Source organism: Tenrec ecaudatus, chromosome 2, assembly GCF_050624435.1.
Source record: "Tenrec ecaudatus isolate mTenEca1 chromosome 2, mTenEca1.hap1, whole genome shotgun sequence".
NCBI lineage: Eukaryota > Metazoa > Chordata > Mammalia > Afrosoricida > Tenrecidae > Tenrec > Tenrec ecaudatus.
Genome location: NC_134531.1, coordinates 140,109,447 through 140,241,603, shown reverse-complemented (window position 1 = coordinate 140,241,603; position 132,157 = coordinate 140,109,447). Strand labels below are relative to the sequence as shown.

The 132,157-nt window shown below is 42.5% G+C and overlaps 3 protein-coding genes across 6 annotated transcripts; all 3 read right to left on the bottom strand.

The window, feature by feature from the left end:
• Window positions 1-2,304: 2,304 nt before the first annotated feature.
• On the bottom strand, window positions 2,305-13,859 carry TXNDC15 (thioredoxin domain containing 15). The gene is made up of 5 exons (XM_075541576.1): window positions 13,676-13,859; window positions 9,374-9,852; window positions 7,456-7,619; window positions 5,075-5,205; window positions 2,305-2,710 (listed from the first exon to the last, which is right to left on the bottom strand). Exons 1-5 carry the CDS (start codon window positions 13,740-13,742, stop codon window positions 2,514-2,516), a joined length of 1,038 nt encoding a protein of 345 aa, XP_075397691.1. The 5' UTR covers window positions 13,743-13,859; the 3' UTR covers window positions 2,305-2,513.
• Window positions 13,860-28,253: 14,394 nt separating this feature from the next.
• Window positions 28,254-38,164, bottom strand: C2H5orf24 (chromosome 2 C5orf24 homolog). 3 transcript variants are annotated; one of them, XM_075541574.1, is made up of 3 exons: window positions 37,900-38,164; window positions 34,894-35,080; window positions 28,254-32,641 (listed from the first exon to the last, which is right to left on the bottom strand). In XM_075541574.1, the coding sequence occupies exon 3, from the start codon at window positions 32,636-32,638 to the stop codon at window positions 32,069-32,071; it is 570 nt and encodes a 189-aa protein (XP_075397689.1). In that variant the 5' UTR covers window positions 32,639-32,641; window positions 34,894-35,080; window positions 37,900-38,164; the 3' UTR covers window positions 28,254-32,068. The 3 variants fall into 3 exon arrangements, with proteins under 3 accessions (XP_075397689.1, XP_075397690.1, XP_075397688.1); XM_075541575.1 differs by lacking the exon at window positions 34,894-35,080 and having other exon boundaries at window positions 28,254-30,555; window positions 32,209-32,641; window positions 37,900-38,163; XM_075541573.1 differs by lacking the exon at window positions 34,894-35,080 and having other exon boundaries at window positions 37,900-38,163.
• Window positions 38,165-61,652: 23,488 nt separating this feature from the next.
• DDX46 (DEAD-box helicase 46) lies at window positions 61,653-127,294 on the bottom strand. Of its 2 annotated transcripts, none has more exons than XM_075541571.1 (23): window positions 127,112-127,294; window positions 123,643-123,831; window positions 121,371-121,514; window positions 114,724-114,820; window positions 111,313-111,478; window positions 110,365-110,516; window positions 108,909-109,022; window positions 107,454-107,619; window positions 106,684-106,804; window positions 104,274-104,449; window positions 103,187-103,308; window positions 101,106-101,184; window positions 99,316-99,398; window positions 90,149-90,313; window positions 89,501-89,663; window positions 82,656-82,849; window positions 79,127-79,264; window positions 78,629-78,778; window positions 75,751-75,927; window positions 74,569-74,787; window positions 74,099-74,243; window positions 64,567-64,640; window positions 61,653-63,395 (listed from the first exon to the last, which is right to left on the bottom strand). In XM_075541571.1, the coding sequence occupies exons 1-23, from the start codon at window positions 127,126-127,128 to the stop codon at window positions 63,348-63,350; spliced, it is 3,099 nt and encodes a 1,032-aa protein (XP_075397686.1). In that variant the 5' UTR covers window positions 127,129-127,294; the 3' UTR covers window positions 61,653-63,347. The 2 variants fall into 2 exon arrangements, with proteins under 2 accessions (XP_075397686.1, XP_075397687.1); XM_075541572.1 differs by having other exon boundaries at window positions 75,754-75,927.
• Window positions 127,295-132,157: the final 4,863 nt, after the last annotated feature.

Genomic DNA, 132,157 nt, shown 5'->3' with positions numbered 1-132,157 from the left:
TGTATTGAAATTGAGTAGTCAATTTACTCAAGAAAAAAGGTGAGACTATGCAAATTCAACTTAGCAGTTATGAACAATTCATTTTATTTCCCATGTAGACTTGGGAAAAACAAAGGTTTTGTCTCAAAATAACCTACAATTTGATTTCACACTAGACACATCTCTTTGTCCAGTGACAAGATGAAACTATTGAAGTGGAAAATTCTGAAGGAATCCTTGACAAGATCAGAAAGCACGAAAATGTCTATGCTTCTGATAGTGGAATTCCCACTCTGAGAATTTGCTCTCAAGGAAACGAGGCCATATACAAGCATAAAGAGCCAGCAGGGTAGGCTCGGTAAGTCATGAAGATACACACAGTCCTATGGTTAAGAACACTTACCAACAAGGACTAAATGTTAAGCAAGCTGCTAAATGATGCCTAGATTTCAAGTAGAGTAATACCTCAGTTGTCCAACTCAATCCATTCCAAACTCATGTTCAAGAAGCTCCCGTGATAATGAAAACCTAAACAATTGGTTCTGAGGCCACGTGTAAATTCGTTTTCCCGGGCTTCAAGGCACTCTGGCGGCTTTCAGTCTTCCCGCACATCACTGTCTCAGATGGCTTTCCCATCGAGCTGTTGCTGATCTACCCGAATTTACAGCAGCTGTTCAGCCTTTCAATGGCCCGGGTACTTTGTTTTCTGGTTAAGGATTTCATTTACCACATTATCTGTTTACTCATCTCCTCCCGCCGCCCCACCCAAAAATGTTGATAATGTTGACTTAGTCATGTTGTATTCGGCCACCGTATCAGACAAGTGGCAACCTGATTCACATTTTTACAATGGTTTTTTGGGGGGATTTCTTTCTTTCTGTCACTCTATGGTGGTTTCCATCACAGTTCTCCGCTTAGCTTTACTGCTGGTTTCACGAACTTGTTTGGGAGCCATGGCTATGATAGTCATGGAAAGGAAGCACAGAAAAAAGCACACTGATGTTTTAACGCACTAACACGAGCACTGCATGTTGCCTGGGCAAAAGCAGCTGGGAGCTGTCTTTCCCCGAGGTCGTCACTGTATGCAAAGGCGCTGTGGAAATGTCTATGATGGTGACACAAGAGACTGGGCAGAGTGCCATCCATGGGGAAGCTCTGGGGTCAAAACGTGTAGGTTGGAAGCCTGGTCCCCCACTGGAGGCTGCATGACCAGTTACGCGGGACCTCGTCTATCTCGCGGGGCTGCAGTGCAGTCTGGATGCAATGGCACATGCAGGTGCTTCAGACAGTAGCTGGCTCACCTGTGATAGGACCCAGTCCTAGGTATTATCATAAAAGAAGGATCACTTATTGCTTTTCCCTTATCTTTGTAATTATAGACATGCAAATGTGAGTTTAAATTCCAGCTTAATTTGCTATCTTTGCAACCTGAGAAAGTTATCCAACTCTGCCTTGGTTTGCTCATTTGTAAAATGGAAATTAAGGTACTGCTCTGAGCCAGTCCCTTCTATGACCACCCCACCCCCCACCCCAGCATGACTTGAAAGTGTAACGCTGCAAATTCCCACCCAATACAGCACTCTGGGAAGGGGACTCATCTAACGTTCTATTTTAATAGAATCCAGGGAGCTTTATGAAATGAACATTCACTCACTCAATCTAAATAAACATTGGAAACAATTAGGATAAAAGTGAGTGATCATAGTGTAATCAGCTGTCTTACATCGAAACTTAAAGAGATTTCTTTTAGAAACAGCTTTTCAAAAACATTTTTATAAATTATATGGTACCTCAGGCAAGGGCAGTGTTTCTACTTCTTTTGGAGGTCACTAAACCTAGAAGAGCATTAGGACCATTTTAGGGCTCAGTCAGTAGCTGCTGATTAGACAGCAGTGGTGAGACTTTAAGCACTCTGTAGAACGGATTGGCTTTCGTTATGATGGTACCATAAACTTTCCCCGAGTGTCTTCCGTGCCCAGAAGCACCTCTGAAATCACTCGGAATTCTTTCAGGACGATCACAGGTCACAAACACCAAACACAGGCATCTGATTCGTCATCGCCCTCAGTAAAGAAGGCAAGCAGCAGCCGTGCACGTCGCTTCTAGTTGCTCACCCCATGGCTGTGCTTTCCTGCTTACAGCGCTGGAGGAGAAACTGCAAAAGAACACAGAGCCAACCTGCTTGGGTGTGGGGGTAATCAAGTTTCCTAAAACTGTACTCTGAAAGTCCTGCTTCTCTAATCCCACCAGAATACAACGTCACGCATCTTAAACTGCACTTCTCCCTTAACATGTCGTATGACACGCAAGTAAAAACACGAACACTCAGTTCCAATGGATGTTTATGCCTTTGCTTGTTACAACACTTGTTAAAAGGCCCGTTTATAATTTTTTTACACATTCAGCGGTTCAACAAATGCATGATTCTTTAATCTGAAGAAAGCTGCAGGTCAGCACCTCACTGGAGAAAACATGAGACTGCAGCATTCCGTCTGAAATTCCTCTCCCGACTTCTACATTCAGTCCATCAGTAATTAGTCCACGTGTTCCTGCTCTTGCCCTGGAATTAGCCACCGGATGCTCTCAGCTCGGATGGCGGCATACATAATAAAACTAATTAAAAAGAATAAGGAAAACACAAGCAGCCAGTCCACGCTTTTTACCAAAGTGCTGGGAAGAGGGCCTGTTTGGTCAGCTTGAGTTACTGCCGCGTTTTTCTTGGCTTCTAGACCTGCAAGAGAAATCAGGTGTTTCCAATCAGAAAAAGCACCTGCCACGGAGTCTTCTGAAGTATCACGCCTGGTGCGCAAAATGATACGCAGTCGGAATATAAGCCCCACCGCTAGCTAGGAGATCTGGGATGGATTTCACTTGCCTGTCGGGGTCATTTGCAACTTGCCTTTCTCCCCACCACATCAAAGCGGCAGGAATTCACTCAGCTGTACAAAGCAAAAGCCAGAATCTCTGTGAACTCGGCAGAGGTTTCCTCACCACTGCATGCCAAGAATGTCTTTTGTTCGCTTCTTAGACAAAAGTTCAACAAGTAACTAGCACAGGTACTCTCAGGGCTCCCCAGAGTCTTTCCACAGGTTAAGTACTGCTAAATTCATATGGTTTTGCCTTGTGTTCAGTTTTAAATTACTAAAAGGACTGAAGAACTGCTAGGCCAACTGACTACCACTGGGACTCGGGGTTACCAACGATGCTGCAGCTCCTAGGCTCCAGGTTTGTTAGAGCCCTGAGCAAAATGGGCCCCTCTCTGCACAGCAACCTAAGTGACCCTGAGGGACCCAGAAAGCGCAACCAGGACAACACCTGGGATCTATCTCAACACTTCACAGCCCTCTACTCGGACACGTGGAAGCCTTTCCTTCTTTGGTATTATACAAGGGGGCTTCAAAAAGTTCATGGGGGGAAATGCCATTAACTTTTCATTACATTTTCTACAAACTTTATAATGCCCCCTTGTAGAATTATATTAAAAAATTTATATATATATGTGTGTGTGTGTGTGTGTGTGTGTAAATCTATGAAGATTTCAATGCAATATATATATGTGTGTGTGTGTGTGTGTGTGTGTGTGTGTGTGTGTGTATTTCTAATGATACACTTGAGCTAGAACTGGGGTGTTCGTATTTGAGCAATTAGATTTTGAGAAGAGGAACATTTCCAAAGAAAGAAATGTCTTCAATTTACCATGTCCAATTTTCACAAACAGAGTAAAAGGTAAGGAAAATGTTTGGCCAGTGTTATGGAATTAAAATAGCACCTCAAAATAATTGCCCCTGAGTTGATGTCTATGCTTTGGGACAGGGTTGAACTGACCCTGTGGGTTTCCAAGACTGTCACTGTGCTTGGGAGCGGAGAGCCCTGTCTTCTCCCATGGCGTGTCAAACGGGCGACCTGGCAGATTCCAGCCAAGGTGTAATCGCTATGCCACCGGGGCTCCCTAAAACAGCACCTACCCGCAGGTTAATAAATAGAACAGCAGACAGCAACAAAAATGAACAAAACCAACTGTGCATGCTCTAGCCGAATCTCACAAGTGTGTTCAATGAAATAAGCCAGCTACAAAGAATGCATATATTATGCCCCCCTTAATATACTAGATTATGGGATAGCAGCCTCTCGGAAGAGAGAGATGATCTGCTTCTTGACCTGAGTTTTAGTTACCGAGGAGGTTCACTTGATGGAAATCCCTCATGCTGTACAATGATGGGCACATACTTTTACACACGTCTACAGATGAAGTATATTGGTATGTGAATATGTATCTCAATAAAACATATCTCAAAAAAAAGGTTTCTATAAAGGAGCCCTGGTGGCACAGTGGGTGATACATTGAGCTGTTACCCACAAGGCCAGTGGTTCAAAACCACCAGGCACTCTGCAGAAAAACAGATGAGGTCTTGGTAAAGATCGACAGCCTCAGAAATCCAATGGGTAGCTGCCCCCCGTCCTCTAAGTGCCGCTATGAGTCCGAAGCTTAGCATCGCTGATATGACTTGGCTCATGCTCGCTCGTCCCTGATGCGGAGATGCTTAACAAGAAACAGTGAATTAGAAGGAAAAAAGTGTACATCTCAGAGTCAACCTTGGATCCAACACTCAGGACAAAAATGACAGCAAATCAGAACTTCTAGAAGAACACATATTGTTAAGAATAAAACATCTCCAGGGCAGATGGTCCTTTCAGGACCAGTGGTGGAAGTGGCGATACTGGGAGAGTGGAGGGAGGGGGGATTGCAAAGGGGAAACCGATTACAAGGATCTACATGTGACCTCCTCCCTGGGGGACAGACAACAGAAAAGTGGGTGAAGGGAGACATCGGACAGTGTAAGCTATGACAAAATAATAATTTATAAATTATCAAGGGTTCATGAGGGAGGGGAAAAATGAGGAGCTGATGCCAGGGGCTTAGGTGGAGAGCAAATGTTTTGAGAATGATGAGGGCAATGAATGTACAAATGGGATTTACACAATTGATATATGTATGGATTGTAATAAGAGTTGTATGAGCACCTAATAAAATGATTTTTAAAAAACAACAACAAAAAGAATAAAACATCTTCCACAACATACTATTTATACATACCTGTCTGGTTGAAAATAAAGATTTTCAGAGTTTCCAATGTTCGGTCGGTATGATTAAATCTAGCCATTGGTTTAGCTCCTTGAAATAACAAGATATTAGGAACAGCGACGGTGCCGAACCTCGTAGAAAGGCTGCAAGAGAAAGAAGTCAGTCAGAAAAGAATGAGCGGGGAGCTGGATCAGAAACTAAAGAAAGAAATGAGAAAGGTCAGTTTTGTGTGGCAACGGAGGTTGTGATATTCAGACTTCAGACTTTCCCTTTGTGTATGACCTCTTTCCTGATGGGTCATGGTTCAGGGCATTCCTGTTCTGCTCTCTGGGTTGCGTTCCATTGCAACAGGAAACTAGGCATGACACAGTTATGATTCCATTGTTTAAGTTCTAACCGACCAACAGATTGGACCGGAAAATTCCGATTCATAGAGGAAACACACTGTGTTAATTTATTTGACAGAATAAATTTCAAACTCTTCAGAATGCCCGTTCCCATCCTTCACAAAAGATCAACTGTGGCAAGCTCGAGAGAATAAATGATCTAACAACTATACCAAGAAATTCCCAATTAGGGCAAAACAGTGTGGAGGGAATCTGACCTGTGCAGAACTGTTTCAGCCTTTCAGGAGACAGCCGTGCTGATAAGCTCTGCACTCAAAGCACTCTGGGTTCAAGCCTACGTCTGCCAGTTCCCAACGGTGCACTCTGGGCAGTTATTTCAGCTTGAACTGTGCTGCCGGAGACGAATACTGGAAGTGCCATGCCCGCTCAAAGGACAAACAGCTGTCTGGAGGAAGTACAGCCAAAATGCTTCTTAAGAGGCAAGGATGACAAGACTTTGTCTCACATACTTCGGACATGTGGTCAGGAGAGCCCAGGCCCTGTCTTGGTCAAGCAGAGGGGCCGTGAAAAAGAAAGCCCTCCAGGAGAGGGAGGGGTGACCCAGTGGCTGCAGCAATGAGTTCAAGCAGAGCACCTGTGAGCACTGCGCAGGGCCAGGCAGGGTTTTGTTCTGCTGGACATAAGATCACTATGGGTCAATAGTGCCTAACAAGCCTCAGTTAAGGAGCCCTGGCCATACACTAATCAAAGTTCTTGTCTAACTACCGAAAGGTTCAAGGGTCACACTCACCAAGGGCTCTGTGAGAGAAAACGGTGGCAGGCCGCTTCCACAAAGATTACAGCCTTGGAAACTCTATGCGACAGTTCTACACTGTCCTATAAGGGTTTTTATGGCTCAGAATCAACTCAAAGCCAATGGGTTAGTCTGATTGTTTTTGTGTTTTTGTTTTAAGTCGAGTAGTATTAAGATTTTGTAAGCAAAAGGGTAATGATACTGGATTATCAGATTGCTTTTTGATTTGGAAACACGTTGTGACTGAGTCTTTGCATATGAGGGAAACACAAAGGCCAGGCCATAGAACAGGAACCAGTGTACTCGATTCTCCGGAAGCAGAGCCTCGAGAAAACAGTCCTGAGAGAGCCCCACACTCCACCTCAACTACCCTTCCAACAGTCTGTTCCCATGGCAGCGTGGGCTTTGTCCTCACACCGTCATGAGAACTTGTTTGTCAGATTACTTCTTTCTTCATAAGCCAATTGAGGTCAATGTTGACACTAACGTTTTCCACAGTGAAAGTTAGTGGAGTGAGAATTAACTTGTCACTCAACTTATCTTTAAAACCTGTGAGACACCAACTTGAGTGAAAAAAAAAAGATCACCAACTTGACCGCTTTCTAGACATTTCAAATGTGTTCACACACAACCTCCTGTGAGCTGCTAGGAAACACCCAACCCGAGGGGGCACATGGCTGACAACGCAGGGCCTGATACTGTTCTCACAGGGAATCCAGAGCCCTGAGCAGGGCTTAAAAAGGACATTCCGTAAACAATATCAAAGCAGTATCAAATGAAGGTAAAGGGTCATTTTAAGAGGCCTAAACTAATTCACTAAGTTCATCTGTGTGTCTGCTGAAACCATGTATTCAGAATCACATGGAAGCAAAAGGGCAGACACAGGCGAGAGGAAAGAAACAAAGGAAAAAAAGGGAGGGAGAGAAGAAAATGGCCCCCAGAAGATGTAGACTAGGAGCAGAGGGAAATGGGGTGGAAGGCGTACTACACCGTAGGTGGAGCCACAGAGGGATGCCACATGTGGGACATTAATTGTGCTGAAATAAATAAACAGTGAATGAAAGAAAAAACAGCCCTCCTCCACCACCACGGGGCAGCGGCGCCTTTAAACGGCAGCGCAGAGGAGTTGGCTCTCTTTCAGAGGCTTCCAGAAATGACCCCACCTCGGCTCCTCTCTGAACTCGCTCTGACCTCTAGATCATCACAACCACCATCCTGAAGCCCGAGACACAGCCCCACGAGGGGACAATCACCTGCTATGCTGAGACGCATCCAGTGCCAAAAAGCGAAGAGCCGGAAAGGCCCGGGGCAGAGAGTTAAAATGCGGGGCCAAACTGGCAGAGAAGCGGCACCACGGGGTGTAAAACAGGACGAGTGTGCAGTCGCTGCCGTTGGGGTTGAGAAACTCCAGAAGGTCCTGAGGGGAGAAACAAGCGTCACGAGAGCCCGTGGTCGATGCGCCGTTTTCTGGAAGCACACCGGGTGGTAGGTTGTACAATTTCATGTCGACTGGATAAAAAGAATGAAGGGTGCAATCTAGCCTGTCACTCAGGTCACAGCCAGATTGATCACTCCTATTGGGCGTGGCCTTCTCATGAGGATTCTGGGAACCTCTCTTGATTCTGCCATCAGAAGAGGCAGCTCTCTCGCTTGCTCTCTCTCTCTCTCTCTCTCTCTCTCTCTCTCTCTCTCTCTGGTCTTCCTGCATTCGGCATCATTGCATGTGTTGCATGAGTCTGAAGAGGAAGTCATGGACTAAAATCAGACTTATGGGCTAATACTGAACTTATGGACTTGATCTGGACTAGAATGGGATGTTTTATGGAAGCATAATTACTTCTTGATAAACAGTTTTAACATACAGGAATGTCTCTGGATGTTTCTCTAGTCAACCTGGACTAACACAACACCCAACAGAAACGCCACTGCCTCCCAAGAGAGGAATAGGTGGGTGGGTGGGCAGGGATCAGAGGGAGCCTGCACAGTTTAAGCTTTGAGACTTGTCAGATTTTTGAGCCAGACATCTCTTGAGTCAGCAGAAAATTCCTACCAAAGAAGAAGTCATAAACCTTCCTCTGATCTTTCCTCTTGTAGTATTTTTCATAATCGGTCGATTTACACACTGAGCACTGCCCTGGCCTTTGAATTGTGTGTTGAACTCAATCTACAGTTTCCCTGGAGCACTGGCGCCTCAGACCCCCACTATCATCTCAGCAGGCTGCTGTCTGTAATAAGCAGGCCAATCAATATACTTGGGCCGAAGGCTAGTTCAATGCAGCCCTGCGCCATCCTTACCACCACCCTAATCCAAATGGTTGAAAGTGCTCTGGCCTGGTCCCTATAGGTGACACCAGTCCCTGTAGCAGTCCCGCAGAGTTCAGGTACAGTATCTACCAGGCATGGGGGGTAGTGTGAGGTCAGCCCTCATCTGGCACTTAGTGGGCAGCTCTGGACACTAAAGACACCAGCTCCCCGCTTCCCCTAAGCAGTAAACTTTCATGAGCGGGCTGGAAGCCATCCTTCTCTGCAGGAGAGCTTCTTCACAACCCTAGGGAAGTGCCCCAGCACCCGCCTTGGGGTCATCCTTTATCCAGCTACCTGGAAAAGCCTGCCTAGGTGGAGAACAATTGCGTCAGCTCTTACATCAGTGCAAACACTGGCTTTGGAGGAGAGAGGAAGTTGTCATCAATATAACATATTTCCCATGAGCCCTGAAGTATAATGTTAGTATTTCTGATAGTTTGCAGTTGCTTCTGTAAAAAATACTTCATTTGAAGACCATGATTCTGATGCTAAGAACCTCTCAGTCCGTCGGGATTTCTGTGGTGAGATTGTCCAAGGATGACTATGTCCCTACCTACTGCCATCGAGTCAGTTCCACCCAGTGACCCGAGAGGGCAGAGGAGAGCTGTCGGCTTGGGTTTCTGAGGCTGGAAATCTTTACGGGACTAGAAAGCCTCATCTTGCTCCAACACGTGGCCACGGTGCCGGCAGGCCACCTAAAAAGCATCATGGACCCCCGCTGGCCTCTCTCCGGCGCCAGCAAACACCAACACAGCCACTCAGGGCTGCTCCACTTCCGGCACAGCCAGGATGTGACCTCAGCTGGAAAGGAGAGAGCAAAATTAACTAAGTACATGCAGAAAAGGAGGGAAGGCACTGTTTGCTTACCTGTGACATATTTAAAATTCTCAAGGTAAGATTTTCGAATCCTGTCACATTTCTCTCCTCACAGGTCACCTTCGGGGACTTCAGACTGTCAGTGTTGTTGGTCTCCTCGGCCGGAACGGGCTCCGACTCCGCTGCTCCCGGCTCTGCGTAATCCTCCTCCTCCCGGTCTGGGAAGCTCGTGCCAGCGCTGTCCAGAGAGAAGAGGCTCTCCCGGAGCTTGCACCTCGAGTCTTCCTCGCCTCCAGCCCCACAGGTGCCACCGCCGGCCTCTGCGCTCCGTTTGTCCTCAGCTCCCCCGGGGACCACAGATAACATCACCATGTGATCGTCGCTTTCCAGCCTGAGCCCTGCATCGGCCTCTTCTGCTGACAGGTCCTGGCCCATCCGGCTTTGGGGGGCCACCTCCTCGCCCAGGATCACAGCCCCCGCCTGGAAAGAGTGGCCAGGCTGCTCCTCAGACCATGTGCGACCACTTTCCTCTGCAACCAAAAGAGGCCACATGATCACATGCTATCCAACTTCAAATGCGCCTCAAAGAGCTACGAACAAACAACGCAACGACGACAGCATACCGCAGCCATCAACGGAGCGACCCTATCGGGTAGTCTAGGACTGCCCCTTTGGGTTCCTGAGGCTATAAATCTTTATGGGAGCAGGAAGTCTCAGGGCTCCTGGTGGAATATAAGATATAGATATGTTATAAAGTCCCAAATATCCACACAGAAATTTACAGATTTGTTCAGTGATCCAAAAACATTCTCTAGGAATTCAGCTTCAGGACAAGATGGAGTAACAGGGGCCAGACTAATTAGCCTCCTTCCTGAGACAACCAAAAAAGACAGAGAAGAAATGAAAGAACCATCTCAGGACACTAGACTTCTGGCAACAAAGGCATCCCTAGACAATGACCCTGAGGGAAAGGAAACAGATGAGGTAAGTCCTACTGCTGCCCCCCACGACTGCTTAGGAAGTGCTCAGCCAAGGCTTAAGGAGGGAGGCCCAGGAGAGCCTGGCAGCCTTGCTGAGTGGAAGAGATGGAGCGAAGGAGCAGGGGATCGGGGAAGCTCCAGTGTCCCTGACAGGAAACTAGAGAAGAGACAGGTGCAAGGAGGACACCAGAGATCTTCAGCAGATCCCGCCCCCTTGCGCTTTTAGCAGAGTGCTGGCCAGAGCATGCGAGGGTAATTCCTCTCGGCCAGGAAAAGCAGCACCCCAAAGGATCGGGAAGAAGAGTTTCCAACACTCATAGAGCCAGGAACATCGTAATTCTTGAGGGGGTGAGAAAAATACTAGATGGGGCTTGACTCTGAAATAGACCACAGTCAATCTTAGACTAAATACACTCTGCTCTCAGCTACCCACAAAACCTGAAATTGTCAGCACCTTTCCAAGCAACCTCACTGTATCCCGGAACAAAGTTCGAGAATAGTTACAGGAGCCCCCTCTAGTCCACCAGGCCATGGCTGCCTCTACACCAACCTTTTGGGTTGCCAAAAGGAGAACCATGATGTTTATTTGACAATAAGGGCTTACCTCAGTAAGGGTAACTTGACAAGCCCTGGTAGCACTGTGGGATAAGCATGGAGTTGCTAACCGCATGGTCAATGGGTCAAACCCACCAGCCATTCCACGGGAGAAAGAAGCGGCTGTCTGCTCCCATAAAGACTTAGTCTCAGAATCCCTACACAGGGTCACTATGAGTGAGGTGCCTGTGAGCACTTACTAATGGAACTAATGATCTTTGTAATAGTTGATCAAGCAGGGAAGAGGCTCAGTTACCCCAAGAGGCCCAAAGGGTCAATGACCCAAAGGCCAGGAGATCAAGGGTCAGGGAAAGACCAGCCTGCAGGCATGCCTAAGAAGCTGTCCCAAAGGAAGAACTAGCCTGAGTAACTCCTGACCCTGAATTGTAACCACTAAGTCCCCAAATCATGAATATGGCCTATGAATTCTGTGTGGTCTTTACAACCAATTATCAAACCCAGGAGGAAGAGAGATGGAGAAGGCCCTGAGAAGGAGGGCTGGCTGATACTAGACTTGGTCAAACAGTTGGAGAGAGGAGGTATGTATGACCTCCACTTGATAAAAATTAGCTTTGGGCTGTTATGCTGATAATGATCCTTTCCCCACCTGTGAAGTTAGACAGCCAGTCTGATGCTCCTGCCATGCCATTTGATTGGTAGAATCAACCAATCAAAACCATCTTAGAATTGACAGATGTCAAAATTAGCAAATAAGGATAAACAGTGTAACTGTATTCTGTATTCAAAGTATACACACATATGACATTTTAAATTTTGTCAAGGAAAGAAAGTATTTCCAAAAATAAAAATTGCAATGTCTGAAGTGAAAACTATACTGGATGGGATTGACGGCAGTTAGACACTGCAGAAAAAAGATTAGTGAAATTAAAGTCATAACAATAGACATAATCCAAAATGAGACAAAGAAAAAATCATCTAAAAAGGTAAAATAATATCAGTGAACTGTAGGACAACTTTAAGTGCCTAATAGACAAATAATTGAAGTATCCAAAACAGTGAAGATGGGGCAACAGAACTAAAACTTACAGAAATCATAGCTGAAAACTTCCCCAACTTGATGAACCCTATAAATCCACAGATCTAAGACACTCAAAACTCCCACACTCAACAAACGACACCAAAACATATAATCAAATGACTCAAAGAGAAAATGTTTTTAAAAATGGAGAGAAAAAATAGAAACAAAACGAAGGATGGTGGGTAGGTGGGTGGGTGTGTAACAATGCAAGCCAGAATAACCAACTCTAAAGCACTGACAGTAGAAAACCATCACCCTGGAGTTCTACACCCAGCAAAAAGAAGACAGAGGATAAGTCAAAAAGTATTGCTACAAAATTGTAGACATCTCATCTACAAGATAACCTATGACATACAGATGACACAGCCTTGCTTGCTGAAAGTGAGGAGGGCCTGAAGCACTCGCTGATGAAGATCGAGAATTGTAGCTTTCGGTATAGAGTACAACTCAATGTAAAGACCAAATTCCTCACAACTGGACCAATAGGTAACATCATGATATATGGAGAAAAGGTTGAAGTTGTCAAGGATTTTGTCTTGTTTGAATCCACAACCAATGTTCACAGAAGCAGCAGTCGAGAGATCAAAAGACGCATTACATTAGGTAAATCTGCTGCACAAGGTCTCCTCAGAGTATTGAGCAGATAGATGTTACTTTGAGGACTAAGGTGCACCTGACCCACGCCATGATATGTTCAATTGCCTCATATGACAGTTGGAGATTTAATAAGGAAGACAGAATGCATTTGAATTGTGGAGCTGGTGAAGAATACTGAAACAAATCTGTCTTAGATGAAGTCCGGCCAGAATGCTCTTTTGAGAGGAGCATGTTGAGACTTGGTCTCATGTTGGGCACTTGGAAGAGCACGGTCCCTGGAGAAGGACATCAGACCTCTCTGAGGGCCGCCTGTCCAGCGCCACAAGACTTTTCTTTTACGTGGATCCTAAAGCAATGCTCATGGAAGCAACAGTCAAGCAAGCAAACACACAACACATTTAACTGGGCGAATCTGCTCCAAAAGAGCTCTTTACAATATTAAAAAGCACAACTGTCCGTTTCAGGCCTGACCCAGGTGAAGGTATTTTCAATCACCTCAAATGCAAGAAGGCAGATAAAGAAAAGGGATGGTCAAGTGCTGGCGAAGGGCGTGCAACATGCCGTGGACTGCCGGGAAGGAGGTCCAGCCAGGATGCTCTCTGAAAGGGAGTGCGGGACTTTGCCTCGGGCACTTCGGACATGTTTCCGGGGGAGACCAGTCCCTGAAAAGGGGCAGCGTGCTTGGCAGGCGGTGAGAGACAAAGTGCCAGTCCATCGCGGTGACGGATGGAAACCAGTGGAGCAGCACCAGGTTCAAGCGCAGGAGCGCGTGGGAGGCCGGAGTCGGGTGTGCAGTGCACAGGAGGGTCGCGGGAGTCAGAGTCGGCGCGGCGGGACTCGACAAGTGTGCGATGATTAGGACGGTTTCCAAAGTGCTCACCACATGCCACCAAATCGGAGCGTAAGACTCCCCACGCCTAACAGATGCCTGACAAGGTGGCCTGAGGCTGCGCGGGCCGCGGGGAGCCCGGGGTGGGCGCCCCCCACCCCACGGTCACCGCCACGGTCACGGTCACAGCGGAGCGAAGGTCGGGCCTAGGACGGGGCAAGCGCGTGGGGCGACGCCAAGGAGAGCCAGCCGCGGGCCCGGACCCAGGTGAGCGCGCCGCCCGGAGCCCCCACCTCACCCCGGCCCCCACTCACCCTCCAGGCCGCGGGCGGGCGGCCCGAGCACCCACACCACCACCGGCCACCAGCCGAGGAGTCGCATGGCGCCGGGCGGGTGGCCGCGGGGACCCCCACCCAGGCGGAACCGCAAACGGCGAACGACGGCGCGAGCCGCGCGGCCGACCCGAGAAGGCTGGGGCGGAGGGCGGCGGAGCGAGGGCGCGGCCCGCGCCGTCGCCGTGGCCGCGAGCCGTCGCCGCGGGCGCCATCTTTGAGTCGGGCGCACGCCGAGGCCTCTAGGACCCAGGCGCCAGCCGCCCCCCGGGCGGGGGGGGGACGTTCTCGAGCCCCAAGCCCCCGGCTGGGCGCGGGCGCCAGACGGAGACCCTGTTCCTGCGCTCAGCCGCCCGGGCCGGGCTGCCGGAAACGCTCGCTTCGCCCCCCCCGCCCCCATCCCCGCCAGGCGGCCCGGCCTGGTTACCCAGAAGCCTCCGCGTTCCGTCCCCATCCAGGTGCAGCCTGTGGGTGCAGGTCTTGAGCCCCTTGCCTTGCCTCTAGAGTTGTTAGACTAAATACAGGATGGCAAGTGAGTCTCAATTTCACATGAACAGCGAATGATAAGGCTTATATCGGAATTCATTGAACAACTTTCTGGTTAACCTCCCAACCACCACGTGCGGCAGAAAGGTTTGTCTGTTGCTTGGTTTTCATCATAACGGGTGGGCGTGCTGGGCAATCTAAACCATCTCCAAATTCAGGGCCATGAGTTGTGGCTTTGGAATTTCACGAGCATGGATCCAAGAACATGGAACCTACTCGAGGGCCAGGACTCAGCATTTCCAAGGACAAGAAGTTGTTGGTGTTAAGTCCCGTGGAGTGGCTACCAAAGCTCATAGTGACCCTATGTAGCACAGACAGACGAAACACCACCCGGCCTGAGCCACCCCGGAATTACTGCTCCGTGGACGGGCAGGTAAATTCTCAGAGTAAACAGACAGGATGCTCTCATCCTAATCTCCAGTTAGGACGTTAAGAGAGGGGTGGTCTAAAATCAGATAAAGCAAATTTAGAGCATAGAAATACTATCTTTATTCACGCAAAGGATATTTCTTGAGCAACCACCAATGTTAAATAAATGGAGAGAGAATGGAAACGGGGAGAAAGTGGGGATAAATAATGGTGAATTGAGGAGATGGCAGTGGATTAATTCAAGTGGGATGTGTATCTATTGAATGTAAGTTAGGATCTGCTCTATAAACCTTAACAAATCACAATAAAAATAAATGCCGAGATTGTGGCTTTCACCCTTATTCTATTGCTACCCTTACAGTCCTGCACCGTCCTAACAATCATGTTTGAGCTCACTCTTGCAGCTGTTATCAATGCATCTCATTAATGGTTTTCCACTTTAGAAGTATGGTGTCCTCTGGGAACTGGTTCTCCTGATCACACGTCCAAAGTACACGAGATTCTGAAGTCTCCTCGTCTTCCTTCCTAAGGAACATTCTGACTGTGCTTCTTCCCAGACAAATGTGCTTGTTCTTTTGGCAGTGTTCTTTGACAGCACCATCATTCAAATGCATTGATTCTTCGTTGGTCTATTATTCGGTGTCTGTGGTACTTACATAATCTGGTGTCAATTTGGGACTTGAGAGGATTAAGAGTGAAGGAGTGGAGTCTAGTCTGTCAATCAATCAGATCATAGCCAAGGAGGCCTCTGTGTGGGCATGGCCTTCTCCTGAGAATTTTTGGAATTCCTGGTGTTTCCTTCTTGGAGGCAGGAGACACTTCTCTCTCACTGCTCGTTCCCTGGAAGGCATTACAGCTGACAAGATACAGGGAACTACACTAATGCCCAGAGCTGGAGAAGCCACCTGGATTTACCCTGATTCAACCAGATTACTGAAGCCAGAGAAGCCATGTAAAAACCCCTGCCAGCGCTGAGATGCTTACACTGCCACTGGATCCAAAGACTTTCTACCCACTGGCCTGTGGTTGTCCTGCATTCAGCGTCATTGCATATGTTTCATGAGTCTGAAGAGGACTTTATAAACTGGTATCTGACATATCGGCTAATATCGGACTTATAGGCTTGGGCTGTACTGGGTTGGGATGCTTTCTTAATGTGCAATTACCCTTTATATAAAACACTCACTTATACACTTGCATTTCTATGGAATTGTTTCTCTAGTCTGCCCAGAATCACACAGTACCCAAGTTTCACATGCATATGAGGTAACTGAAAATACCATGGTGTATGCATTGTAATAAGAGCTGTAAGAGCCCCCAATAAAATGATTTAGAAAGAAAAGACCATGGCGCGGGCCAGGCATACTTTTAGACCTCAAAGAAGCGTCCTTGCATTTCAACACTTGAAAGGGATATTGTGCAGCAGACTCACCCAATGCAATGTGTCACTTGATCTAATTGCTGCTTCCATGAGCACTTACTGAGGATCGAAGCAAGATGAAATCTTTTAACAATTTCAACTTTTTTTTGCTTTTAAAGTATTTATTTTATGGTGGGAAGGAATCTTTGCATTTTTAAAGGGTATCAGATCCCTACTTTATTATGTTTTTTTAAAAATTTTATTAGGGGCTCATACAACTCTTATCACAATCCATACACATACATACATCAATTGTATAAAGCACATCCGTACATTGTACATTCTTTGCCCTAATCATTTTCAAAGCATTTGCTCTCCACTTAAGCCCTTTGCATCAGGTCCTCTTTTTTTTCCCCCTCCCTCCCCGCTCTCCTCTCCCTCATGAGCCCTTGATAATTTATAGATTGTTATTTTGTCATATCTTGCCCTATCCGGAGGCTCCCTTACCCCCCCCCCCCTTCTCTGCCATCCATCTCCCAGGGAGGAGGTCACATGTGGATCCTTGTAATCGGTTCCCCCTTTCCAACCCACTCACCCCCTACTCTCCCCAATTTCAACTTTTTCTGCACATATGTTACCTCCTGGTCCATTTATGAGGATTTTCCCTAATCCATACTCGAGGTTGCAATCCTTGTGCTTCAGCACGTGCTTCAGGTCCTCCTCACTTGCAGCAAGAAGGTTGTGTCATCTGCCTCCCACAGGTTGTTAATGCGCCTTGCTCCAATCCTGATGCTGCACTCTTCTTCTTGTAATACATCTCCTCTGGTTATGTGCTCAGCATGCAGACTGAGTAAATGTAGTGAGAGGATAGTACACTGAGTTTTCCTGATGTTAAACCATTCAGTATGTATGCCCTTGTTCTGTTCACACAACTGCCTCTGGATCCATGTACAGGTTGTGCATGAGTCATGAGCACAAGGTAGTGTTCTGGAATTCCCAATCTTCTCAAGGCTATCCATAATTTGTTATGATCCACAGTTGAATACATTGGCATAATCAATAAGACACAATTAGACATATTTCTGGTATTCTCTGCTTGTTCCACATCCTCTTCTGAATTCAGCCTGAGCCTCTGGCAGCTTCCTGATATGATTTTCTGGTGATATGGTGATATGATTTTCTGATTCAAACTGTTTACTACCAGTCCATTTCAGCTCATTAACACTTAGAATGTCAATTTTTCTGAATTCCATGTAACTTTAAAGTTTCCAATTTTCCTAGATTTATACTTTGTATCTTCCATGTTCCAATTGTTTATATTTGCAACTGTTTCTTCTCATTCTGAGCCTGGATCCATCAGCATATGAAGGTCATGAAAGATTTACTCCCACAGGCTTTACTCCATCCATGTCATGATGTTCAACTCTACTTTGAGAAGGCAGCTCTTCCTCAGTCATATTTTGAGTTCTTTCCTACCTGAAGGAGCCCTGGAGGGTAGCAGTTCAAAATCACTAGCTGCTCCATGAGAGAAAGCAGGGAAAGATGGGCCTTCTACCCCTATAAAGAGTTAAGAGTCGCAGAAACTCACAGGAGCAGGTCTACCTGAATTAGGGGGTCTCAATGAGTCAGCATCTACTCGATGCATTGAGCTTGGTCTTAATTTGTTCTGACCTGAGGGGTTCATCTTGTGGCACTATCTCTGACAGTGTTCTGCTTCTCTTCTCGAGGTTTTCCGTATCTGACAGAGTTTTGATTCTGGCCGTAAGATTTTTCGGTGGTTAATTCCTCCGAAGTGGACAGCCTAGTCCACCTTCTTAATCTGGAAGCTCTGCATCATTCGGAATACCAGTGACATTGCTTCCAGCCTCACAGAAACACACAAGCCATGACAGTAAGACAAACTGACAAGCAGGTGGTGGTGGAAGCTTGGTGATTGCCATTAGTACTTGTGCAGCGCAGTGATTTACTGAACATGGCCCTTGTGCTATGCTTGACCTAGTAACTCCTCTCCCCGACGCTGACTGAGTAGGGCTGTGCAAATAAGATGCTGTGGTCGCCAATGGGACTGAACAGCATGGCGGTTAAGGGTTAGTGTCAACTTGGCTAGGTCTGCATTCTTATTGCTTTGGCAGCTAAGATCTAGTAATGCCCCCATGATGAGATCTCCTTAAAGATATGACCTGCTTTCAATATAAATGGACCCCGTGGGGAAACTTGCTTGCTTTTGGTAGTGTCTGAATCCTATATCTAGCTCATCAACCTCCAATTCTTTGAACTTGAGGCAGTGGCCTGCCTTTTTTGCCTGCTGACTCTGATTCATCGTCTTCTATAGCCAGAAGCTTGTCATCAGATCTGGAGTTTGTGAGTTCTTCAACCCCTGACGCTACCCAAGTCAGGGGACGCCTCCAGCTTGACATCTGACCCACGGACTTGAAATTCACCTGCTTCTGTAACTATGGGTCCCTGTGAGTCAGAACTGACTCGATGACACCTAACGACGACAACTGTTGAGGAGACCTGGTGGCACAGTGGTTATGCATTGGGCTGCTAACCATAAGGTCAACAGTTCAAAGCTTTGTGAGATAAAGGGGGCTTTCCACTCCCATCAAGAGTTAGTCTCCAAATCTCCCAGGGGCAGTTCTACCCTGCCCCTTAGGGTCGCTATGAGCTGGCACCGACCTGATGGTGGTGAGTGAGTTTTCTACAACTGTGGAGCCGTTTCTGGAATACAATCCTTGCCATGTGCTGCTGGGTAGGTGTTGGGCTGCTAAAGGCACAGGTGGCATTTCAAACCCACCAGCCATCCTACGATAGGAAGAGGAGGCTGTCTGCACTGTAGAGTTACAGCCATGGAGACCCTGCAGCGGGCTGCTGTGAGTCAGAATCTACTCGATGGCAGCGGGTGGGGGTTGATTTTCAGTGTATATGGACATATATAAACTTCACTGGTTTTGCTTTTCGAGAAAACCCTGCCAAAAACATTTGGTGCCTCATGCAAATAAGGCATACGGAACCCTTATGGGGTGGGAGTTGAGGCAATGGACAAGAGGGATGAAAGCCCACATTTCCAACTTTATTGCCACAGCCTTCATTGGGCTACCTACCCTCCCTCACCCCAACAGTGTGCTAGCAAACTTTTCCTTCTCTAACTGATTCTCACTCGTACCTCTCACATCTGATTTAAGGTGCATGAAAAGCCAATGGGACAGAGCAGGGGTATGTGTCAAACTGGCAGCCCATGGGCCACATGTGGTCCCCAAGGTAATTTTTTGTGGCCCACAATGCTCTGAAATAAAATGTAACAAGGGAATTGTGTGTGCGGTATTGCTTCGATCTCCCCTAAGTGCTATTTTCTTTATAACAATTTTTTTCTATTTTCATTTCATTTCAGAGCATTGTGGGCCACAAAAAATTACCTCGGGGGCCGCATGCGGCCTGCGGGCCACCAGTTTGACACCCCTGGGATGGAGTACTGTGCTTTATGATTATGAAAATAGGAGGTTGTTTGACTCCAGCATGGATGCCCTGTGGTATCGCACCTTCCTTTTCATAGTCTCCTTCCCTTCCTCTGTTTGTTTGGACAGATACCTTCATAGGTGTTAGAGCTGCTGTCGCTCAGTAAAAACTACATATAAACTCTCAGACGCTAACTCAATAAATACTGTCAACAGAACAGAATGCACATTTGACTATCTGGCCACCAGGTGGCGCATGCACTTGTTTTTAATCTTCAGCTCTGTTCTAAAACATTGCACTGTTTTCTCTCTGAGGGAAAAACGTTGGCGTAGTTTTCTTCCTTTGGCTGAAATTAAATCTGTGCAACAACAATGCATGAGTTTGATAATATTTGGAATTGTTATGCATAATCACAGACTTCTACTTTGGTTTTATTGGCTTATAATTCACCCATCATGTCATTCAATAGTTCAATCACATCAAGAATAGTTGTACAATAATAACCACAATTAGTTTTAGAATATTTTTTTCATTCTTGTATTCATCATTATTAGCTCACTTCCCACCCCCACAACCTCCCTACCATCCCCCCAAGAAACCATTAATCTAGTAACTGCCTATAAATTTACCTAACCTGGATTTCATTACAGAAAAAATACAATAATAATAAGGTAAAACAGAGAAAGTAAAAAGCAGAAAAACCTCAATCAAGAAAAATGCAGAAAATATTAAAAACTAGAACAAATTTTTAATGGGTCAAAAGGGAGATCAAATTATAAGGTGTTAAATTTTTACTAACTGCATCTACAATAACGCACTTTCTAGGTTCTTCATTCTGATCAGTCATGAGAGTCTTTATTTGTGTCCAATATAGAGATAAGAATATACTTTTATTTAGATGACTTGGAAAATTATATTATCTAAAGAGGAACAGAAAGATATGTGTCCCTGTTCCACAGTGTAACTTTGCCCTTGGAATATTAATAAGCGACATTTAGTTCCTCTTGACTCTACATGAACCTGAAACTACTTGAATGTGAGAGAGGTGACGCTGACTTCTGAGACTACATCAGAAAAGGTCACACGACTTCATCCTCTCTGCTGGAGGCCTTGCTCTGGAGCTGTGAGCCACCAGCTAACAGTTGGAGTCGTCAAACTAGTTGCACAGATAGGCCATTCAAGCAAGATGACAATGGAGTGACATATATAAAATCCGGAAAGAAAACTGCTAACCAGGAATCTTATATCCATCAAAATTATCCCTCAAATATGAGGGAGAAATAAGGTATTTCCAGACAAAGAGAAAATAAAGGAATTTGTAAAAAGACCACCATTACAAAACATTCTAAAGGGAAGACTTGGGACAGAGAATCAACTGCAGGAACATAGAAGATACCACCACCCACTACTCAAAACAACACAGAAATAGAGGAAGACCAAAGAAACCGATAAAGCACACACACATACAGCAGAATGATACTAACAAACCTGCACATAGCATCCATTGTCCCACCGTTTAACAATGGTGTTCAGTGATGAGGGGGGACCAGCCTCACCGCAACCGAATGGATCCAAAGGGTCGTTGTGTAATTATGTGGTCAATTAAAACCTCCCTGGCAGTGATCTCGAGTGTGGCTTGGGGTAAATGTTAACTGTCAGAAGAAGTTTATCATACCTGGAATGTCTACTACAGAGATTAAAATGAATAATTTCTTAAGAATTACAGGGCTACAATATAAAACAACAAATTTTATGCAAAACAGGGTACCGCTTTGGGTACAAAATTACTGACATAATCAGACCGCCAGGGAGGTTAGAGACATCAGACAAGATAAAGCATGCAAGGGCTCACCTCCTGAGTCATGACTTCAGGAGCCAAGTCCAAGCAGAGAGAGAGTGCACAATGTAATCTCACGAGCTTATATACTCTTGAGCAGGCAGGTCACAGTAAGCACATACTCAACAGGAAGGGGTTGTATTAAAAGCATACCCGTAACATGAGGGGGATGAGCTTGGAGTATACACTTAATAGGAAGGGTAGGCACTAGAGACATACATGTGACAGGAAGGCACATATGTAACAAGATGGGAGGCTCACAAGGAAGAGACAGACCAGTCAGGGTGCAGTACAGCACTGATGAAACACACAACTTTCCTCTAGTTGTTTAAGGCTTCCCTCCTCCCCCCACTATCATGACCCCAATTCTACCTTACAAATCTGGTTAGGCCAGAACATGTACGCTGGTATGGATAAGAGCTGGAAACATCGGGAATCCAGGACAGATAAACCCTCAGGAACCAGTAATGGGAGTAGCAACACTAGGAGGGTAAGGGAAGGTAGGAGGGAGTCAAGGGGAACCGATTGACTTATAGCCCCCTCCCAGGGGCATGGAAAACAGAATAGTGGGTGAAGGGAGACAGTGATCTGTGTAGGAAATGAAAAAAAAGTAATTTATAAATTATCAAGGGTTCATGGGGGAGCAAGGGAAAAAAATAAGGAGTCTGATATCAAGGACTCAAGTAGAAAGAAAATGTTTTGTAAAAGATGATGGCAACATATGTACAGATGTGCTTGACCCAATGGATGAATGGATGGATTGTGATAAGAGCTGTAAGAGCCCCCAATTAAAAAAAAAAAGATGAGCAGGCTCTAGAGCAGCAGTTCTCAACCTGTGGGTTGCGACCCCTTTGGGGGCTCAAACAACGCTTTCACAGGGGTCGCCTAAGATCATCAGAAAACACATATTTCCGATGGTTTTCATAATCGAGACACCACTGCTCTCTCCGTCTCCAAGCAGGTCCACTCACAGGCAGATACACCCGCATACGAGTACCCAGGTGAAGACTGTTACCCATGCTACACCATGCTTCCAGACATTTCATTTATTTGTACTTAGAAATAAATATTTCACAATATACTATTCCATATTGTTTTTGTGATGAATCACTGTTTTAATTATGTTCAATTTGTAACAATGAAAATAATCCTGCATATATTTACATTATGATTCATAACAGTAACAAAATTAGAGTTTTTTTCATGAGTTATGAAATAGCAACGAAAATAATTGTATAGTTGGGGGGGTTCACCACCACATGAGGAACTGTATTACAGGGTCACGGCATGAGGAAGGTAGAGAACCACTGCTCCAGAGGCAAGAGGGTAGCCTACCCTTTAATCTCCTGTCCCACTTTGTGAGAGCATGATCACACACTTAGTGCCATCGAGGCAATTCTGAATCACCAAAACCAAAGCCCCAACTCCCTGCCATTGAATCCATTCTTTCCAGCAGAAAGCCTCTTCTCCAAGGAGCAGCTGGTGGGTTAGGACTGCCGGCCCTGCGGTTAGCAGCAAAATGTGTACCACACCACACCACACCACACCACCATGTTTCACATGCTTCCTAACCTAATTAATAGCCTATCAACACTCAAGTCGGAAACTGGGCATCTTTTGACTCCTTTCCCTCATTTCTCACAAGTCGTTTTAGTTCTACTTCAGAGCTTATCTTCTGTCTACTTCTCTAAATTTCATGGGCCTAACCCTATTTTAAACCCCTGGCAGGGTGATGATCTGTGCCTTGGGATGGTGGCCTTTTGGTCAGCAGTTCAAAACCAGCAGTCGGTCCATGGGAGAATGCAGCTATCTACTCCCACAAAGATTCCCTGAGTACTGGAAACCCTAAGGGGCAGCTCTATGGCAATGGCTTTTGGGGGCCTTAGTGATGATTTCATCCAAGATGGACCTTATGACAGTATCTGCCTCTGAACTCTCCCCCACCAAACTCACCTAGCTTCCTAAAGGAAAAATCTAATCCAAGTCGTTTCCGGATTTAAAACCTTTCAATAGCTTATCTGAGTGCCCTCAACTTTGGAGACTTTTTGTTATAATTATCTTGACCATGGCTCCCTGGTATGGCGCTGCTTCCAGCTCACAACAACACTGCTGGGTCAAGTAGAACTGCCCCTCTGGGTTTCCAAGACTGCAACAATCTGTATGGGAGTAGAAGCGTGTCTTTTCCCTGTGGAGCGCCTGGCAGTTTCAAACTGTTGACCTTGCAGTTCGGAGCCTAACTCATAACCCACTATATGCCACCAGGGTTTAAGGACTATGCAAAGTGCTTATGATATGTCAAACTGTTTACTAGGAAATTATTGTATTTAATTATATTTTCTTCCAGGGTGCCTCTGGAGGAATTCAACTCTGCAACCCTTCTGTTAGCAGTTAAGCACAATAACCATAGTTAAGCACAAACACCATTATGAGGGTCCCTCTTCAACCTGCAGAGCTTCAACCTGACAGTTTAAAAAGAACAGAACACTGATCCTTTCCCTGGCATCACCAAAGAATGAGAATTTCAGCAAATATAACTCCAATTAATACTTTTTATTCTAAAACTTTATAAAGAGCTAGTGAAAAATATACTTGGAGAATATAATTTGGTCAATTAAGTGTTTGAGCCACAACTGGGTCAGTACTGTGATGGTGAAAATCTTTGCATACATTAGGAATGCACCAAAAACAAACGAACCTAAGTCCTGTTGGTGATCCTACCAACAATTCAGTGATCCTACCGGACAGACTAGATAGAACTGCCCTGTGGGGTTTCCAAGTCTGTAATCTTTTTTTTTTTAATCATTTTATTGGGGGCTCATACAACTCTTATCACCATCCATCCATAGTCAATTGTGTAAAGCACATTTGCACATTCATTGCTCTCATAATTCGCAAAATATTTGCTCTCCACTTAAGCCCCTGGCATCAGCTCATTTTCCCCTCCCTCCCTGCTCTCCCCTCCCTCATGAACCCTTGATAATTTATAAATTATTATTTTGTCATTGCCACATTTTTCATGGCCTGTTTTGAACCACTTGACATTTCAGTTAGCAGCCCAATACGTAACCACTACTGCACCAAGATTAGGGAGACTACACATGTCCATATACAAGTGAAAGGATTTAAACAATTTCAGTAAGTGAACCTGGAAACATAGACCTTAGCTTTATGAATGGATTTGAGCACACACTTAACCACATGCCCCCTGACCTAAGAACCGTCAGTTGTTCTTTTTTGTGTTTTGGTTTTTTTTGAACCATCAGTTGTTTTGGTTTTTTTTGAACCATCAGTTCTTATGATGTGGCCCTGCTTAATAATTCCCCTCATGAAAGGGTCATTGGCAATATGGATGCTACGGCAAAATCAGATGGCCCAGCTATCAGAAAGAGTAACACCTGGAGTCTTACAAGCAGCCATCTAACTGAGGTGTCCACGAAGTCCACCCAGAGAAAGCATACCAACCTGTGTGAACCAACGACTTTAATAAAACATCAGTGGAGGGAATTATATTAGGCTTAAATTCTGAACACTTCACACAACGGTAATGGGTTATAGTGTTACCTCAAAGTCCTTTTGCCAAATTCCTACAGGGTTTAAGCCTCCCTGAAAATCCATCAACTGGGTGTGCTATATAGACTTGCCCCATCAGAAAGTATGCATCAGGAAGTGAATTAAGGCAGATATTGCAAACCGTTCCTACCGTACGTTTCCCCTTTCCCCCATTTTCAGGCTTGCTCTCGCGTTCATTTTCTTCATTGTAGATTGATGTTTTATTTTGTGAATGCTGTTAGGTCTTTGAAGTTTTTCTTTATATGAAACTCAGAATAGGTACATGTACTACAGACAGTAACTAGATTAATCATTTCTCAGGGTTATTGCAGAGGAGATTGGGGGTAACGGGGAGCTGAGTACAGAAATAGAGAACATATTCTAAAATTGTGCTGATTGCACTGAAACCATTGAATTGTATGGTGCATGAATTATGTCAACAATTCAGAATGTGCATCATCTCAGCAATTTCAGAAATATGTAGTATAGCACAGCCCACAGGCAAAGCACACAGCAATCATTCGTACAGGCTTCCAAATCCCACTGCAAACTCTCTCTCCCACTCCAATGAACACACTGCCCTGGGAAAATCTGCTGCACAAGATCCGTTTATTTTAATTTTCATTCTTATTCTTACAAGACCGCTTAAAAGTGTTGAAAAGCAGAGAGGTTACTAAGGTGCACCTAACCCAAGCCTTGACACTTCAATTGCCTCATATGCATCTGAAGGTTGGACACTGAATGAAGAAAATCAATGAAGAATCAGTATGTTGGATTACGGTGCTGGTGAAGAATACTTAGAAGCACCATGGACTGCCAAAATAAACATCTGTCTTGGAAGAAGTACTGCCAGAATGTTCCTTAGAGGCAAGGATGGCAAGCCTTGTCCTCGAGTATTTCAGACATGTTGTCAGGAGACACCAGTCCCTGGAGAAGGACATCATGCTGGGTAGAGGGGCAGCGACCTCTGACAAGATGGACAGTGGCCGTAACAGTGGGCTCAAATAGAAGAACAATGATGAAATGGCACAGGGGCTGGCAGTGTTTCATTCTGTTCTACGCAGGTCACTCACTACGAGTCAGACCCAGTCACCGGCACCTGAAAACTACGCCAATCGATCCTTCTAGACGAGGAGGCAGCAAACTTTTTTTTTCAATCCCAAAATATCTTAGATTGTAGGATGCACCACTGATGTAGTAATTGCTTGGGTGGGGGGGATACAATGTTACATTTAATCATTTAATGATATAACCTAACTTCAGAAACTGTATGTGGAAAACTGCATGTCACAAAATTAATAAAAGTAGTATTGGCACATGAACTTTAAGACTAAAATTGAAGAGTGTAATTTTCACCAACTTTATTTTTTGATAAAAATTCTTTGATAAAAGCAGGCTGATTGTGTGTGTGTGTTGTTGTTGTTGTTTTCTCCATCATTTTAGTAGGGGCTCTTACAGCTCGTGTAACATTCATCAATTGTATCAAGCATACTTGTACATGTTGCCATCACCTTCCAAGACATTTCTGCTTAAGCCCTTGATATTAGCTTTTCCCCCTCCCTCCTGCACCCTCCCACACCCTTGATCAATTATATATTATTTCCTCTCTTACACTGTCCTTGTCCCCTTCATGTATGGGGGTGGGGGAGTGCAGCTATATATCCAATCTTGTGATGGGTTCCCCTTTTCTCACTCTTCCGCCTCCCTTTTTGTTAAGGAATACACAGTAAATATTTAAGTCTTGTGGCCATGTATCACCACTACTTACCTGGCATTGTTTGGGACAAGCTGTCAACCAACAGGTGTAGCCATTCCCCTAACAAGGAACCCTGGGGTACCACGCGCTCTTGGGCTGAATGTGCAAGGCTGACTACTCAAAATCATCACAGCTCTGTGGGACAAAGAGGGGGCTTTCTACTCCCAGAAACAGTCTGGCACAGTCACCGGGGCAGTTCTACCCCATCCTATTAGGATCTCTCTGAGTATTGACTCAATAGCAGGGAGTGAGAGTCCAATAAAACTTTATGTTCAAAACAGAGTTTGACAATCACTATTGTTCTTAGTTGGCCTTGGGCTAGTTCCCACTCATGGTAACCCATGTGTGCAAGTAGACCCGCACTGCACTCAATATGGTTTCCATGGCTGTTTATTGACAGCAGATTGCCAGGCTCATTTTTTTAAGTATTTCTTGCATGGGTTCTATGTGTCAATCTTCCCACTAGTAGTCAAGCACCTAACCATTTTGTATGCAGTAATGCCAACATTTGTTCTAGCGCAATGGTTCTCAAACTGTGGGTGGCGACCCCTTTGGGGAGGGGGTGTAGAATGACACTTTCACAGGGGTCGCCTAAGACCTTTGGAAAACACGTTATTTCTCTCCATCTCCAGGTGGGTCCATCCACATACGAGTACCCGGCGTGAAGACTGTTACCCATGCTACACCATGCTTCAAGACAACATTCATTTGTAATTAGAAATCAATATTTCACAATATAGAATTACATATTGTTTTTGTGATTTATCACTATGCTTTAATTATGTTCAACTTGTAACAACGAAAATACATCCTGCATATCATATATTTACAATACGAATCATAACAGTAACAAAATTAGTTAAGAAGCAGCAACGAAAACAATTTTAAGGTTGGGGTCACCACAACATGTGGAACTGTATTACAGGGTTGCGGCGTTAGGAAGGCCAAGAACCACTGCTCTAGAGGATCTGAAAGCAATGAAAAAAGTAATACATAGGAGCTTCGGAAATTTTCTATAAAAATTCCATTGTTTTTAAATACCATTTTTCCACAAGCTTTTTGAAGCCCCTTTTATGTTAAAATATTTCAATTATTTTTCTTTATAGATATAATTACAAAAGTTGCACTCTTCTGCTCATAAGGTTACATTAAAAAAAATCTAGCCGAGTTAATGATTTGAAAATTTTACAGCAGAAGGATCAATCACAAGTAAATTGAAATATAAGTCTTTAGTAGAAACTAGGAGCCCTAGTGGTGGTTATTCATTGTTCTGTGAGCCACATGGTCCACAGTGAAAAACCACCAGAAGTTCCAGGGGAAAAACTGGGCTTTCTACTCCCGCAAACCATTAGTCTTGGAAACCCACAACAGGTAAATATGAGTCAAGCACTAACTCAATGGCAGTAAGTGACTTTCGCTCCAGTGTATCTTACATATTACTTATATATTAAATATTATAAGCATATAAATATGTATTAAAAGTATATAAATTTAGAAGTTAGTTTTAAATCATAATTACCATTTTGAGAAAAATTAAAAATACAGATTTTTTCAGAGTACATAGATTTGAGAAAGCATAGGCCCAAGAAAAATACATAAGCCACAGTAATGAAAAAATTTTTTTAAAGGTTTACCGTTTACCATTCCCCTATTTGAAGAATACTAGGAAATAAAGTAGTAAACATAGTTGGTTTGAAAGTAATGACTTTATTAATAAATATACATCCATATGATAATGTGGATACAAATCATGAACACTACTCCATTCCATAGACATTAATTGCACATGAGTAGCTCAAGTTCATGGACAGAAAAACATACACCATATTTATTCAGACTTTTTTACAGCAGAGGGCAGCGTGCTTTTATCAATTAATTGGTAATTTTCTCCATAATTATCTAATTACCTGTGGAAAAGGATATTATAAAAACTTGAAAGAATCAGAGTGGTCTGAATACTACAAATCACACACTTATTGATTTACTATAGCATAAAAAATTTCAAAACTTAAATCATTATATGCAAAAAGCACAGACTTATCTACTTAGAAGGGGAGAAGAAGAAAAACAAAAGAGAGATTTAGATACATCCTAGAGTTTAATAGTATATAGTTAAAAAATGATAGTTTAAAAATATATGTGTCCAAGGGAAAAATGTTTTGAATAACTGTTATGAACTATTCTATTATAAAGGGATAATAAAGTTGTACTGCTTATAGACAATGACTGACAGAGTGGCAGTTACTGACATCCCCTGAATTGTTCTTTTAAAGCTTCTCAAAATATAAAAGACAAGTTTGATTTTATCTTCTTTAACTCATACTTACACTGGATGGATCACTCTTGGCCTAATAAATGAATCTAGAGTTTTTTCCCTCCTTAATGCAAACCGACTCCTATCTTACTTTAATGTGCATGTAAATTCACACATCGGTTTTGAATGAATATTGATTTGACAGTTGTTTCTTTTCTCAAGGCAATCAAAGATAAAGGAATTTTTGTCTAACTAAAATACTGACTTTAAAAATTTCCCCAAATATTAAAATTAACCAGATACTAACATTTTCTTTTAATACATTGTGCTAATTTTTTAAAATATCCAGTGCAAAACTCCAAAGATAGTATCAAAATCATCCCATACTAAATATTGGTTATGCAAAGTTATCTGTCAAAAAATGAAAATTTTATATGTATCAGAGCTCCTTATTTGTTAATAGGACAATAATAAAAATGGCATGTTAAAATATCTAAAGAAAAAATAAGACCAACTTACTTGAATGGTAGATCATTTTCTGACCAACAGTTTTAATATAGAATAGTGAAACCTATTTTGTGAACAGAATTACACAGTATAAAATTAGTAATTTATCTTTCAAGGAACAATCACGCAGTAGGGAGAAAAGATCAGCTTTCCCCATCTGATTATATTAAAGTTTAGGCAATCATTTAACATGCTATTTCAGTGTTTATCATGACAAGAGACAGTGTTACAAAAGATGCACAATGTAGTCTTCAGATTATACAGAAGTAAAAATACCTTACAATATTTTAGGATTTCAGATACATCACTTATATGTCGTTCTCTTCAGCATGGTACTAGTACACTGTTCACCAGGAGAAAAGGTAAGTGGGATAAGGAGATGCACACCAGTATACGGATCAACTATTCTGGATCACTGCCCACATGAACAGCAAATTCAAGTTTCTAAACATTGCTATCCATTCACAATTGCAGAACATCCAGCCCTCTCCCGCTTTCTTTCCTGGGACATAGCACCTCACTGTTAAAAGCATACCTCTTTTAGTTGATTTTACCATTTCATAAACATGTGTACAAAGTTCATTATACAATAATACATCTGCTTTATCTTCTGACACAGAGCACCACTGAGTAGATGGGCTGGAGGCTTGGGGGCGAGTGAACATAGGAAAGGACCGTGGATCCCCAGAACAAAATCAGGAATGAAACGAACAGAAAGGGAAATGCCAAATGGGCTTCCTATAGAACACAACATGCGATCAAATCCTAGACAGTGGTATATGTTATTATAAGAAAAAACATTTAATACGGGAACGAGTTCAAAAAAGGATTTATAAGTAAATAACTGCTGAACATCATCTTGAGAAATAGCTAAATGACAGATACATAATAAAAACAGATAGATGAATATATGAATAAAGATGTAAGCATTTGTGTATGTCAGAAGTTATACTGAATAAATTACTTAAAATTTCTATTTTAAGCCTCGGCAAGAACATACTCTTGAAGCCATTTAGCTGCCAGAATGTGACAATTGATTATGCAGTCATCCCACACTGTTCTCTACGGTTTGTGCAATGCTAAAATTGTTGAGGTCACTGTCTTAAGATGCCAGTGCACACAGTCCCACATATAATGCAACACCTCTTACTGTACAGAGCAGCATAAATAAGGTCCAGCTCATTGTGTCAGGCATCACTGGAACACCTGAAGGCTTGCTGCTTTTTTCCTGACAAAAAAGGTACGAAACATGACATCCATTTGCAATCAGAGCCTGCATTAACTGAGCGCAAGCCAAACAACACAGCATGGGCCCCTTTCAAGAACTTTTAACATTTGGGGTACTGTAAGCCTACAATATTATAATCTCAAAGGCAATTAAATTGCAAGTACATATATTGTAACTTTAAAGTTCAGTGGAATTCTCAAATCCAAAGTTTAAAATAGTTTAGTTTATTTAGACAAACTCAGAATAAATAAAATGTGTATTAACAAGGAATATTACTTTCCAAAAAGATGGAAAGGGATTTCCCTCCTGCCCGACTATATATATTTACCCCAATGTTGTTGTTTTTTCCTTTTCTATCTATTTTTGCTTTTAAAGCAAACATTATTGGGGGGGAAAAAATTCTTTTGGATGAAGTGGCCTCCCAGGATCCACAAGATTTTAAATAATAAGCACATTTTTATATATTTTTTCATGCATAGATGAATTCCTATATATTTCTTAATATTTGGGTTCCGACAGCCAGGAAACTGCCTTCTGTTTATACCAGTTTTACAGTCTACCATTAAATTTGTGACCTTTGGTAGAGATAAACCTGAAAGCACAATAAATTCTAATGTAATGGGAGTGTTTCTTAGAAAAACTAAAAAACTACAAATAAATGAGCAACACAAATTAATGTTTTTAAACATAATCCTTTAAAAAAACTCACTAAGTATAAAAAAGGCAACATGTACTGACCATAGCCATATGCAGGCCTTAGGAATGTCTTTTTCTATTTCTATTAAATATGCTCTTCTCAGAATGCATTATATTTCATTAGAAATGTAATGTGCAGGTGGCCATAAAATAGCTCAATTTTTTGTAAATATGCATTATTTGTAGTGTTTGGTATATATGTTCTTATGCAATTAAAAAAACTTATCAATGCTGAAAACAAACATTAATGATTAGAGCAGTTAATGAATGGCATGTAGATAAATAAATATGAAGCTACCTAAACATACAAATTACAAATAAGCTTTTTAACATCTGAAGTTAATGTAAAATGCCAACGCATATGAATGTGTCCTGTCTCATGAATATGATACAAAAACTCAGTTATTACTTTACGGAATTCCAAATCATTAGTTTGTTTTGCTCATCAGTTAAAAACATCTCCAGTATCTTTGTTATACTGCACTTCACAAACTAATAGTTTTAACGGTTTCAAATGCATCTGTTTAGAATGGCCAACAGTTGTAATGAAACACAGAGACTACGATAACACTAAAGGGAAACCAAAAATGATTTAGGTTGGTATTACAGTTGAATCTATATACAAATACAATGCCCTGCTCATGCCCCGAGTACACCTGTCAGAACATGGCAGCTTCTGAGCAAAAGCTGGAAAAAATCAAAAGGGAAAACAGATTTGGAAAGCCCAGGCCCTACACTCCTGTATGTAAAAAAAAACCAAGACGCTTTGGGATTATCACACTCTTCCTTCTCAAGCGGCCCCTCCTTTCCTGCTCACTCACTCACTAGGCGGCTTCACTTCACTGCTGGTCTCCCCTAGCCCGTGAACCACTCTGCCGTGCATCATCGGGTAAGGGAAAGCAGCAGAGCCACAGCCATAACCGAGATCGGCAAGACGCGACAGAGCTTTAATGCTACCTGGAGGTCTCCCTGGGCTGACTTTGTATCCTGCAGCTTTAGTTGTACCCAAAGGTCTGCCTGGACTTGTCTTAAATCCAGCTGCTTTGGTGGTTCCCAGGGGTCTGCCTGTGCTGGTCCGGTATCCTGCTGATTTGGTGGTTCCCGACGGCCGGCCACGCTTACCAGATCGGTTGAGATTTTTCTTTTTCTTTAGTTCATCTTTTATTTCTATGCTCCTGCCACTTGTAGTCTGCAAGTGTGTTTCATTTAGTGGGTCTTGCCTCTGACAAGCCATGGGTTTGTGGCTGACTGTGTGGCTGTATTTGCTTTGCTGGGAGGCATATAAGTCAAACTGATCAGCAGCAGCTCTCATGGCGTCTTCATTGAGGCAGGAAGGCTTGCCGGGCCCACAGAAAGCTGGGTTACTGCTGGCAACAGGATGCATCATTTTCTACCAAAAGTAAAAGGAAAATATGCATAAATATACCATAGGCACAAATATATATTTATATGACAATATTCAGTGGGAAAACAGTCTATCCCCGAAATGTAAGATCATAAAATTACGCTGGTGGGCAGGCTTCCAGATATTTATAAACAGACACACATCGGCAGAATCTAAGATTCCTGTTTTTCTCAATTTAGTCATGGGTAGAGAGCAAAGTCACACAGGATAACCATAATGCTGGTTAGTGGCCACCATAGTCCCTACTTAGCAACTGGTGAAGTACAGAGTAGAAAATAAACCGGTTACATTTTGCAGGCTTTTTCCTTCTCTGGATGATTAAACCCCAGGAGACTATCAGGAAAAGATAAGAGCTCGGCTACATTTCAGTTTCCCTGGAGCTCTGAGAATGCCTCCCCCTTTAGCCTCTATTGTATTTTGTACACATGCTACTTCTGACCTAACCACAATTTCCACAAGGCAGATCACTGTCTTATCATTTTGACATTATTTATATGAACTCCTAATGTATACTACCTTTCACATAAGAGGGAATGTACTAAGCGAAGAATACAATCTCCTGGGCCAAGGTACTGTTTGACTCCATGACTCTCTCCAAACAGAGAGCAGTATTACACAGTTAAAACAAGAGCATCTCAGCGATAGAAAATCCATGAACACCGTGCAGACAGCTGAACGTTCAACACAGAAACACAGGTGATCACTACAATGAAGCACCTGGTTTGAAGGCACGACTCTCAAGACACAGGCTGAATTACACTGCTTGCTCCCTTGATCATAAATATGGCATGGGTCGTTTTGAGCTGTGACTTATTAACCCACAGATCAAAGTCTCTTATTTTGTCTGAGAAGGCATTGCTGACACCCCTGCGCCCTCTTTATAACAGGATATATTAAAATTACAATCATAGCAAGCCAATTCTAAATAACCAAATCATGTAGACATATAGAAAATGAAGGTTTAGAGCAAGGGTCCTCAAACTTTTTAAACAGGGGGTCAGTTCACTGTCCCTCAGACCCGCTGGAGGCCCGGACTATAGTTTTAAAAAAAAACTATGAACAAATAAATTCCTATGCACACTGCACATAGCTTATTTTGAAGTAAAAAAACAAGCGGGGCACAAATACTTGGCGGGCCGCAGTTTGAGGACGCCTGAAGAGACATGAGAGAAAGAAATGGGTTCCAAGTCACACTTAGAAATCACCAATGTATACAAGGATGCTTTTACGTTGTGGAGGAATTCCACTAACATTTAATTCTACTTTTTCCATGAGCTTGTGAGGGTCTGTGTATATTAAGGTCTTGACTTCATTCATTAGATGTTTGCCTGTACTCTTCAAACAGGTGAAATTTAAGATCTTAATAACTAAAGAAAATAGTTATTCTCAAAGGCCAGGAGGTAATTTATGAGAGTCAAAATCACTGTAGCATGTTTTTGTTGTTGTTGTTTATAAAGGAAAAAAGAAATGGGAATCAAGCCACACAATTGTTAAATTACTAAATACTCAGTGAAAATCAATAGATACAGATTTGTTGCCCAGGTGGCTCCAAGCCTTAATTTAACTCTGAGGGAAAAAGTCTACGAGATGCTACTTGCTTAAGGCAGAAGGTTTATAGACTTTAAAATAACACTGAACGCAATACAAACATTAAAAGTACTTTTTTATTCATTTCCCAAGGATATAAGAGAACTCAGTTATATCACTTAGCTCAAATTCTAATTTTAGATGAGATGTGAATCAAATATGGACTCAGGTAATCTGACTTCAGAATCAACGACAGCACAGTGCAACATTTATCCTTTAGGCCAGATCATTTTCTTTGTGGGAAACTAACATATGTCACAAAAGAATTTAAGTCCATTTCAATTTGACTTTTCTCCCTTTTATAACCACTCAGACTAGTGGTAGGTCTGATGGGTAAGGAATCTGGAGGGTTTTAAGGCTGTGACCCTTCTCCTCTCTACAAAATTTTATTCATTTTAATTATTACTAATTCCCTTTTATTTGTTGAATATAGGGGCTGGATAATTTTTGTGGTAGGGCTGTGTGTTTTAGGATTTTTAACAGCATCCCGGATTTCCACTTACGAAATGCCAATAGCATCGCACTGTATCTCTCCCCACCCTATCGGTGACAACCAAAACTCTCCAGACATTGCCAAAGGTTTCCTTATCCCACCGCCAACCCAAAGCCTCTATGAAGCTACAAAATTCAGTTTAAAAATTCCTATTCACCTTTTTTAGCTCCCTCCTCTCTCCTAATAGGAGCCCAGGTGGCACAGTGGATTACACGCAGGGCTGCAAACTGCAAAGCCGACCATTCGAAGGCACCTGCTGCTTCACAGAAAGAGGATCTCTGCTCCCATGAAGATTTGCAATCTTGGAAATCGCCGGGGGCAGATCTATGTCCTACAGGGTGTTACTATGAGAAATCAATTCCATGCCAGTGAGTTTTCTCTCCAAGTACCCAGAAAACCCTTCTATTGCTGCTGTTAGCAGGGCAACCCCACTAGAGGTTTGTGGGGGAAATACCACATTTTTACACAAATATATGCTATATGCTTCTCTTTTGCAAACCATGCATTAGCTTTCTATGCGTGTGCTCCCTATTAGTAACTACACCGTCTCCACTGCATTATAAACTGAAAAATGTATGTGTACAGATAGGATCAAAATACCAGTTTGAGTACTGCCAAAAGTCGGACTAAAGGCCACATGCAAATAAAACACTCAGGTTTTAAGAGAAAGGTGACCTCTTTTATGATCTCACTATCCAGGGATCAACCTGCCAGAAAGTTCAAATAAAAGAGGCAAAAAGGTAGACGTTCTCTTCCACGGATAGGACTGCAAGTCAGGAGAGGAAATGTTTCTTCTTCCAAAGAGCTTCAGTGCTTTCCGGTCCTGCTTTTTCAGTCCCTATAAAACTTATCTAAACCCTGTGAATGTACACTTCCTTATGAAAGCAGACACCATACGTAGCATCTTAGCATTTAGCACCAAGATATTACCACAGTCTTTACTCAGATACAAACCCACACTGCAAAGCATATGCCATTCAGAAATCAGACCAGTAATGGAGACCAAACACTTCAGACTCCTCTCCAGGTCCGTCAATCTTCTCTAGGAATTTATGCATTTTGTTTGTCTTAGATTTATTTCCTTCTGACATAGTTCAAATGTATAAAAGGTTAATTCTAAGCAAAACACTACTGTATGCACTGGGACCCAAATCAAAGGGACAGGAGCAGAAGGATTCCGATACGTCCTTATCAAGACAGTGAGAACACTGACTGTAGCACATCTCTAAAGGGCACAGTTTCGCTCTTCTGTGTGTTCCAGAGCATCACTCCCTGATGCTACCAAAAGTGACTGTTCCTTTCACTCAGTAATTGATTAACAAACAGGGCATGAGGTTTCCCATGACAACTGTCCATGTGAATTGTAAACAACAACAAAAAAGGAAACTGCTAAAAGCTAACTTTTCCCACTTTCAGACTGCTAACAATGAGAATCAGCACTATCAGATCCTACTTGAAAAACTATCATAGAATGGTATCACGTCTTCCCAAAGTTTGCTTCATGCAACTTTATACAAAAGGCTTCAATTTAGTGCCCGTTTTTGCTAACTGGAAAAAAAATCCAAAATTATTTCTTTTCACATTCAAAAGGGGGGGGGTGGGTAGTGAAAAGTTTAACTAGTGTTCAGGTTTTGCAGCAAGCCAAAAGAAAGGTTATTTTGCTCGTCTGAGAACACTCACAAATCTTTTCCATATAAATGGCGATTGTTCTTCGCTTTATGCCATTTCAGCTTATGAAAGAAAGGTTTGCTAGGAAGGCTTTGCTTTCCAATAGTGGGGAAACCTTTACTCAGGCTGCAGGAGTCACATACACCAGTATGAGCCTCAGGTGCCATCAAGTCGATGCCAACTCACAGGCATGCTGTGGTCAGAGTAGAACTGCCCTGTGGATTTCGGAGGCTGTCAACCTGTACAAGATTGCCTCCTCTTTCTACCAAGCATTAGCCCTACACTTAGTAACACAACCCTTATCCCACTTAAGGGGCTTGATAGTTAATAACTCTTACCATATATCCCTGACTGTTCCCATCCTCTAAGTCAGTGGCCTAATCCTGAGCCCACCCACTGCACCACCTGGGCCCCTTAGGGATGCTCTAGGGAGTCGGAATGACGCCGACTAGTCTAGAAAGCGTTCGCTGACCAGCTCTGAGAGTTAGAGAACAGTCTGAAGGCAACCTGAGGTTAGAGACCTAACCACCTAACGAGGGGGCCCTGAACCTGCAGAAGTCAAGGCAGAAGGCCTTCCATGGGAATGCTCCCAGGGCAGGCTACCACCGTCGTCCCCGCAGGCTCAAGGAGCCAATGGGTATGGCCAAATCCCTTTCCCTCCCCTTGAACGTGGCCACGGTCACTGCTGCTTCAGGGGGAACAACTCTCAACTGCTTTTTGTCCCTTCACGCGGGATGCACGCGGCTCTCACCCAGGACTAGACCTGCCGTGCAAGAAACCCAACTTCTGCTGGCGCGACGCTCAGGCGATGGAAGTCGGGGCATTCTGCTAACGGTGGGCTAGAATCGTGTCCGACCTCCGGATTCCAAAGGAACCGTCCACTCGGAAACAGGCCAAAAGAAATGCCAGCAGGTCTGGCCCTGGGCCTGGAAAGTTTGGATGCGACGGGAGGGCGCCGAAAAGAAATCCCGGCCTTCTTTGTCTTCTTCCTGGTCCTTAACTGTGCCCCACGGCGACGCTTCCTCGGGGCCAGAAGCCTTGTGGGGGGACCCGAGGCGCTGACAAGGGCGGACCTGTTGTGCCCGACGGCGACTGGGAATGAATTCGCCGGCTCGAGTCGGCAGAAGACAGGCTCCCCAACTCGAAGAAGGGGTGCCGGACCCTTCCCAAACCCCAGCTCCTGGGCGGCTGTCGCAGGCCCCACGGCGCGGACGCCCCGCTCGCTGGCCGGCGGCAGGCTCTCTCGGAGGCGGGCGCCTCCGGACCTCCCCCCTGGCCAAGAACGGGCGTCCCCTCCCCCGCCCAGGACCCCCCTCCAGTAATGGCTCCCGCCGAGGGAGGGGCGGCTGCGGCCGGGGCCCCTCCTCGCGCTCGCGCTAGGCCGGAGCTCCGGTGTGAGAGCCTTCTCGCAGGGTCCACCTCGCGGCTCCCCCGCCGGCACCCGCCGCCCCGAGCCTGCCCCCCGCCGGCCGGCCGAGCCCGCGCGCCCACCCACCTCAGCCGCTCGTAGCCCGGCCCCTCAGCGCGTCCAGGGGCTTCCCATCGGCTGGGAATCGCTCGTCGGCGCCGTCCCTGCCCAGCCCGGCCTCTGGGCGGCGGGACAAGGACCCACGGCAGAGGGCCAGGCAGAGATGGTGGCGGCAGCGGGGTAGGAGATGCCGGCGGCGAGCTCCGGCGGCGGTTACAGTCGGGCTCCTCGTCCCGCACCGGAGCAAGAAGCTACCACAGCCCGGACTGCGAGGGGCGGCGTGCGCGTGCGCGTGCTCGCGGGGCCGCGCACGCACAGCTCGCACTGTTCGCACACACGCATCGCGAGACCCGGTCCCGGCCTGCGAGCGCACGCGAGCTTGCGAAGGCTAGGGGGGCCGCCAGGCTGCGCTTGCGCGGCGAAGACTAGGGTAGCAAGCCCAGGGGCTTTGACTGTTGAGGCGTAGGTGGGAGCGCCCTGCCAAAAAGGGATGTAACAGTGATTTTCCCACGAGGACTGATTTTCTACCTATTCGGCGATGTCGGATTTACTACTGACCCCGTTTCTCAGGTTACAGATATAATAAGTGGTAGAATTAAGATTTGGATTTAGTTATACTCTTAGAAACTTCACAATTTCGGTTGGCAACATTTTTATTAAAAGTGCATGGTGCTAGGTGAGGCCTAACGCATCTTAAAGGCACTCAGCCGTTCTCCTCCAGTTGCTATGCATGGGTGGGGTGGGGGGTAACTTCCAACTGCAAATAATAACGATGTTGGAACCTTCGGGCTAGGATCTGGTGATAGTGGATTGCCTTGGTTTCTGGAACGCCTTATCATTTTTTCCACATTTTTATTGGCACATAATCCACATATCATACAATTCAATGGTTCGATCATATCAAGAATCATACAATCGTTATCCCAATCGACTTTTAACTTTTTTTTTTCATGGTTAAATCGCTTTTACGAATGAGTGGCATAATCACAATCAGTCGTGCTCCCTCCCACCTCCTGAATACATTGTTTGCTTTCTCAACCCCTCCCCTTCCCTATCTCCCAGCTCCACACCCCTACCTCTTTGTTGTGTTTGTTTTCATCTACATTGCCCTCTTAAAACTGACAAATTCTGCATTCTCCCATCACAGGAAGAGATGGGACAAAAAGTGTTTGGCTCACATAGCCTCTCCTTTTATGTTTGAAGAGACTCCAGGCATAGGCAATTAGCCCAGACAGCCTCTGAGCAGAAGGGACTGGTTTCCCCAGGCCTTCCTGGACTTCACATGGGGAGAATCCAGAATTAGGGCAGCTCCTGAAAGGAAGATGCTTTATGAGACAGGAGAGAGATGCTAGAAACCGGAGGGTACTGTGTGGATTAGAGCTTCAACTCTGACACCCTGGTTTGCAAAAGGCTATGGGTGGCAGTGACACTTGCAGAGTCACCACATAGATTAAGCCTACATTGTAACACTTTCAGAAAAGCCCTGGGGACTTGGTGGGTACTCCCTGGGCTGCACACCAAAAGGTGAAACAGTTCCAAATCACCAGCCACTCCACCTTAGAAAGACGGGTCTTTCTGCTCCCGTAAAAGGTGAGCCTCAGAAACTCACAGAAGCAGTTCTGTCCTGTCCCTAGAGGGTCACTATGCATCTGCATCAACCTGATGGCAGTGAGTTTTTGGTTTTAGAATGCTTTTGGATTTCTATCCAAGGATGGAGATGATCTTGCTCTCAGGTCAAATGCCTTGGAGAGTGGGTTGCCTCCACACCCTCTCTGGCCAGTGGGGGGAGGGAAGTCTCTCTCTTAGGGGCTTGCCTAGGTCTGTCTTTGCTGGAAGTCACTGTACTGGGGACTGTACAACAGGTCACATAGTCATGAGTCATGCCCTCAATCTCACTCTGACTGCCTTGGTCAGAAGGGCCTGGACCAGCCTTGTAAGCCTAATGATGTACTTGTCCCAATCACAGTCCTGGTCCTACTTCTTTAGTCCCACCTGGAATTGTGATGTGTCGATCCGCCACCAATCAGTTTCCTTTGCCTACCCACACTTATTGTCTCAACAAACTCTTGAACCATGTCAAACTCATGTGAATGGCCTCATCCAGGTGGTGTATCTGTGTCTTGTGTTGCCTTTATCTCTTTTAGGATGTAATAAATGTTCTCCTTAAACTATATTTGAGATGGCCCCCCTTTTTTCCCCTAAAACAGGTGCTTGCCCCTTCTCTCGTGCTGTGATTGTCCAAGCACGGGGCCTGCAGTGTGCCCAGCCCTGGGTGAGAGCAGCCCTGCCAGTAGGAAAGCAGGATGGGGAACTTTTCCAAGGGAGCACTCAAGCCCGTAGGGGAATCCAATGCAGTACAGAACATAGGCAAACTTACTGACTTTTCAGGCAGGCAGGGTTTCATTGCATGATTCTAAACATGATTTGAATTAATTTCCCCGAAAAAATACTGGAAAATAGGACTGAATCGACTGGTATTGTTTTATATGGAAAGGGATAGTACCAACATGAAAAGCCGTTAAAGTATGTACATATACTTGAGGTCATATTAAAAACATGTCCTCGTTAAGTGCCCTTCAATAGGCACTGAGTCATCGCAGCCCCTGCACAACAAAACGGACCCTGACTTATCATGCTTCCTCCTCATAGTTGCAATGTTTGAGCCCAGTGTTGTCACCATTTAGTTGAAGATTATCCTCTTTTTAGTTAACCGGCTACCAACTAGCCAAAAACAAGGCTCCCAGAATGGATGGAAAACCCACTGAGATTTTTCAGCACACTGATGAAGTCCTGGAAGCACTGATTTGTGACTGCCGGGAAACTTGGAAGACAGCTACTTCGCTGATTGACTAGAAAAGTACCTTATTTGTGCCCATTCCAAAGAAAGATGACCCGACAGAAGGCTCAAACTATAGAACGATATCACTGCTCTCGCACACCAGTAAATTTTGCTTACCATCAACCAAAAAGTTGCAGCAGCACATGGACAAGGAACTGCCAGGCTGGATTCTGAAGAGGTGGAACAAGGGATGTCCTTGCTGATGTGACATGGATCTTGGCTCAAAGCAGAGAATACCAGAAAATTGTTTACTTGTGTTTCATTGGCTGCCAGGGGAAGCCAGCCCCTAACACATCATTACGGGTCCAGTAGGCGCAATTGTACAGCGATAATAAGCAAAGATTATAGTAAAGTTATAGAGCGCATGAGAGATAGAAGAGAAATATTGAAATAAATGGAGTCAGGCACAATTCATAGTAGCAGGCTTACCTCAGCCCCGCTTGGTGGTCCACATGGAGAGAGAATGAGATATTTAATGCTAGCCCAGGCTTTTATAGTCTCTGGGGACATGCAAGCCCCCTAATTACAGGTGAAGACATATGTCACAGGGAGGGGCTGTGCTATAGGTAATGCAGTAATGGGAGGGGGTGATCTAGGGGTATCCACGCAATAGGAAGAGGAGGGATTGGGGGTACACATGTGACAAGATGGGTGGATCCTAGAGTCAGGATGGCAGCTTAGCTTTGACCTGGTCTCTGGATCTCCATAGGAACCATCATCAGTAGGGTGGAAACCCCACCTACAGGTGCCAAGCTAATGGTTGCAAGCTTCAGGGAGAAGTAACCCACTGTCTCCAGCAGCAGGGAGCAGGCCCACCCCTGTGGTGGGGGAGACAGCAGCCTGGCAGTAGTTGCCTTCAGGGATGTCTGTAAGCATCTGACTTCCCCCCACAATTGGCTATGAAAAGGCATTGGACTGTGTGAACCATAATCAATTGTGTGTACTCTTGAGAAGATGGCAATTCCAAAACACTTCATTGTGCTCATGGGGAGCTTGTACATGGATCAAGAAGCAGTTGTGTGGACAGAACAAGAGAATTCTGCATGGTTTAAAATCAGGAAAGGTGTGCAGCAGGGTTGTATCTTGTTCCATCTGTAGACTGAGCAAATAATCAAAGAAGCTGTAGTCTGTGAAGAAGAATGTAGCATCAGAATGGAGAAAGGCCTATGAACACCTGTGATATGCAAGTGAGGAGGAAATTAGAGCACATGCTGATGAAGGTCAAGGATTGTAGCCTTCTGTGTGGATTACAACTCACTGTAAGGAAGAACAACATCCTCTCAACTGGACCAAGAGGGAACATTCGGCTAAATGGAGAAAAGGTTGAGGTTGTCAAGGATTGTGTCTTACTTGGATCCACAATCAATGCTCATGGAAGGAGCAGTCACAAGATCAACAACACATTGCATTGGGTAATTCTGCTGCTGAAGACCTGTTCTGTGGGGGTAACTAGTGCCCCCCGACAAATCATGGGGTCAGTAAGTGCGATTGTATGGTTGAGATATATGAAGATTATAATAAAGTCATCGAGAGTGAAAGCGATAGGAGAGAGAGTGAAATAAAGAAGGCAGACATTTCATAGTAGCATGCTCACCTCAGCTCCTCTTGGTGGTACAGAGCAGGAGAGAGCGAGCGAGATTTATTGCTAACCAAAGCCCCCTAATTACAGGTAAAGACATATGTCATAGGAAAGGGTTGTACTATACGTAATACAGTAATGGGAGGGGGACAATCTAGAGGTACACACACTATAGGGAGAGGAGGTATTAAGCGTATACATGTGACAAGATAGGCAGATCCTAGATTCATTGATGGCCCTAGCCATGGAGACTTTATTTAGCCTAAGCTTTCAGGGGAAGCAATCCACTGTCCCTAACAGCAGCGAGTGAGCCCTACCTATTGTGGGAGAAGCAATGGTGTCTGCTTGCTCTGGATGGCCGGAGTCTTCAGGGAGATGATACTTGACAATCATTTACCATTAGTTGCAAGCAGTGTCCTAAGTCTAACACATAGATTTGGGGGAGACGAGCTGGGAACCGTCTTTTTTATCCCATACTGCTCAGAGTACGGAAGAGCAAGGATACTAAGGTTCCTAAGGTGCACCTGACCCAAGCCATGGCAGTCTCCATTTCATCGCATGCACGTGAATAAGGAAGACTTAAAGAGGCATAGGTGCATTGAATGGTGGCGCAGGAGAAGGACATTGAAAGTACCGTGGACTGCTCAAAGGACAAATCAATCTGTGTTGTAAGAAGTCAGGCCAGAGTGCTCCTGAGAGGCAAGGATGGCAAGACTTCGTCTGACATACTTTGCACATATTGCCAGGAGAGACCAGTCCCTGGAGAAGGACATCCTGTTTGGTCAAGTGGAGGGGCGGCATAAAAGAGGAGGCGCTCAGTGGGATGGACTGACACGGTGGCTGCATCAGTGGGCTGAGGGCTAGAATAGTTGTGAGGACGACACAGGACCCTGCGGTGTTCCGTTCTGTTGTGCAGAGGGTCGCTTCGGGTTGGAGTCAACCCAACTACGACAAGCAACTGTGGTAGTGTTTTCCAGTGACTGGTGTGCTGATAACATGTCCAAAGGATGTGAGATGAAGGTTTCGAAGGAGCATTTTGGTTGTATTTCTTCCAAGATTGATTTGTTTATTCTTCTGGCAGTCCGTGGTACATTTTTTTCCCATGGTACTTTTGATATTTTTCACCAACACAATAATTCAAAGGCATCAATTCTTCTGTGGTCTTTTTTATGCATTGTCCAACTTTCACATGCATATGAGGAGATTGCACACGCCATAGCTGAGGTCAGAAGAACATTAATTGTTCTTTTTTTCTCCCAAGAGTTTTATTGGGATATACTTCACCTGCCATACAATTCAATAGTTCAGTACAATCACCACCACAATCAGTTTTAGGAGGGTCTCTTCCTTCTTGTCCTCCTTGTTATTAGCTCCTCATTTCCCCACAGCCTCCCCTGCCGTAACCCCAAGCAACCATTCATCCAGTGATTGTCGCTATAGATTTACCAATCCTGGATATCATAAACAGAAAAGCATACAATAAAAGTAATATTAATAATAACATTTTAAATAATCATAACAGTAAAACAAAAAAACTCAATTGAAGAGAACAGAAAATATTAAAAACTAGAACAAATTCAAATGGATCACAAGGGGATCAAATGCTAGGGCACTGCATTTTGTCCTTTTTCCAGTGAAGGCATTCTGCATGCAAGCAAGGCTGTTACATCCCTGGTCCATGGTCAGAGGGGATTCCCCAGGGGTTTAATCCACTTACATTTCCCCTTCACATTAAAAAACATGGAAACAGCTTTAAAATGGGCCAAAGAAGAGATCAAACGATAAGAGATTACATTTTGACCTGTTTCTGCGGTAATTGACTTTACAATCCTCCCTGTGCAGTCACACAGGCTGGTGAGCTTCTTCCGTGTGGACTGAGTTGATGGCTTACTTAGAGGGCTGCTTGTTCGAAGACAAGCCTTTAGGACCCTATCTGGGGTGGGTGATGGGGTAGGTACAGAGGCGTTTGGGGGTACAAGGGAGATGATGTCAAGAAGTCCAGGAAGAAAGAGAATGCTTGCAAACGGATTGTGGTAGCAATTGTACAATTCTGCTTGATGTGATTGGACTATGGAATGATATAAGTATTAACTCCCAATTAATAATAAATTATAAAAAAGAAAGAAACCCACAGGGGCAGTAGCTCTATTCTGTCCAATTGTATCACTATAAGTAAGATGGCAATGAGATAGACAGATAGATAGTGAAATATGCAATATTTTCAATACAAAATTAGTGAAATTATATAGACCTACTTGTTAATTACTAAAAATATTACAAATCTGAAAAAGAAAAAAATAACTCTCTTCTTATCCACACTTTGCTCTAGCACCATGTGTTCAGCGAGCTCTTCATAAGGGTGAGCATCAAGCAGGGTCATGTGCTAAGAACGGATTGTTCTTAGACTAGGGCTAGAGTTAAGGATGAACCTGAACTTCAATTATGCATCTATGGTTTATATATGTCTCTGGTTCACCTTAGAGACATCATTTAGTGTTCAGTGTTCATTTAGTGTTGAGAACATTATCAATCATCCCCCCCGAGGCATCATTTCCACTGCCATCATGTCAGTGCTGACTGAGATTGACATTATAGGGCAGGGTAGAACTGCCCCTCTGAGTCTCTGAGCCTGCAAATCTGCACTGGAGTAGAAAGCCTCGTCCTTCCCCTGTGGAACTGGCTGGTGGTTTTGAACCGGGGACCTTGTGGTTAGCAGCCCACTCCATAACTACTAGTGTCATTAATTTAGCCAATGTTATAGAGCAGCAGTTCTCAACCTGTGGTTCGCAACCCCTATGGGGGTCGAATGACCCTTTCACAGGGGTCGCCTGATTTATAACAGTAGCAAAATCACAGTTATGAAGCAGCAACAACAAAAATAACTTTATGGTTGGGGGGTCACCACAACATGAGGAATTGTATCAAAGGGTCGCGGCATTAAGAAGGTTGAGAGCCACTGGTATAGAGTTTAAAACACTGTTAAGAAAAGAAAATTATGTGCATTTATGCTAGCTAAGATGCACAATATATAAATTTTTGTCTTGTATAGGTTAAACTCTTAAGTGACTGGACATTATGTGGTATACAGGCTGGTAATAGAGCAAATATTCCAATAATATTCATTCACAACAGTGGAGTCATGCCTACCAGATTAATACATGTTTTATTGAAGCAAGGAGGGCATTAAAATAATAATTATGTGGGAGTTCCAGGCCACCATTCACTGCGCACCTCAAGGCAATGTCCAACTTCCACCAGTCTTCTCACACTAGGGAGTTTCACCCCTAAGTCCAGAGGCTACCAGTGAGTTTGAGGTAAAGCCCAGTTCACTTAGTGGGGTTTCCATCTCTAGAAAGGACATTCGTTCTTAAAGTGCCAACTTTGTTCTTTAAAACTTCAAAGACGGGTGTGAGGGGCGAGGCTGGGAGAGTGGAGGGTGAGTGGGTTGGAAAGGGGGAACTGATTACAAGGATCCGCATGTGACCTCCTCCCAGGGAGATGGACGGCAGAGAAGGGGGGGATGGGAGACTCCGGATAGGGCAAGATATGACAAAATAACAATCTGTGGATTATCAAGGGCTCATGAGGGAGAGGGGAGCAGGGAGGGAGGGGGGGGGAAAGAGGACCTGATGCAAAGGGCTTAAGCGGAGAGCAAATGCTTTGAGAGTGATTAGGGCAAAGAATGTAAGGATGTGCTTTATACAATTGATGTATGTATATGTGTGGATTGAGATAAGAGTTGTATGAGCCCCTAATAAAAGGTAAAAAAGAAAAAAAAAACGTCAAAGAAGTCGCATGCACCAGATTTGCCAACTCTAATATGTCCCTTGGTTTTCTGACTACTATTTCCATGAGCATTGACTGTGGATCAGAGTCAAGTGAAATCTTTTTTTTTTTTTTAACAATTTATTGGGGCTCATACAATTCTTATCACAGTTCATACATATACATACATCAATTGTATAAAGCACATCTGTACAGTCTTTGCCCTAATCATTTTTTTCTCCTCTTTTCTTTTTTTACATTTTATTAGGGACTCATACAACTCTTATCACAATCCATACATATACATACATCAATTGTATAAAGCACATCCATACATTCCCTGCCCCAATCATTCTCAAAGCATTTGCTCTCCACTTAAGCCCTTTGTATCAGGTCCTCTTGTTTCCCCCTCCCTCCCCTCTCCCCCCTCCCTCATGTGCCCTTGGTAATTCATACCTCATTATTTTGTCATATCTTGCCCTATCCGGAGTCTCCCTTCCCCCCTTCTCTACTGTCCCTCTCCCAGGGAAGAGGTCACATGTGGATCCTTGTAATCAGTTCCCCCTTTCCAACCCACTCACCCTCCACTCTCCCAGCATCGTCCCTCACACCCTTGGTCCTGAAGGTATCGTCCACCCTGGATTCCCTGTACCTCCAGCCCTCATATGTACCAGTGTACAGCCTCTGTCCTATCCAGGCCTGCAAGGTAGAATTCGGATCATGGTAGTTGGGGGGGAGGAAGCATCCAGGATCTGGGGGAAAGCTGTGTTCTTCATCGGTACTACCTCACACCCTAATTAACCCATCTCCTCTCCTAAACCCCTCTATGAGGGGATCTCCATTGGCCGACACTTGGGCCTTGGGTCTCCACTCTGCACTTCCCCCTTCATTTAATATGGTATATATATACATATACACATATATACACATACATACACACACTTATATCGTTTTTGTTTTTTTTTTTTGCATGATGCCTTATACCTGGTCCCTTGGCACCTCGTGATCGCACTGGCCGGTGTGCTTCTTCCCTGTGGGCTTTTTTGCTTCTGAGCTAGATGGCCGCTTGTTCACCTTCAAGCCTTTAAGACCCCAGACACTATCTCTTTTGATAGCCGGGCACCATCAGCTTTCTTCACCACATTTGCTTATGCACCCATTTGTCTTCAGCGATCCTATCATGGAGGTGTGCAGTCAATGATATGATTTTTTGTTCTTTGATGCCTGGTAACTGATCCCTTTGGGACCACTCAATCACACAGGCTGGTGTGTTCTTCCATGTGGACTTTGTTGCTTCTGAACTAGATGGCTGCTTGTTTATCTTCAAGCCTTTAAGACCCCAGTCACTATCTCTTTTGATAGCCGGGCACCATCAGCTTTCTTCACCACATTTACTTGTTCACCCACTTTGGCTCCAGCCGTTGTGTCGGGAGAGTGAGCATCATAGAGTTCCAATTTAATAAAAGAAGGTATTCATGCATTGAGGGAGTGTTTGAGTAGAGGCCCAAGGTCCTTCCACCACCTTAATACTTGACCTATAAATATAGACACATAGATCTATTTCCCCATCCTCCTATATATATTTGCATGTACATGTCTTTGTCTAGACCTCCATGAATGCCCTTTGACTCCTAGCTCTTTCCTCCATCTCCCTTGACTTTCCTCCTGCCCTACTACCATGCTTCGTCGCCACCTGGGCTAGAGTATACCTCTTCTCTAAGCAACCTTACTCTTGATCATTTCCCACCAGGCCTGCCACTCCCCCTTCTCTACCATTTGGGGTCCCATGTTTTTCCCTTGTCCCTGGGTTTGTTAACACCACTTCCTTAACCCCCCTACCCCCCCACCCCAAGTCCCCCCGGAGCTGTCGGTCCCGTTGTTTTTCCTCCAGATAGTTCATCCAGCCTGTCCTATTCAGACAGACCTGTGGAGACACTAACATGCACGAAAACAAGACAGAGGGAAACAAAGCAACAGTATACAACCAGACAACAAAACAACAAAAACAAACCACTGACAAAGAACAGAACAAAACAGTTCACAAGAGAAAAGCTTGTAGTTAGTTCAGGGATCGTTTGCTGGCCCTTAGGAGCGTTTTCCAGTCCAGTCTGTTGGGGCACCACGCCCTGGCCCCAAAGTCCACTTTCAGCATTCCCTGGGGACCTTGCCACTCCATTCCCTTGCTGTTCCGCTGCACTCCCCGAGTGATTTGCCTCGGTGTGGTGGGATCAGGTCAGGTGCAATTTCCACACTGTGTCTCCGGTGCAGTCCCCTGTATCGCCCTTAGTCACTGAGGGGCATCATGTCTCATAGTGGGGCCAGCCATGTTGTTCTCTCTGTGGACTGGCTGCTCTACTCAGGAACATAATCATCACGGCCTGGTGGGCCAGGCTGTGCTCCACTCTCTCCTCCTGCCCCTTCATCTTCTCCCGTGTCCTCTGATCAGATATGTTCATCTCCCGGAGCTGCAGAGTCAATGTCGTCCTTTGGAACAAATTCTTTTCGGGGGAGGGGCAGGAATCCACTTAATTTATGGTGCTGGGGCCAGCCTCCCAGACCTCTCCACTGGTTCCCTCCTCCACGCCGGGAAGTGAAATCTTTGACATCCATCTTTTCTCCATTTATCATGATGTTGCTCATTGGACCAGTTAGGAGGACCTTTGTTTCCTTTACATTGAGATGTAATCCACAGTGAAGGATACAGTCCTTCATCTCCATCAACAAATGACCCAAGTCCTTCTCTCTTTCAGCAGGCACGGTTAGGTTGCCAGCATATTTTTCTTTCTTGTCTTCTTGAGGGCCTTTTGCTTTGTGATGGCATATTCTTGATGTCATCCCATAACCAGTCAGTTTTTCTGTCATTAGTGTTCAATGCAGCAAATCTGTTCTTGAGTGAATTTATATGGAAAATACTCAAAATCACAATTGGACTCCTGTGAACTTGCTTTAATTTTCTTCAACTTCAAGCTAAACTTATACAGGAGCCATCGATGCGCTCTGTTGGGCCCTGGCCTTGTTTTAGCTGCCAAAATTGAGCATCTCCATTGCCTCTTCACATGTTGCTGATCGCGGTCCCCTGAGCAACAGTACGAAACACTGCCCGGTCCTGAGCACCCTCCTCGCTGTGATGTTTGAGCCCATTGTTGCAGCTACTGTGTCAGTCCATCTTGCTGAGGGCCTTCCTCCTTTTCACTGTCCCTCTACTTTACCAAGCACGATGTCCTTCTCTGGGGACCGGCCTCTCCTGACAACATGGCCAAAGTATGTGAAATGAAATCTCACCCTCCTTGCCTTGAAGGAGCATTCTGGCTGTACTTCTTCCAAGACAGAGTTGTTTGTTCTTTTGACAGTCCATGGTACTTACACTCTTCTTCTCCAGCACCATAATTCAAACACATTTATTCCTTTTGTGTCCAACCTTCACATGCAAATGAGGCAGTTGAAAACACCATGGTCAGGTGCACCTTAGTCCTTAAAGTCATCTCCCTGCTTATCGACACTAAAGAGGCGTGCACATCAGATTTATCCAGTGAAATGTGTCCTTTGATCGCCACGGCTCCTTCCAGGAGCGTTGATTGTGGATGCAAGCGAGACGACAGCCTGGACAAGCTGTATCTTTTCTCCATGTATCCCGATGTCATTTATTAGGCCAGTCGAGGGGATTTGGGTCTTCTTTACATTGAGTTGTAATCCACTTCCCATAAATGCTGTCAATTTGATTCTTGTGTAATCCATCTGATGTGTACTGTCGTCGATTAGGTTGTTTTTTAAAAAGCCATATGCAATGAAGAAGTCACTGGTCTAACATGCCTTCTCCAGCTTCATTTCTATCAGCCAGGCCTTACTTCACAATTAGTAATCGTTCCCCTGTTAGAAACTTTTGCATTCCAATCGCCAGTAAATACTAAAGCTTCTTGATTGCATGTTTGAGCAATTGCAGATAGATGAAGTTGGTGGACTTCAATTTCTTCATCACTGGCTCTGGTGGCTGGTTTGTAAATTTGAATAGTAGTTGTATTGACTAGCCTCTGTAAATGTGTAGATCTTATCCTATCACAGAAAGTGCTGTGCCTCAACAGAGGTCGTGACATGTTCTTTTTGGTGAGGAATGTGAAGCGTGTGCTGGAATCTGTCGCGCCCAGCACAGTAAACCTGACGGTCTGATTCAAAATGACCAATGACGGTCCCTTTCAGCTTATGATAGCAATCTCTACTCAATTCATTTCCATTTTGATGACTTCCAATTTTCCTAGATTCATACCTTGTACACTCCATATTCCATTTATTCATGGATGTTTTCAGCTATGTCTTATGTTGAGTCCGACCTCATCAGAAATTCAAGATCCCCAAAGCATTGCTCCAGCTGCATGGCTCCAGTTGGCTCTATTTTGAGCTCTCCTCAGTTGGTGTTTCAGTGCCTTCCAAAGTGAGGGGCTCATCTCCTGCCATTATAGCAGGCAATGTTCTGATGCTCTCCATAAGGTTTTTAGTGGCTAATCCCTCAGAACCAGATCACCTGTTCCTTCTGTCTAGCCTGTTCTTCCTGGTTGGAAGCACCACTGAACGCTGTTCGCTGTGGGCGACCCTGCTGTTATTATATGAACTATTGGTGGCATAGCTTCCAGTGCCAAAGCAGCACATAAGCCACCACAGTACAGCCACTCCTTCATATCTGAAAATGCATGTGTCACTCTCATGGCACACCCGACTAGTCCACATCACATGCAGGCTTCCTAACTTGGTATTCTCTGAACGAAATGGCATTTGTGGAGCATAACACTTAAGCAGCAAAGTCTCATTCTCACAAAGTCAAATGATTTATAAGTCTAACCAAAAAAGAGTAATACAAGTACAGCCACGTGCCACATAACTTCCATTAGGGCCATGTTCAACTGTATTTTCATTGGTGGTCCTATGAAATGATGAGTCAGAATCCGGATTAGAGAATGGTATGAGAAAACATAAGAACTTCCCACAAATAACATGTGCATCTAGGGTCTCTTGTATATAAAGTGATTGGGATTGCGCTACCAGGAGTGAAATGATACAGTATGTGTTTAGTCTACAATGCTGTGTTAGGCAGGGTTCTCTAGAGAAACAAAACCAGGACACTTATGATTATAAGATAGGTTTATACAGAAAGAAGGAATATTAACAGCTAATTAGTTCACACAGCAGTACAGAGGGCTCAGTCCAACTCACTTTCATGGAACAGTTAATATACTGGAAGTTCTTCAACTCAGATGGGCTGCAGGGTCCAAGGTCAAGGAAGCAGACAGTGGAGTCTTCCCTCAGGCAAGACAGGCAGAGTCTGCCCGAAGGCAGCAGACAGCAGGGTGTGCCAGCAACATGGGTACTTAGCGAAGCAGGCCTGATGCTATATGGAGCTCAAGTGATGCACGGGAAAGGATAAACCAGCCTCAAGCTTAAGTGATATGTACGCACAAGCAGTGTGGCGAAGCAGGTCTTGCAGGAGCCTCAAGCTCTAGCAACAAGATCCACAGGTTGGCTTGGCTCACGGGTAGTCTAGCACACAGGTTGAGGCAGAGAACTAGCTAAAGCAGCAGCATGCTGGTCCAATCACCAGGGAGCAAGAGAGATATGGAATGTCTGGCTGCCTTCAGTTATCTCAGTTGCCCTCCAATCAAGCTGTGACTTGATCAAACTCTTCCCGCATGGCATGTTCCTATTGGTCTAGTTAGCACAATACACCTGACTCATTCAAATACATATGTGTTGATAGCCATAATGAATGTCTATGCTACTGGCTTATGTACTTAATGTCCTGTATTGTATAAAAGTGTATACTGCCACTCATGGGCAGTAACATCCAATCTCTTGTATCATGAATCTCTTGAATGTTGTAGTGCTAGTTAATTAATAAAAATTATTACCATGAAGTGAACCAAGAGGACCAGTTAGCTAGGATCTGTGGACTTGAGTTGAACTGGGCTGGGGCAGCAGCGGAGGGTGGGTGGGGGTCTTCTTGAGTTTAAGTTGCTTCTTAATATATAAAGTTCTTTCTTGTACATAGATTAGTGTCACTGGTTTGTTTCTCTAGACCACCTGGTCTAACATAACCATCAAGAAAGAGCATGTGGGAAAAAAAATTAAAAAAAGCATGTGTGAGACCCCGCCTGAAGTGCAGAGGCCACAGAACCGAAACCATGAGACAGGACAGAGGAGCAGCACTGAGACCCAGAGGTAGGGTGGCAGATGGCTGGCTTCCTGGCCTGTGGAATGAGGCAGAGGCCGTGGCACCGCATGGTTGAGAGGCCACGGCCCGGAGAGAGGCATGTCTGGCAGCCTGGCCGAGAAGAGGTGGTGCAGACAAAGTATTATATGCTGAACATTTTATAACCTATTCACTTCCCTAATAAACCTCACAACCCTCAGTATTGCTTTGAGTTTTATGTGGCCCTTGCGACAGATTTTCAAACTCAGCAGAGGAGTGCCACGGGAGCGACGGTAGGTGTCAGAACAGGGTAAAGAGGCCTGGAGGGTGAAGGCACATCTACCTGCCTGTCGGCTGGAATGGAGCTGCACGATGGAAGCTATAAGCTCTGGTTTCACAGCGCTGTCACGGCAGGCTGCTAACAGCAAGGCAGCACTCTGAAACCACCAGCCACGCCACAGGACAGTCACGGCACGGGAAACCCACAGGGGCAGCTTTACCCTGTTCTCCAGGGTCACTGTGAGTTGGAATTGACGTGATGGCAGTGAGTTTGGTTTTGAGTTTCTACTGAAGCTGGAGATCAGGCATATCCCAATGCCATCTTCTCAGAAGTAATACAGAAGCTTGAAATCGGGGAATGCCATTGCTTGTGATTTAGGCATGTGGTAATCCTCAGTGATCCTCAAAAACAACACAAAAAACTCCAAACTGTTCAACGATGGCGCCAGATCAAGCTATAAAGACAAGGATCTGAGAGATACCTGTGGCAGATACGGAGAAATCACTAATTGTGTGGAACGATGACCCAGCACAAAAGTGCCTCCCTCTCAGAATGTTGATCATTTCACTAAGGGACAAAGCTTGTTCGAGATGCTTCATGAGAAAGCAGGACCAGACCACAATATGATGTCGGCACAACATCCAAATCACAGAACATACTGTGAACATTTAGTGACTCATGCCTGTAGTCAGCCACTCCTGGGTGGACATGCCTTTCTGGTACTTGCCGCTCACAATCTTGAGGGCAAATAATTCCTTTTCCCAAGTTTCTACATGTGAGAAATAAAGACCAGGTCCGCCTGGTAGAAATGTGACATTGAATAAGTTAATTGCTTTATTTAACTAATCCATCAGTGCTTAGAGGTTCATTTTGGTGTTGCAGTGATTAGGCAGCTGGCTGCTCACTGAAAGTCCAAACCCACCATACAGCTCCAATGGAGAAAGAGCTGGCAATCTGCTGCCCAACCCATCATACCGTAAGAGGCCCCAGCCCCACGTGGGCTTGCCATGAACCCCATATTGGTGACACTTAGCAATAACAAATGTTCAGTGCTATCCATGAAAAGGTTTTCAGTGAATACAAATTTTTGCTAGAGTAGTCTGTGGTACTTACATAATCTGGTGTCAATTTGAGGATTAATCGTGTTGAGGTGGGGTCCAGCCTGTCAATCAGGTCAGAGCCAATGAGGCCTCTGTGTGGGCATGGCCTTCTCCTGAGGATTCTGGGAACTGCTGTCTTCCTCCTTGGAGGCGGGAGACACTTTCTCTTTCTGCTCACTCCCTGTGAGACATTTCTTAGGAGAAGCCACATGAAGCTACCCTGAGGCAGAGTTTCGGAGCTGAAGGAACCACATGGAGACCCCTGCCAGTGCTGAGATGCTTCCACCACCACGGGATCCATAGGACTTCCAACCTAATGGCCCGTGATCTTCCTGCATTCGGTGTCATTGCATATGTTTTGTGAGTCTGAAGAGGATTTTGTAGATTGGTATCAGACATATGGGCTAATTCCGGACTTATGGACTTGCATTGGACTGGGCTGGGATGTGTTCTCAATGTACAATTGCTCTTGTATGGGAAACAGAAGGATTTCTCCCAAGTTGTCTCCCCCAAATATATGCCAAACTTAGCTGCTTGCCAATGACTATACACTTGGAGGTCATCAGGAGTAGATCAGGGGTCATTCTCCCTAAGAGCTATCTGCCATCTAGAGCAAGCAGACACCACTGTTTATCCCACAACAAGTAGGGCCCACTCCCTTCTGGTAAGGATAGTAGTTGTCTGTTTCCTTGTAGGAGACCCCAGAGAGGTCAAACCTGCCCTAGGATGACTAAGACTAGGCCACCATCATGAATCTAGGGTCCACCCATCTTGTCACATGTATACCCCTAGACCTTCTCATTCCTATGGGCACACTCCTAGCTCATCCCCTTCCTGTCATGCTTATGTCTAGTATACATCCCCTTCCTATGATGTGTATGCCTATTGTACTGCCCCTTCCTATGACGTGTGGTTACCTGTAATCACGCCCCGCTAATGAGATATAACCCTTGGTTAGCAATAAAGTCAAGGAACCCTCCTGCTCTCGGACCCAGGGGCTCTACCGCTCTCGTGGCTGGGCTACCCCTAGAGGACCACGAAGCAGGGCTGAGGTGAGCATGCTACCATGAATGTGTCTGACTCCACTTATTTCAATGTTTCTCTTCTATCTATCTCTCATGCCCTCTATAACTTCACTATAATCTTTACTTATTATCGCTGTATAATTGCGCCTACCGGACCTGTGATGATTTGTGGGGACCCTCCTCACCCCGCACTCTTGTATATAAACCTCTTTTACACATGTGAGTCTCTTATACACATGTGAGTCTCCCTGGATTTGTTTCTCTGGTCTAACTGGACTGACACAGTCTCAAAAATAAACAAATATAGACTCTATTTAAATAAAACCTTGAATAAGAATTCTCAAGAATAAATGTGAATCAGGCAAGCAAAGTGGAATATAAAATATGGAGGGGAACTGTGTAAATGACAGTATAGAATGATGATGTGCATGTGTATTATTTCCATTCATTCTAAAAGTTGGCTCAAAGGCTGCCCTGGACGCTTCATGTCTGCATCAAACGTCCTCAGTTTCAATGAATGTGATGGACATTTTTTTAAATGTTCATCTGCCAGTTGCCACCAAAAGAAAGTCACAGGAATAATTGAAGTACTCGTTATGGTGCTGACCACTCGAGTTGAAGGCAATCACTGAGGCAGAGTTAGAGAGGATTTGAGTTGAGCTGAAGGTACCTGGCTGGGCGAGGGCAGGTGCAGAGGGCGCTGGGGAGCTGTGGGAGAGAACAGCAAGTACATTTGCCCTGGGGGAGGCCCCTTCACCTGCACACCAGGGGCGCCAGGAAACACTAGGAGTGGGTCTGAAACTGCTAATTTATTCTGGAAATAAATCAAATGTCCTCAGGAAACCTCCAGCCAGTTCTCTTTAGGGTGGCTCCTGCCTCCACCCTAGATAAGCACCCAGGCTTTCCAGCTTACCCTTCTACTCAGACAATGACCTGATAAAACAGAGGTCACCTGTCACTTGGTAAACCACCACGTGGGGAGCAACTCAGCAGGGCAGAGAAGACTTATTTGGGGCTATTCCCCCTTCTGACTTGCCTCTTCATGTACATAGTATGCTGACGTCACAGACTCAGTGGCACAGACAATAGAGCCTCTACCCAAACCTGAGCCCTATGTCTACCTAGCAATGCACTACCGCCCCTGCTGTCACACACAAAGGTCGCGCGCATGCTGAAGCGGTCAGCCTCCGATTTTCCACCCACCGGTCCTTGTTCTATTGCCCAGCGGAGCCCCTGGGTTGGTTTGAACTACCAACATTTGGGTTAGCAGCCGTGCACTTAGCCGTTGTGCCACCAGACCCCTTGGGTTTGTATTACAATTAATCTCCAGCATCTGCCCCCTCCTTTTCTACTACCTGCCTCCCTTTAGTCATGCATGACCCTGAGACTGCCACTGGCCGACCAAGGGGCAGGACGTCCCTTCCAGCATTCAATAACTCTTTCATCTGCCAAGACCGACGTCTCCTGAAGATTGTCGCAGTCCAGGTGACGGAGCTGTGTGGACCGTGGAGTATGATGTGGGGCAGGACTGAACGAGAAACGTAACCAGAGATCTGGGATTGCGGCTCAGCACGATGGAGCAGAGCGGTGAAACGCGGCTGCTACTTCTGCTGAAAAGCTGTGCGGAGGACCGAGGAGATGCTATCTGGACCATCTGAAAGGATGTGTGGGCGCATGGGGGTGGGGCGGAAGGACACATTTATGCATCTACATAGCCAGGCAGGTGTGTAGTAAAGAATTTAATTTTGCCCAGAGTGAGCTGACCTTGGCCCACTTCTGGAAAAATGGAATGAAAAGCAAATGGAATTTTCCCATAAACTTTGTGGAGGCCCCTCATAAAATGGAATGAAGAGGAAGTGCAATCAGACCTCCTGTGTTAGGTTTTCTTTGAGCGTGATTAACCTAGAATCCTTTTAAGATTTTCCGGTCCTTATGAAAGTTTGCTGGAGACGCCTTGTGCCAGTTGTCACTTGACGGGCACCTGGAGCGAAGGCAGGCCGCAGTGAGGCTTGGAGGTGAGCGCAGGCAGAGGGCGTCGGCCTCACCGAAAGCCAAGGAAGCAGCTTGAGGTAAGCGGCAGTGGCGCGGGGGAGGCTGGGGTGAGCAGCGGCTCAGAAGGCCTGCGAAGGCAAGCACTGTCTGACCTGGTCCTCCAGGAAGCCGTGGGGGCGCAGAGACCCCAATTAAAGGAGAACAGAGTGAGGAGTTTAAAAACAAAAGCGGGACGATTCACTTAAGCAGATGCTTTCCATAATCATAGCTCCTTGTTTTTAATGTCCTTATTGCTAACCCAGTGGAGCCTGGCACCAGGAGAATTCCGCCAGCTTATTGTCTGACCTTTGTGCAGACATGGTGCTCACATGTGCAGTTGTTTTGCTTAGGACTTTCCAGGGAACACGCCCTGCACCTGTCACTTGGTTCCCTGGATGGAGAAGCACTTTAGATAAAGGCAATACTGCGGATGCCACACCAAGTACCTGTAAGAGCTGACCTGAGGGTCTACCATTAGGAAACAGGCTCCTCTGCCAGGAGAAAGATAGAGCCGAGCGTCATATGTAAAATCCCCTTCCCGGTCCCTTCAGCTGCAGTGAAAGTGAATGACAGCAAGGCTTGCGATGCTTTGGTATGAAGGCGCCCAACGGAAGGCAGTTAAAACGGCACACACACACCACGGTTTTCAAAATATAGTACTCGCTGGTCATGAGTATGCAGATAGGCTAGCAGTTAAAGGCATAAGGGATATAAATCCTAGGTTTGTCACGACTAGCTGTCTGACCATCAACAAATCAGTCAACTCAGTTAAACAAATATATATTGAAGGTTAGATACTGCAGGATAGACATGGTCCCTGATCTCCGGAAGCTCAGCTTCTGGTTGGGTAGACAGACGCACAAAGATCCTGAGAATATAATGTTGCCAATGTTGACAGCAGTGAAGAGCATGTAGGTCTGGGGTTGTCGGGTAAATCCACGGTTGACCTCCATGCGCTGCCGCAGCCCACATGGCACGATCCACGTGTAACGCACACTCAGTGACGAGTGTCGTGTCGGGGCTTGTCCAGGAGCCTGACCACTGGCTTTTTCTTCATTTGTGACAAGAGCACTTTCAAATGTCAACAGCTGTTTGATTCCTCCCCCAACGCTTGTTTTGTTTTGCTGTCCCCCCCGTTAAAAACAAAACCCAAAAACCCTTGAAATACAATTTGGGTTTAATCTCCTATCTTTCATTCCTGCTCAAGAGTTTCAGCCTGGTCGGGGGTAGGCTAGTCTGCATGAGACGCTTCATAAAGTCCCAGGATCTTCTTTTTTTTTCCCTTTACTCCATTATTTTTTCATTCCATTTCTCCACCAAAATCTTGAGGGCCCTGCACATAGACAAGTCACCATTGACACGCTTTTGAAGGATGCGTGGCGAGTGTCCTTGTGGAGAAGGCGGGCCACGAAAGGAGGATGCGGCTCCACTGGGAGCTGGCTGACTCAGAAGACCTTGCCAATACGGCTGCAGGTGTTCTCAAGTACCTTCATTCCAAAATGTATCCCTAAGGAAAAAATAGAGCTTACTTTTGAGATTTTATCAGTAGCAACTGATAAAGCATTTATTTAAGTAACTTGTCAAAGCAACCCCAATATATGCCGAAGTACAGTTCTACCAGCTACGCAACAACATGTCATGCACTCAGTGCTAGAGGAACTTGGGTTCTTTGAAGCTCCCAGGCATCCGCTTTCCAGCAACCTGCCCACATCGGACTGTGGCGAGGTCCAGAGCAGATGTGGACAGCTCAAAAAGGCCCACATGACTGTCCTAGGAGTTACAGCTCCCACAAAACTCTCTTAGGCAAAGGTATGGGGTGCGGGAGAAACACTGAATTCAACAGGCACTTGAGAATGAAAGCCATGCAGAGGTGCTGGAGCTGACAGGCTGAAACCCCGTGGACCACCAAGTACCAGAACGGCCCAGTGCACAGAGGCTGTGAGATTGGCTGCGAACTCAAAGACTAAACTTACCAGGTACTCTGCAAGGAACATTCAGGTCCATTAAAGAATGCAACTTTGGAAACGCAAATGGGGACAGTTCTAATCTGTTTTATAAGATCACTTTGAGTCAGAATCCACTCAATGGCAAGGAGTTTACAAAGTAGTACCTTTCCTACTACCCCCCCCCAGTAATATGCAAAGGTTTTTGCATAGTAAGAGAAATGGAGTTACTTTTGGCTCCAAAGAGCCTAACACTACACTGTACAGTTCATTACATGTGTGTAAGATGTTATTCTCCAAGTGAAATACTACCAGACTGAGAGTTTGTGAAGTTTTCTGATGGTTACATCTACACTGGATGAAAAGCTAAGACACCTCTCAATCTACCAGCACATATTCATTCACTCGTGTGTATTTACATAGACATTTTAAAAAATAAATTTCAGTTTTTCCTGGCAAAGGTAGAAGGCATGAAAAGATGTCAGTAGAATCTAACAGTTATACAAAGTTATGTACCAAAACGTAAAGAACTACCTTAGTTAGCTAGAGCTGCTATCAGGGAAGTTACAAGTTGAGTGGCCTTAAGAAACAGAAAGTTACTTTCTTACAGTTGAGGGTATAGTCAGAATTCATGGCAACCTTTTTAAAAATAAACAGGACAGTAGTAGCTCCCTGTCTTCTCATTTCCATATCTATGCATATATGTAAAAGACACCATTCAGAAGGAATTACTGTATATACTCGTGTAAATGCTGAGTTTTCCAGCATATTTTAAGTGCCGTTTTCATGGTAAAATTAGGTGTCTTGCTTGATATTCAGGTGGATTTATACTCAGGTATGTAGGTAGGTTTGGGACCCACCCTATGCTGACCTGACCTCATTAACATAATTAAGGATCCCTATTTCCTAACAGGAAATAAGTCTTCAACATTACACAACTCAATCCTTACCACTACCAAAATGAGATTTTCATTTCACTCCAAGTGTGATGGCCACTATCGGAAAGAGAAAATAACACCTGTGGGGGAAGACAGACATTGGAACCCTTGTGGCACTGCTGGTAAGACGAAATGGTGCAGCCGCTCTAGTGGTACCTCAAAAAGTTACACACAAACTTACCATACGGCCCAGTACCTCCACTCCCACGAATCTACCCCAAAGAACTTAAAGAGGAACTCAAGTATTTGTTCTTGTTCAATGAAGCACAACTTACAATAGCTGTTTGAAAACCCGTGTTCAATAGATGGTTAAACAAAATCTCTCTCTCTCTCTCTCTCTCACACACACACACACACACACACACACACACACACACACACACACACACTCAGCTACAGAGAACCCAAGTACTTACGCATCATACATGGATTGTCTCAGGGTTCTGCAGAGAAAGTGGTTGGTTTTTTTTAAGTCGCTCTTGTGATGATGGAGGACTCACTCACTGCCTTTGAGTCAAAGCTGATACAAAGTGACTGTGGGCAGGGCAGCAGTGGCCTTGTAGGCTTCCCAGACTGAGACTGCAACTCTTTATAGGAGCGAACCACCTATCTCTGTCGCTTGGAACAGCTGGTAATTTCCAACTGCTGACCTTGCAGTGGCAGCTGGACTTGGGGACTTGTTGCTCACCGGGGCCCCAGACCATCTGTAGGTCAGGACATGCCTGCAGTCTTGGCTCCCAGCTCTGTAGTCAGTGATGGACAGTGAGACTGGAGGACTTATGGCAAAAGGTCCTTTGGAGTCAGCATATCCATTAGCAGAAACTCCCTTTCTGCTGCTAAGTCCTTTGATTGGATGAGGCTCACCTACTCCATGTTGGGTGGATACCTTGCTTTACTTAAGGTCAACAGGTTTAGTCATGTACAATATCTACACTAGTGTTTCAAACACTAGTGTTCACATAGCCTAACCAAGCTGACACAAAATTAATGGTCATAATGTAAAATAACCATTGTGAGGAATAAATGACCAATACTGTAAGATCCCACTTATAAGAAATGTCTAGGTAGGCAAATCGATGCCCACAGGTCTGTTTACAAACGGTGACTGGGGGCTGGGATTAGGGGAAATGGAGGCTCGCTGCTTTCTGTTTGGGTGGCAGGAACGGTGATGGTTGTACAACATCGTGAATGTAATTAATGTCAGTGACTTACATGCTTAAAAAATGGTTAAAATAGCAAATTTTATGTTATGGATATTCCATCACAAAAACAGTATTTTTATGAATGTAAGAATTGGTAGCTTCAGATTCCAGCCTGCATGGATGCCACCCTGGGTCAGCCACTGGGTCTTTGCCTGTGGTGAGAACAGGGCATAAGGTCAAACGGCACAGCCGCCCATTTCTACAAAACTAAACCGAGCGCTTTTCCTGCAAGGTTCCTCGGAGCTCCTACCTTAAATGAGCGCAATGTCAACCTAGCACTGAAGCACTTCACCCGACGGTGTCAAATACAAACCAAGGAACTGCACTGAGAGACCAGATACAGCCAGGCTATAACTCAAGAGATTTTCCTTCTTAGCTTGATTCCTATTCGATTGGCGGAGCATTAAAAGCAGACCCTACAACTGTCTTAATGGGACTTAAAAAGGACAGGTATTTTACAAGATGGTTCTCCTCAACAAAATCCTTATGCTTAAAAGCTTCCTGCCTCAGAAGAGCAGCCGGTGACGGGTGCACTCGAACGACCCGTTGTACACAATGTGCACACCAACAAGGCGAGTCAGGCAGCAAACAGAGCCAGCCACTAAGTGCGCAAAAAGGAGCCGGGGAGCGAAGCCAGGACCGTTCATCCAACAGTCGCACCGAATAACAGCATCGTTGTAGTCAGCCCCAGCTGTCACCTGACCCGGTATTTGACCAACAACCCGCCTTATGTCAAACAACACCAAACACGCTTCCACAAGAAGACAGTGTTGGGGAAGAACTCTATTCACATTTGGGGGGCAGTGACTTGATGAATTAAAAACAAAGATCTGGAGAACAATCCTTTCAGCGCACATAACACTAGAGAAATAAAACATTTCAGTACAGATAACTTCAGGAAAATGATGGTTGAATTGCTTTATTTATAAGGACTTTAGAAAACATAAGCAAATATTAATATTGCATTAAAAACAAATTAAAGTCTATACATCATCCAAATGTTTAAAAAGAATCAGTGTGACAAGAAAATACTGTCCTCCCACACAGTAGCATGTACTATGACGGAACACTGTCGGTGGCCCATCACAAGATACACAGCATAAAGGTGAAGCTGAAATGATGCAGAGTTCTGAATCTAAGGGACCCGGCAGGTTGAAGGGAGCACCAGGTGTCATCAATGTGGGTCCGCTACCACTTAAAGGTGATGAAAATACAGATATAAATAAACTAAAGGGAATAAAGGAACTCAGGATCCTTGGAATTTTAGAGTAAATAGTTTATTTGGTTCTGTTGTTATATGTTTTGTCTGTTTTCTGACCAAAAATGAATGCATGAGTTGTGTGAAAAAAAATAAATAAAATCCCTATGTGTAGCTCTTCAGTAAGGATCACTGTAAATTGAAGAAATAATAATGGACATTGCCTGCCACTTAATACACTGAATTAACTATTAAGAAAATTATTAACTATAACAGCTATAGTATGCTTTGATTCTCTCTTTTTTTAAAAAAACTTGAAGGCAATATAAAAAAAATCTTTCATGTCTCTTAATTTAAGAAATACACTCTACATATACTTCCTGGGAAATCTCTATTTCAGGAAGTGACAACAATACGAAGTTCTGACACACTATGACTCTTGAAAGAAAAATCAGATGATCCAATCACAACAACTTAAAATAGATGATTTGGGAAATATATTGACTGGCTCAAAATTACCCTTTATGATTCCTAATGAACTAAATTTCTCTGATGAAAGCTAGAATATAAGTCCAAAACTTGGGAAGCAAGAGAATTCATAGCCTACTGAATAAACCTAAAGAAAATCTTACGAAAAGTTATACAGTCTTTGTACATGCCATACATACATATGTACTTTCCAGGTAAAAAGGACTCAGATTCATTACTTTTGGGCTATAAATCACTTTCTCTTAAGGACGATTTTAAAAGGTAAGCAGAGTCAGAGGTTTCAAGGGGTGCCTACTAAGACTAGTAAATACTAAAACTCTTGTGTCATGTAAAGAAATGCAAAAACTCATACTATAAATCTTTAATTTTATAAAAACCAAATGCAGACCAACTCCTGACAAATTTATGATGACAAAATCTACAACAAAATCTCTAAACCCCATTTTGTACAAATTCTATCACGACATTCTTAAATCCTGCTCATATCGCTCCATTGCGTCCAGTGCGCCTTCAGGTCAAGAGGAGGGCACAAATGACTGGTTTGAAGTGCTGCCGTTTCTCAGCTGCTGAGCACAATTCCCCTTAGTGACTTGTGTACTTTATTACACCAATGGAAAGCCCACATATTTCAATATTTTTAAATGTTTGGACGATTACCCATTTAAAAAATGTATTTAATCATATTTAAGTTTTACATTAAAGAAATTCATACTCTGAAAACAGGCCTGTTTTAAATATAGTTTGATAGCTGGGTACTTATTAAATGAAGATTTCTTTAGCAAATAAGTTTCTTGTATTTAAAAAAACCAGCAAGACAGAATTTTAAAAATTGTAATTTACACTATATTGTAAACTGTAGACAACTGCCACATGTATCACAGATGAATCCAGGTAGAAACTTCCCCAGATATTTATAAGACTTTGTATCTTCCTTTATTTGTTGGTTGGTATGAATTTTGCTGCAACAGAAAAAGAAAACAATTCATTACATTACATAGAAGAGCAAACTAAGATAACACTTGTTAAGAACATTTCCTTCAACTATCATATATTTAAAATAAAAGTGTTAATATTGTGGCATTGAGGCAAAAGGAAACCTGTGGATGATTTAATTGTTTCTCTGGGTTCACTCAACTGTCTCGTGCTGTGACTGAACTGACTGAATGGGGTGGCCTAGGCCAAGGTACAAGGCTCTTTGGTTCACTTTTTCCTGAAATAGTCTTTAAGTACTTCTTCTAAAAACAAATTTTCTACTTTTTTTTCATTGTGTGTACCCTCTCTACTTTGTTTTCTCCAGAAGACTAATCTATCAGGGGCACTTTCAAAATCGAAGGGTCTTAGCCGCATGGCGCACCCTGCACGGGGAATTGAAAGGCATCAAATGCCGCTAAGAACAATGTCGGCCTCTTTTGGAAAGCGGTCCATAAAGTGTTTTTTTCTACATAAAATTAAGTCCTTGCCTAAGTTTAAAATGCCTGAGAATAACGTGTTGCCAAAGAAGTCAAGCTACGGGAATTTTCACACACGGGCTGAGTGTAAGCTGGTAATAATCACTTTGGTAAACTGTTTAGCTATTTAAAGCTAAACCACACATACCCCACAGCCACCAATGCTGTTATGAGGTATATACCAAAGGGAAAAGCAAACTAAGGAGCACCAAAGAGGCTAGTTACTCATAAAAAGATTTAAAAATTAGAAGAACCTGTGTTCAATAAACAAGCAAAGTGTGATAGGTTTACACAATTAAATGCTAAACAGCCATGAAAATGAATGAATTTTCACTTTTGCTTGCGGCAACACGGCTAACTCTCCTGTGAACTAAGCTCCAGTAGAGAGAACAGGACTCACAAGAGGACACAGCATGCGATGCCACTTACACAAAGCTCAAAAGCAAGCAAACGGAACCAACAGTAATCGGGAGACTGTGGTGACATGTGGGGGAAATGAACAGTGATGGGGGAGGGGTGCGTCTGGAATGCAGATTAATATTCAAGATTATCTTGATCTGGATATCAATACAACAGTGTGCTCCTTCTGTGAAAATTCATCAAGCTGTATGTTCACGATAGGTGCAATTTTCTGTACTACGTAATACTTCACACAAGACAAATCCCGAAGGTCTTCACTCACCAGGCGGATCAGCTCTTCTTTTATGAGCCTGGTGATTTCTGCCTTTGCTTTCTGTACAGCCAGTTCATTGGCACCTGGGGGGTGAGAAGAAAATAAGTGATTATCTTAGGGTAACCCTGCATGTTTATCCCTATAAAGGAAGCCCAAGAGTGAAGGCTGTTGGCTTCAGGGACCTGCACGTTCTAAAACAGTCTTTCAGTGACTGGTGCACCACCACTCACCTGAGAACATGACTGCTTATCACTCAGCTTATTACTTGTAAAGTCTCAAATGTAACCACTGCGGTCACACTGCATGTGGTGCTAACAGTCCTGAGAGGGTGATACGGGTAAAGAGAAGATGAACAGTAACTTGTCCATGAGATGGTCAGTATAAACAAAAGAGAAATAAGATGTCCTTGGGTGATGTACTTAATGAATACTGATTGGACACTGGTTTTTGAAATCCACAAATACTTCGGAAAGTCTTAAGGATGGACTCCATGCTGGTTTGGTGTGATTGTCTGGGGTCTTAAAAATCCGTGAGATACAACTATTGAAGAAAATGAAGAACTCCTAAAGTCAGAGCCACATAAAAGACCAATAAGGTAAACACTAACACCAACACTAACTCACTCCTCAGTTTACAACAATCATTCATAAAACACCAAAAGGGTGTGGGAAACAGAACAATTTCTGCCAAGTTGTCTCTCCCAAATATATGGCAAACCTAGCTGCTTGCTACACATGGTAAGTGAGTATACACCTGGAGGTCAACAGAAGTAGCTCAGAGGTTATTCTCCCTAAGGGTTATCAGTCATCCAGAGCAATCAGACTATATAGTCTGTCCCACAGTTTAAGTAGGGCCCCTCCCATCTGATAAGGATAGTAGAAAATTGTTTCCCTGAAGGAGAACCCAGGGAGGTCAAGCCCACTCAAGGGTGACCAAGGTTGGTCTGCCACATTGAGTCTATGGTCCGCCCTTCTTGTCACATGTGTACCCCTTAGACTCTACCCTTTCTATCACGTGTACACCCCTAGCTCATCCCCTTCCTGTTATGCCTATGACCATTGTATATCACCCTCCTATTCCTTGTATTGCCTATGTTACAACCCCTTCCCATGACTTAGATTGTTACCTGTAATCAGAGGGCTTGCATGCCTCCAAAGATATATAAGCTTTGGTTAGAAATAAAACCTCACGAGAGCTCTCTGCTGCCCTCTCTCTGGTGCCTGCATGTCCCAGCTCCACGTATACCACAAAGAGGAGCTGAGGTGAGCATGCTACCATGAAATGTGTCTGACTTCTTTACCTTATTCTCTATTCTCCATGATTTTATTATAACCTTTATATAACTTAACTGTGCAATTGTCATTACTGAACCCGTGATTAATTGTGGGGAATGGCTTCTCCCACAAAAGGGTAACATCTGCACAGGAATAAAACGCAGAAGCAGCAAGGTATCAAAGAGGAAGAATGGAAACAGTAAACACAAAAAGAAGTGAGACGATTATAGGATTGTAATCAATTTCAGGAAACAACATGTGTATAAATTATTGAATGGAAACCAATCTGTATGTAAACTGTCACCCACATCACATTCACATACACACAAATGAAAAGCTCATAGAAGAAACAAGTCCACAAGGCTAAGAACCCCCATGAACCATAGTCTCCTTTAACCAGAGATCTAGAACTAGAAAGAACTAGACTTAATGCCTGGCTACCACTACCAACTGTCTTACACAACAGAAGCTTCCAGACAGAATGAGAGAAAAGTGAAGAACAATATGCAAATTACAAGTAGATCTGTCAATACTGATACACACAGAGGCTGAACGGTATATGAAGGAGAGTAGGAGCATACCCAAATATATATATCCAAGTTTGACAGAGTTATTTGTATATGAGTATTATATGTAAATCTACCTAGGAATATGGTGGAGCCTACAGAAGGCAAAGTTGTCTATGAAAACTTCGTAGATATAATCAAATACCGAAAGAGAATGCGCTGCTGTGCCTAAGGGCTCAGGAGCATAGACTCAGGGAACACCTAGCATCAGAGGACACAGGATAATGCTCGACATCCTCTTTTTCTGAGTAGCAACTGTGGTCTTACAAACTTCTGAGTGCTTTCTAAGTGCAGCTATCCATCTCTCCCCCTCCAGAGGAAAGAGTGATGAAACTTGAAGATGTATGTAAACAACTAACCCAATAGACTAAACTATACCAACAACAGTCTTCAAGACCCTGAGATCAAAATAACTAGATGGTGCCCGGCTTCCATCACCAGCTGCTCTGCAGAGAGTCACAATAGACTGACCTGGAGAGGGTAGAAGAAATTTGCAAAACAAAGTCAAGAACCTAAAGGGGATTGTGTTTACTGGTCAGAAAGGGACTGGTGAAATCCCTGAGACAACTTTCCTTAGACAACTTAGAAGAATTCACTTCAGAGGACAGCACTGAAGCTACAGTTCAGGGAGGGGACATGTCTGATCAGAACACACCAGAGCAAATGAAGGGGAAGGAAGAGAGTGGAGCACACCCTGGCCCACCAAACCCTAAGGATGATATTCCCGCTCAGAGCAGCCAAAGCACAGAGAGGACCATAGGGCCAGCCCCACTACAAGACCCAGCACGAGAATTGTACCCCATCTGACCCCACCACACTGAAGCGAAACACTAAGGGTGCACAACAGGACAGCAAGGGGAGCAGAGCAACAAAGTCCCCAGGGAATATAAAAAATAGACTTTGACACCAGTGTGTCGCATCTTATTAGACTCCACAGGAAACCACTCCTAAGGTCAACAAACAGACCTAGAACTATTTACAGGCTTTTCTCTTTTTTGGGGTGGTGGTTGTTTAGTTTTCTTTTGTTGCTTTGTCTTGCTCTGTATTGTTACTGTGCAAATTATTTTCTCTGCAGGTATATCAAGATAGGCAGGATAAAGAATCTGGTAAACAATGGGACCTATGGTTCCAAGGGGATACGGGAAAGGGGGAGAGGGGGAAAGGAAGTGGATGTTAACAAACCCAAGGACAAAGGCACAGGAGTGATCCAAAATTGATGGCAAGGTGAGTATAAGAGGCCTCCTGGGCTTGATCAAGGGCATTGTAACTGAGAGGAATTACTGAAACCCAAATGAAGGCTGAACATGATGGCGGGACAAGAGGAAAGTAAAAGGAAACAGAGGAAAGAACTAGGAGGCAAAGGGCATTTATAGAGGTCTAATTACAGGCATGTGCATATGTAAATATATTTATATATGAAGATGGGGAAATAGATGTGCATATATTTATAGGTTTAGAATTAAGGTAGCAGATGGACATTGGGCCTCTACTCAACTACTCCCTCAATGCAAGAACACTTTGTTTTAATAACCTGGCATTCCATGATGCTCATCTTCCTGACACGATTGCTGAAGACAAAGCAGGTGCATAAGCAAATGTGGTGAAGAAAGCTGATGGTACCTGGCTATCAAAAGATTATGTCGTCTAGGGTCTTAAAGGCTTAAAGATAAATAAGCGGCCATCTAACTGAGAAGCAACAAAGCCCACATGGAAGAAGCACACCAGGATGTGTCATCACGTGATGTCGATAGGATCAGGTATCAGGCATCAAAGAACAAAAATTCACAGCAGTGTGAATGAGGGGGAGTGTGGAGACTCAAAATCTATCTGTAAGCAACTGGACATCCCCTTACAGAAGGGTCTTGGGGAAGAGATGAGCCTGTGTCAGGATGCTGTATAGTACTTTCCTCAAGTTCTTTAATGCTTTCTCTCCCCCACTATCATGATCCCAATTCTACCTTACAAAATCCAGCTAGACCAGAGCATGTATACTGGTACAGATCAGAGCTGGAAACACAGGGAATCCAGGACAGATAAACTCCTCAGGACCAATAATGAGAGTAGAGATACCTGGAGGGGAAGGGGAAGGTTGGGGAGAAAGGGGGAACCAATCACAATAATCTACATACAACTCCCTCCCTGGGGGGATGGACAACAGAAAAGTAGGTGAAGGGAGACGTCAGACAGTGTAAGACATGACAAACTAATAATAATTTATAAATTATCAAGGGTGAGAGAGGGAGGGAAGGTGGAGGAGGGAAGGAAGGAGGGGGGAAAATGAGGAGCTGATACCAAGGGCTCAAGTAAAAAGCAAATGTTTTGAGAATGATGATGGCAACAAATGTACAAATGTGCTTGACACAATGGATGGATTGTGATAAGAGTTGTATGAGCCTCCAATAAAATGATTTTTTTTTAAAATTCACTTTCAATCATTAAATTCTGTTTGGGTTAGGAGAGAATAAAATCCTTTTAAGAATTACTAATATATACCTAAATAATCTTTATTTTAGTAACCACATACTCAGCAATCATCACAAGAAAAATCATAAATGCTTTTAATACCTACATCCTTTCAACTGATCTCTTCAGGAATTAACTTCAGTAGCCACTAGACATGAGGTTCCTTAAGGTTAAATTAAAGAGTTCTGTGCTGCTTTAGGGAGAGCATATGGAAATGCCTCTGAAATGGTATTCTGTGTCATGAAGACAAGCGGCTAACTCCCAGAGTTTAATCAGATGCATTATTTAGAAATGCATCCAGTGATCATCATGTGCCAGGCACTGGAAATGCCATACATGGCAATGTTATTGTACCCCCCTAGTGTGAGGACCCAAGCTAAAATACAGTGTAAGACTATGCAGTGGTGAGTATTACAGAGGAAAACAAAGCAGGGAGAGAGCTGGAGAAAGGTGGCGAGGATCTGGTGAGATTCCTCGTTAGAAGACATGTGTGGAAGCAGATCCTTTGCTACCATCTAGGCCACTTAAGCACTTATGCAAACTCTAGGATTACATGATATATCAGTAAGCTTCAACAGTGTCAACAAGAAGACAGCAAGTATTTAGTTGACTAAACAGATGAAATAAACCTGACTGGTCTATAGTTTAAAAGTATATTGCAAACCTGTACACCAATGATCACTGTAGCACTTTTTTTTTTGAGGTTATAAGATGTTTTTATTGCATTTCAGTACATTTGCCATAAATAACTTGGGTGTGAGGCCCCGGGTTGGTCACTGTTTGCACGAGCAAACAAGACTTCTTTGGCACAACTGCAATGCCAGCAATGGGATCGATCAAAATGATGAATGCCGGCATGTAGAATTATTTTAATACTGCACTCAGTTGTCCATAACACTGCAGTGCTTTTTACAAACCAAAAGTGGAACCCACCAATTGTCCATCAGCTTAATATATGGATAAAACAAAACTGAGGTCACACACACACACACACACACACATACACACACACGAATACTGCTGTTGTTTTTAAGTGCCATCAAGTAGGATCCAACCCATAGCAACCTTATGCACAACAGAATAAACCATGCCCAGTCCTGTGCCGTCCTGACAATTATTCCTATGCCTGAGTCCATTGATCAGCCACTGTGTCAATCCATCTGCTTGAAGACCTTCCTCTTTCACTGCCTCTCCACTGTATTAAGTATGATTTCCCTCTCCAGGGACTTGTCTCTCCTGACAATACGTCCAAAGCATGTAAGATGAGCTCTTACCATCCTTATCTGTAAGACACCCCCCAGATTTACTTCTCCCAAGACAGCTTGGTTTGTCCTTTTAGTGGTCCATGGTACTGTCAATATTCTTCCCCAGCACCACAATTCAAATGCGTAGATTCTTCTTCAGTCTTCTTCAGTCAATGTCTAACTTTCACATGCATATGAGGCAACAGAGAATAACATGGCTGAGTCAGACACAACTTAGTCCTCAAAGTAACATCCTTGCTCTTCAATAATCTGAAGAGGTCTTGTCCAGCAGACTTTCCTAATGTAATACATTTTTTGATCTCTTGATTGCTGCTTCCATGAACAATGATGGTAGATCCAAGTAAAAAATCCTCGACAACTTCAACCTTTTCCCCATTTATCATGATTTCACCTATTGGTCCAGATAGGAGGGTTTTGGTTTTCTTTACAATGAGTTGTAGTTCATATTGAAGGCTACAATCCTTGATTTAATTCCCCAGTGCTTCAAGTCCTCTAATAGCTCCTTGTCAATATACTGTTGCAACCATGTTACAATGATCTTCAGCAAAATTTTACTTACATGTGGTATCAGGGATATTGTCCTATACTCTCAAAATTCTTTTGGGTCAGGTTACCTTTCTTTGGAATAGGCATAAATATACATCTCTTCCAGATGAATGAGAGCTTCCGGTGCTTTGTCAGCTTGTTGAAATATTTCAATTGTAAAGCCATCAATTCCTGGAGACTTGTTTTTGGCTAATGCTTTCAGTGAAGCTTAAACTTCTATAATCAGCACCGCTAGTTCTTACTCATATACTATCTCCTGAAATGGTAGAATGTCGACTAGTTCTTTTTGGTACTACATTGACTGTGTATTCTTTCCATCTTCTGATGATGCTTCCTGCGGCAGTCAATATTCTGCCCATCAAATCATTCAAGATTGCAACTCAAGGCTTGACTTTTTCTCAGCTTGCGTTATGCCGAGCACATTCTCCCCTTTGGCTTTCTGGCTCTAGGTCTTTGCACACTTCATTACAGTACGTGGCTGTGTCTTCTCCAGCTGCCCTTTGACATTTTCTATTCAGCTTGTTGATTTTATTCTTTCTTCCGTTTTCTTTAAGCTACTCTATGATTACGAGCAAGTTTTAGTCTCTTCCAACATCCACTTTGATCTTTTCTTTCTTTCCTCTGTCTTTTTAATGATATTTGCTTTCTTCATGAGTGACTTTTGAAAAATTATTAAATACTTTTATTGGGGGCTCAAACAACTCTTATCACAATCCATACACACATCAATTGTGTAAAGCACACTTGTACATTCACTGCCTTCATCATTCCCAAAACATCTGCTCTCCACGTAGGCCCTGGCATCAGCTCATTCCCCCCCTCCTCCCCGCTCCCTCATGAAACCTTGATAATTTACAAATTATTATTTTGCCATCATTTTCTTTTTTTTTCTCTTTTTGCCATCATTTTCAAAGCATTTTCTTTCTACTTGAGCCTTTGGTATCAGCTCATTTCCCTCCGACCCCCTGCTCTCCCTCATGAACCCTTGATAAGTTATAGATTATTATTTTCATATCTTACATCATCCTCTGTCACTCTTCATCCATTTTTCTATTGTTCAGCCTCCTGGGAGGGGGTTATAGGTTGATCTTTGTGGTCAAGGCCCCCTTTCTCCCACACCTTCCCCTTACCTCCTGGTATCTCTACTCTCATGATTGGCCCTGAGGGGGTTTTCCCGGCTGGATTCCCTGTGCTGCCGCTCTTACATGAGTGATGCTCCTGATGGCCTCCTACAGCTCATCCGGCTTTTTGTCATCAGTGTACGATGCATTGAGACTGTTCTTGAGAGGTCTCAAAATTCAGGTGGGAGAGGCTCAAGGCTGTATTTTGGCTCTCATGGACTTGTTGTCATCTTCTTCAGCCTCATCCTAAACAGACACACGATAGACTGATGGTCTGTGTGGCAGCTACCCCGGGCCTGCTCTTAGCTGCTGATCCTGGACTTCTCCGCTGTCCCCCACAGGACGTCAATTGGATCTCTGTGTATGCCATCGGGAGAAGTCCAGGTGTACAGCCAGCTGTGTTTTGTGTTGTAGAAAGAAGGAATTTACTGTGAACAAATCGTTAGTTTTGCAAAATTCTATCATGTCATCGCCAGCTTAATTTCTGTCACCAAGTCATTACTTGCCAACTACTGTTTTTTCTTTGTTTCCAACTTTTGCATTCCAACTGCCAAAAATTACCAATGCATGTTTGACCAATTTCCAAGTGAAGTTGTTAGAATACTTCAACTTTTCATCACTAGCTTTCTGGTTGGTGCATAAATTCAAATAAGAGTTGTACTGATAGGATTTTCTTGAAGGCAGATAAATATATTCCCATCACAGACAGCATTGTACTTCAGAATAGATCTTGAAATGTCTTGAGAATTGATTTTCTGGTTCAAAATGGTTAATACCAGTCCATTTCAGCTCCATGTAATGCCTATGATATCATTCTTTATGTGTTCCATTTCATTTTTTGTCACTTCTAATTTGCCTAGATCCCTACTTCCCACATTGCAAGTTCTTATCATTAGCATACATTTGCATGCCGTTTCTTCCCATTTGAGAAGCGCCACATCAGGAAATGAAGATCGCGAAGGCTCCATTCCCTATGGGTCTAACTGACTCACCTCACCCTGGATGAGTCCACTCTGAGAAAGCAGCTCCTTCCAGGTCACGTTTCAAGTGTTCTCAGATCCGAGGGGCGTCCTCTGGTACTATTTCCAACAATGTGACAACGTTCTACTTCCATTCAGAAGGCCTCAGTATGTGACAGTGTTTCCAAGCTCCGCATAAGCTTTCCGCAGCTCCTTGTTCTGAAGTGGGGAGCCTAGTCTTTCACTGTCTGCTCAGAGTCTGCAAGCTCTGCTGAAACCGATGCACTCTGGGTGGCCCTGCTATTTCAAATACCAGTGACCTCGCTTCCAGCACCACAGGAACCCACAAGCCTCCACAGTATGACAAACGGACAGGTAAGTGATGGCAGTGGACTGCGACTCAGTCACACCATGGATGGACCTTGAAGACACCACACTGAGCAAAAGAAGCCAATCATGACAGGACTAAAACCGCACGGGCACCTTGGCGTGAACTAAACAGATGCATAGACACGCAAGAGTATGAGTGATGGGGCAGGGACTTTGCCTAGGGGACATTTATGTCTTTTCATGGAGGTGGAGCTATTTGGAAAAGGATCATGAGACTGGGCACACAAACTGAAGTATATAATCAATGCCACTGAATTGAACATGCACAAATTATTGAGATGACATGTTGTCACGTGTTTTCACCACAATTTGAAATGAAAAATAGTCTACTACAAAGATGTTCGTAATAAATAGAATTGAAATGAGGCAAGCAGTTCTACAATGGAAAAGCATCAGAAAGATCCAGATGGAAACTGTCAATGAGTGAAAATAATAAATTCATTAAGATGAATCTATAAAATAAGATTGAAAACCAAGTCACTCTTCATAACTAATTTCTCACATCTTTTTAGTTATGGTATCATCTGCTCCTTATATATATATACGTAAGTCTGCAAGAACATTTAAGGACATCATTTCAGAGGCAGTTTTTGCTTAGATAATAAAAACACCTATTATAAGGGAAATAAAATAATTGATTTGCTTCCAATTTATACTTTACCCAGAATCTGCCCCCTACCAAAGGAATAAAGGGCCAGTCTTCCAAAAACTGATTACTTTTAGAGTGATTTTCATGTTGAACTCAATTTGTCAAACATCGAAAAAGCTTGAAAACAGATTATTCACTGGTGTGTGTACAACAACGTTTTCTAAGATCTCAAACTATTCTTTTCTTTTTAACTTTTTTTAACTATTATTTTCTTATTGGTGTCCCCATTTTCAGTCCATTCTAGCCCCAGTTTCACATTCTGATTGTATTGCACCCTCAGCCCACCCAATGGAAGAAACAGAACTTACTTTCAATTGCCAGGTAAATTTTCCGCTCCCCTTCCTTGGGTTCTTTGCCAGGAGGGAAGTATGTCCCTCTGATTGTAATCGCGGCTTCAGAGTATTCACTGATCCGCTGCAGCGCTTCCTTGGACGTCACTTTCCACCTGGCAGTCTATGAGGCACAGAGCGTGGAGAGAAATCAATTCACACCAGGGTAAAACACCAGGCCTGATGACAAAAATCACTTAGCTCCACATAATATGGCCAATATTAAGAGCATAGTTAACACAAACAGACATAGTAAGTTCTAATCTATGTCAAACATGACATACTGAATGTAAATTCTAATGTAAACCTTCATGAAAAGGAGTACTGATGGGTGGACCTTTAGATAGAAAATAAAGCAGTTATTAAATGTTAGTAGATTTTAAGGGATTTTTGCTTTTAAAGAAGATTTTCTATATCTAAAGAAGAAAAGATTTAAACTCGTTACTTGCCTGGGGGAAGTCATTGATTTCTAATTCTTCCTCATATCTCTTAAAAGATTCATTCTGTCCACCATCCTGTCTCTCCTCTTCTTGTTTCTCTAAAGGCACATAATTGAGCTTGGCATTGATTTTCTCAGCAAGTTGCTCTGCAATGGTTTTAGCAGACACAGTGGGAGCCAGAATGGTGCCACCTCTGAGAATTGCATTGGTGGCCTGCTGCATCACATCCTGCAGTAAAGAATATCTACAGTCAAATCTCACAAGAGGGCAGAGACCCCAGAGCGACTGGGAATTGTAAAGTCACTAATTATTATTTGCCAGGGAAGTCCTATTGCCAAGGTATCTTTCTAATACAACGTTCTACCCATGTGTGCAATTCAGCAATGTATATTCATAATTAATAGTTTAATTACCTCATATACCTTTGATGGCTAAAATGAAGAACATTCGGTTCTCTACTAAAAATCCTACTGGATCAATGATGTACCTTTGATAATCAGCTAACGCTTGGTATTAGATATAATGCAAACCCACTGCCATCGAGTCAATTCAGACCCACAGGCAGTGAATTGCTCCAGATGGTGTCTACGGCTGGGAATTGTTCTCGGAGCAGATCGTCTTCTCCTCAGGAAAGGTGGAGTTGAACTGCCCACTTTGCAGCTGGCAGCCTGGTACCGAGTCCATCATGCCACTGATCTCATGCTGTACTTACAAAATTGCTGACAGACTTTGTGGCTCTTATGAGTGTTCCCCAAACTAGAATCTTTTATTGCGACCATCAAGAGCACCTTCCCCTAATGGCGAACACCAACATTCAATAAGTATAGTTAAGTGACTTATGTAAAATCTTCAAAATACTGCCAAAATTCACAAACCATTCTTTGCAAATGGTCTTAAAAGTAACTCAGCCAACAAAAACAGACCTACAGAAAAAGAGTTACTGCTTTATAAAACTATGCACAAGGTTAACATAGAAGGGTAGGTATTCTGGAAAGGGCATTAAGATCTCAATTAACCACACTGAAAAATCATTCAAATGCAATAATCAAAGTACTATGTAGGCAGAATAATGTGAAAATCCTATAAAGTAAAGGAGACCTTATTTTTCATTTGTGCTTAGCCAACAGTATTCGTGGAAAATATTTAATACAGAGAATGTTAAAAGTATTAAGACTCAGACAAATTACTTAATACCTGAGACTCGATGCCCAGGTTCTTCTGAACATTGATTCTTAGAGCCAATCGCTTAGCAATCTCTAACTTCTCAGCATTCCCGGCGGTGGGGGCAGGGACACTGGATGTCCCCGGAGCGGCCATGTCCTTCACTCGCTTCTTTGAATTAAACATGCTTTCAATCTGCTCATCAATCTAGAACAAACGGACGCCAAGCCCCAAATTATATTAGGACTATAAAATAAAGTGCGTATACAGTAATAAGAATATCTCCACAAGTCTAGAGTCAGATAGTTGTGTGAGGTGGCTTCAAATGTTCACAGAAAAACCTAATTGGAAAATAATGGAATTTGCCACAAATTTTTAGAAGCTCCTTCATATCTATGCTAATTCAAGCAAATACCGTATATACTCAAGTATAAGTCAACCCGAATATCAGCCAAGGCACCTAATTTTACCACAAAAACTGTATTAAAATGTGCTGATAAACTCGGCTTATACTCGAGTATGCACGGTAAATCAGTAAGAAAACACAGTTAACCCCCGCCCCTTTAAGGGAAAAATCAGCTGTCTGTGGTAATCAAGGAAAGAAAGCAGAGACACAGGCTACATGAACTACTGAAGTCGATGGCATGAAAGTCTAGAAAACACAGCTGAAATCAACAAATGAGGATGAATCTGCTATCCTAGGGCTCAGGCCTTGAAGCCAAATTACAATGCAATGAACAAGGTTAAGAAGGACAATAACTCAAGTGAACTAAAAATATGGTAACGATCTTCAGGGGGGCTGGTACAAAACTCTTCCCAACTCTTAAGTGCAATTGGATTTGCCTTAAAGAGTCCAAAATGGGGACCTCGCTGTATTTCTGTGAGCCAAGAAAGCAAAGCGACGGAGACTAGCTTCCCAGTGGAGACAGGAGAACACCGAAAGGCTCGGCTTTCCAGGAGTTAGGGAGCCTCCTATCACAGCCAACCCTGTCGTGGGGAGAAAATCAGGTTATTTGGATTTCTTTTTAAAGATGTCTTTTGCCCTACAGTGACTACTGCTATCGACAAAAATGATAAGGAAAAACCCTTAAGAAACTCACATCAGGCAAATAAGCCTTTTGTCTTCTAAATCTCCAATTCACAGAAGTTTGTTCATGGATTAACAACTAAGTTACTATATATAAAAACTCTTCAGTGAAATGGGCACAGTCTACTTAACATTAATAAGGAAATTTTTTTTTAAATCTGTAAGGGGGTTTCAAAAAAAAATCAAGGAAAAATGAAACGGAAAGGTAATAATAGATTTTCTTCCCCAACAAACCTTTTGAAGTCCCATCATATTTATTCAGTAACATCTCTTAAAAACATCAGTTATCTGATAAGAGGTTTAAGTATCAACTTGTTTTAAGCTCAACATTTAATTGAATAAAAAGTATTTGAAACAGCAAGCATTGCATTAGTGCCTAAACAAATACATCATGAATGAATGGGAAACGTGTAAGGTACTAACCGATAGGAACACCTTCCCTTGTGACTCTATTCACTCCCAAACTGTCCCGTCATTTGACCTAATTTATGTTATTACTTAAATGACCAGAAAAACCACCACCCCATCCCACTCCTGACCAACAGTTAGGCTGCAACCTCATGAGCCTGAAGCACCCGGCTACAGAAATCCTGACCCCCAGAAACTGTGCGACCTAACACTCTTCTTTTAACCTGCTAAGCTTTAGGTTTCTTCGTTATACAGTTATACACGAACTAAAACCTGCGTTTAATCCAAAGGAACAGTTCTACTATGTCCCTACAGGGTCACTAAGCCATAATCCATTCAATGGCAGTGATGTTGGTCTTGGTAGGTTCACTAGGGGAAAAAGGAGGATGCCAAAAAAAAGCCCCTAATACTATTATACTGTACACACACACACACACACACAGTACAAGGTTGTCAGGAGGCCAGGTGCCAGCCCAGAAGCCCTCGTGGTGCAGTGGTTAAGCCCTCCTCTGCTTAATCAAAAGTTTAGTAGCTAGAATCTACCAGCTGCTCCATGGAAGAAGAAACTTCGATAGGGTCACTGTAAGTGCAACTGACTTGAGGTCCATGAGTAGAATGGGTTGTGGTCCTCAACCAAATACATGGTCTGGGTTTCAATTTCCTCAAAGGACAAGCAAACTGAATTCATGATTTCCAATGTTGTATTTTGGTCTAAGCTTTAAAGGGTTATTTTTTAAAATGTTCTATGATCAAAATATATTGAAGACTTTCTGAGTGAAACAAGCTTCTTTATTAAGGACTTAGCATAGCCTTTTATACGGATGTACAGTGCTACGACAGATCAACTGGAAAGGGGAGAACTGGACACACTGGGAACATTTTCTAAAATTGTTTTGCTAAGCATGCTCTCTGAAACTTAGAAGACTAGGATTCCAAAGAAAGAAACCCCAAACTTGTTGAGCCCCCGAATCACAGAGGAGACCAGAATTACTTGAAAGACAGTGGCCAGTAGAACCCTCAAGACTGTGGCCTTCGGGCCTGAGAATTAACGCGCCTTTGTGGGAGACGAATCAACCACTCACGCGCAAAGGGCAGCACTTACCCAAGGACAAAGTTCAGAGGGTTAGGAAAGGAAGAGGGATGGAAACAGTTAACAGGGACAAAGTAGATAAGCAAAGGTGCATTCAGGAGATTGCAGTGGAAGAGTTGAAACAAAATATGTATGAGTTGTTGAATGTTAAACGGAAACCTTCACTTAAAGTTCAAAAAAATTAAAAATTTTTAAAATGACCACTTTAAAAAGCAGAGTAAACACGCACACACAGATATTTCCGGTGATAAACCACCTCAATAAGCATCACATGAACAACCGCTTCAGCTAATAGGAATGAGGCTTAGAACTCCAAAACTTACGTCAACGGCAGCATCCTCGTCATCTGAATCTTGCAGGCCAAGAGCTGCTTTTTGTAATTTCTTCCTCTCATTAGCCAACGCTTGTTCTGTTTCATCAAACTTGAATCCCTTACCAGAGAACCCACTACTCTTTTTAATGATTTTCCCCTCCTTTCAAAGAAAAACAAAAAAGTTAGTTTCACAATAAAAACTTTTTCGTGTTAGGTACTGACTGCAGCATTTACGTATTTTCCAAGGCAAAGTATACCAGTGTGACAGAAACACTTCATTTGAGCATGTGAGAAAGTACAAGTACTCTAGAAGACTAAACAATTCTACTACTAAATTCACGCAAAAGGATTTTTTTCCCTCCTCTCTCCAAAGGGATCACTAAGAATAACCCTATCAGGAGTTGGAAGTATTACACAACACTGGTGCATCATAGCAACACATGACAGATGAGGGGGAGGCACGGTTCAGATACTATCTACAGAAATAACAGTGGCTATTAACACTCACAGCTTTCTGCTGATCTTTGAAATCACTCCACAGTTTCTCCAGATCGGAAGGCACTGTAGTCCCGGACAGCTCGAGGGCCTTTATTATGTCACCAGCATAGCGAGCTTGATCCTCTGTGATGAAAGTGTAGGCATAGCCCTAACGAGCATAAAAAACAAAAACACATCAGGCGCTAACAAGATACACTCTGTGGAGATCACAAATAAGACAATATCCGGACCACTTAAATCCTGCAAAGACTGATGCCACTTATCGAATTTTAAAGGACTCAGAATTCTAATAATTTTTTTAATGGTTCAAAGGGAAATGTTTTTTCAAAATACATTAAGCAAAAATGGATCATTTCTAACTTCTTCATGGACACTGTGCGCCAATGAGCTGATTCCAATTCACAGTGACCCTACAGGACAGAACAGAATTGTCCGATCGGGTTTCTTAAGCCACAGTCTTGAAGGAAGCTGTTCACCAGGTCTTTGGGTCCTCTCTTTGAGTCAGTATTGACTCACAGGTGGCAGCGAGTTTGGTTTTGGAGTTTGAGTGGCTGGTGAGTCAGAACACCCAATTTTTCTGCGACCAGCCAACTGTTGGAGCATGGCACCACCAAATCCCAAACACACTGCTGCGGATGCATAGCAACCCTATCGGGCAGAGAAGAACTGCTCCAGAGAATTGCAGGGACTGTAAATCTTATAAGAGCACACGGTCTCACATTTCCCCCTCGGAGTGGCTCTGGGCTTGACATGATGACCTTGAGGTTAGCCGTCGACACTTAACCAACTGGACCACCAGGCCCCCCATGGCACTGCTGGGCTCCTAATTCCTTAATGAGTACAAACATTCATGATTTTCTATGAAATATACTTGAATTTCACAAATATTAGTTGCTTTTCTTTGCAGTCCACCCTTCCAGCACTGCCTACCATACTACCTCCCAAAGCTAAGCCGTATAAAGCTCTTGGTGTGTTCTCTTTCCATGTCTTCCTCTAAGTCCAAACAAGGAAATATTAAAAATACTTATGCAACAATATAACTACTTAAATATGCTTCATTATATTTATAAAGGAATAGCTTCATATACTTATTTATTTTTCTAACTGTTTAACAAAGGAGATTGGCTGAACCACCTCTCCTGGATTCTCTAACAACTAAGACCTCACTCACATGCTTCCAGCAACCTAAGAAGTTCCTGGGTCCAAACAAGAGAAAAGGTGAAGCGCAAAGTAGAACAGCAGCAAACCTCATGCAGGTCTCCAATATAATATATGCTGCCCTACCTATGTATTCTAGACATTTTAAAATAGGATCTAACATGTTTGTTTTTTTAATGTTATTCATTGTCAGCTTGCTTTTGTACTGTCTTAAGAATAGTATTTCCTTTTCTATAAGGTAGGGTAACACATACACGCATGTATATGACAGAGACCACATGTGACCCACAAAAGCGAAAATATTTACTACCTGATCTTATGAAAGAACAGGTTTCCCAACTCCTCCAAATATCTCAGATGAAAAGAATACAGATACCACAAGTTATTACTTTCCATCTTTAAAATGGGATTAGAGTAACTCAAGGGCATTATAGGGATAAAATGAAATGTGCAACACAATACACTCAGAACAATGCCTGGTATATAAGCATTCCTTAAATGTCCGCTGTTCCTATTATACTGAGACTATATGGAGTATCACCCATATCACCCAGTCAATGTCACCAGCAATTAAAGCCTTCAGTTAGAGGCATACAGTTAGCAGATTATACTTGAGTTAAACAACATATGCATATACAAGGGGGAACCCTCAAAGAACCAGGAAACAGCTCTGCTATGTGGAGCTTTTTTCCGCTAGGGCATCGAGCAACTTATTCTGAGTTAGTGCACCCAGCCGCATTGCCTGGGAAGGATGGATCTCTCAGGTCACAGTGAATTTTTTTGTAAAAGCAGTTTTGCTCGAACTTGGTTTTTTGTGATGGCCGATGTAAGAGAACAGCGTCTGGCTGTGATATTTTGTTTCCTGATCGGAAAAATGCCGCAGAAACTGTTGTGACGCTGAACATAACTTACAAGGACAGCACTATGGGAAAAACTCAAGTGTACGAGTGATTTTCTTGTTCCAAAAAAGGTGAAATGTTGATTGATGACAAGCTTGTTCTGCACATCTGTCAAGTTCCCGAACATATGAAAATGCTGACAAAACTCGTGCACTTGTGCTCGAAGACTGATGACAGACCATGAAGAGATGGGGGAGTTATCTGGACTATCCTGGAGCTGAGTCAGCAAATTTTAACGGACGATTTGGGAATGGCTGTGAAATTTCTGCCTTGGACTCTGCCTGGCTAAGAAGAGCTGTGTGCTGGAAACAGGCTGTGCTTTGAAAACAGATTGCAGCAGCCCAGGCTTCCCCAGGTCGGTACTGGTGATGAGACAGGTTGCTATTACTACCATGCCAAAGCACATAGCAGTCAAGCCAGTGGAAGAGGCCATCATCACCTCACCCCAAAAAACTCAAGTGAAATCGCAGACTATGCCGATGCGCATTTTTGTTGTTGTCGTTGTTTTTGTTTTTCTGTGAGGGGGAGAGTGCATTTGGAATTTGTCCCACCAGGTCAGACTATGAATCAAGCTTTCTATTTAAAGGATCTGAAAAGATTGTGTAACAACGTGTGAAAAAAAAGCTTGATTTGTGGCAGACGAGGGACTGGTTTTGTCACCAAGGCTATGCACCTGCTCATGCAGCCATCTCAGTGCACCAGGTTTGTTGTTGTGTTTTTTTACCAAAAGCAGCATACTCTCTTGCCCCATGTACCTGACTCACGTGACCTCACTCCATGGGACTTCTTTTTGTTTCCACAAACAAAGAGGGACATGAAAGGAAGGACAGTGATTTGGCGATGTGAAAGAGATGAAGAAAAAAATGAGGCAGGTGCTGTCAGCCATCCAAATAGATGAGTTTGGAAGATGTTTCCCAGAATAGAATTGCAGATTTGACAAATGTATCAAGTGTAATGGAGAGACTTTGAAGGTGATAAGGTTGTTTTGTAAAAAAATTTAAATACACAGCTTTGAAATAATTTCCATTTAAGAATAAAAATTTTATACAATTGATGTATGTATATGCATGGATTGTGATAAGAGTTGTATGAGCCCCTAATAAAAGGTTTAAAAATAAATAAATAAAATAAAAATTCCATTTTGGGGGATGCCCCCTCAGATAGCAAACACATGTCACCTACACTTATACACATGGCATCTATATGTTAGGTATATGTGCATATCGATATGTGTATAAATAATAATTTTTATTGGGGAGACTACAAAGGAACACAAACTGTTATCAGTATTTGGCTATAGACAGCAACTGGATTATCTAATCATTTTAACAATACTCTGACTTGTATGTGTATATAAATAGTCAACATCAACTATTTCCCCTCCTCCACTAATTAAGGAATTTCAAAATGTCTCAAAACTCCCATTGTCTACTTCTAAAAATACTATTTCCATTTTATTGAAATCAACATTTTTCCCCTTACTTTGTTGCCTGCTCTTCCAGTTCGCCCGGCTCTGTGCACATAGTCTTCATAGTGGTTGGGGCAGCTGTAATTGACTACAAGAATAAGATGTTTCACATCTAGCCCTCGGGCAGCAACAGATGTGGCCACAAGAAGTTTGCAGGTGCCATTTTTGAAGTCATTTATGATGCTATCTCGGTCATACTGATCAATACCTGTAAGTAAATTAAAGAGTTCAAGTTAAACTTTCATTTCCTCTGACACTCAAGAAAAAGATGTTATACAAAGACTAAAGATCAAATTCAACTTATATGGATCAATTCCAATTTTCAAAATATAGGAAACAAAACAATAAGGAAATGTAATGGCAAGACCGAAGGTTAGTGCTTCCAACTTATTTATGTATCTTTCAAATATGCGTTGTCCTTTGTCCCCTTTTCTTGGGTTTAAAGTTTTAAAAGCACAGATATCCAGCTTCAAGAGTCATGAAGCAAAACGTGGTGTGGGTGTAAAAGGAGAAAAAGGCAAGCATCATCAGCTTACATGGACAAGGCTATAGTACTTCTCCTGGGATTTAAATATCATCTAGGAAAGAGAAACCTCAAAGACCAGAAACATCAGTCGTATTACCTGACATGAAGAATCTTTGGCTCCTCCCCAAACAATGATTCACATTTGCATTTTAGCAAGATCCTTAGGCAATTCTCTTCTATTACTTCTCCACTGACCTTTGATCCTGCCACTAAATTTCCTGTCTTTTTCCTATCACTGACTCTGCCTTTGTTTCTCTAACCCTGTTTTAAAAAAAAAACAAAAACGTAACCCCAAATTTATTCACAGATTCTTCCAGAATTTGGCTGCATTTATCAGCAGGAGGTGAACCACGATGAGTTTAACTCAGCCCTTACCACACATCTGTGCTCAGGTCACCTTTAGATCCTTAACAAATCAAGCCTCAGAAAGCATTAGTTTATTCAGGGTACTTCCTGGTATTTAATGAATCAGAAGTTCAAATTGAGAAATCTTAGAAATATTTAAATGCATGTTAAAAATAACAGTATTATTATAACAAAAATAAAGCGATTGCATGTTAAAATAAAGAATGTTTTTGTCAAAAATATTTTTTCCTAAGCATAAAATAAAGAAAGACAATAGCATTCACTGTTTCTCTAGCATGTCTGGCTTCACAAAGATACCCGGAGTCTCGCACCTCTCCCGCATGTTCTACCGCCTCAGGAGGATGGCAAGCCCAGATAGTACTTACAACGAAAATACTCTGGGCATAAGACCCCCTGAAGTTTGAGAGACTTTTTAGCTCAACATTTAGACAATCATAAGTTTATCTGAATCTCCATGCCCTTGTTCGTAAATATTTTGGCAAAAATATGATGCACATAATAGACATTTATAAGAAAAAAACTGTCTCACTTATACACACACATGGGTGCATGCGCATGCACACACATACACTTTTCTAGCAATACAGAAGCACCTATTGGGTCAACTGTCCTGCAGATAATAACTAGGAACGTTGGATGAACACGGGGGAGTGGGGGGGGGACTCCTTTTAGTTACTCCAAAGAGTAACCTAGCCCAAAAAAAGATCCAAACTCTTGAGGGTACCACAGAAAATCTCGGCATCTCTGTATCATTCATAAAACTGAAGCCACAAACCAACAATTAGTGACACACAAAGAAACGAAAACATAAAGTCAACCACGATGCTATCAAGATGATCCAGATGTTACACTAGCAAAAATCTTAAAGCACCTATTATAACGAAATCCAAGTTCATAAAGAGTGAACAGAAAATTTATTCAGAGAAACACAAAAACAAAAGAGGATCTACTGGGAAGTCTAGAAGTTAAAAAAAATGTAGTAACTAAATTTTAAAACATAGTAGCTCAGTAGATGGATGATGGCAAAAGAATGAGTGAACTCTAAGACAGGCTTTGAAGAAACAAATGATATAAATTACAGGGGAAAATGGTATGTAAGCTTTTATCAGAGTTCAAAAGAGAAAGAATAAGATAGAAAAAACTTAAAAATTAAGGAACTCCCCAAATTTGGTTTAAGACATACATTTACAGATTCTGCATGCAAAATAAAACAAACAAAAAGCCCCAGAGCTGTATATATATGTATATGCACCATATGACCCAGAATCCTACTCCTAGCTCTCTACCCTTCAGGAAATCAAAGACAAGTTCACACAAAGTTCTGCACATGAATACTTAATAGAATCTCTCTAAAACTGTCAAATACTGGAAACAATCCAAATGGCCTTTAAGGGATGAATAGATATATGCTGCTATTTTGATATATTGGAATATTACTCAGCAATAAAAAGAAATGAAATATTGACACGTTTAACAACTTGGATGAATCTTAAAGCAATTCTGCCGAGTGAAACAGTGAAATCGCAAAAGGTTGCCTACTTTTCTAATTCCATTTACATTTTTGAAAAACCAAAACCATAATGAAAGAGCAGAGGGAAATGGTTGTCAGGACAGGCTATAAGGACAATAATTAACTTTATAGAGATAGGATGACAGGGACAATGGCCGTATCCTATGTCCTGATGATGGCAGTTACATGCATCTAAAGCCACGCTGGCACTCACAGGCCTGCACAGCAGAGGCAAACTTTCTGGATAAACCAAAAAGCAATAATTTCAGGTTTCACTCTGCCTAAAAACAGCCATATATAACATGTAAATTAATGTACTGTATTCCATTAAGATTATATTTGCAAAAACAGGTGGCAGGCCAAATTTGGCTAATAGACTATTGCTTAGAAACTGCAATGCAAGCCTACATGGAAGGAGCACACCAGCCTGTTGTGTGATCATGAAGTGTCAACAGAATCAGGTAAAAGGCACTAGAAGACCCAAAGCAAACAAAAACCATATTATTGAGAATGAGGTGGGGCTGGAGCAGAGATCCAAAACCCACCTGTAGACAACAGGCCATCCTCTCACAGAAGGGTCACAGAGAGGGATGAGTCAACCAGGGCGCAGTATAGTACTGACGAAACACACAATGCTCCTCTGGTTCTTTTGGGCTTCCTCACCACCCACTATCTTGACCCCAGTCCTGCCTTTCCGTTCTGGCTAGACCAGAGCAAGCACACTGGTACACAGGCGCTCAGGACACACAGCATCCAGATCAGATAAATCCCTCAGGTACAGAATTGGAAGTAGCAATACCATGAGGTAAGGAGAAGGTGGGAGGAGGAGGGAGAGGAAAAAGAGAAGTTGATACCAAGGGCTCAAATAGAAAGTAAATATTTAGAGAATGATGATATCAACATATGTACAAATATGCTTGAAACAATTGAGGTATGGAATTGATGTATAAGAGCTTTAAGAGCACCCCAAAATATGATTAAAAAACAACTCTGCAATAAACCAAAAGAAAAATTTCCCCCGATGTTGTAACTTTAAAACTTGTATCTATAAGATTAAGTCAAACTGCTAAAAAGCAAAGATTTTTTAAAAATGTTGAAAACAAGCAGAAGACAAAAGTCACCTTACTAAAGTGGAGAGGGAAATCAGATTTTTGGCTAACTTTTCATTACAAACTATGGGGCTAAAAAGACAGAACAACAAAAAAAGGTACTGGGATGGCATCTGTAAAGTACCAAAAAAAATGTAGTGCCAGTAAGAATAATTTTTAGGATATGACGAAATAACGATGCATAAATTACCAAGGGCACATGAGGGAGGGGGGAAAGGGGAGGTAGGGAAAAAAAAAAAAGAGGACCTGATGCAAAGGGCTTAAGTGGAGAGCAAAAGCTTTGAGAATGATTGGGGCAGGGAATGTATGGATGTGCTTTATACAATTGATGTATGTATATGTATGGATTGTGATGAGTTGTATGAGCCCCTAATAAAATGTAAAAAAAGAAAAGAGGAGAAAAAAAAGAAAATGATTAGGGCAAAGAATGTACAGATGTGCTTTATACAATTGATGTATATATATGTATGGACTGTGGTAAAAGTTGTATGAGCCCCTAATAAATTGTTTAAAAAATTTAAAAAAGAAAAGAATAATTTTTAGATTACAAATATTCTTCAAACAAACTAAAAAAATTGGGTAAGAAAAAACAAAGAGAATTTGTTACCAGAATACCTGTAATATAAGATATAATGAATATTTTTCAGGTTAATGGAAAATAACTCAGTATTGGGACCTCAGATCTTAAATATTAACATTAGAAATGGCAAATATGGAGACAAAGAATAGATTCTATTTAACAATTAATTTCAATACTGATGGTTCAAAGTCAAAATTACATTAGCCCAAGGGGATTAAAATATTTAAATGTAATACATAAGACAACTATAGCAAAAAACCAGGGTAGGTATGCATATGGTACATGTGCATAAATTAATGCAAGATTCTTACATTTTTTCGTGAAAAGGTAGGATACTAATTTGAAGAAGACAGAAAAGAATATATAGTGTCATTCCCAGAGCATCCATTTAAAAAATAATGCAAAGAGGAACAGCTGAAAAGTCGATAGAAATATGAGAATGGCATTCAAAAAATTATTGAAATTTCCAGAAGAAATGAGAAAGCAATATGGAATGAATACACATTGGACAAAAAGAAAGTAAATAGCAAAATGGCAGGACTAAATCAAACCATAACCAATCATATCAAACAAACTCACTGAAACACAATTGTCAAGCAGATTTTTAAAAGCAAGACCTAACTACATGTAGTATAGACATGATAGGTTTAGATTTAAAAGACAAGAGAGATGTTGAATAGAAAAACATATACCAGACAAGAGTAAGTATAAGAAGGGTAGAGGAAACATTAATATTCTTAGGACTTTAAGAGACAATACCACCAAAGATAAAGGAACATGTTACAAAGACCAAAGGTCCAATTGGTCCAAAAGGCATTATAATCATTATGTAATTGGTCAAAAAGCCAGTACCCAACTGCCTTTCTCACACCAAGCTTTACAATCTATGAAGGAAAGAGAGGGAGAAGATAGAAACAAACAAGTTCACAATCATTTTTGGAGATTCTAATGTCATGCTTCCACCAATCTCATAACTGACAAGAATTCTGTATAGTCAGAACATCATGTTAGACGATACTCTCATCAAGAGGCGAGCTGAATGTCTCCACTCTCTAGAGCAGGGGTCCTCAAACTTCTTAAACAGGGGCCAGTTTACTGTCCCTCAGACCCGTTGGAGGGCCGGACCATCGTTTTAAAAAAAAACTACGGAGGGAGGCAGGAGCTGGGAGGGAAGGGAAAAAATGAGGACCTGATGCCAGGGGCTTAAGTGGAGAACAAATGTGTTGAGAATGATGAGGACAATGAATGTACAAATGTGCTTTACACAATTGAAGTATGTATAGATTGTGCTAAGAGTTGTATGTGCCCCTAGTAAAATGATTAAAAATAATAATAAAAAAGAAAAACAAATGTAAAACTTATGTGAGGACAATATTCAAGGAACACATGGTAAAACTTAGAATGTTGAAGATGAAATTCACCAAAAGTCTCACAATTGAAAAAAAAAAAAAAAACTATGAACAAATTCCAATGCACGCTGCACATATCTTATTTTGAAATAAAAAATCAAACGAGGCAAAAACACCCGGCAGGCCAGATAAGTGTCATCGGTGGGCGGCAGGTAGCCCATAGTTTGAGGACCCCTGCTCTAGAGTACGGGGCAGTCATTTGACCACTTTGGCTAATAGAAAGTGGATAATGTGAAGGCTCTGCCATTCCAATCTCAACCTTAACTGGACTGGCAGCTTTCTTTTCTTGTCTCTTGGCCAAATAGCCTTAAGAATAGGTCCACACGGAAAGGAGCAGGGCCCCCCATTCAATAGTTCCACTCAGCCTCTGGGCAATAGCAAACCCCAACTTGCCACCCACAAAAGAAAAACCAAGTAAAAGTAAGTTCCCAGGCCCAACTGAGCCACCCCACATGACACAGAATGAGCGCGAGCGATCCCAGGTGACTTTGGCCTGAATTGCTGATTCATAGACAAAATAAATGAGTTACGTTTATATGCCACTAAATATGGGATTGATGCATTCATTACAAAGCCATAGATAACCAGAATTCTTGGTTAATGAGAATTATCCAAACGGTTAGATTTTTTGGGTGTTGTAAGTCCTATATACATGTAACAATAATATTACACAAAATTAAAATGCTATGTAAAAACGTCAATTAAAAAAGCTTTCGATGTTATAGTAGAGTGTAACAAGGAGTCAAAAGACTGAGTTCAGGAAGGGGGAAAAAGGGTGAACCCATCAAAGGTTGAATATACAGCCGCCGCCACCCCACCCCCGCCCCCGCGAGGACAAATAACAGATATGTGGGTGAAGGGAGACAATGGACAGTGTAAGGCATAAAATAATAACAATATATAATTGATCAAGAATTCATCATTCATGAGGGTGGAAGGGTGGGGGAGGGAAAGGGGAAAATAGAAATGCTTTGGAAATGATGATGGCAACATATGTACATATATGCTTGATACAATTGGGGAATGGAATGTTCTAAGAGCTGTAAGAGCCTCAATAAAATGATTTTTTTTAATTGAGTTCAATTCCTCTTTAGCTGCTTTATGGCTACGGAATTTGGTCAATGTTTTGTTTTGCTTTTTCCGTAGATCTTTTGCCTGATTGTCTTCATTATTGAGATGGGTAATAATAATGCTTAGCCTCACAGAACTGTCTGTGGTGAGCAAAAACTTAGATAGATTATATAAAATGTACTTCTAAATAATAAAAAACAAAGTAAATATTATCATTCAAAACATAGCAGTATGCCTTGCAAGTTAAACACTTCATACATATTTCATCACGGGTGAATGAAACAGTACCTCCATGAAGAGACATGCAAGGATAAGACGCTCTCATTAAATCTTTCAGAAGGCCATCAGCATGCTCCTGCTTGTCCACAAATATAATGACAGATCCGGATTCTTGATAATGCCCTAGAAGTTCAAGTAACTTCAAGAATTTCTTTTCTTCTTCAATCACAATCTGAAAACACAAAATTATATCAAGTTAATGGGAGAAAATGCAAACATATGCCTTGAGCAGAAATGTTCATCTTATTTGTGATGAATAAAGACAAAATATTGGTATATCTTAGAAAGTATGAGATGTTGGTTTTATACTGTAAACCAGCAAGACCCAAAAATGTACTTTTCAGAGAACAGGCTTACAAAGTTATCACCTATTTTATCTTTTTAACTTCAAGTCCTATAGATCAAATAATAAGACAGGTATGTAACATTTTTTACCTCCCAGCCCACCACTCCAAGTGGGAAAATTGAAAAAGAACATTTTAAAGAGTGTCACTGACTACCAGTACATCTGGTAAAATGTTAAAAGCTACAGTTGACACATGCTATTTAATTTTTAAAAATCATCTCCTACATCACAAATAAAGACCAAAAATAGAATCACATATACACGATGTAAGCCTCAAGTGAGTTAGGGATTCCCTCAAAGATAGTACCCACCACTTGCTGCTCCACATCGGAGCACACCACACTCCTGCCTCCAACCTGCACTTCAATGGGTTTACTCAGGATTCTGCGGGCCAGAGCCTCCATTGCTCTGGGGAAAGTGGCTGAAAACATAACCGTCTGTCGATCAGGACGGACATTATCCACAATGCGCATGACCTGAAAACATCACAAATAAGTAGTGGTGAGAGTGGACTCCAAAAAATATAAGACATTAAAACTAAGTAGAAAGAACTTTTGGAAGGAATAAAAACCTACATCGCTGACCTTTCAACTTGTTAATTTAAGATTAACACAGTTGTTTTCCCCCAGTCGGCTCTTTCTCAGTTCCCCATATGATGAAGAGTCATCTTTGACTATTCCTCTTAGCATGTACCGCACAGGCAATCCATCAACAAACTCTGTAGTCTGTCTCAAACTGGATCTAGCAACCATACTTTACTACTATCATTTCTTTCCTTCATTTGTTCGGTCCATTTTAAAAAAAATTGAAATAGAGGACCCTGCTTTCATTGCTTTATGTTTTTTTTTAAAAAATCATGTTATTGGGGGCTCGTACAAATCTTATCACAATCCACACATACATCCATTGTGTGTCAAGCACATTTGTTACCCTCAACATTCTCAAAACAATTGCTTTCTACTTGAGCCCTTAGTAACAGCTCATTTTCCCCCTCCCTCCCTGCTCCCCCTCTCTCATGAGTCCTTGATAATTTATAAATTATTATTTTGTCTTATGTTACACTGTCCCACATCTCCCTTCACCCACTTTTATGTTATCTGTCTCCCAGGGAAGAGCTTATATGTAGATCCTTGTAATCAGTTCCCCCTTTCTATCCCGCCTTCCCTCCACCCTCTAGGTATTGCCACTCTCACCAATGGTCCTGAAGGGATCATCTGTCCTGGATTCCCTGTGTTTCCAGTTCCTATCTGTACCAGTGTACATGCTCTGGTTTAGCCAGATTTGTAAGGCAGAACTGGGATCAGGATAGTGGGGAGGAAGCATTAAAGAACTAGAGGAAAGTTGTGTTTCATCATTGCTACACTGCACCCTGACTGGTTCATCTTCTCCCTGAGACCCTTCTGTAAGGGGATGTCCAGTTACCTACAGATTGGCTTTGGGTCTCCATTCCACACTCCCCCGCATTCACAATTATATGATTTTTTGTTCTTTGATGCCTGATACCTGATCCTTTCGACACTTCATGTTCACAAAGGCTGGTGTGCTTTTTCCATGTGGGCTTTGTTGCTTCTAAGCTAGATGGCTGTTTGTTATCTTCAAGCCTTTAATACCCTAGACACTATATCTTTTGATAGCTGGGCATCATGAGCTTTCTTCACCACATTTGCTTATGCACCCGCTCTGTCTTCAGCAATTGTATTGGGAAGGTGAGCATCATGGAATGCCAGTTTAATGGAATAAAGTGTTCTTGCATTGAGGGAGTACTTGAGTAGAGGCCCAATATCCATCTGCTACCCTAATACTAAACCTATAAATATATGCACATAGATCTAGTTTCCCATCATCATGTATAAATGTATTTATACATGAACATGCCTGTATTTAGACTTCTATAAATGCCCTTTGCCTCCTAGTTCTTTCCTCTATTTCTTTTTACTTTCCTCTTGTCCCACTAACATGCTCAGCCTTCATTTAGGTTTCAGTAATTCCTCTTGTTTACATTGCCCTTGATCCATCCCTAGCAGGTCTCTTACACCCTCCTTGCCATACTCAGTCATTTTCTTTTTTTTTGTTGCTTTTTTTTACTCAGTCATTTTCACTGAATACTGAATACCTACTACATGCCAGGCATTGTTCTAAGGGTTAAGAACACACAATAAAGACGACATGTTGTGTATTCAAAGACCTTATATTCTAATGAGGGTGGACAGATAAAATAAGCAATATTGATAAAATGGTGATCGGAGATATGAAAGAAATACAACAATGATGGTAGACTTGTGTGGAAGTGGAGTGAGGCATCTATTACTCAAAGCTAACAGAGCACTAAAGGAGTCACGAAATCCTGCATTTCTTGTGGTGCCTCATAAGGAAAACTGCATAAGAAAAATGAAGAAGAATACTGAGAATGGTTTCCAGGAGACAATGGTGAGGGCTGGGAACAGAGTGGAGATCTTGCCAGAGACACAGAATTCTGGAGGTATGTTTTCAATCATACCAAGATGATACCAAAACCCAAACCCAGTGCCATTCAACGGATTCCAATGCATAGCGACCTTACATAGGCTTTTCAAAGTCGAAATCTTCATGGGAGCAGACCGACAGCCTCATCTTGAGCAGTCTACTGCTTAAGCAACAGCACCAGCCAGTAGGGCGCCACCAGGTGATAGAGTCTGCGAATGGGGCAGTCCTATCCTTGGCAGTCAGAATGCCTGGGTTCCTGATCCACTTCTCAGATTATTTCAACTGTCTCCTGGAGCCTTTACGCCTATCCCAACTCAAGCCTACTTTTAACTCAGTGACCACAATAATGGTTTTAAAACCTATCAAGATGAACCTTAAAAACACTGCTGAGATAAATAAATCAGCAAGACAAAGACTGTTTGAGTCCTCAAACTAAACTCACTACCAGTAACTCACTGCACCAGACCCAATGCGACTCACATCAATTCTACAGGACCCAGCTGAACTGTCCCACAAGGCTTCCAAACCTAATAAATCTTTACTGACGCAGATGGTCACATCTCTCACCAGGGAGTGGCCGGCTGGTTCAAACTACTGCCCTTTTTGTTAAAGCCGCGAGGCAGTCAGAGAGAAAAAGAAATGGGTTTACGGGCTGCTCGTGTAATCTCAACTTCTCGTTTTATAAGATATGGAAACAAGAATCAAAGAAACAATGTATAATACCTACAATATATAAACAACAAACCCCCCCACATTATGGCCTTGACAATCTCTTCAAAGGAACAACATAAACCTTCTTTTTCTAGAGTACCCATGACAGATCTTGGGTTTCTAGCATATACAAAAAAGGAGGATCAAAGGATAATTGTTTTCAGGAGACCAACGCTAACTCCATTGCTTGCCATCTCAAGAAGAGATATAAATATCTCCATGAAATAGAGTATAGCTCTCCTCCCTCTCTCCGTTTCTCTGCCACCTCGAGTGTGGTGGTCCGACTTCACCATGTCGTCTCATAAGACTTTCAGGATCAAGAGATTCCTGGCCAAGAAACAGAAGCACAATCGACCCATTCCCCAATGGAGTCGAATGAAAACCGGTAATAAAATCAGGTACAACTCCAAGAGAAGACATTGGAGAAGAACCAAGCTGGGGCTGTAAGGAGCCCCCTGAAGGGTGGCACGCATGGCCACATTTTCCCAGGCTCAAATTTTGTCCCCATCTGATGACTTGAACTTCTATTGGCAAATAATCTGGTTTATTCCTTAGTTTTTTGCTTCCTAATCAAGTTTAACAATAAATGATGTAAGGCTGTTGGTGTGAAAAAAAGAAACAGAGTATAAATCCTCTGCTTCATACCAGTCTACCACTGCACATGAGAGCTTAGAGCCAACCTGTGAATGCATCCCTATGGCCACTCAGAGGTGGGCAGCTGTCCCTAGACCGACCCTTCTCAGGGGTACAAGTCAGGGCGTCACTGACTTGCACCCTCTCATTTGGCTGTCAAGACTGCTGGCTACTAAAAAAAAGAAAAGAAAGAAACCCAACTGCTGGCTAACTTCCGACCCTATTTCCTCCCAAATTCATAGTACGCAATGATAGCGAGCTAGTCACAGACCACCAAGTAAGTCTTTAAACTTACTGACATTTCGTTTTAAGTCTCCATACCTGGAAGCTCTTAATAGACATTGTTAACACTTTCATTTGAATGCTTTAAGGTTTAAGTACATCCTGGTAGGTATTTTTATATAAACTAGTCATATATTTAGTGTTTCTTAGGGATAAAATTTTATATACACTTTGATATTTAATGATAAATGACTTCCTACTTAATAAAGATATTTTATGAAATCAATAGGATAAAATGCAATTAAATGGTAAATGACTTCCTGTTTGTTTTCATGCTTTCTCCCCTACTTCGTAGTCAGACCTTTACAGAGAGCATTTCCTTGCCTGGACTAGTCTTTCCAACCTAATCCTTCTCTTTGCTTCTCAAACAGATTCTTTCCTTAAGAAAAGGCTGAAAGCCCCAGTACTTTAGGTTCCCTTGTTATAAGACCACTGTACCCTGTTGCACTCCCCGGCAATTTCATACGAGTAATTTGCATATGCTCTTTGTCTCTATCTTATTTCTCACTGAACTATAAGTAACACGAAGGCACTAACATTACACCTGCCTTCAGCATTATAAAATGCACCATTTCCCATGACTGAAAAAAGATGAGGAGCACCTACATCCAGGCTAGCTGATGCTCCAGGGTGCTCCTTGTTCCACAAACAGACCCCGTGCCTCTGCTCAAACACCTGGACAAAAAGGACATCCAATAGCTACCCTCTCCACAAAGCAGCCCATCTCATCTCCAAACAATGCTTGTGCAGTCTGTGCATTAAGCTCAGATCAGGCTTCCCCACCAACTCTCATTCCATTCCTTGGCATCAGAAAGGATCAAGTCAATGCCTCTTTCACATGACAGACTTTCAAAGAGTTAAAGGATGCTATCAAAGCTTTTTACTTTGAGCTCAACAGCCCTCATTCCTGAACTATTTCTCACGTGGGTCAAGTGTTTCTATAATCCTGTTTACTCTCTTTTAAGCATACTCTATTTATATCCAATTTAGAATGTAGTCCCCCAAATCTCAACACAATGCATGCAAGCACTGTCGCCTGACAGGCAGGACGCACTTGGGGACTAGATGAACAAACGAAAGAGCATCCACCTAGTCCTTCCTCCAGAGGCAGTCCCCGGGGGTGAATGTGCAGCTTACTCTCTGATGCAGGGTTCCTGACCAATTCTTTTTTTTCCCCGCCAGTTTTTTATCAATTCTGTCCTGGCTGAAAAATGGAAGTTTTACAACTCAATGTCATGGTTACTGAAACAGGAGAAATGGCCGGTCACAGCTCCGAAATGGTGGAGAAGAGGCAGAGTCATCCCTCTCAGAAGCCTGCTGAGTCAGCCTCAATACTGGCAGGACTGCAGATAGCCACACGCAGTCCAAATGTTACGGTCGGCTGTCATTTTGAGCAGCGCTGCCACCTTTAAGTGTGACACCATCATCTCCAAAATCCTCCTTCATTGGCCCTCCCTTTGAAATGAGAACCAAGCCCTACTCACAACAACTTTGCCACGGCCATCTTTACTTGTGGCATTTAGATTACCAGAAAGGCTTCCCCCCTTTTTTGCTGTTCCCACATCCATCCCCAGCCCCCCAAATCCCACTGTCAACAAGTGGACTTATGCCAGCTCATGAGGACCCTAGCAAGAGAGAGGAGTTTCCAGGCAGGTTCCCCATGCTGCTACAAGCTCCACCTGCTGGGGAGCTGCTGCGGGGTGGGAAGCACCACCATCCTGCGGAGGAGCCAAACACAAGGGCCCTTTGCTGCAGTTACCCCAAATCCAGCCCACCGGCACTGCGCCGACCCTACAGAGGGATCCTGAGGCTGTGAGTCTTTGTGGGAGCAGATGGTGTCATGTTTCCCCCGAGAGGCTGTGGCTCCAACGGCCAGCCTTGGAGGGAGCAGTCCCTGAGCCAACCCAAGGGCAGTGCCAGGGCTCCCTTCTTGCACGACAGGAGGCTAACTAAGAACCGTGTGTGCAGTAGACAACTGGGGAGGTAGGGAAAGGAAAAATAAAGGATGAAAATAAGGAAGAAATGGAGAGCAGGGGCATGGGGCACTAACCTACCCAAGGGAGGGTATTGTTTCTATCTCCACAGGGAAAGAGGGACCAGACTTCAACCCAGTGCCCCAAGGTATGAATGCAACATTCTGGCATGGAGTAGGGAACCAGTGGAGAGGTCTGGGAGAATGGCTCCAGTACTAAATACTAAGTGGACGCCTGCACTCTGCCAGAAGAATTTATTTCAAAGGACAGCATTGAATCTGCAGCACCGGGAGAGGGACATATCTGATCAGAGCACACAGGAGCAGATGAAGGGGGAGAGAGTGGAGCACATCCTGGCCCACCAGGCCGTGAGGACAATGACCCCAATTAGAGCAGCCAGTCCACAGAGGGGAGCACATGGCCAGCCCCGCTATGAGATGACGTCTCTCACTGACCCATGGCCCTGCGGGGGACAACACCGGAGATAGTGTGAGAATTGCGCCCGATCTGATCCCACCACACAGAGGCAAAGCACTGGGGGAGTGCAGCGGAACAGCAAGGGAATGGAGCGGCAAAGTCCCCAGGGAATGCTGAAGATGGACTTTGGGGCAAAGGCGTGGTGCCCCAACAGACTGGACTGGAAAACACTCCTAAAGGCCAACAAACGATCCTTGAACTAACTACAGGCTCTTCTTTCTTGTGTTTTGTTCTCTGTCAGTGGTTTGTGGTATAATGTTGCTTGGTTTTGCTGTCTTGTATTTGTGCGTGTTATTATCTCCACGGTCTGTCTTAATAAGATAGGCTGGATGAACTATCTGGAGGAAAAACAAAGGGACCAACAATTCCGAGGGGAAACGGGATAGGAAGAGGTGGGGGGTAAGGAAGTGGTGTTAACAAACTCAGGGACAAGCGAACAGCAAGTGATCCAAATTGGCGGTGAGGTGGGTGTGGGAAGCCTGGTAGGGCATGATCGAGGGTAATGTAACCAAGAGGAATTGCTGAAACCCAGGTAGGGACTGAGCATGATAGTGGGACAGGAGGAAAGTCAAGGGAAATAGAGGAAAGAGCTGGGAGGCAAAGGGCATTTATAGAGGTCTAGATAAAGACATGTACATATGCAAACATTTATACATGAGAATGGGGAAACAGATCTATGTGCATATATTTATGGGTTTAGTATTATGGTGGCAGAAGGACATTGGACCTCCACTCAAGTACTCCCTCAATGCACAAATACTTTCTTCTATTAAATTGGCATTCTGAACCTAGTTCACCCCAATTAAAAAAAATATTAAATAAATAAATAAGCATTCTATGATGCTCACCCTCCTGACAACAACCGCTGAAGACAAAGTGGGTGAATAAGCAAATGTGGTGAAGTAAGCTGATAGTGCCCGGCTATCAAAAGATATAGTGTCTGTGGTTTTAAGGCTTGAAGGTAAACAATCAGCCATCTAGCTCAGAAGCAACAAATCCCACATGGAAGAACACACCAGCCTGAGTATTCACGAGGTTCTGAAGGATCAGTTATCAGGCATCAAAGAACAAAAAAATCTTATCGTTAGGTGCACACCTACATGATACAATCGCTGAGGACAAATGGGTGCATAAGCAAATGTGTCAAAGGAAGCTGATGGTGCGGAGCTATCAAAAGATATAGCGTCTGGGGTCTTAAAGGCTTGAAGGCAAACAAGCAGCCATCTAGCTCAGAAGCAACAAAGCCCACATGGAAGAAGCACACCAGCCTGTGTAATCACGAGGTGTCGAAGGGATCAGGTATAAGGCATTACCAGAACAAAAAAATCTTACCATAGTGAATGAAGGGGGAAGTGCAGAGTGGAGACCCAAAGCCCATTTGTCGGCCACTGGACATCCCCTTGCAGAGGGGTCTAGGGGAGGAGATGAGTCAGTCAGGGTGCGATGTAGCACCGATGAAGAATACAGCTTTCTTCTAGTTCCTAAATGCTTCCTCCTCACCACCACCACCCCCCCCCCCGCCCCACACACACTATCATGATCCGAATTCTATCTTGCAAGTCTGGCTAGACCAGAAGATGTACACTGGTGCAGACAGGAGCTGGAGACACAGGGAATCCAGGGCGGATGATACCTTCAGGACTAGGGGTGTGAGTGGCGATAATGGGAGGGTAGAGGGAGACTGGGTTGGAAAGAGGAAACCGATTACAAGGATCTACATGTGACCTCTTCCCTGGGGGACGGACAACAGAAAAGGGGGTGAAGGGAGACGTCGAACAGGGCAAGATATGACAAAACAATAATTTATAAATTATCAAGGGCTCATGAGGGAGGGGGGGCAGAGGGAGGGGGGGGGGGAAAGAGGACCTGATACAAAGGGCTTAAGTGGAGAGCAAATGCTTTGAAAATGATGAGGGCAATGAATGTACAGATGTGCTTTACAAAATTGATTTATGTATGGATTGTGATAAGAGTTGTATGAGCCCCTAATAAAACGTTTAAAAAAAAGAACCGTGTGTGCATATCTTCACAAATTCTTGATGGAACAGGAGAAGGTCTCGTTCGTAAGCCAAGCATGGCTTGTACCTTAGTTCTATCACTGTAGTCTATGGTTCTATATAGTCATATTTGGAATTTTTGACATATATATAGTCTTTGACATTGCTTTTAAGAAAAACGTGGAAAATCTTTTAATATGCCTCTCTAAGTTGATATCCCAGGAATTCTGTACTACAGCAAATAACATGTGGAGGAGTTCAAAGATCTAAACTATACAAAACATATTGGGCTTTGGCTTTTTGATTTTACATTTGAAATAACATGGACTATTATTAGTCACGGAACAGGTACAAGCATGATTTCAAACAATTTACTTGGAAGCAAAAAGAAAGCTATGAAAGCCTAAGCGTCTGTTAAGGAGTCCTGGTGGCACAATGGGTAAACGCTGAGTGGTTAACTGAAAAGTCCAGGAACTCCCATAAACGTGAGCGCACAGGAAACCCTACAGGAGAGTTCGGCTCCTGACCTACAGAGCGATGGGCTGGAATCAATGTGACGGCAGGCACCCACAAAGCTTCCAGGCGTAGTCCTTCCATTGGTAGCCAGCCGCAGTGGAGAAAGGCCTGGCAATGTGTTTCCTTGAGGAGCACAGTGAGCAAGCCCCGACGGCGCAATTTCACTTTGCAACACCTGACACTCTCGCTTGCTGCCAGCTACGGGCAGTTACCCACAGCTCAGGAAAGCCTGAACCATCACCTTCTGAGCAGATTTTATCAGGACTTAACAACATAAAGATGTACTTCAATTAGCTATGTCCCCCACTCACTGTCATACTAGGAGACAGATTACGAGTGAAATTCAGAAGCCACATCAACATTTCATCCACACGGCACTCCCTCCCTCAGAAGGGCTTACATTTACACCAGGAAACATGTGATTACCTGTGGTTCAAAGCCCATGTCAAACATTCTGTCTGCTTCATCTAAAACAACATACGTCACCCTTCGAAGATTTGTGACCCGACCTAAAATGAGAAAAAATAAAGACAAAGAGAAAACTGAAAATCAGTGACAATTCATTTTGTGACTACCAAGAACTTTAAAAAACTGTAAAGGGAACTAAAATGCCTGACTTAAAGGGGTAGATTAAGTATCTTTAAACAGCGAAAAACTGTTTTGGTCTACAATGTCTTTATCTAGTGGCAAATACTTTCTGACAATGGGTATATGAGGCCCTTTATTTGTCAAACTCGTCTCTTGCATACCATCGTAGGGCCTGAAGAACCTGTAAAATTCAGAAAACAGCCCTCTCCAAAACACATCATAAAACTAAGACTGAGAGGAAGCATGGAGCCACATCAGCCTTTATCTGACAGCATCACCTAGGAAAAAACATATTAGAGATTACAGCGTATGTGTGGGAGGCAAGGTCCAGTGCTAACTATTTCAGGCGCAGAAACCTTCTATTTACGTTATTCTACAACTGACTCCCACAGCGAGAAACATCTACTGGCACGTCAAACAGTAATGAGAAGCTATTTATCATCAAAAGGTAACTACTAAAAACATTAAAACATCAAACGCATCACATAAATACATTTTACAAAGATACAAATTCAATTTCATTAACTGTTCCTACCGACTTACATAAATAGAGCTGATTTTTTGAACAGTAAAAAAAAACTACACACACACACACACACCCTTTCTGAAGGATTAACAAAGCATTTTATCCACAGTGGAATCAATCTCTTGGCAAAATCATCTCTAGGCTGCTAATAAAGATAAACCAAAAGGAGAAGGGGAAAAGGCAAAATTAATTAAGATGAATTTCAGGAGACTTAATCAATGTAGCATTGAAAACAAAAACAAACCAACAGATTAATTAATCAGTATAAAAACCCCAAGCTTTTCAGATGCTGTGTAAGTATAATAACTTGTCAACGTCAATGCCATTTTGCCAACTTTATGTAGGATTAGGAGTTTGTACACAAGTGCAAGCAGAGTGCTATAAGAAACATGCATTTCACGCACAGTTTAAAACTCTTGTTTACACTGAATATTTCTATAAAAACTCGTGAAAGTATTTTATCAAAAAACTAGAAATGGGGCAAAATAATCTCTCTGTTATATTAAAGCACTCACCAGTAACATTTGTAGCCCCAGTTAGCTTCACAAGGTTGGGAACAGCATTAAATTACCTACCTTGGATGGTTTAAGTCTCGGAAGCCCAGTTCTATAAATCTTGAAGGGCCTTTCTCCACAGAAGTTAAATAATGCCAACAGTTTAGTAACAGTTTTGACAAGAAATAAATAATTTAACAGTGCACAACAGTTGAGCTAAAACATGCAATACTTACAAAAGATAAAATTTCTTGAAGCTGCAATATTTTAATTTATACAGTATTGTAAGAAAATGCTACTTCCTCTGGGGGGAGTAATTATAGGTTCTGTAACACAGAATAGCCCCCACCCTTTTATAAGCAAAGGTAGACCCCACATGGATGAAGAATCAGCACAGGTGCCCAGAAGGGGAGCTAGTCCTGTAAAAACATTTAAAATGAAATTCCAAAAATCTTATGAACACATACAATCATAAACTTATTACAATACAAACTTTAAGATATTACAGCTTTAAGAAGAAATGTAGACACCTTTTGGTGGTTTCTTATACCTGCTTTACTAAAAATGTACAGAATTCAAAACTGAGAGAAAAGAAAACACTGACTTACCACTGTTAGCTGCTAACATGTCAATCATTCGACCAGGTGTGCAAACAATAATTTCAGCACCTCTTTTCAGCTCAGCAATCTAATAAAAAAAGATGAAATTTTATAGTCTATTTACTACTAATGCTTTAAAAAAAAATAACACGAGCTAAAAAGCCTCCATCTGAGACCTGGTTTGAAGAGTCCGAGGCACCATGGTTAATTCCTTAGAACACTGCACTCTCACTAAAGTGCTTAAAGTCTGCCCTGAATGTTGAATGAATGGAAACTAGGCACTTTCACCAATCTTCAATTGCCACTATTCCACAAAATCAAGAGAAAAACATGAGAGGGGTAAATAAAGTGATGCAATGTTTTCCAAATTAAAAACTACTGTTAGTGAATCAAGAAATTAATGTAGTAGCTCACAACCAAAATTTTAAAATGCAGTTCAAAAGAAAATATTAGAGTAGATTCTATGAAACTTTTGTTTCATTTCCATATAAATGTAATAAACATGAAGGTACCAAGTTAACCAAATTAAAGTTTGGTCATCATCAAGTGAATCATGAAATCAATTTCTCTAATTTAATTTGGTAAAATGTATTACTATCGATTGTGGTAACACATTACAGATGCAGATAAACTTAGAAAATGAACGAAGTTCAAGTGCCTTAAGAGTAACAGTTGGGATAAAAAAACGAACATTCCTGAAATCTGTTATTACACTCATCCTAAGAAAGGGTCTTGTGGTGAAGTTGATAAAAGTCTGACTAAATTGATCCCTGTCTTCTGGATCACAATACACATTAGCTTAGGAATAAGTAGGGGCCTAAAAAGAATAAAACCTGTGACAACTTTGTATAATCTAAGACTTGAATAGTTTATTTAAATATATTATTGTTGTTTAGATTTTGAAGGAAGAAGGAATGTGAGATTATCCAGGAATATGCCCATGTTTCATGGATAAGGCTCTTTAGATGAAGAGGCCCTGGTGGTGCCATTGGTTAGGTGCTAAGCTGGCAACAGGGAGGTCAGCGGTTCAAGCCCTCCAGTTGCTCTGCAGGAGAACGTCATGGTTCCTTATGAAGCTCTAATCTGTCCTACAGAGTCACAGTAAGTCAGAAGGACCTGGACAGGAGCAGGTTCAGGTTTGGTAGCATTCAGATCAGTGCTCCATCTTTCTATTTAGATTTGGGGTGATTACAAGATGTACCGTCTAGGAAGCAACCCACATTTGCCACATGGAAGGTGAGGAAGGGAACACCAAACCCCCAACCCCATTTAAGTTTATCCGAAAGCCAACTTATCAGTTGCTGTCAAAGCAATTCCAACTCTGGGTAACTGTGTCAGTGCACAACTGCAAGCAACAGTTCTAGTTTTGCTTGTTTCATATGCACTAAAACACATGTTAATTCAACTGTTGCTGCATGTGCAGTGACATCCACAGGACTTGCTAGTGATTGATTTTTCACAAGTTGATCACCAGATCTTCCTTCCAAGAGGCCTCTGGGGGACTTAGAAGCTCCAACCCTTTAAGTTAGCAACTGAGCACATGAGCGACTTGCATCACTCAGGCAACCCTCAGCCCCGCTCCTTCCAACAACTAAAGCAAAGCAGTCTACGTGTGCTGTTCTTTAGAAGACACCTGGAGAAATGCTGAACTAAAGAGAGTCAAGTTTTGCATAAATAATTCTTGCTTTTAAAATTATTTAAGGATGAAGATGCAGGTGTGACTAATGCACACTCAACTCATCACCACCCTTTACAGATGTCAGCACAGACTAGACACAAAATGTTAGCTCTCGGGTAAACTCCAGCACATGCTGACCCGGTAACTTGGACAACTTATTTTTCTAAATATTTCCTTATGGGTAAAATGGGGAAATTACTCCTCGGGCCAGAGAAGAGTGGGGAGATGGAATGGACCAAGAGAGTACTAATATAAAAATGGCTACAAAATTCTAAAATACAGCGTTAGCTTAATTCATACTATTATTTTCATACTTCATATGCCTTAACATTTTAGAATCAACGGCTACTCCACAGCACACTGAAATGGAAAATCAATTTAAGAAAACAGAACTGAATGTCACTTTGGCTACCTGCTCACTGATCCCTGTTCCTCCATAAACACAGACGACTCTCAGCCCCAAGGTCTTCGAGAACTTCTTACATTCTTTAGTGATCTGCAGAGCCAGTTCTCGAGTTGGAGTCATGATGACAGCTGGAAAGACACATACGTCACAAGCTAACCACCAACATTCTTTCCAGGCTACACTTTTTAAATAGTGCAATAAAATGTAAGGTCTTCAATGAAGTGCAGACCTCTTAGTCTAGCTTTCATTTTAATTTGCCTTTTGCATTTCTGAAAATTCCGTTTTCAGCAGTGATTCCCCTGAAGGATCATTTTCAGAAACTAGAGTGACAAGAACATGCTTCAGGAAGACAAATGAGGGCCAGTCAACCCCCACAAAAATACTTGTGCGTTGGATAAAATACAAATTGCAGAGCAAAGAAATTAAAGTGACTCACTGGGCAGCAGAAGCCATACCACTATGCCAAAAACAAGCTAGCTCTGAGGGGTCCGTACGGGAGAAAGACACTGTGCCCTGTTTCCCAAGGACAACTGAAAACCTCTCCAAGACGTAGAAGAAACATCTGCCAAAAGGGATCAAAGTTGAATCTGAAGGCTAATCCTGAATGAGATGCTAACATTTTAACATTTTATGGCCCCCGCAAAGGGGGGAAAACATGAGGAAGCATCAAAGTTTACAGAAAATTCCATTATCTTTGGATTCCATTCTTCTGTAAATTCTTTGAAGTTCCTGTATACTCTTCCCTACTATCTTCAATGTTGCGTTCACTGATACCGAGCTGGGAACAAACCTCAACAAAAATAAACGGATAGATGCATGAGGAGTCTACCTGCCGAGTCACAGTTTAAAAACTGAGCTGTGCCAGGAGAGGCTGTTTTGTACTTCTGAGATGTCATTCCAGAGCACTGAAGATTCTCACTCCACCTGCTGGTAAGGGGAAATCAGCCCCAAAGTGCCAAATTGATCAAGGAAATGTACATAAAGATATCTTTATTGTCATATACAAGTATAATAGAAAGTACCAGGTCTGTCTGGTTAACTGAGAGTAACACTGTTATCTGGAGAAGAATAATGCAAATGAAAGGAATTTTACCTATTGGTCCCTCTCCTTCTTCCAGCGACCTCTGATCCATGATGTGTCTGAACATGGGCAACAGAAAAGCAATGGTCTTCCCACTTCCTGTCTTGGCGATGCCAATCAAGTCTCGTCCAGACATTATGGCAGGGATTGCTTGGGTCTGGATTGGTGTGGGCTTTTCATAGCCGTGCCTTAAGAAGAACAAGAATCAAATGACTCTCAGGCGGCCATAAGAACAAGCAATAAAAAAGAGACAAAGAAAGTACTCGTACATGTTCAAATGGAAGAACTTTTACAATATTAAGAATGGGTGTAGCAGAAGGACATTGGGCTTCCACTCAAGAACTCCCTCAATGCAAGAATACTTTCTTCTATTAAATTGGCACTGTATGATGCTCACCTTCCTGCCACAACCGCTAAAGACAAAGCGGGTGAATAAGCAAATGTGGTGAAGTAAGCTGATGGTGCCCGGCTAGCAAAAGATATAGCGTCTGGGGTCTTAAAGGCTTGAAGGTAAATAGCCATCTAGCTCAGAAGCAACAAAGCCCACATGGAAGAAGCACACCAGCCTGTGCGATCACGAGGTGTCGAAGGGATCAGTTATCAGGCATTAAAGAACAAAAAATCATATCATTGTGTGCTCACCTCCATTATACAATCTCTGAAGACAAATGAGTGCATAAGCAAATGTGGCGAAGAAAGCTGATGGTGCCCGGCTATCAAAAGATACAGCATCTGAAGTATTAAAGGCTTGAAGTTAAACAAGCAGCCATCTAGCTGAGAAGCAACAAAGCTCATATGGAAGAAGCACACCAGCCTGTGCGATCACGAGGTGTCGAAAGGATCAGGTATCAGACATCATCAGAACAAAAAAATCTTCCCATAGTGAATGAGGGGGGAGAGTGTGGAGTGGAGACCCAAAGCCCATTTGTAGGCCACTGGAGATCCCCTTGCAGAGGAGTCTCAGGGAGGAGACGAGCCAGACAGGATGCGACGTAGCAATGATGAAAAATATAACCTTCCTCTAGTTCTTAAATGCTTCCTTTCCCCCCTCCCCTCACTATCATGATCCAATTCTACCTTGCCAGTTTGGCTAGACCAGAGGATGTACACTGGTACAGATAGGAATCAGAAACACAGGGAATCCAGGACGGATGATCCTGTCAGAACCAGTGGTGTGAGTGGCGATATTGGGAACGTAGAGGGACGGTGGGTTGGAAAGGGGGAACCGATTAAAAAGATCTACATGTGACCCCCTCCCTGGGGGACGGACAACAGAAAAGTGGGTGAAGGGAGACATCAGACAGGGCAAGATATGACAAAATAATTTATAAATTATCAAGGGTTAATGAGGGAGGGAGGGAGGGAGGGAGGGAGAAGGGAGAAATGAGGACCTGATGCCAGGGGCTTAAGTGGAGAGCAAATGTTTTGAGAATGATGAGGGCAATGAAAGCACAAATGTGCCTTACATAATTGATGTATGTATGGATTGTGGTAAGAGCTGTATGAGCCTCTAATAAAACGATTAAAAAAAAAGAATGGGTAAGATATGTCAATAAAAATATTATCCCCCCGCAAAAATTTAAGTTAATTATAAGCACATCAAAACAGGTCACATGCTGCATGAATTCATTTACAAGAAATGTTCAGAATAGACAAACCTATAGAAGTAGAATGTAGATCTGAGGTTGCCTAAGGTGGAGAAGGGCAAAAAACTGATGGGTAATGGATTTCTTTTGGAGATTGCAATGCAGTGAACTATTTAACATGGCTCTTCTAGTTGTGGTGAGGGATGTTTTTCATTGCAAAGTGGGGTGTTTTCAGGTGTTTAATTGGGGGTACTAGAACTGACAGCCTTTGGGCGGTCTCTGTTGGCAATCTTAAGAGAGATTTGTTGTCTGACAAGGACAGGGGCCAAGTCAAGTGGCTGAAAGAAGCGTGAGGTCAGTCTTGACTGTACAAGTGCATCTGCGCATTCTCAGCTGAACTATACCTAACTTCCTAAGAAACCTGGAATCATGATCATTGTGAGCAGCGTGACCCCTGCAATGAACTATCCAATCCAGCTGAAAAGTAGAGTGTGCTGTTGGGCAGGGAGGCTCAGAAAAGGCTTCATAGAGACAGAAGATGGGGGTGTGTCTGACCTCTGCCCTGTGGCAATTGAGCCTGGGAGCCAGAGGTCAAATGTGGCCCTCACATGATTTCTTCAGGGATAATGAAAATTTTCTAAAACTAGGGAACAGTTTCACAACCCTGCAAGTATACTAAAAAACAATGAACTGTACACCCCTAAACAGTAAACTCGGTGGTATGCAATGAAGTTGATGAACATCTCAGTGTGAAAAGGCAACAAGGAAAGATGTATAACAAAGGGCGGTGTTAAATAGCAAGACACTGAAAAATATGACACCACGGACTCACTCACTTTTTGAGGGAATTTAAGATCTTCATGGAAATTCCACACTGGACCCAAGATTTAATTGGTTTGGGGCAGCCTTTCCCCTTGACTGTAATGCCCTCCATTTCCAATCGAAATACATTCACTTCTACAAAACAAAATCCAGATGAAAAACTGACATTGTTCTTTTGTGGGTGCCTTGTACTGTTCAATTAGGCGTGGTGAGATTAAGACTCGTTAACTCTGCTTTTAATGCTATGAGATAATGCTACAGGAGCGCTCCTGGAAGAACTTAGAAGACAATGAAAGTAATTGCTCTTGCCACCGACTAAGGACAAACAGAAATATTTCAATTTGAATAATCTGGGTTTTGTTTTGTCTTAAATTGCAGCAACAGTAAAAGAGTAAATGACAAGCAATATAACTATTTTTCCCCAGACTCACTCACACTACCCTTATACAAATTTATACTGTGTAACTCTCAAATCCCATAAGAAAAACGTTGGCAGAAATCTCTTTATTTGCCAACTTCCAATCCTGAAGCTGCAACTACACGAGCCAAACGAAGTTCATTTTTTAAATTTAGTGTTTCTGGTAACATCCTGATTCCCATTCAATAGGTTTCCATTGTCTAGCTCCCTCTCCCTTAGCTGGTAAACCAGGCCACTCCTCTCACTCATCCTACCATATGGAGGCCCAGATACATTCCACCTCCAGCACTACCACGCCCGCTCCCAGGGTGAAGGACACGAACCTCCCCGGCTCCCATTATAACAAATAAATTAAATGACACTTACCCTCTTGAGACATTTTTGCTAGTTCTGGAACTTCAACATAGAAGTTTTTTCTAAATGGTTCATATTCAATTTTTCCATGATCAACGGGTTCTAGAAGCTTCCTCTGTTTTGTCTGATAGCCTGTAAGGGCTGTCTGAAGATCAACTTCTTCTTCCTCTGAAGAATACTAAAGTTTAAAAGAAAGTTAAGAATTAGTGCATTATCCTTTTTCCTTTATAGCAAGCAGTAGTTCGAGCTTTTAAAATACTCCTCTCTCCCAGACATTACAGCTCTTACCTTTTCTCTAAATAGTTTCCATTAAGTCCTTTCTTTTTTTTTCAATTTCTTTTTTTTAATTATTTTTTATTAGGGGTTCATACAAATCTTATTACAATTCATATATACATCAAGTGTGTAAAGCACATTTGTACATTCATTGCCCTCATCATTCTCAAAACATTTGCTCTCCACCTAAACCCCTGGCATCAGCTCATTTTTTTCCCCTCCCTCCCCGCTCCCCCCTCCCTCATGAACCCTTGATCAAGGCTAGACACATCCTTACAAAAGCGGACTGCCACATCTTTCCCCACAGGCCAATGGTAGTTAGTTCCCTGAAGACTTCAGCACTGCCCCACAGGTTACTCTCAGGGCTACGCCATCAAAGGCAAACCTCATTGTCACTTTGAAACCTCCACTGTCTGTCACTTTTTGTGAAAATAGATCAGTGTAGGAAGGATTTTCCTCTTTAATTTCTTTTTAGCTTTTTTTACAAGTTATTTATAATCCCATGAAAATAATAATCTGTAACTTATTAAGGGTTCATGAGGGAGGGCATATGGGGGAGGGAAGGGGAAGAAATGGGGAGCTGATATCAGGGGCTCAAGTGGGAAGAGAATGCTTTGAAAATGGTGATGGCAGCCTATGTGCTAATGTGCTTGACACACTGGATGAGTGTATGGATTGTGATAGGGGATGTAAGAGCCCCCAATAAAAGTATCTAATAATAATTAAAAAAAAGAGAGCCTAAAAAAAGTTACAATCCCAATATAAAGCTAACGTAGTACAGAAATTCTTAGAGGTGACCTTAATAAACTTTGTGTACAATAATATATTGCTGTTCTATCTTTACAACACATGTTAAGAGGAAGAAACTTAATTGATTATCATTTCATTTATTCCATTTCTCTTATGTGCCTGAGGCATTCCCAAGAGAGGAAACCCTCTCAGTGGACACATAGCAAGAGGCCAGAGAACGTTTTATTTTGTTTTTTATTAAGGCTGCCACCGCTCTCCGGGGGCCGCCTCCAAAGTCATGCAGCGGCAGCCGCCGAGAATGTCCTATTGACTTGACAGTTCAACTGCAATTCGATTGAGGATAGAGATTCTTCCTTCTAGGAGTTTGTTACTAAACTGATATTGCTTTCTCGTAAGCATGTCTCAGAGAGTGACACAGAGTCAAAGTGCATAAGGAATCACCTCCATGGCGTCCTGGTCATTCTCCATGAGCTCCCCTTTCTTCTTATCGGCATCTACGACCGCTTTCTTGGTAGTCACGACTGTGACAACTTTTGTGACAGTTGGTCCAGACTTCTAAAATCAAAGAAATATAAAACACTTCATCAAGCATAAGGATAACTATTACAACCCATGGGGAAAATAAATTAACTTCAGTTTTAGAGACATCTTAATAAAAAGCTCTGTTCTTTATTAGTTTATATAAATTTTTAATGTAACATAGAATTGCTTTATGTTTTATAACACATTAACTTATACATAGTTTATCACAAAGCCATTACAGATATGAGTACATATTTAAAAAATACTATTAAATGGTATGTTCAGTTATTTACCAACCCAACCACAGTTCTAAGGTCTTACGATAACCCCACAAACAAGTGACGTAACCCAAAGAAGATTTAGTCCAATTAAACAATAATGTCTGCATTAAGCAATACACTAAGATTTAGCGAACAATAAAATTGACAACAACAACCTAACGGATAGATCAGCGGTTCTCAACCTGTGGCGGGTCCACCCACATGCAGATATGCCCACATACAGGGTGAAGACTGTTACCCACGCTACACGATGCTTCCAGACAAAATTTCATGCATTTGTAATTAGAAATAAACATTTCACAATGTATTCTATTGTTTTTGTGATTAATCACTATGCTTTAATTGTTCAATTTGTAACAATGAAAATACATCCTGCATATCAGATATTTACATTATGATTCATAACAGTAGCAAAATTACAGTTATGAAATAGCAACGAAAATAATTTTATGGTTGGGGGCCACCACAACCCGAGGAACTGTGTTACGGGGCTGTGGCGTGAGGAAGGTTGAGAACCCCTGGGATCTATGAAAACCTTAGGGAGGCAGAAAGTTTGTGTTAACAACAGTGAAATACAAGTAGCTTCAAAAGTTCATGGAAAAACTTTAGTATCTTTCAATTCTATTTTTCCATGAACTTTCTGAAGCCCCAAGTTTAGAAAGGGTTGAGAAAAGTGGCAGAACTTGAAGAATGTAATCAATGTCACTGAATTGTACATGTAGAAACCATTCAAGCACAGTCTATTTTGTTGCGTCTAATTTCACTTTAAAATGTAATTAGAAATCAGAAGCATAAATATCACTGCTCTACTTTATAATTTACATGGAAAGAAACAAGAAATAAACAGTTAATTTACAAAGGTAATAAATGCTATGAAAAATAGAGTGGGCCTAATAAAACGATTAAAAAAACCTTTAAAAAAAAAAGGAAGAAAAACAGAGTGGGGTCACGGGGCACACCGGGTGTGCTGGGGGTCTGAAGGCAACCTCTACGTAAAAATACTCAACAAAGGTACTGAGAGACTCGTTTTAGAAACAAAACATTTAAAACTAAAATTCACCTGTTTCTCTTGTCTTAAAGAGACAACTCCTTACCTTTTCATTTCCCCCACCACCTTTCACACTTCTCATGTTAAACTTTTTGACTTCCTCTTTCACTTCTTCCATGTACGCATCTAATGGATCTAGCTCCTCGTCTTCCACTTCATTTCCCTCCTTTTCAGCCTCCGCGGGGTCGTCTTCATCATCTAAAATGTCACAGGGCAAATTCGTTGTACATGTGTTTCAAATACAAAGATTCTACGCTCAGATCACAAGCCAGCAGTGGAGCCTTTGTTCTCCTGCCCAAGCATCAGGATCTGCTGTCCACTTCACCACGCCACAGTTCACACACTTTGAATTAGAAGCGTCTACATCCAGTTCGTATTGCTTTGGGGGGAAATGGAGACTAAGATTGAATAAATTTAGAAAATAAATGATAAATTATTTAATGGAAACAAGAAGAGGAAGATTATGATCCCAAAACCAAAGCCCTGTATGTATTAGATTTTAGTTACACTGTTAGAAACAAAACTATAAAATAAAATTTTGTTAATTTTATTTCCTTTCCTTCAGTTATTTTTCTTTCATTCACCAATAGAAATAGTATATCACTAAGTCAAGACAATTTAATATTTTTTAAATGACGGAGACATTAGGATCCCAGACAGAATCCATTCATTTACTTAAACCATTCTATCATGCTTTCCCAGGAAACAGCAAAATCCCATTTTTCTGTAAGTTTCCATAATCACTCTCAAAATTAAAAAAAGCACTGTCTTTTTTTCCCCAGGGACTTGAAAGTGTACCCTACATCTGTCCTCATTGCTAGCATTTGCATTAGCAATGAAAATATCAGCTACTTACTGACCAGACCCAACTTCCTACTGGTAAGATAAAAACAGCAGTTCTTACAGAACATTATGCTACAATTTGAATGTTAACATAAACATCGTGTGAGCGAGTCACTGTAATTCTATGAGACAGGTCAGCAAACAAAGGTACCGTCATCATCCTCCAAGCTCCACTTTTTCCCTTGCTTCATCTCTTCAATTTCCTTTTTCAACTCTCCTATATTTTCCATGGCTTTTTTACGTTGTTCCTCTCGCCATTTTTCTACACGCTCTTTTCGCTTTCTCATTTCTTCTTCCAGCTTATTCTGGTCAAAGTTCTTGTTTTGAAAAAAGAGAAACAGACCCAACAAAATGAAGACGAGAACGCCAGGTGACATTCAAATGGCTACTCCAGATTATTCTTTAAAGATTTTAAAAAGAATGTTTGTACATGTCCATTTGTGGATATACAAGGAGTTTAAAAATTACATGATCTTTAGTTCAAATTTTCTATAAAATTTTTTAAACCCTCCACATATCCTAAATGTAGACCATATTTAGATGATTACAGATCTTTTGGTAAATATAACCATGAATATGTTTTCAAAACAAAATCAATGCTAAACAATAAGAAACATCTCCAACTTAGATGAACCATTTCAAACACTAAAAATAAATTCTTTTATTTAGAAGAAATATGCATACATTAATTCCTTCCTCAAAATAGAAACAATGAATTAATAAGAAAATTTCCCTAATCGCAATTTTAAATCTTCTCTAATTCTCCAAGGCAGTCTCCAAAGAAAGTAAATGTTCTTTGTTTTGTAATTTTTTATTATAAATTAACATGTAAATGAAAGCTGCAAAATTCATTTTACATGGGAGGGTGGTGGGAGGGTGGGGTGAAAAGGGGGAACCGATTACAAGAATCTCCTCCCTGGGGGACGGACAACAGAAAAGTGGGTGAAGGGAGACGTAGGACAGGGCAAGATATGACAAATATAATTTTATCAAGGGTTCATGAGGGAGGAGAGAAATGAGGATCTGATGCCAGGGGCTTGGGTGGAGAGCAAATGTATTGAGAATGATGAGGGCAATGAATGTACAAATGTGCTTGACACAACTGATGTATGTATGGATTGTGGTAAGAGTTGTATAAGCCCTTAATAAAATGACTTTTAAAAGAAATTCATTTTACAATTTACAACATAATTATAAAGTTTTGTTCTTTGTAGCCTTCTTTGGTATAACATTTCTACAAATAGAACGTTTTTTTTTAAATAGCCCTCCTTCTAAAGACTTTATCAAGCATTTTTTTAAGAGGTGGAAGCAAGCCACAATCACGTACATAAAGGAAAAATTCCAAAAATGTCATGGCAGCAGTGTTTTGGGAATCTGGGACCAGAGAGAAATGTGTATTACTTTCCAAATGTTCTATCAAGGACGTATCTATTGTACTATGTCTGTAAGTTTAAAATGTATTTAATGAAGCTGCTGATAGACCACCCCCACTAGCCACAGGCAAGGGTCCTGAAGAGCCTTACTATCAGACAGAAATCATTTAATCTGTCGAACATGATACTGGGTCAACTGATCTCTCTATTGACCCAACCTGAATTTGTTCTAGATGCAAGACTGTCTTGCCAGTCCGTTTTCCATGACAAAAATTTCTTCCCTGGCTTTTTAAATATTGAGGGTGGTCTCTTCTTTCTTTCCCATTATTTGTATTTTTATCTGTTCTTATTATTTACTTTATCCTTACCACATACATATTAATATGTTAAATAGCTTTGTCCCTCATCTTATGGCCTATATAAGAGATCCCCATCTAGTCATTCAATAAAAGAAACTTGATCAGAAACCAGTCATGTAAGAAGTCCCACACTTAGTTTATATGCTTAGCTACTCTGCTCAGCAAGATGGGTCCTTTTTAAAAAGCATTATTAAAAGTAAATAATTTTTTTAAAAAAAACCTACCACTTTAAAATGGTACAAATAGGCAGCTACAAAGGAGCGCTGCTGGCACCATGGGTTATACACGGGGCTACCGGCTGCACACTTGGCAGTTGAAACACATCACCCACTCCACAGGTGAAAGATGAGGTGCTCACTCCCATAAAGATTACAGCCACAGAAACCCGCAGCAGCTCAACCCTATCTTCTAGGGTCACCACTGAGTCAGAATCAACGCAATGGTACCGAGTTTGAGGGCTTTTGTTTCTGAATTTTCTATATATTTTTTGGCAGTTCAAAGAAAACTGTTGTCAATAAATTTAAGAAAATTATTGTTTTTAAAAAGAAAATTCATTTTATAAATTTTTGTGTTCATATTTTTATTCACATATTTTAAAAAATGCAACTCAAAATAAGTTACTCTTTACCTTTAAATAGACTTGTTAAATTAAAACTTGGAGGGGGGAGCAAGGAGGGAGGAGGGAAATGAGCAGCAGATATTAAGGGCTCAAGTAGAAGGCAAATGTGTTGAGAATGATGGCCACAAATGTACATATGTTCTTGACACAATGGATGGATGTATGGATTGTGATAAGAATTGTATGAGCCGCCAATAAAATGATTAAAAAAATTAAAATTGGGGGAAAAAATTAAAATTTGGAATGTCATGGTGAAAAGGCTGAGGGGAAGCACACATTCCCCTATTTTTAAAATCTTAAGTCTACACGTGTACAATTTTGTTGGAAGGCAACGATGGAAGGCAATCCATCAGAATGTTCAGTGCCTGGATCTACTGTCAGTCATTCATTGCTCACAATTTTCTCTCCACGACAGAAGCCCTAGGGGAGCCATGGTGATGGTACAGTAAGCTACAAACTGAACTGCGAACCACAAGGTCAGAGGTTTGAACCCATCTGGCTCTTTGAAAGAGAAAGATGAGGCTGTCTGTTCCTAAAGAGATTGAGAACAATAAGATTAAAGGAGCAGTTCTGCTTGTCTACACAGCTGCTGTGCGTTGGAATCCACTGGGAGGCATACCACCACCACCACAGCGGTGCCGAGTCATGACCCAGATTTTTAGAGGCTGTCCACACACTTTTTATAATTGCAGGTTGAAAACAACCTAAGTATCCAACACAGGCGATCGCTATTTCAACAGAACACAATTAGGGGCTTCAAAACGCTCTTAGAAATATGAATTAAAAGCTAATGGATAGACCACAAACTTTTGAAACTCTCACATAGAATGATGAGTTGTATCTAAGTATGCATAAAGACAGGCTTACAAAATATAACAAAACAGGCATTCTATAACTTAAGTTGGATGATACAAATACTACTTATTACTCTTCAGAGCTTCTATATTGGTAAAGTACTCCAAATTTAAAAATAAACTAAAAGAAAGGTATAGAACAGTACATATGGGTATGATACTTCATAAATACAAATTGCTAACATGTGTATATATGTAAGCTTCCTGAGAGGTTTTCTCCTGGATAACTGCTGTTTTATTTTTGTTTACTTATATCTCTGTTTCCAGTGACTGAAAATTACAATTACATTAATAAAAAACAAGTTTCACTCTAGAAACAAACTCCGTGTAAGATTACTTGTAAGATCATAAACATACACCGGCATCCTTTTCTTTTTCCTCCTCCTTGTCATCCTTGTCTTTCTTCTTCTCTTTAGAGCTTTCTCCACTCTCTGCTTTTTCTTTGGACCTGGATCTACCAAAGTAAAGAAAAGGAAGGAGACTATTTTATTTATTTACTTTGGGTTTTGTTTGTTTTTTTAAGATCATTTTTTGGGGGGCTCTTACAGCTCTTATACCAATCCATCTATCAATTGAATCAAGCATATCTGTACATATGTTAGCATCATTATTTTCCAAACGTACTTTCTACGTGCGCCCTTGGCAATCAGCTCTTTCCCCCACCCTGATTATTTACTTTAAAACACTTTAAAAAAAAAACACTTTCACAGACTTGTATTTCACATTTTTAGGGAATAAACTTCCAAAAGTAGAATACATTTCTACATTCCATTGATAAATAACCTTAAAAAATAAAGCAAAGTAAATTTTAATCCTAATAACTCCAATGGCAAACATTAACATGGAAACTCACCCAGCATTAAACAGCTAAAAATACAATAAAACAAATTACAAAGTTTTAAAGAGGTAAAACATTATATACCAAAAGCTTAATATTCTACATGACTTATATACAGCTTAAAATCTCAGTAACCTTGTATTTTCATCATACTTATGTTATCTTATATAGAATTTCTTCATTTTTAATGTAATCAATCTGTAAACAGACCTGTATAGTCTGTTTTTTTAAGTTACCACTGTGAAAATACATTTAACATAGACCTCAATAATTGCTAATTGCTACATATATACTTCATTAATACTGATTATAATCTTCAATTAATATGACCATTCAAGCTACCCATTTCCAAAACATTCTCGCACTATTAACATATACTTAAAAGGCTCTAAGTTAAAAACTTCCCTTCCCCCTCTCACCCATGGTACAGACTGCGCTTCTGTGAGACTAGACATCCTTCCAGAGAGATCCCCAGAAGTGAACAGGACATTCTTCAATAAGAGTTCCTAAAAGTTGCAGTTTTGCCATTTAGTTAAGTCTTAATCCATCTGGGATTTCTTTTTGTTTATAGTCCAAGATACACAATTTTACTTCATTTTTATCCACAGAACAGCAATTTTCCCTAACACATTTTTAAAACACTTGCTAATTCACCATTTAAAATTACTCAATATCATACCAATTACAATAAATATGTTTTACAACTATCACCCATAATTGTTGCCAAATTTCCCATCAATATAAACAAACGTTTGCGGTTTACTGAAAACCCTCATGGAGATGTCCCACTCTTGGCAGACTTGGATCTCTACACATCTGCCCATTCTGGCGAAGCCACAGAAATGAGATGATAGGGTATTTCCTTTTGTGATTGACTTACATCAACTAGTATCAAGTGTTCAAGGTTTATCCATGCAGCATGATCAGGACTTTTATCCATCTTCATGACTGAGCAGAACACACGTATTTGTATGTGCAACAAACCTCTCCCATTATATATTTGTACTCAATTTTAGGTAGCCGTTTTATCATCCGCTCACGGAAACCCAAGTTCCTTTCTCTTATTAGCCATTCTTCAGAACAAAATTTCCCCCCTTATTGTAGTGTCACATGTCATTTATTAAAATGCGTACATTTCTGTCTGGGGGTCACTATTGTATTTTGTCTACCTCTTCACTAATACTGCAGCTTTCTGTATGGATCGTAACTCAATATGAAGAAAACAAAAATCCTCGCAACTGGACCAACAGACATCATCATGATGAACTGATCTGAGGGGTGGGTAGCAGTAGCTAGTTCTCAGGAGAATGGCTGTCATTCAAGTGGTCCTTTAGTTTGTGGGTTTCCTGGGGCCTTTCCTCGTCTTCACTCTCTTTTTCAGGTGGAAGAAACCAATAGTTGTATCATGAGTTTTAAAACTCCAAGTCATTACTCACCAAAGTAGAATGCATACCATTATCTACTGGAGTATAGTATGCCAATTAAGCTGGATTTCTCCCAAGACTAGGATCCTACGTCCTCAGGCCCTCCAGGGGTTTGGTTATAGCTACAGAATTTGCTCAGCTCTGCCTTCCGTATGCTCTCCTGTAAACTAGATGTATTTACAGCACAGACAAATGCACATACAGAACGCCCTGACAGCTTACACAGTTGTGGCTATACTCCTTACACTATGCCACACATGTTCAGCTTACACAGGTACCCACTAGTAAATAATTGTTTTTATTTATTTTAATTTTAATACTTTTTAAAAATAAATCATTTTACTGGGGCTCATACAACTCTTATCACAATGCATATATACATCAATTGAGTAAAGCACACTTATACATTCATTGCCCTCATCATTCTCAAAATTTACCTTCCACTTGGGTTCCTGGAATCAGCTCATTTTAAATAATTGTTTAATATGACTATTTAAAAGTAAATAAATAAAAGTATAGATGACTAGTCCAGTATTGTGTGTATAACAGTGTTTATTGTTGTTGCCTTTTACTGTCCTATAGTTTCTAGTGCCTTCTTTTGTCTCAGTCATGTGCTGTTGCCTGCTCCTCAGATGCTCTGTCTTTAGTGCCACACAAATTAACGCATGCCCACTATCATATCAGTGATTTCCCCCCCATGCCCCTACCATCCAGGGCAATCAACAGACATGCTTCTTTCTGGCTTTTTATAATAGTGATCTCACATGTGTCCTTTTGTGACTGACTCATTTCACTCTTCTCCAGGTTCATGCACATTGTAGGATTTTAAAAAGATTCATTGTAATTCTTTAAGGCTTCTTTGCATAGAATTGCGTATGTACTATGGTTTGTCTATCCATTCCTCTGCTAATGGGCACATAGGCTGTTTCCCTCTTTCGGGGATTGTGAATAATGTTGCTAAGAGCACAGGAATCTATATATCTATTATGTATCATTTCTGACTCACAAAATAGAGCAATGTTTCTTCTTTAGGCCTTTTACCATTAAAAGAACCACTATGGAGAGTGAAAAGGCAAACCACAGGGAAGGAGAACATATCTGCCACTCAAGTGACTGAAAGTAAATATCCCAAATATTTTTTTAAAAAAACAAAAACACGAGGGTGGGAGGTTGGGGGAGGAAGGGGCAAATAGAGGAACTGATACCAAGGGTTCAAGTAGAAAGAAAATGTTTTGTAAATGATGATGGCAACATATGTACAAATGTGCTTGATACAATTGCTATATAGGTTGTTATAAGAGCTGTAAGAGCCCCCAGTGAAATGATTTATTAAAATTTTAAAAAGAAACATCTGTAAGTCAGTTTTTTTTAATGAGTCAGTTTTTGAAGAAAATTTAAAAACCTTACTAAAAGTAAGCATAAAGTTTGCACCAAAAGCCAACTCACTGCCACTGAATTGATTCTGGTTCGGAACGATCCTACAGGGCAGAGTAGAATGCCCGTGTGGGTTTCTGAAGCTCTAACTCCTTAGGGCAGCAGAAAGCCTCTTCTTTCTCCCACAGAGCAGCTGGTGTGTTTGCACCCCCAACCTTATGGTTAGCAGTCCCTTTCGTTACCCGAATTCCTTAAAATTTGAACAGGTACTTTAAAAAAGAGGAAATTAAAATGGAGAATAAGGACATAAAACGGTGTTCAATTGTATTATTATCTAGGGAAATGTAAATTAAAACCACACTGAAGTTGATATTATAAATACACTTGATAAGCAAAAATCAAAAGGAATGACAATAACAAATATTTGCTATTGTCAAATATTTGGATGCTACTGTCAAATCCTGGTCATGAAACTACACAATTCTCACACACTGTCGATGAGAGCATAAATGATTAAGTCTCCAGAAATGTAAGGATGGCACAGCCTGAGTGGTGTTTCATTCTGCTGTACACTTCACAACAACGTGATTATTCATTCTACGGCCCAGCACTTTCAGTTCTAAGTGTATACCCTAGAGACACTCGTGCATATCTATACAAAAGAACAAAACAACTCACTGCCATCGAGTCAATTCTGACTCACAGACATAAGAACGGACGCTGACAAAGGACAAATGTTGTCTGATCCCATTTATATGAACAAGTAGAGGGAAGTATGGAGAAACACGGGCTTTATTCTCCAGTAGAGAGTGACAGTCTCGGAAATCCACAGCGCAAATGTACCCTTTCCTACAGAGTCACGATGAGTCAGAATCGGCTTGATGTCAGTGAATGGGGTTTTAAGAGTTTGGAAGGTGGGATGGAGAGAAAAACAGGATTGTTTCCAGGGGGACATCGAGTTTCTGTTAATTATGAAAGAATGATTTGGTCAAAGTCACTGAAGTGTACCTACAAGATTACTAAGTTGGCAAATGAGTTATATATTAATTTAGCACAATGAAAATAAATGATATTTCAAAATAACGTTTAAAAATGCCTGAAAATAAGCTTGTCAGTAATTTTCCAAAATCTTTAAATTTTACTTTCGTTCTACAATTTTGTACAGTTTTTATCTTATCCATTTGTATACTGTGGCTTTATTTGTTCACTTAGTTACCAAGTCAATAAATACTGGCTACTAAATAAAATCTACGAAGTAAAAAACTAAAGGGAATGTCCTCAATCTGATTAAAAGTATCTGTAACCCATCCACTGCTAACGATGTATTTAATGGTTAAAGAATGACTGCTTCCCCACTAAGCTGGGGACCAAGACAAGGACATGTGTTCTCACCATTCTAGTCTCACGGATTCCAACCTGGGAAACTAGGAATAGGAAAAACAAATGGAAGGCGTGCAGATTAGAAAGTTATCTCTCTTCACAGGTGACACAATTTTGTCTGTAGAAATTCCTAAAATCCACTAAATGACTATTGAGAAAATACAAGGGAAAACTCTTCATGACCATGGATTTGGTAAGGGATTCTTACAAATAGCACCATACAATAGATAACAGGATGGAATAGTTTTATGCTTTAAAGGATATTATCAAGCAAATGAAGACAACCTACAGGATAAAATATTGTTATATTTTAATCTAAAAAAGAAAAATGAACAAGGGTAACAGTTTAAAAATAGTCAAAGGCTCTGAATAGATATTATTCTACAGGTGACATCAGAATAGCCAATAAAAGTGTGAAAAGATGCTCGATATTATTAGTCATCAAATGTAAATCAAAGCCATTGTGTCGTTTGAATTCACACTAAGATGGTTAAAACAAAAAAGTCATGTAACAAGTGTAGGCAAGGATGCAGAGATATAAAAACTATCGCATGCTGCTGGTAATGTTAAATGGTATCACTTTGGAAACCAGTCTGGCATTCCCTTAAATGATCAAACACAGAGTTATCATATGAATCACCAATTCCCTTCCTAACTATATATCCAAGAAATAAACACCTATCAACTCATAAACTGGTACACAAATGTTCACAACAGCATGTCTATCCACACTATAACATATTATGAAAGCATTAAAAGCAATGAAGAGCGGGCACATGCTACTATGCCCGCAGTTCTCAACCTGTGGGTCGTGACCCCTTTGGGGGTCAAACGACCCCTTCACAGAGGTCACCCAATTCATAAAGTTGCAAAATTACAGTGATGAAGTAGCAACGAAAATAATTTATGGTTGGGGTCACCGCCACATGAACTGTATTCAAGGGTCGAGGCCATATAGTATACGAATCATTCATAAGAAATTCCAGAAATCAAAAAATAAATTAGTGAATGCTAAAGCTAGAAAGAGTTTGAGATGAGAGTTGAAAGTTTTCTTTCTAAAGAGGTGAAAAGTTCTAAAATTATTAATGACGATTGTTGCACACATCTGTGAGACTATACCAAAAATCAATTGATTGTACACTTTAAATGTGGTAATTGTGTGGAACTTAAATAATACACCAGTAAAGTTCTTTTAAAAACTACAATTTGAATTGCGGTGCTTAGAGAAATATTCAATGTGCCATAGACAGTTAAAAGGACAAATTAATCTTTCTTGGAAGAAATATGGCCACAAAATTAGAAACTATTTAGCAAAGTTCTGGGGAGGTCAATTATATGCAGACAGAACTGATTATGTTTTAGATTCATAAATTATGAATTTTGTCTATTAAATAACTGTGGTAAATTCTTTACTTGGCCCCTTCATGAACTAAAAGAAAATACCCGGTGTCTAGTGGATAAAAAGTGTTCAATATAAATTATAGAGGCTAAAAAAAAAAAAGAAATATGGCCAGATAACACTAAGCTTAGTGGCAAGGATGGTGAGACTTCGCCTCACACTTTAAACCTGTTGTCAGGAGAGACCAGTTCCCAGAGAGGGGCGTCATGTTTGGTAGACGGGTATCGGAAAAGAGTGAGGCCCCAACGAGACAGACCGACACCATGGCCGCAACAATGGGCTCCAGCACAGGATCAATTATGAGGATGGCACAGGACCAGACAAGCACTGGGTTCTATTGTGCATAGGGTTGCTATGGTCAGAACTGATTCAACGGCACCTAACAACAACAATAATAAAACGCAGGAATTTACAACGGAATGATTTTAAGCTTTATAACCTAGTGACTATCACTGAGCCAACAGGTCAAGGCAGGACCCACATTCGGTTGATTATTTATAACAATAAACGTAAAAGGACAGAAAGTACAACACAGGGCAAAGAACCAACTCCTGACTGGATGGTGCAGTTGGCCTCCTGACAGCATTACCTGTTCTCAGCTTTCTTGCTTTTATTGCCAGGACTGGAGGATCTGGACCGCCGGCCCCGACTTCTGCTTCTTGAGCGTCTCCTGTCTCGACTGCGAGATCTCCTTCGCTCTCGGCTTCTATCTCTCTCTCTGCTCCTGGAACGCCTGCAACGAAGACAGTTTTCTTTTTTTTTTTTTCCTCTGACCAAATGGAGCTACTATTTCAGATTATGATTCTGCACCATTAAGAAAGAAGTTTCTTACTTATTACCATTATGAAAGGAGAGATTTCCATTAACTGTTCCATCATCTAAGTAAGGAACCCAACAATTCTTGTAAGTGGTCGATGAAAAAAATTAAAGTTTGAATACTTTATAATTATGCTTGTTATTAAAAAAATAAACCTAATAATAATGACTTAAAATCTACAGTGTTTGCGGTGTAAAATCTTGGCAAACGCCATTTTCAAAGACAGCCTAGCCACCTATTAGGAATGGGGCTGAGATGAGATCAGTGATGTAAAGGTGCAGTGGTCCTTGGGTACTGTCCTCCCTGATGCACCTTAACCCCCTGGAGCAGAGCTGCCCCACAAGGCGTCCTAGGCGTTATGAGAGACGTCTGCCAGGGCTGTTCTCCCACGAGGCAGCTAGAAGGGTCAAAGTGCAGACCTTGCAGCTAGCCGTGGGGCGCCTTGATCTGAAGTTTGAAAAGCCTGCTGTCGAGATGATGCAGGGCAGAGCACACTAACTTTAAGTCTGTCTTCCTCTGCTACAAAACAGAGACTCCACTAGACAACTGCACAATCTTTCTTGTTCTGAAATCTTGTGATTCTACCTCCATGGCCCAAAAGTCAAAAAGCAAATCTTAAAGACCAATTTCACTTAAGATATATCTGATTGTATTCTAGGACGTTACTCCTGGGTCCAAGTAAGGAATTTCTTGGTATTCACTTTCCTCAAGTAACAGGTATTACCCTAACGATAAAATCCAAGTTCTTTCTACCAGCAGCTCATAGCACGTGTACAATCTCCCCCTTATGCCTGTCACTATTTTAATAGGTTATAGAAGTTTAATTTTGGTGTGGGGCAGATTATTTTTGCTTAAACTGCTTTTCCCATCTAGGAAAAGCTAAGATTGCTTAGCTGGTACCAGGGAGTGTGTCGATTTAAAGCACAATACAAATTTGGATATCCCTGGTTTAATTCTAAGACAGCAGTTCTCAACTTGTGTGTCTCAACCCCTTTTGGGGTCGAATGACCCTTTCACAGGGGTGACCGAAGACCATCAGAAAACACATTACGATTTACATTACAATTCATAACAGTAGTACAATTACAGTTATGACGTAGCAACGAAAATAATTTTATGGGTGGGGGGAGTCACAACATGAGGAACTGTATTAAGGGGTCGTGGCATTAAGAAGGTTGAGAACCACTGTTATAAGCCAACTTTTTAGATATTTTAGAAAACATTATAAAATAGCAAGCAGGGTTTAAAGAGGGCTCTGCCATCTGCTTCCTTCTCCTGCTAGGTCTCAGGGTACTGGAAGTGGGCAACCCTCTGGAAGTAAGATGAAAATAGCATCCTCTGATCACGTGACCTTACTTGCTCCCCATTAACATTCCCCTGGCTTCCTCAGGGGCGTTAAAGGCTTCTCTTTGGGTGAGAAAAGATAGCCTAGTCTCTGTTCGTAAATGACTGTTTGACAGAGTTGCTGAGCTGGGGAATTTCTCTTGAGTCTAACCAAATAATCTGGGTTAAAGCAGAGAGCTTGAAAAAAAACAAATGCCAAACCCCCTGCTGTCAAGTGGATTCCAACTCAGAGGGCCCACTTCAAGCAAACAAAACACACTCACCACCATCAATTCTGATTCAAGGTGACTCTGTAAGACAGAGTACAGCTGCCCTGTGTTTCTGAGGCTGTGAATCTATCTAAGAGTCTCATCTTTCTCCCCTCAGAGAAGCCAGTGGGTTCAAATTCCTAGCCTTGAGATTACTAGCCCAACGTGGAACCCACTATGCCTCCTCCAGGCCTCCCCAGTGGCCCTATAGGACAGAGGAAAACTGCCTCAGGGTTTTCAAGGCTGGAAATCTTTAGGAACGCAGACTGCCACAGCTTTCTCCCAGAGTGGCTAGTGGGTTAGACCCATTGACTTGTCCATTTACAGCTGTTTTAACCACTGCTACACCTGGGTTCCCAGGGCCTGCACAGGGACTGATCACTAAATTCTAAGCCAAAACATGCTTGCATAGAAATCTAAGTTATCATGAGTTCTTGGGAGACTTGTCTTACCTCAGCCGCTTCCTGTCTCTTGACCGAGATCTTCTTTTATCCCTGCTACGAGATCTCTCTCTCCTTCGGTCTCTATCTCTGCTTCTAGAGCGCCTGTCATCGCCACGCTTACTTCTTTTGTCTGAAGGAGAACGACTTCTAGATCGACTTCCAGAACGTCCGCGTGATGCTGACCGCTTCCGATAGTGACTAGGATATTATTAAGTCAAAGATTAGACGCTATTATACTTGATTACACCCTCAAGGGTACAACAGATTCTTACACAAGCATTTTTAAAATCAGGGAAAGAATGAACCCTTTTGCTACAGCACATGAAAATTGCTGAAAGAACCGATCACAATGATCTTCGTATAACCCATTTTCAAGGGAGCAGACAACAGAAAAGTGGGTGATGGGAGACAGCTGTTGTAAGACATGCAAAAAGTAATAATTTATAAATTACCATGGACTCATGAGGAAGAGTGAGGGGAAAAATGAGCTGATACCAGCAAGGGCTCAATAGTGGGAAGAGTTCAATGATTTTTTTAAAAGTGTTGAAAGAGAAGCTAGAGAGATGAACAAAGCAGACCAGTCTTTCACTTTGGATCTCAAGCAGCTAATATTTGATCGAGGAAGAATTAACAGACAGGTTAAGAAATATATGTCAAACAGTGTTATGAAGAAAGAGATACGAGTAAAGGAAAATGAATGATAATGGGGAGATAGGAAGTGCACTATTTTAGACTAGTATGATTAGAGAAGACCGCTATCATAAAGTTGGACCCTGAGTAAGTTAGACCAAAGAATCGCTGCATGTGAAGTGTGGTGCTGGAGACGAATACTGAACACACGATGGACTGCAAAGGACAAACTGACTGGGCTTGGGAGCACAGCCAGAGTGCTCCTCAGAGGCAAGGATAGTAAGACGTCGTCCCCCGTACTTGGGAGATGTTGTCAGGAGAAAGCAGCCCCTGGAGAAGGACATCGTGGTCAGTAGAAGAAGAGGAAGGCTTCTCAAGAAGATGGACTGACACCGTGGCCGCAACAATGGGCCCAAGAATATGAACAACTGTGAGGATGGCACAGGACACAGCAGTGTTGCATTGTGTACACAGCTGCTATGGGTCGGAACCGACTCGATGACACCTAACAGCAACAAGTATAATAAAGTACGATTTGTTATGGAGGTTTGGAAGGAAGCAAAGGAAGGAACCATATAAATCCCCAGGGGAAGAGCTTTCCAGGAAAGAGGAACAGCAAGTGCAAACAACTGGAGGAAGATGTATGCTTGGGAACAGCGACAAAGTCAGTGGAGCTGGAGTGACTTTATCCAAGTGCTTACAATGTTTATATATAGGACCTCCAACCAGTTCATTCCAGTTTGACCCCTGCTGAGAAGCTGCCTTTCCACTGTAGGTATACTGCATCACACTCTTCATTTCTCCAGATCCAAGTAAAAATTACCTGGCCTGTTAACCTGTATAACCTAATTCAGAATATTTGGGGTGGAAAGGCAAAGTCTCAGCAAGGTCAAACCAGAATGAACTGGTTAGAAGCCCTGTTCATAAAGTACTGTTAGCATGGCTGATGTCAGGTAAAATTTAGCTAAAGAGGTTACCAGAGAGAGGCTTTCCAGTTTTACTGACAATGCAAAGACATTTGACTGTGTGGATTATAACAATATGAAAAACAATGCCAAGAATAGATTTCCAGGCAAGTACTTAACTGTCTCATGCGGAACCTGTACATGGATCAAGAGGCAGTTGTGGGAACAGAACAGGAGAATACTGCATGTTTTAAAATCAGGAAAGGTGTGCATCAGAGTTGTATCCTCTCACCACACTTATTCAATCAATAGACTGAGCAAATAAACTGAGAAGCTGGCTGAAACGAAGAATGTGGCATTAGGATTGAAGAACAGCCCATGACAACCTTGCTTGCTGAAATCAAAATGGGCTTAAAACATTTATTGATCCAAAGAGTCCATCTTTCTGTATGGATTACAACTTGGTGTAAATAAACAAAAACCCACACTAATGAACCAATAAGCAACCTCACAAAAAGTACAAGATTGAAGCTGTAGGGGCTTCATTTGACTTGGATCCACAAACACCCAGGAATGCAGTCACTCTTGTACTGGACATTTATGCTGCAAAAGAGAGAGAGAGAGAGAGAGAGAGAGAGAGAGAGAGAGAAATAGTCTGCCTCACTGTAACCATGGCATTTTCCATTGGTTCACATGCACGGGGAAAGCTGGGTAAGAAAGATGGAAGATTTAATGCCTTTGAGGAGGAACATTAACTATACCACAAACTGTCACAAGAACCAACGAGTTTGTGTTACAGCCAGAATGCTCCTTAGAAGCAAGGATGGAGAGACTTTGTCCCTTTGGACATGCCCTCAGGCAGTGCCGGTCGCTGGGGAAGGGCATCATGCTTGGTCAAACAGAGGACCACTGAAAAAAGAGAAGACTCTCCATACGATGGATGGGCGCAAGAGCGGGCGGAAGCAGGGCACAGGCTAACCAGGGCACAGGCTGGGGAGGGCCTGGGCAGTGTTTTGTTCTACTGGATATGGGTTCCTTGAATGTTGCCACCAATCCGACGGCACCTGGGAGTTGGAATTGACTCCCGGACCGTTTTAGAACAGCCGCGCTGGGGCTGTGGGATAAGCCAGGCAACAACTGCAAGGTCAGCCATTCAATCCGTCCGCAGATTCGCTGGAGAAAAAGAAGGCTGTCTGCTCAGGGGAAAGACCCGACACGGGGTCACTATGAGGCAGAATCGACGGGATGACAATGGACCCGGTTTTAGAACAACAGTAAAAAACAAAAAAACAAAATAAAAAATCGTCCCGGTCCCTAGACAGAGGCTCTTTATGTCTCCACTAAAAAGCAGTGCACTCAGTCCGTCTTGTAGATAAAACCCTCACGGTTCCGAACCAGTTACCTAAACTTCTGAAGAGATCTCACAGTTCTAATAAGGCCTCCCAGCGGGAGAACAGAAATAAGAACTCTACCTGTGAAATGAATGCCCACGCGACAAGCACTTATTGACGGTGGACCGGTTAATAGCCTCGCCAGGCAGACTCGGACAATACGGCACCCCCACAAAGAACTCATCAGAGCGACGGGCGCCAAGGACTCGCTGCCAATGCGAAGCAGCAGCAGGAGGTCTCCCAAGGAAGATGAGCAGAGGGGCTGCGTGGAAGCGGCAGGTGTGAAGTGGTGGTCAATCTGCGCTGCCCCGGGAGGGTCGTTTCCGCGCACGGGCTCGAAGTGGCCGGCAGCCGTGCAGGGGGCGTCCTGCGCCCACCGCCCGCTCCAGTTCAGCCCTGCCCACAGCCTAGGCCGGGGCCCCTCCGGGAGCCGTGGGACCGCGCCGGCCGCACGTGGGGTCGCGCCGGACCAGGCCTGGACCCACGACCACCTCAACTCCCGCCTCCGGCGCCACCCGGGGCGCCACTCGCCCGCTCGGCGCGTCGCCTCACCGTGACTCCCGGCCCATGCTGCCCGGTGCGGAAGAGCTGACGCTGGGAGACAGCGCGCCGGAGAACGGGACCAAGGGGCAGCTCTGCCGTCGGCACGCTGGGCGAGGACCAGCACTAAGGGGTGGCAGCAGCAGCAGCAGCTACAGCGGCAGCGGCGGCCATCCCAGCGCGGCCAACGAAAACAGGAATTTCGGCGCCGGCCGCTGGAGGAAGGCAAGAGCCGGCCGGAAGCGGGTTCCTCCCCACAGCGCCGCCTGGCGGCCGGAGGCCGAACCACTTGGTCCGCGCGGACTGCACCCCTTGGCTGCGGATGCCTCCGCCTGCGGAGCCCAGGCGCTCTTTCCTCCCAGGGGCACACGGGTGCTGTGGCCGTGTGCTGTCCCACCGCTGAGTCGATTCGAAGCCCAAGGGATCAGAGTAGATCTGCCCCTTTGGGTTTCCTAAGTTGGAAGCTGACTATCATATTTTTCTCCAAAGCAGCTGGTACTCTGCCTTTGATAACTCAAAGCATCCCGATACCTGTGGTGATGGACGCCAGCTGTACAGATGGGGACGCTGAGGCACCAAGGTATCTGCTCTACTAGCCATGCCCCGTGCTGTGGTGGTCGGGAGTTGCCCTCTCTAGCTGGCCCAGGTGGAAGGTGGTGGGAATCCCTGTCTGGGGCCTCTGGTGGGCCAGAGAAGACCATCAGTAGGTCCAGCCTGGGGACCAGACCTGTTTGTTTTCTTCGAGACCCAGGGCCATCAAGGGCATATTGTTCACCCTAGGCAGTCAGAGTTAATGCAGATGAAGCTACTAAATAGATTTAAAATGTCTAAAGCTTCTTTAAAATATTGAGGGCATTTTAAGTGTATTCTCTGTATCTAAGTACTACTTTTGTCATTTCTTCAAAATTGTTTCACTAATGAGTTTAAAATATCATGACTTTCAGAGTGAAAGCTTCCATTCACAAATTTAACAAATTCATAAAAGAAGCTCAATACATAAAGTACAGGGAATCCAGGGTGGATGATACCTTCAGGACCAAGGGTGCGAGGGACGATGCTGGGAGAGTGGAGGGTGAGTGGGTTGGAAAGGGGGAACTGATTACAAGGATCCACATGTGACCTCTTCCCTGGGAGAGGGACAGCAGAGAAGGGGGGAAGGGAGACTCCGGATAGGGCAAGATATGACAAAATAACGAGGTATAAATTACCAAGGGCACATGAGGGAGGGGAGAATGGGGAGGGAGGGGGGTGGAAAAAAGAGGACCTGATGCAAGGGGCTTAAGTGGAGAGCAAATGCCTTGAGAATGATTGGGGCAGGGAATGTATGGATGTGCTTTATACAATTGATGTATGTATATGTATGGATTGTGGTAAGAGTTGTTTGAGTCCCTAATAAAATGTAAAAGAAGAAAAGAGAAAAAAAAAAGAAGTTAGTGAGATTTGAGTTAAGGATTACAAAGTGAGTTAAGGATTACAAAATAGAATAGCAGTAACATTGCTCAGTTCCAAAGAGATAGGTTTGTGTCTTTTTTTTATTATTAATAAATCTTTTTATTGGGGCTCATACAACTCTTATCACAATACATACATACATCAATTGAGCAAAGCACCCTTATACATTCGTTGCACTCGTCATTCTCAAAATTCACCTTCCATTTTGGTTCCTGGAATCAGCTCGGTTTAGGTTTGTGTCTTGTAGCAATGATGAAACATGCAACTTTCCTCTAGTTCCTAAATGCTTCCTTTCCCCCCACTATCATGATCCCAATTCTACCTTACAAATCTGGCTAGACCAGAGGATGTACACTGGTACAGATAGGAACTGGAAACACAGGGAATCCAGGACAGATAAACCCCTCAGGACCATTGGTGAGAGTGGTAACACCAGGAGGGTGGAGGGAAGGTGGGGTAGAAAGAAGGAACCAATTACAAGGATCTACATATAACCCACTCCCTGGGGGACGGACAACAGAAAAGTAGGTGAAGGGAGATATTGGACAATGTAAGACATGACAAAATAATAATAATTTATAAATTATCAAGGGTTCATGAGGGAGGGGGGACAGGAAGGGAGAGGAAAAAATGAGCTGGTACCAAGGGCTCAAGTAGAGAGGAGATATTTTGAGAATGATGATGGCAACAAATGTACAAATTTGCTTGACACAATGGATGTATGTACGGATTGTGATAAGAGTTGTAGGAGCCCCCAGTAAAATGATTTTTTTTTAAAAAAAAGGTAACCATCTCATGCCAGATTGGCATGGGTTCATTTGTATACTTAAGATTGTTTGATATTTGAAAGCCAAGATAACCCTTCAGAAAAAATAACAGGAGTGAGAGTTCCCTGGGGTAAGGGAAGGGAGGGGAAGGGGTGGTGATAGGGAGCTGATAGCGTTAATGACTGTGTGACCCCACTCCACGGGACTGAACAACAGAATTGTATGTGAATGCATATATTGGATGTGTAAGATATAGCAAAAATACCATATATACTCATATATAAGCCGAGTTTTTCAGCATAAAAAATGTGCTGAAAAACTGTGATTCGGCTTATACACAGGTCAGTGGTACCCCAGCGAGGTGTAACATCTCACTCCCCACCCACCCACCAGATAACGGGAAGAGCACCTGTTACCTCGCAGGTGATTGCCATTCCTCAGCTGTTCATTCAAAGCCCCACTGACACTGCAGGGCTTCGAATGTTTGTTTCCTCAATCAGAGCCGTCCTATGACGGGTATCTTTGAATAAGCCTTTTAAAGACCGTGTGCGAAGGATGTGGCATGAATGGATGTCATCTGGTCAAACCTGACTAAAAAAAAAAAGGAAATCTCATGAAGCCTGGCATAGAGTTAATAGCAAAGTGGGTTCGAGAAGCATGGGAAGACATTCCAGAAGACATGGTGCGACATACCTTCCAGAAACGTAGTATTAGTAATGCTATGGATGGCAGTGAAGACTGCGCTTTGTAATAAAATGACAGCAGTGATGGTGATGACGGCGATCTCAGTGAGGACAGTGACTATGATGACCTCACACCAGCTGAGGCTCTGCATTGGGATATGGCTGATGATGAGGAATTCCGTTTTGAAGAATTTTAACTCTTGACATTTTAGCTTGGTTGCTGATTGAGCTCAGGGAATAGTACTCTTAAGGTATCATTGTTGACACCTTATTGTTTTTGTTGAACCTATTTTCCACTTACTGTGCTGGTTTACTAATGTTAAATGACTTGTCCTTTTATTTATGTTTTTTATTTAAAATAAATATTTAGATACATTACCCCACTGATGTCTCAATTTTTAGTAATTTTAGTAATTTTATTTTCATTTGTTTTGATTATTGAAACTCACCAATAGCTTCTGCATTTTTCCACCCTAGGCTTATACTCCAGTCAATCAGTTTTTCTGGTTTCCCAGGTAATAATTAGGTGCCTCGGCTTATACTTGGGTCGGCTTATATTCTAGTATATGCGGTAAGTGTTCCTGGGAGAGAATGGTGGGGAAGGAGGGGATAAAGAGGAGCAGATATCAAGGAGTTCAAGAAGAAAAAGAATGTTTTGAAACTGACTATGATAGCAGTTGAACAACACTGCTTGATGTGATTGAACTATGGAATGTTATGATATCTGTAAGAGCACCCAATAAAATGATTTTTAAAAGTTTCAAAAAAAAGAAAGTTTCAGTGTTCAAATTCATGTCCTGTTCATACACAGCTTGAGGTTTTTACAGAATGTAGCTGCTACTGGTGTTATTGAGATAGAGACAAACACCTTGTGGTGCATATTATTACTACTCTTAGTTATTTTCAAACCTTTGACCTAATATTAATATTTCTTTTCTAGCTCTGGCTTTCAGGGAAGTTTGCATAACCCGTGTACAAACCATTTGCTACTAGGTGCTCTCTTTAAACTTTGGTCTTAAAAACAAAACAAAATTAGTGCCTAAAAGCCATTTTGAATTTGAATAATGGTCTGGAAAAAGCAGTAGATGATTTTGCTCTGCGTGTTGTGGTCTATTAAAAGATTCAGTCTGTTTAAAGGAACAGATTTCAAAAAAGAAAATCAGACTAGCCATTTGGGCTTAGGGTAGGTCATGTAATCATTTCATCTGGTCTCCCAAGCAAAGTTAAGATCTATCTGTCTAATGCATATGATCCTTTCAGCACTCTCTTATTGGTACATCTTAAAAACCACTCCATCAGAGGAGGCCTCCCCCTAGCTGGGGTCAGTTTGTCGTTTCAAGGGAAGTGGGCGAAGATCAAGTAGTTCCTGCCATACAGCATTGTCCCATGGTTACCCTAATTTAGCAGACGCTCCTACAATGGTGTTCTTTGAGTTTCGGTGGAGGCTCATAACAACATGAAAGGCCGGGGAGGATATATCTCTCGGAGAATGTGATTTCACTTCTCTTGATGGATAAACAAGGGAAGGGCAGCCTTCCCTTGGGAAAATCCTTAACACTATTTGTATAGACCCCCAGTGAAAGAATTTGTCCTGTACTCTGTTGCTAATCATGCACTTTCGGCCAAATTTCTACTTTTGGTGGTCCAGGTCTCATTCTATAGGCTCCCTGGATTTTACGTTTTGTCTTTTTGAGATGTACGGTGTTCTTCATAGGTGACTTCTGAAGGACCATTTTGAGAACTTAAATGAACTCTACCTTAAACACACCTGTTGCAGATGAAAAGAACGGAAATGTTCCTTTCTGCAAAACCCTAGTGTGAGAAGCAGGGGCTGCCAGCCCAAGGTGTAGACCTTGAAGTCATTGAGGTTGACCAGTATAGAGAGTCACCGAGGTTTTCTGGTGACTCTCTGAGGTACTTGGGGACACTGTAACCCGGAACGCTGGGATGATAGTCATGTGTTTTCTCACATTCCGAGATGCCCTGGGTACACTGCGAACCCAGCTGCATTTGTTAAGATAAGATTAGTCCCAAGGAATGGTTTGTGCTTAGAGCAATTTTACCCTGATGTTTTGTCACACTATGCACGCTGTGCACCCTTGCCTCCCTAGATCTAAAGCTGTACTTTGAAAATCAACCTTGCTTTTGGATCATCA

What these genes read in the sequence shown, in the direction of transcription:
- TXNDC15 (XM_075541576.1), bottom strand. Translation starts at nt 13,742, where the DNA reads ATGCGACTCCTCGGCTGGTGGCCGGTGGTGGTGTGGGTGCTCGGGCCG. An exon ending in GCCCGCCCGCGGCCTGGAGG is followed by an intron (nt 9,853 to 13,675) that starts GTGAGTGGGGGC and finishes TTTTGGTTGCAG; the next exon opens with AGGAAAGTGGTCGCACATGG. An exon ending in GAATTTTAAATATGTCACAG is followed by an intron (nt 7,620 to 9,373) that starts GTAAGCAAACAG and finishes TTCTCCCCTCAG; the next exon opens with GACCTTCTGGAGTTTCTCAA.
- C2H5orf24 (XM_075541574.1), bottom strand. Translation starts at nt 32,638, where the DNA reads ATGATGCATCCTGTTGCCAGCAGTAACCCAGCTTTCTGTGGGCCCGGC.
- DDX46 (XM_075541571.1), bottom strand. An exon ending in GAGCTTGGAGGATGATGACG is followed by an intron (nt 110,517 to 111,312) that starts GTACCTTTGTTT and finishes GTGACATTTTAG; the next exon opens with ATGATGAAGACGACCCCGCG. An exon ending in CATGTTAGCAGCTAACAGTG is followed by an intron (nt 99,399 to 101,105) that starts GTAAGTCAGTGT and finishes TTCTCATTTTAG; the next exon opens with GTCGGGTCACAAATCTTCGA.